At 49.6% G+C, this 116669-nt stretch overlaps 20 protein-coding genes across 35 annotated transcripts; 12 read left to right on the plus strand and 8 right to left on the minus strand.

Annotated features, from left to right (window-relative positions):
- Positions 1 to 49112: 49112 nt before the first annotated feature.
- LOC112343682 (pentatricopeptide repeat-containing protein At4g02750-like) lies at positions 49113 to 52102 on the minus strand. Of its 3 annotated transcripts, XM_024667573.1 has the most exons (7): positions 50309 to 50505; positions 50220 to 50252; positions 50052 to 50144; positions 49805 to 49952; positions 49458 to 49746; positions 49340 to 49394; positions 49113 to 49282 (listed from the first exon to the last, which is right to left on the minus strand). In XM_024667573.1, exons 1-7 carry the CDS (start codon positions 50435 to 50437, stop codon positions 49202 to 49204), a joined length of 828 nt encoding a protein of 275 aa, XP_024523341.1. In that variant the 5' UTR covers positions 50438 to 50505; the 3' UTR covers positions 49113 to 49201. The 3 variants fall into 3 exon arrangements, with proteins under 3 accessions (XP_024523341.1, XP_024523342.1, XP_024523340.1); XM_024667574.1 differs by lacking the exon at positions 50052 to 50144 and having other exon boundaries at positions 50309 to 50502; XM_024667572.1 differs by lacking the exons at positions 49113 to 49282; positions 49340 to 49394; positions 49458 to 49746; positions 49805 to 49952 and having other exon boundaries at positions 50068 to 50144; positions 50215 to 50252; positions 50309 to 52102.
- Positions 52061 to 53340, minus strand: LOC9637040 (ATP-dependent protease subunit HslV). 3 transcript variants are annotated; one of them, XM_024667575.1, is made up of 9 exons: positions 53257 to 53340; positions 53171 to 53207; positions 52952 to 53124; positions 52830 to 52892; positions 52769 to 52773; positions 52643 to 52708; positions 52497 to 52581; positions 52364 to 52444; positions 52061 to 52301 (listed from the first exon to the last, which is right to left on the minus strand). In XM_024667575.1, exons 1-9 carry the CDS (start codon positions 53300 to 53302, stop codon positions 52147 to 52149), a joined length of 711 nt encoding a protein of 236 aa, XP_024523343.1. In that variant the 5' UTR covers positions 53303 to 53340; the 3' UTR covers positions 52061 to 52146. The 3 variants fall into 3 exon arrangements, with proteins under 3 accessions (XP_024523343.1, XP_024523344.1, XP_024523345.1); XM_024667576.1 differs by having other exon boundaries at positions 53171 to 53204; positions 53257 to 53319; XM_024667577.1 differs by having other exon boundaries at positions 52179 to 52301; positions 52501 to 52581.
- Positions 53328 to 57740, plus strand: LOC9637055 (protein PLASTID TRANSCRIPTIONALLY ACTIVE 14). 3 transcript variants are annotated; one of them, XM_024667570.1, is made up of 10 exons: positions 53328 to 53703; positions 53782 to 53907; positions 53962 to 54090; positions 54147 to 54236; positions 54295 to 54445; positions 54511 to 54620; positions 54674 to 54745; positions 54802 to 54907; positions 54961 to 55146; positions 55211 to 55394. In XM_024667570.1, the coding sequence occupies exons 1-10, from the start codon at positions 53386 to 53388 to the stop codon at positions 55333 to 55335; spliced, it is 1413 nt and encodes a 470-aa protein (XP_024523338.1). In that variant the 5' UTR covers positions 53328 to 53385; the 3' UTR covers positions 55336 to 55394. The 3 variants fall into 3 exon arrangements, with proteins under 3 accessions (XP_024523338.1, XP_024523339.1, XP_024523337.1); XM_024667571.1 differs by having other exon boundaries at positions 53597 to 53707; XM_024667569.1 differs by lacking the exons at positions 53328 to 53703; positions 53782 to 53907; positions 53962 to 54090; ... (3 more) ...; positions 54674 to 54745; positions 54802 to 54907 and having other exon boundaries at positions 55031 to 55146; positions 55211 to 57740.
- Positions 57647 to 60495, minus strand: LOC9637042 (shaggy-related protein kinase epsilon). Its single transcript, XM_002993987.2, has 13 exons — positions 60091 to 60495; positions 59677 to 59895; positions 59513 to 59605; positions 59394 to 59453; positions 59060 to 59332; positions 58927 to 59001; positions 58812 to 58868; positions 58612 to 58752; positions 58501 to 58551; positions 58346 to 58441; positions 58210 to 58293; positions 58045 to 58147; positions 57647 to 57982 (listed from the first exon to the last, which is right to left on the minus strand). Exons 2-13 carry the CDS (start codon positions 59830 to 59832, stop codon positions 57900 to 57902), a joined length of 1272 nt encoding a protein of 423 aa, XP_002994033.1. The 5' UTR covers positions 59833 to 59895; positions 60091 to 60495; the 3' UTR covers positions 57647 to 57899.
- A 126-nt stretch (positions 60496 to 60621) lies between these two features.
- LOC9637056 lies at positions 60622 to 61797 on the minus strand. Its single transcript, XM_002993988.2, has 4 exons — positions 61645 to 61797; positions 61350 to 61538; positions 61019 to 61245; positions 60622 to 60943 (listed from the first exon to the last, which is right to left on the minus strand). The coding sequence occupies exons 1-4, from the start codon at positions 61753 to 61755 to the stop codon at positions 60622 to 60624; spliced, it is 849 nt and encodes a 282-aa protein (XP_002994034.2). The 5' UTR covers positions 61756 to 61797.
- Positions 61798 to 61879: 82 nt separating this feature from the next.
- LOC9637057 (deSI-like protein At4g17486) lies at positions 61880 to 62953 on the plus strand. Its single transcript, XM_002993973.2, has 4 exons — positions 61880 to 62121; positions 62171 to 62458; positions 62527 to 62616; positions 62683 to 62953. The coding sequence occupies exons 1-4, from the start codon at positions 61932 to 61934 to the stop codon at positions 62793 to 62795; spliced, it is 681 nt and encodes a 226-aa protein (XP_002994019.2). The 5' UTR covers positions 61880 to 61931; the 3' UTR covers positions 62796 to 62953.
- Positions 62954 to 63043: 90 nt separating this feature from the next.
- LOC112343683 lies at positions 63044 to 63629 on the plus strand. The gene has a single exon (XM_024667579.1). The coding sequence runs from the start codon at positions 63071 to 63073 to the stop codon at positions 63524 to 63526; it is 456 nt and encodes a 151-aa protein (XP_024523347.1). The 5' UTR covers positions 63044 to 63070; the 3' UTR covers positions 63527 to 63629.
- LOC9637043 (cytochrome b5 domain-containing protein RLF) lies at positions 63585 to 64264 on the plus strand. Its single transcript, XM_024667593.1, has 3 exons — positions 63585 to 63635; positions 63677 to 63995; positions 64092 to 64264. The coding sequence occupies exons 1-3, from the start codon at positions 63585 to 63587 to the stop codon at positions 64262 to 64264; spliced, it is 543 nt and encodes a 180-aa protein (XP_024523361.1).
- Positions 64265 to 64293: 29 nt separating this feature from the next.
- Positions 64294 to 65051, plus strand: LOC9637044 (probable NADH dehydrogenase [ubiquinone] 1 alpha subcomplex subunit 12). Its single transcript, XM_002993975.2, has 4 exons — positions 64294 to 64442; positions 64491 to 64517; positions 64572 to 64663; positions 64709 to 65051. Exons 1-4 carry the CDS (start codon positions 64354 to 64356, stop codon positions 64984 to 64986), a joined length of 486 nt encoding a protein of 161 aa, XP_002994021.2. The 5' UTR covers positions 64294 to 64353; the 3' UTR covers positions 64987 to 65051.
- A 49-nt stretch (positions 65052 to 65100) lies between these two features.
- LOC9637045 (autophagy-related protein 18a) lies at positions 65101 to 66776 on the plus strand. Its single transcript, XM_002993976.2, has 4 exons — positions 65101 to 65779; positions 65868 to 66072; positions 66147 to 66273; positions 66329 to 66776. Exons 1-4 carry the CDS (start codon positions 65129 to 65131, stop codon positions 66399 to 66401), a joined length of 1056 nt encoding a protein of 351 aa, XP_002994022.1. The 5' UTR covers positions 65101 to 65128; the 3' UTR covers positions 66402 to 66776.
- On the minus strand, positions 66659 to 68997 carry LOC9637046 (cytochrome P450 734A1). Its single transcript, XM_002993989.2, has 5 exons — positions 68289 to 68997; positions 67989 to 68215; positions 67681 to 67925; positions 67290 to 67614; positions 66659 to 67217 (listed from the first exon to the last, which is right to left on the minus strand). Exons 1-5 carry the CDS (start codon positions 68566 to 68568, stop codon positions 66774 to 66776), a joined length of 1521 nt encoding a protein of 506 aa, XP_002994035.1. The 5' UTR covers positions 68569 to 68997; the 3' UTR covers positions 66659 to 66773.
- On the minus strand, positions 68909 to 71507 carry LOC9637058 (pentatricopeptide repeat-containing protein At4g02750). Its single transcript, XM_002993990.2, has 3 exons — positions 71368 to 71507; positions 69281 to 71187; positions 68909 to 69024 (listed from the first exon to the last, which is right to left on the minus strand). The coding sequence occupies exons 1-3, from the start codon at positions 71505 to 71507 to the stop codon at positions 68909 to 68911; spliced, it is 2163 nt and encodes a 720-aa protein (XP_002994036.2).
- Positions 71508 to 71563: 56 nt separating this feature from the next.
- LOC9637059 (protein EXORDIUM-like 3) lies at positions 71564 to 72960 on the minus strand. Its single transcript, XM_002993991.2, has one exon. The coding sequence runs from the start codon at positions 72871 to 72873 to the stop codon at positions 71800 to 71802; it is 1074 nt and encodes a 357-aa protein (XP_002994037.2). The 5' UTR covers positions 72874 to 72960; the 3' UTR covers positions 71564 to 71799.
- A 472-nt stretch (positions 72961 to 73432) lies between these two features.
- Positions 73433 to 80600, plus strand: LOC9637060 (anaphase-promoting complex subunit 1). 8 transcript variants are annotated; one of them, XM_024667588.1, is made up of 37 exons: positions 73436 to 73681; positions 73743 to 73806; positions 73860 to 73944; positions 74002 to 74171; positions 74239 to 74344; positions 74394 to 74530; positions 74577 to 74743; positions 74800 to 74866; positions 74926 to 75054; positions 75112 to 75548; positions 75596 to 76043; positions 76103 to 76393; positions 76446 to 76538; positions 76589 to 76681; positions 76727 to 76786; positions 76834 to 76932; positions 76981 to 77121; positions 77171 to 77251; positions 77304 to 77375; positions 77431 to 77502; positions 77550 to 77643; positions 77691 to 77779; positions 77836 to 77919; positions 77975 to 78052; positions 78104 to 78225; positions 78274 to 78443; positions 78496 to 78572; positions 78624 to 78722; positions 78773 to 78868; positions 78924 to 79064; positions 79114 to 79287; positions 79344 to 79407; positions 79464 to 79612; positions 79668 to 79783; positions 79838 to 79916; positions 79968 to 80078; positions 80130 to 80599. In XM_024667588.1, exons 1-37 carry the CDS (start codon positions 73476 to 73478, stop codon positions 80562 to 80564), a joined length of 5196 nt encoding a protein of 1731 aa, XP_024523356.1. In that variant the 5' UTR covers positions 73436 to 73475; the 3' UTR covers positions 80565 to 80599. The 8 variants fall into 8 exon arrangements, with proteins under 8 accessions (XP_024523351.1, XP_024523348.1, XP_024523350.1 ...); XM_024667583.1 differs by having other exon boundaries at positions 73433 to 73681; positions 78773 to 78873; positions 78929 to 79064; positions 79968 to 80600; XM_024667582.1 differs by having other exon boundaries at positions 73434 to 73681; positions 79968 to 80600.
- On the plus strand, positions 80528 to 82675 carry LOC9637047. Of its 2 annotated transcripts, none has more exons than XM_024667591.1 (8): positions 80528 to 80685; positions 80738 to 80840; positions 80903 to 80987; positions 81053 to 81131; positions 81183 to 81296; positions 81371 to 81483; positions 81548 to 81652; positions 81711 to 81869. In XM_024667591.1, exons 1-8 carry the CDS (start codon positions 80628 to 80630, stop codon positions 81837 to 81839), a joined length of 786 nt encoding a protein of 261 aa, XP_024523359.1. In that variant the 5' UTR covers positions 80528 to 80627; the 3' UTR covers positions 81840 to 81869. The 2 variants fall into 2 exon arrangements, with proteins under 2 accessions (XP_024523359.1, XP_024523360.1); XM_024667592.1 differs by lacking the exon at positions 80528 to 80685 and adding an exon at positions 82112 to 82675 and having other exon boundaries at positions 81711 to 82057.
- An 88-nt stretch (positions 82676 to 82763) lies between these two features.
- LOC112343684 (transcription factor MYB77-like) lies at positions 82764 to 84447 on the plus strand. The gene has a single exon (XM_024667590.1). It carries the CDS (start codon positions 83334 to 83336, stop codon positions 84360 to 84362), a length of 1029 nt encoding a protein of 342 aa, XP_024523358.1. The 5' UTR covers positions 82764 to 83333; the 3' UTR covers positions 84363 to 84447.
- Positions 84448 to 84668: 221 nt separating this feature from the next.
- LOC112343685 (pentatricopeptide repeat-containing protein At2g36980, mitochondrial-like) lies at positions 84669 to 87329 on the minus strand. Its single transcript, XM_024667595.1, has one exon. It carries the CDS (start codon positions 87327 to 87329, stop codon positions 84669 to 84671), a length of 2661 nt encoding a protein of 886 aa, XP_024523363.1.
- Positions 87330 to 87396: 67 nt separating this feature from the next.
- On the plus strand, positions 87397 to 90721 carry LOC9637061 (pentatricopeptide repeat-containing protein At4g02750). Of its 2 annotated transcripts, XM_002993980.2 has the most exons (3): positions 87397 to 87731; positions 87789 to 88770; positions 88850 to 88962. In XM_002993980.2, the coding sequence occupies exons 1-3, from the start codon at positions 87399 to 87401 to the stop codon at positions 88858 to 88860; spliced, it is 1326 nt and encodes a 441-aa protein (XP_002994026.2). In that variant the 5' UTR covers positions 87397 to 87398; the 3' UTR covers positions 88861 to 88962. The 2 variants fall into 2 exon arrangements, with proteins under 2 accessions (XP_002994026.2, XP_024523357.1); XM_024667589.1 differs by lacking the exon at positions 87397 to 87731 and having other exon boundaries at positions 88659 to 88770; positions 88850 to 90721.
- On the plus strand, positions 90653 to 93076 carry LOC9637051 (ubiquitin carboxyl-terminal hydrolase MINDY-3). The gene is made up of 7 exons (XM_002993982.2): positions 90653 to 91105; positions 91174 to 91252; positions 91313 to 91395; positions 91445 to 91553; positions 91601 to 91774; positions 91829 to 91900; positions 92174 to 93076. The coding sequence occupies exons 1-7, from the start codon at positions 90717 to 90719 to the stop codon at positions 92984 to 92986; spliced, it is 1719 nt and encodes a 572-aa protein (XP_002994028.1). The 5' UTR covers positions 90653 to 90716; the 3' UTR covers positions 92987 to 93076.
- Positions 93077 to 99120: 6044 nt separating this feature from the next.
- LOC9637052 (golgin subfamily A member 6-like protein 7) lies at positions 99121 to 100187 on the plus strand. The gene is made up of 2 exons (XM_024667596.1): positions 99121 to 99154; positions 99214 to 100187. The coding sequence occupies exons 1-2, from the start codon at positions 99121 to 99123 to the stop codon at positions 100185 to 100187; spliced, it is 1008 nt and encodes a 335-aa protein (XP_024523364.1).
- The last annotated feature ends 16482 nt before the right edge of the window (positions 100188 to 116669 follow it).

The raw sequence follows: 116669 nt of genomic DNA on the forward strand, positions 1-116669 counted from the left end.
GGGAAAGGGGGCCGGACAGACGGCAGTGCAGCGAATCAAGATTTGGGCGGCGACCAGTTGCTAAAAGGCGTGATGAGAAGCGGAAGAAAAAACGAAAGACTACGGATGCTAGCAGCGCAGAAGGTGCGGACCCTTCGGTAAGGACTGAGGCAGAACCAAACAAGGTCGAACAGACTGAAGTGGAATCAATCCCTCAGGCAGTTCCTAAGTACAAACCAAAGCCCCCACCAGTCTTCAAGGGAGTGAATGACTATAAGGTGGTGGAGGATTGGTTTTACGATATGGAGGACTACTTCCGAGCGTTGCGGTTACCGAGCTCGGAGAAGGTCCCATGTGCAAAACCATACTTGGCAGATAATGCCAAGTCTTGGTGGAGAACAACGGAGGCCAACGAAGGACCGGTGGCCACTTGGGACATGATGAAGGCGAGGATCCGCGCAACATATGTTCCTCCGAATGCCACTCTGCATCTAAGAGATGAGTTGAGTAGGCTGAAGCAGACTGGAACCATCCAGGAGTATGTGAATGGGTTCATGGCAAAGAGGATACTTGTCACGGACATGGGGGATATGGATGCGTTCCATGCCTTCATATCAGGTTTGCAAACCTGGGCTCGCGGTGAAGTGATGCGCTGGAACCCGACCAACTACAAGGAAGCGTTGGATGCGGCTATCAAGGTGCATTTCAACGATAACCTGCGAAAAGGGAACGCGACGGGGTCGGGGTCCACGTTTCACAAAGGGGCCAAACCGAGGGGAACATATAGCAAGGGGAAATTCAAGAAGAGTTTCTCTAAGAATGAGTCCTCGGGGTTCCGGAAAGGCAAATCCGGTGGCCAGCGAGCAAGTACGTGGGGGAGTCAAGCAAAAAGAGACAAACCCACGGATAAGAAGGTCAAGTCGTTTAGCAGCGTGGGAAACAACGTATGCTACAACTGTGGTGAAGCGGGACACTTTTCGAGGGAATGTCCCTACCCGAAGAAGGCCAGAGCCAATATGGCCATTAAATCGGGTGAAGTCCAAAATGAGGTATGTGATCCAGTCCCTAGCTCAAAGCTATTTATTACACGAGCAACTTTGGTAGAGAGTCGTTCGTGACATCTACTAGCCCTCCGGAGGAAGCTCGGAGGTAGCTTTGTTAAGATCCTTATTGACACGGGTGCTTCGGATAATTTTGTGGCTGCAGACATAGTCCAGCAAGCCGGAATAACGGTGCAGCGGCTAGGCGAACCAAGGACTATAGAGTTTGTTCAAGGCAGCCAAAGCACCGATGAGGTACTTCGACAAGCAAGAGTCGAAGTAGGGACTTGGAAAGTAGACATGGAAGGTCGATTCTCGAGAAGTATTTTGCCTTTCCCAACCTATCGAACAGGTCCTCAATGCTTGGCAAAGGGTACTTGTTCTTCTTTGTATACTTGTTGAGCAACCAGTAGTCTATGCACATGCGCATAGACCCATCTTTCTTTTTCACAAATAGCACCGGCGCCCCATACGGCGATTTGCTCAACCTAACATACCCTGTCGAGAAGACAACCTGTCGAACGAGGTATGGGAGCTTTGAGTTTCTGGTCTATGCAATGCGCCAGCAACGTTTTCGGCGTTGATGAACCATGTCTTTGTACCCTATCTGGATCACTTTGTGGTCGTCTATATTGATGACATCTTGATCTCTAGCGAAACGCTAGAGGAGCATGCCAAACACCTGACGAAGGTGTTTGAGAAACTAAGGGAACACCAGCTGTATGCTAAAGAGAGCAAATGTGACTTTGCTCAACAAGAGGTAAAGTTTCTCGGGCATGTGGTGGGCATGGACGGGCTCAAGGTGGACCCTGAGAAGGTCCAAGCGATCCAGGATTGGGAGCGACCATCGAATGTACACGAGTTAAGGGCATTCTTGGGGCTATGCAACTACTATCGAAAGTTTATTAGACACTATTCGAGAGTAGCCCTGCCCTTAACGGACCAAACGGGAAAAGGGAAGATGGTATGGACAGCGGAATGCGAGGCGGCATTCATCCACCTCAAAGGGAAGTTGAGGAAGGCTCCTGTGTTGGCATTACTAGACTTTGGTAAGGACTTTGAGGTAGAAACAGATGCTTCAGACTTTGCGCTGGGCGCAGTTTTGAAGCAAGACAACCATCCGGTAGCATTCTTCTCGAAGAAGTTGGACAAGGCTCAATGGAAGTGGCCTGCCCATGAGAAGGAATTGTTTGCGGTGGTCAAGATGCTCAAGGAGTGGCAACACTACCTTGGGAGACACTTCAAAGTTTACACGGACAATGTGGCAACAAAACACTTCTTGTCACAACCCGACCTAAGGGGAAAACAAGGTCGGTGGGCCAATGCTTTGGTGGAGTTTGATTGCGAGATTCTGTACAAGCCTGGGAAGAGCAACATCGTGGCGGATGCGCTAAGTCGAAAAGCAAGCTTGAAGTTGGCGATATCTAGCGCGACAGCAACCTTTTGGGATGATGTGCGGATTGCATACGAGAACGATGGTCTAGCACAAAAAGTGTTGCTGAGGAATCTAGAGGCGCGGGAAGCTCACCAGAGAGGTGAGCTGCCAACGGAAGAGAAAACGGGCTATGCGGAACGCAACGGACTCATATATTACAAGAAAACGAGGGTGTATGTTCCAGAAGGGGAACTAAGGAAGGTAGCCTTGGAAGAGTGTCATGACGGACCTCTCGCGGGACACGGCGGAGTGCCCAAGACGATGGGCTTACTCAAAAGGAAGTATCACTGGCCAGATATGGCTAAGGATGTCTAACATGTCAGCAGGTCAAAGCCGTGACTAAGGCTAGTGGGGGCTTGTTGCAAAGCATACCCATTCCAGATCGTCCGTGGAAATTTCTCATGATGGACTTCATTACGGGACTACCCCCAAGCGAGGGGTTCGATGCGATATTCGTGGTGGTGGATCGATTTTCGAAGATGGCACATTTCATACCCACCACAATGGAAGTGGATACGGAAGGTGTAGCGAAGCTGTTCTTCGAACAAGTGGTTCAAGTGCGAGGAAGGCCAGAAGAGATTAACTCATATTGAGATAAGATCTTCACCAGTAGGTTCTGGAGAACTCTCCTAGAACAATATCCACCAAGTTGAAATTCAGCACAGCCTATCACCCACATACAGATATTGGGTATTAAGTCAAGTTTGATAGCACTAACACTTCTTGACAAACGAACAAACGGAAAGGGTGAATAGGCAGCTGGAGGATTATTTGCGATGCTATGTCTTGGGAGACCAGAGCGATTGGGTAACTCATTTGGGACTTGCAGAAATGTGTTATAACAACTCACCACATTCGAGTATTGGGGTGACTCCATGGGAAGTCATCAATGGGCGAGCTATTGAAGGTCTTGTGGAACTCGGCGTGGCCAAGTATCATGGAGAATTACCCACAGTGGAGGCATTCACGGTGGAAAGACTCAACATTTGGAATCTAGTGAGGGATTCCTTGGAATGGGCTCAACAAAGGCAAACTAAGTACGCAAACTAGAAGCGCCGGGATGTAGAGTTCCAAGCTGGGGAGGTGTGGCTGAACATCAAGAACCTCAGGCTACCAAGTGGGATTAGCCGGAAGTTGACCCAAAGGTAAAAATGCATGTATTTCTGTAAATGAATTGATCTTGAGTTCCTTAAGTAAGTTCACGGGGCCTTACGAAATTGAGGCAGGAATCGGTAAAGTGGCTTACCGTCTCCGACTTCCTCGAGAGATGAGGGAAGATGCACCCAATGTTCCATGTGAACTTACTCAAGCCATACTTTGAGGATCCGCTTTGCAAGACCTTTACCTGAGGTTATCCAAGGGGAAGAGGAATATGAAGTCGATGCCATCCTCAATGCGCACAAGAGCAAGCGACAAGGACGTGAGGTGAGAGAGTTCCATGTGAAGTGGAAAGGATTTTCACACTGCGAAGCAACATGGGAACCAGAGGAGAACCTAGCGAACGCGTGAGATTTAGTGGAGGAATTTCTGCAGGGCAGAACTCTATGTACTTATATAAAGTTTAATTAAAGTATTAATTTGTGAAGTTGAGCAATGGCAAATGTTGGGACCCGAAGGCACGCCAAAGGTAAGCTAATTAGCATGGGTTAGCTATGTCGACCAAGCGCAGAGAACTACGCCCGACTCCCCACGGGGATGTCGAATCCGTAGACGTATTCTACGGAGGTTGGGTTCGAGTCCCAACCCCCTAGTAAAGGAAGGCTGAGTTCAAGTCCCAACCCCATACTAGGGCGTGGTGGGGTGAGGGGTATAGGGACACCTATATTCCGTTGTTATGGGCTCTTGGCCGGGGAGGCTAACTTAAGCACACCGCTAAGTGGGGGATGCCCCCGGAGACATGGTCAACAAGTCGTATGATAAAAAGAGACGTTCGATGTGGGCATCGAACTTCTTCTATGGGTGGTGGAGTTGTAAGGAACCAACTCCCCAAGGTGTCGTAGGCTAAAGGATCCCCGAAAGCATGACTGAAATGACAAAGAGTTCATCGGATGGGACCGAGTCTGAGATCGAGTCCAAGACCGACTTTGAGACCGAGTTCAAGATAGAGTCCGGGAGTGAGTCTGAGGCCGACTCGGAGATCGAGTGCGAGACCGAGTTTGAGACAGAGTCCAAGATCTGAGATCAGGTCCGAGACCAAGTCCGAGGTCAAGTCCAAAGTCAAGTCCGAGATCGGGTCCGAGATCGAGTCCGGGATCGAGTCCGAGACCGAGTCCGAAGTCAGGTCTGAGACTGAGTCCGAGTACTAATACAGATCAAGGGGTGAAAGCCAAAAGCGTGCGTCTCCCAGAGGGGGGGGGGAGGGCTGCAGGGGGTTCCAAAAGTATAGTAGGGATAGTGAGGTCCAGGAACCAGTCTTGAAGGAACTCTCCAATGGTGCTTTCAAACTGACTTGAGGTTGAGACTGGGGCCAAGGGGCCTTGGGTGGGAGTGAGCATGGACTCGGGTGGTGTTGGAGGGGCCACCCAAGGAAGTGCTTAAGAGCAGCTCCCACTCCCGAAAGGGAAACCGACTGTGGTGCTCTCAGGTCATGTGGAGTGGTGCCCCATTTCAGTACCTTGTGGCTCATTGGTCCTCACCCTTCCTAGGGGCTTGGGCCTTCCCTTCAGGATAGAAGTGGGGGGGTAGAGGTACCCATACTGGGCCGTTAGGCCATGGTGTTCCACCCTAGTGTCCTGAAGCAAGTGTTGCACCCAAGGCTTGGGATTTTAGAGGGTCCCATAATCAAGTCTTGTTGTACCAAAGGATGTTAGGAACCTGGAGGCTTGGTGTGCTTAGCTGCTTGTGCCTGCAAGGAGTGTAGCCGAACCTTAAGTCTAGTCTAACCTAGGGAGGGGGATTGGGAGAGATTTAGGAATCCGTGGATGATGGCTAATGCTTCGTTGCTTGTGCAGTGAGTAGCTGAAACCAAGTAGGACCAAGTAGGAGCTGGTACAATAGGTGGGAACCTTGGCGAAGGAACTTAGCAAAAGCCAAGGCAGTGTTGGTCGGATAGACGAGGTAAGCTGGCAAATTGGAAAGGAAAAATTTGTGGCTTACATGTACTTTTTTATTGTTGAAGGAGATCTTGACTACAGTTCCTATTCTCAGGATCTCAGATCTTGATAAACTCTTCGAAGTGCATTGTGATGCATCTGGCTATGCTATTAGTGCTGTGTTATAGCAAGATTATGACAAAGTGGTTGGTGTCACGCTAAGGTGACATGGTTGTCCCATTGCATTCTATTCCAAGAATTTGGATTAAATCTAATAAAGATGGCCAATGCACGAGAAAGAGATCTTTGTTATAGTGTCAGCACTGGAACATTGGAGACACTATTTGGGTGGACATACCAAGGTTTATACAGATAGTAACACACTGAGCTACTTTACTACATAGACAAAGCCTGAATGTCCTCCAACCAGTCTGAATTGATTGCCAATAATGCCCAAAACTAAGCCTGACGACTCAACACATCCAAAACAATATTGTCTTTACTAGGTTTATAGATGATTTCAATATCAAATCTAACGAGCTTCTCTTGCCAATGAGCTTGCTTTGGTGTAAGCTTAGGATGGAAGTGATCCATTGGCGAAGGCAATCTTGCGCCGTGCGGAGTTGTTAGAGCAGAACCCTGGTAGTGAAGTAGCGAAAGTTGCTAGTCATACCAATGCAAAGCTTCACTTCTCAGTTTGAGACAAGTTTATTTTCTATAAGCAAGAAAGATTGTATCTTCCCTCTAAGGATCTACAGAAGTTTTTGTGGGAATATCATGATGTTCCAGCAGCGGGACATGGTGGAAAACACAAGACTCTTGCTTCATTGAAAAAGGGATTTTTCTGGTTTGGTATGGAGGTGATGTTGCGAACTATATCTGTTTCGATACACGTTCAGCGATCTCGCCGGATTGCGTGCGTGAACCCTAATGTTGGACGTTTTTTGGGGAGGAAGTGGAGGAAGGCGCCCAGTACCATGGCTGCCGTGATCGGAGGCGCAGCCAAAGGTAGAAGAGCGCTCAGGGGAGAGCGTGCAATCTCCCCACACTTGCTACCGTCGGTGGGGGCATCCGCCGTGAGATTCAGGGAAGTATTGTTCCCCTTTTTTTGCTTCTGCTGTGTACTCACTCCCCTGTCAGCAGCATGGAGAATAGCCGCAGGGGAACCACAGCATCCACGCCCATCAAACTGAGCTCTCAAGGTCGTGGAGGGCGAGGTAGGGGCCTCAGCATTCAACTCCCACGAGGAGGCCTGTTACAAGGTCGGGGTTCTGGCACACGTATAGCAGCAAGCCAGGACAGGAAAGGGCCCTCTGTATCAACGGCCAGAACATTGCTGTGCAAGGCAGCAAGCGAGCCACGCAAGGAAGCAACCCAGCAAGATGAGAACCACGGGATAGAAGTGGTGGATGTGTCAGGGCTGGGGGATGGCCAGGTCCTGGAACAAGCTGGAAGTAAAAGCCAAGCCAGAGACGAGGTGCCCATTGAGAGTGGTGGAGAGGACGAAGCTACCTCCCCTCACCCACTTGCTTGGTCATTGGCTGGAGTTCAGGAGCTTCGTGAGGGTCTCGGGCCAGTTACAAGTCAGGAAGGCTTGCGGGGAATTATCCCAAGCACTTTCGCCGTCGAGGGGATTCACAGGGATGGATGTCTCACAGAAGTACAAGAGCGGCACACCAGGGTCAGGGCAGGCGTCACCACCAGAGCAGCAGCACGTGCAGCAGCAGCAAAGCCAGGACGTGGGACAGGAGAACTCAAGTCTGCCCCACCCAGAACGTCCAAAAACAGAGGGGAACAGGACGATGCACTTCTGTCCTGCAGGCTCAACATGGAAGCCTCACTAGAAGGTGAGTTCACAATCCCCCATTCAGAGGCACAACCAAGCCAAGAGATCTCCAGAGAGCCAGATCGTTCAGCCGTGGTCCTAGGACTGAACAAGGAGCTGCCTCTTCGGACACTGAATTTTGCCCACAGATGCTTGTCGGACCTGACAAACAAGCCTAGAGCTTCACTCCCAGCTTCACCAGCTCGTTCCTCAAGTGTGAGGCCCTGATCCAGCCCACAGGCCCCAGTGACGAGGTGCTGCACGGACTTGAGACAGGGTGGAGATAGCACAAATTGTCTACACCTGGTCTTGCCGAAGCCTGCAAGCGGTGGTATAGTCTTTTGGAACAGTGAGCAGTTCACGGAACAGGTGTGTCGAGAGTCGGCACAGCGAATCCAGCAAGAAGTCTCGTAGCTAACTCACCAACTAGAGGATGGGGTAGACGTGGGGAACATCTCTCTGTGGGACGCCCGTCGTGCAGCTCTCGCAATTCTAGCAGAGAACCTCAGGACTCGGAAGGACTGGGAAGCTGGCACACTCCCTGCTTATGGGAATGCGTCAAGTTCATGCCCAGCTGGTGGGAACCCCTCGTCCCACCTAGAAACTCTTGCAGACGTGGCCGGGCTCATCCCTGATCCAGTACATGCAAGAGTACAGGAGGAAACACACCAGGTGGACCCTGCGCACTTGCAACAAGTGAGGAAATCAGATCCGGACTCTCCCACAACACCACATGAGGAGCAGAAGGAGTCGCTTCCCTCCCCATTCCCACGACTCGACAAGGCAGGGATGCTAGTCTGGGACCCTTGCCACTTTGAGGAAAGGATCCAAAGTTCTCCACTTCCAGTACGCAAAGAACTCCAGTCAACATTGATGTGCACAATCAGAGAGCTGGACCTGAACCCTTTGGGAGAGGACCTCGTGTTGGGACCTGCACTGCGTCAAGCTCAAGAATTAATCACAAAGGCAGTGGCCACACAGCAAGCGGATCTCTTTGATGCATGGGCGCAAGAGCAAGGTGGCAAGGTGGATACCATGCCAACACCAACAGTTGAAGAGGGACTCGAAGAGCCAGAAACGGAGCCAGAGACGGAGCGCTCACTGGAGGAACAATCAGATGGCACACTTCAGTTCCAGGACCGTGATGCCTTCAACAAGAGGAAGACCAAACGTGAGAAGAAGAAAGTGAAGCGAGCAACGCAGCGGAAGCTTAAAACTCTGAGACTTGCCAAGGAGGACCCGGCCTGGACAAACACAGTTGAAGCCTTTCTTGAGGAGGAGCACGCTCCGCCAGACAAGAGGACAGAGTCTCGGGTGCACCAGAACCAGGAGGTTGACACCCCGGAGCGAGTGGCAAAAGCCCAGTCGAGAGTGAGGAAGACTTGGGGCTGCAGAAAGGTGGTGGAAGCGCTGCACTCCTCGGACGGGAACAGTGATGTTAACAAGGAGCACACCTCACATAACGTGAACGGGGGAACACCTGGTCAGGCCGAAGTGCACAAGGTGGCAGCAGCAGGGGAAGGTCAAAGTGACTTGATCCACGACGACACAAGAGGAAAGGCGGTCCCTGTCAAGCTGGCCAAGACTCTGCAAAGAGCAGTAGCAGAGAAGGAAGAGGAACTCCGCAAGAAGGCACTGATCGCTGTTTTCAGGGGGAAGTTCCCAATAGGTCGCATGGCTAACGATTGGATCAATGCAATGCTAGGCCAGGGAATCCTCATGAAGATGATGCTGCCACATGGAAAGGGCTGCTACACAGTTGTCTTTGAGACAGAGGAGGCACGGTCTCAGGCGGAGGCCATGCATGGCCTCATTGACGAGAATTGGGTGGTGTCATTCCACCCATGGATCCCAAGGTTCACCACAGAGGACCAGGCTCGTCTCAAGGGCGGGAGCTTTCCAGTGAACATTGCATTGTGGGACGTTCCCATGGAAATGCGGATCACACTGGTGATACAGGAGCTGGTTTAGGGTTTAGTATATCAGGATCCAAACAGAGAACTCAGAACCTAGATGCAACTTTTGTCAGCGTGCTGGACACCGGGAGGAGGCCTGCTCAGTCAAGCGGAACAGGTTGGCATCCCAGAAGCCGTTTGAGTTACCTGCAGAGCAGGAGCGGATCTTGAAGGCACGCCCTCCGGACCAAGCTCCCCACATTCGCTTCCCGGTCGCCCCACCACTCTTGGGCTCATCCTCACAGCCCAAACTGTTCGAGGGACCTATTATGGATGTCGAAGGAGATGGCTTCCAGCCGGTCCTCCCTCGAACAGTAGGAATGGCGGTCAGGTGGATTCCCCCTAAGCGGGAATTAAGTCCCACAGAGGCGGGAGACTGGCTGATGTGCCGCGGGAACACAGCCTTCCCAGAGGTCGTCACTATTGGAGACTACCACACACGCATGGAGAGTGCTATCACTGAGTGGACGGGCTTTGCGAAGTACACTGTCCGAGGCTTCTCCTGGACGAAGCACAGGGGGAAGATGACTGTGGTGTGGACCATCTCCACAGAATGGAGGGCGAGACCCCGTAACTCCTCACTTTCTTGGAAGTACGTGGCTCCATGACAACTCTCACGCTCGTCACCTGGAACTGCCGGGGACTCAGCTGGACCGGTAGTCGACTCAACAAAAGGGCGCAGCTCAAGTCCCACATCCGGGAGATCAGCTTAGAAGGAGATATCGACATCCTATGCTTGCAAGAGCACAAAATGACTGTGGCCCCAGACTACACCTTTGGAATGAGGGGACGGCTCTGGTGGAACCTGGCCACGCAAGCAGTGGCCAGACCAGGAGGGGGCACAGCAGTGGTAGTCTCAACCAAATGGTCTGCTCAGGTACGAAACCACCTTGTTCTCGTCCCAGGAAAGGCTCAATTGCTTGTCCTTCACCTCCACTTTGGACGGGTGGGGATAATCAACGTCTATGCACCAACGAAGAAAGGGAGACGTGCAGAATTCTGGCTGAGTGTGTTACAGGCTGCCCAAGGGCAAGCAGATGAATGGCTGGTCCTGGGAGATTTCAACATGGTCGAGGACGTCTGTGATCGCAGGGGTATGCAAGAAACAATTCAGCCACGTGAACAGAAGCAGTGGAGTCAGCTCATGGACATACTGGGGCTCATGGACCTTCAGCATGCTGCGGGATTCGCACCTCATGCTCACCCTTTTACAAGGCGACAGACAGTATCCTCCCAGTCGAGACTGGACCGGATTTACGCCTCATCTCGCATACGGCAGGATGCGGGAAGCCTTAAAACGTGGCTGGGATTTGCCTCCTTCTCAGATCACGACCCCCTCAGATGCGTGATCCAGCTCCAAAGGGACAAAGGGACAGCGGTCCAGCGATCAATCACTAGAGCCACGCTGCGAGACCCGGTGGTGATTGGGCTTATACACGACGCTCTTGCGCAGAACAAGCTGGGGCTGATCCCTGTGCTCTTGTCTTGCTCACAGAAGCTCCGGGCGCGCCAGAAGGATCTCAAAGGGGCGGTGATGAAGGACCTTAGACTGGCCAGGAAGAAGGTCGCAGCAGCACACAGGATGTTGCTGAACACACAAGATGAGTTCAAGTGGCAAACAATACTGGATGAACGTGAAGCCGAGCTACGTGACATGGAGTACGCTGCATGGAGCAAGGGCGTCCGGGCCATGGAAGATGGATGGGCCCTAAATGAACGCCTTCTCAACAAGGCTTTCTTTAGGGGAATCAGGCCAGTGACGGACTCTCCTCCCATTCTAGGACTGAAGCACAGTGACGGGCGAGTCGTCGAGGACCAACAGGGGATGCAACAGCTCGCCCAGGAGTTTTACCAACTTCTATATACGGCCCAGCAGTGGACTCTAGAGAGGGAAAGGGCGGCGGTGGAAGTGCTTGCGTCCCTTCCCCAGCGAGTCCCCCATGAGTGGCACGACTCACTGAAGACAGACTTCACATTGGAGGAGCTTCGGGAAGCGCTCGGGAAGCTCAGCAACGACAAGCAGCCAGGTATCGATGGCCTCTTGCCCATTTTCTTCGAGGAGCACTGGGAGACCATAGGCCCGCTGCTGCTACAAGCATGGTGGGATGCTCAACGTGATGGGACCTTGCCTCGCGAGATCCTTGAGGGCCAGATTGCACTTATTCCAAAGAGGGGGGACCTGCAGGAGTTGAAGAATTGGAGGCCAATCACCATGCTCAACACGTCCTACAAGGTCTATGCCAAAGCAATGACCCTCAAGCTCCAAGCTATCATGCCGCTGATCATCCGGGAGCAGCAGACAGGGTTTGTTCCAGGGCGGCAAATCGCAGAAAACATCTGGACGTACCTGCTGGCTCAGAGATGGGCAGAGATCTCTAACCAACAAACTGCAGCATGGCTATTGGACTTCGAGAAGGCCTACGATCGGGTGGACTGGAGGTTCCTAGAGGAGTGCATGAACATGATCGGCATCCCGAGAGAGATGGTCGCTAGGATCTCGTTACTGTACCGAGGAGCCGCAAGCAGAGTCACAATCAATGGCGAGACGGGACCGAGTTTCCAGCTGGGACGTTCAGTACGCCAAGGGTGTCCACTAGCACCCTATCTTTTTCTGATTGTGGCTGAGGCCTTGGGCACGTTTCTAGCGGAAGGCGGACGCATTAAAGGACTCACATTGCCGGCTGCGAGACAGCAACTTCCGGGAACCACAAGGGTGTCTCGGGAACTCCTTGATGGTGCTTTTGCGGACGACACTGCCTTGTTCCTACTTGCGACTAAGGAGAACATGGATGCAGCTAAGAAGGCGTTGGAGACATTCAACCTCGCGGCTGGTGCAGCAATTAACTGGAACAAATCAGTGGGCATAAATTGGGGGCGACCAGGCATCGAATCTTGGGGGCAGGACATCGGCTTCCAGTGGCTCAAACCAGGAGAAGACGCTAGGTACCTGGGGATCCAAGTTGGTACTCTGTTCAGTGCAGCACTTTAGGATGACACCTTGCTCCGACGGGTACGAACGTCAACCCAGAAGTGGGCTCCCCGGAAACTCGGCTTGCCAGCGAGAGTGGTAGTCGCTAGGAGCATCATTCTGCCCGGCATCTGGTACCACCTCTCCATCTGGCCTGTTCCAGAACGCACTCTTAGAAAGGTACGCACGATGGTCCGTCAGTATTTGTGGCGGGGCGCTCTGGTCACAGGGAGGAGCATGGCCAAGGTCGCGTGGCAATCTACAGCACGTCCGCGAGTCTTGGGAGGACTTGGAGTAATCGATCCGAGTGACATGGCGAAGGCGCTACGGTACAAAATCCTCCTCATGGGCCTTCAACCAGGTAATCAACCTTGGAGACTCATGTTTAGGCAGAACTTGTTGGCAATCCGGCCCAAGCACAACACTGCAAAACCGTGGGAAGAAGATCCACGTTGGCTCTTTGCCGAGGGGCCGAAGCAAGTAGTCAAGGGCGGCACTCTAGTCCAGGGGTTTCTCCGGTTATGGAGCGCGTTTCCAGTCAGCAGGGAATTGCCAGGGCGAGCGGAGGACTGGCTGAACCAGCCCCTGTTCTTCAACGACCTCTTCAAACTGGATGATAAGACGCTGGGCAGGGAGGACCACTACACAATCTGGAGAAAGCTACATAGCGCAGGCTTCCGAACTCTCAAGCAGCTAGTGCGGGTTCTGGACAAGGACAGGAGGAAGACTACAAGGCATATGCAGGTCTTTAACCCAGGACAGTGGAGGAAAGTCCACCTTGATCTTCTTCGCATTATCAGAGCAGTGAGTGAGGCAAAGCAGGGGCAGCTCTGGCCTAGGCGTTGTCTCAAATCTGGAGACTTTGTGGCTCTGCAACGGGACGTGGAGCCAGACAGGGAACGAGTTAGCTTGGGGGCCTGGACATGGGCGTTTACGGCCCCAACACTAGCTTGGGAGGACAGGGATGTGGAGGTATGGTTCGTTGTGTCTCCAGACCAAAATGTTGGGCGTCCTTTTCGAGTCTTGAGAGGCGACATGCTGTTGCCAGCAGGGGACAAACAGGTCATGCCGATGGTGACGGATCACGAGGTCAAGGGTAGGATTCGAGTAATACGACAGGCTCCGAAACAATCGGTGATGGTTCAATCGTTGGCTGCACTAGATTTGGAAGGCATTCTTAGATGGTGGCGACAGCAGCTCATCGAGGATCTGGATTGGGACCCCGCAACATGGAAGCGAGGAGCGAGGAGCTTCTTCTCCTTCGGCGTCAAGGAAGCAAGGGATGGTCTCTTGACCAGCAGGGAGGAGGCCCGAGGGGAGATCCCCAAGCTCTGGAAGAAATGGATCGAGCAAGGAGTTGAAGCAAATCAGGTGGTGGGCAACACGCTTGCGTTCTGGAAACTACCGGTACAGGAGAAAGTCAAGGCCACCTCTTGGTTGGTGGCAAATAACGGGCTGCCGGTAGGACAGCGGTTCCAGGAAGAAGCATGCCGACGGTGCAAGGAGTGTGGTGAGCTGGAGACAGCGCGACATGTCCTATGGGAATGTGACGTGGCGAGAGAAGTTTGGCGACAGATCTTCAAGGCGACGCAGGAACTCGGAGACATTCTAGAGTTTGAGGCTCGGAGTGGGGATATCCTCCACTGGTTTGAGGGAGCTAGAGGCCCAGCCATTGGTCCAGCTTGGAGGCGTATTCGCTGCTACGGACGGCACCGATGGAACATGCGAGTCCGGTGGGACGTGACAGGGGCTGAAGTTGGGATGTCCATCTGGGAGGCGTTGGGCCAAGAGCGCTGGTCCATTTGGAGGGCAACAGGACTGCAGGCACTTTGGGAGGCGCGGAACCACTGTCGCTTTGATGGGCAACAAGCGAGAATATCGGCAGTGGTGGTATCATGGTGGAGACTTACTCTTGCAGCAGTGCGTCTTCACTACACCATCCTGAAAGAGCGGGCGAAACCGAGGCAGCTCGAGGAGTGGAGATCTAGGTGGCTCCCATGCTTCGGCAAATTGGGAGGTGGCGAGATTCACTGGCAATGGCGCCCCCCAGACTCTGTTCTAAGGTCAGCTCGTGGGGGAGACTTGGACATCGACATGATTCGCTCGAGACGACCACGTCCACTTCTACTCCAGGACTAGGTCTAGCTGTGGCATATGAGGATCACGTAGAGTAGCTCATTGAGAGGGCGGCACGCCCATTTTTTGTATTAGTCCCATTGGGACATGGGGAATGTACATACACGTTCAGCGAACTATATCTGTTCTTGCCCTACATACCAGCAATGTAAGTGCAGAACTGAGAAGCAAGCTGGAAAGTTGCAGTGCATTCCAGCACCGGCATGGCCATTTTAGAGTGTGATACTTGATTTCATCACTTGCTTGCCGAAGTCTAAGGGTTATGATACTTTGATGGTGGTTGTGGACCAGTTGTCAAAGATTGCACACTTCATTCCAACTGTGGAAATAGTGAATGTGAAGCAAGCAGCAAAGCTCTTTTTCCATAAAGTAGTGCGGGTTCGTGGTCTTCCTGAAGAGATGATATCGAATAGAGATTCAAGGTTTATGGGGAAGTTTTAGGACACACTATTCCAGTTGTTTGGTACCAAGTTGAAGTTTAGTATAACTTATCATCCTCAAACTGATGGGCAAACCGAACGCGTGAATGCTCAAGTTGAGGATTATCTACAGTACTACGTCACAGCGGACCAATGCTATTGGGTTGATCATTTGGACACAACATAAATTTGTTATAATAACACATTTCATAGTGCTATTGGCTATTCTTTATGGGAGATGTTATAAGGGAATGCTTGTGGGGTTCCTTAACAAATTGTTGTACCAAAATCAATATCTAAAATGTTGGTCCCAACCGTTGAGACTTATGCAGAGCAACCATACCAAAGTTGGTCTAGAGCTACTGAGGCGATGGGTAAAGCTCAAGATAGGTATTGACGTGATATGGATCAGCATCATTGGGATGTATCCTATCAAGTGGGCGATCAGGTGTGGCTATCTTCCCAGAACTTGAACATCAAAGGAGTTTTGTCTCGGAAGCTATTACCGAGATATGTTGGACCCTATCAGGTGTTGAAACGAATTGGTGATGTATCCTTTCGGTTGAATCTTCCTGCGGAGATGTCCAATGTTCATAATGTGTTTCATGCCAATCTATTGGCTCCTTATAGTATAGATATTGCATGACACAAAGAGATTCGTCTGCCACTAGACATTGTGGACGGTGAACCAGAATATGAAGTTGAAACTATCTTGGATTCTCAATTTTGGAGACGAGCTCATGCGAAGGAATATTTAGTTAGGTGGAAAAGTTACTTGACTTGTGAATCAACTTGGGAACCTCTTAGGAATCTTACACATGCTCATGAGCTTGTCATGGAGTATAAGAATTGTAATAAAGACTGGCTTTTCTAAATCTTGTAATAAATCTTGCAAATCAATAAAGTAATATATTTCTGTATATTGAAGTTTCATTTCTCTCATTTGTCAGTACTTGGGTCAGTTTTGGCAGGTTGACTTTGGCCCTTTGGTGCATGGGTTCAATCCATAACCATAGGGATAACTATTATAGATTGATCATAAATGCTCTATTTCGTTAAAGTGGGATTTATTCAGTAAAATGGGACTAGGTACAAATTTTCAAGTATTTGAAAATGACGTGAAATTATATGTTTTTTGTCCAGGGGCTAGACATATCTGGGGCATGGTGACTAGCGCGGTGACTTTATGTCCAGACTGAGTCCATCTGGTTGTATAATAAATCTCATTGTCAAGGTGAACAAGCCGAATCTGAAGCTAAAGAAGAGCTATGGCATGCGCGCACACACTATTTGTTTGTTCATTGAGCGTGTGGTGAGCTTTCCAAGATGAACGTCATTCCTATTAGCTAGACATATCACTTAATGGTGAGAACATTTAGATATTATTCAATGTTATCTTTTTCTAACGAATCTAATTGTGAAGGTGTAGCAAGAGGCATTGCTAGTCTGGAGAAGTCATTTAACTCATTTGACCACCCTTAGTGTATTTTCATGCAACTAAATAACATTCATATTATTAAGGAATTTCTCTAGTACCTTTTTTTTACGACATAGAGGCTTGCATTTCTTTCAAAGGTGATTTAGTAAAAGGCCTGAGGGCACATGCCATTCTATTTCTCAGACCGGTATTAAGATATACTAGTGCAAAGGGAAAAAGGTATTTGGTGATCAAGTAAATGGCGTGAGGGCACACGCCATTATAAGCCTAAGCACTAGTGGACACCTCCTTTTTGGTACTCTCAGCGGTACTATCATCCTTCTCCGGGTCAGTTGTTTTGCTTTGGATTGTTGTCTCTGACGTTACTGGGGCGTTCTCGATAGTTGTTAATGTTGCCGTTTGTTCAGAAAAATAATCACCTGGAGTATAGTACGGGGAGTTTGGAAGACTTATATATTCTACATCTTCACCTATCTCCTTCTCCGTCTCCTTTTCTGCCTCACTTACAGATTTTGTGCTTGCCATGAGAACGCTCTTCACCCTAAAATATGGAGTTCGTTGTGTTATAAAAGGAAACCAACACACATGCTGCAAGGGAATGATGGTACATAAAGCACGTAAGCCCACAATATGGGTTTATGTGCCATTAATATGGGCCACACGCCATATTATTAGATTTATGCACATGTGATTGGTAAATGCATATGTCACATCATCTTTGTTTTACCTCACACACTATATCAGGCCTCCTCTGATTCAGATTCGGATTGTTCACCTTGAAATAAAATACATTAGAAACTTAGTAAATGAATATTAATGAATCTCACCTTGAACCCGGGTTATGAATGCTCTTGCTGCATCTCTTGCATGGTCTGGCAAGGTGATGGTGGCACTCTGCTTCCGCATCCAACCATGCACAACATTATCCACCGATATGCTCATGCTGGGATCCCTTGGATTCAGCACCCATCTCTTTTCTAGGCAATCCTTCGTATATCCGGAACTTGGCTTGAACCACTCCACAGTTATATTGAAGGAGTTAGTTTCCGTGTCCTCCTCTGCATCAGTGATGCAGCGCCCCACCCATATCATTTGTTTTTTATTACTGGGTCTGACAAGCACGACCATTCCTTTGCAGACCTGTACTGGATTGAATGCTGAATCCGGCTTCTTGTTCCTCGGCCCACAATAGTGATCCTCAACATCGTTATCTGTCACTGCATTTCCAAAGGACATTGTTCCGCTACTATCTGGTGCTCTGGGTTCTGGCCAAAAGGACTCTTCCAATTCTTCATATACAACCGGCCCATTTTGGATAGCAGATATAATTTTCTCCCAGTATTCGAGCAAAGGCTTGCACCTCTGAAAATAGGATTCTCCACCAAACACCAACCCCCTCTTCCAGAAGGCAATATGCTGTCTAATCCCGGCCACTATACTTTCCTGGTCTTTGAGTCCATCCGGGTGCATCGGCCGTGGGGAACCCTGAGGAATCATAGGTTCCCCAGTTATGGGATCTCTCTTGAAGAGTTCAATGCCGTCCACTGGCAGCCACACTGTGTCCCATTCTCTCATCTTGTACCTCATCACTGGAGCACCCGTCACACATGCTGAAATGAAACTGAAGAGGCTTGGAGTGGCCAATCAGCGTTTCGGATCCGTCCCTGATATAGCCTCTTACAAACTCCTTAAAGTCTAGAACCTCTGTCAGAAGTGCAGCTTCAACAGTGCCTTTGATGCAATTTTGGAATTCATCGTAGAGTTGTGGGAGGGTGAGGACATTGGATCGCCGGAGGGACTCTGCCAGGTGACTGAACATGGCATCGACGTCTTCATGAGTGTGCCCAACCATGAGAAAGCCAAGTGTAACCGTTTCAAATATGCCTTTGGCAACAAGCATCACCAAGTACGCGAAGACGTACATGTTTTTGTTCTCACTGCCAGCATTGTCTGTTTGGAGCAGAAGATGGGGTGGAAGGCCATATCGGCCGCAAGAACTTCCTTGAGATTCTGCTTCGTTTGGATGAGGCTGTGCATTCGCCGGGTGACCAGCCTCGTCGGAATGGCATGAGGCCTCACGTGATAACCCTACAATCTGACGGCCAACATATTCACTGGGATGGCATGGGGCCCCACGCGATACTGCAAGCCTTTGCTCCTCCTCCAGCTGAACCCTGTATGGGGTTCGATCGACAAGGGCCTTATGCAAGGGTTGGCTGTTCAGCTCAGTCTGCGCACTTTGCAGAGACCTTAAGTGTTTTGCTAGGGACGCAATCATCATGTTTGCACCCCCGCCACCCCATAGAGGTACAAAGAAGTTCCCATAGTTCTGGGCACCATGCCCATGAGCGATTATGCCAAACAGAGACACAGGTAGCTGCATGGATGAAGAGATTGCCTTGGGGGCAGGATTGAGTCAAGGTAAGCATGTCTTTTTCTGGTCCATTTTGTCGTGGATGATGCAGAGGTAAGAGTCAGGTCTCTCCATGGAGAGAATCCTGTTATGATAATATGCAGTCCTGCAGCTTCTCTGCTCGATGTTGTGGTCGAGCCGCCTTCTAACCAACGTCTCTCGCTCTTGAGCGCTGCAAGAATTCTTCGACAAAGCCATTTTGATAGCAGTGCACTCGTCACACTTTGAAAAGCTGGAGTACTTTCCTATACTCACATCTCTGAACCTGTTGCTCCACAATCTACTAAATCTAGATTGGCTCAACTTCCTGTAGCCATTACTCTGGAGTTCCTGATTCACATCTTCCAATATGGCCCCCTTGGTATACATGGAAGGGAGAACTCGTTGGGTGTCTCGTGTTCCATCTTCCAAGAGGCGGGTTTTATGTGGTTGCTGCTCGCTACATGTCTCGACAAACCTCTTGAAGATTGCCTCTCCATATACAACATGACCCCTGGTTTTGTGCGTACCGTCGTTCCCATGGATTGCCTGTTGAACCCTTTGTTCCTCGAACTCAGTTTTGATTCTGTAGAATGTGGTTCGAGGGACTCCATAAATGATTCTCCATGCCTTCATGCAGACCAAACCCCTCTGGAAGACCATGCCCCCCACCTGATGTTCTGAAGCATCAACAGATGACCGTAATGCCTCATACACAAAATTGCGAGCTGCCTTCCAGGACAATGTCTTGTATCTTGCTCTCTCCTCTTCAATAGCATCCCAATCAGCATGTTGACAGCACCTCCTCTTGCAACAAGCAACTGTCAAGACCATTCAAACCTCTATCGCCATTTTCTGCCTTTTTGGTTCATTGCTCAGATCCCTTTGGCTATGCTTTAGGAAGGTGTACTTTCTTTTCCCATGAAGAAATGTTCTGTCATCAGTTGTAGTGGTGTTTGATTGTGAATCCTTCACATTCTCAAACACTAAGTGCCTCAATTTCCACCGCACAATGCTTCCAATAGTCAGATTGTTTTCTTCTGTGTCAACAACCTCTAAAATCGCAACTCCAATATCATCCCAGCCCAATTCTTGATTAGCAACCGCATCTCTTGGATTGACAACTGTGGCTAAGCCCTCAGCTACCACCTCCCCCTCGGGGTTGTTTAGAAACACCTTCGCCTGAATCCATGTAGCACGGTTCTTAAGATCCACGGAGGGAACATGCGTCGCACTTGCGCTGTCCCCAACATCTGCTTTCTTCTGAAGATTTTTCAAGGCAACAACAACATTTACCCCGACGACCATCTCTCCTCGTTCAATAGCGACCACATTCCCATCGAAGACAGTCTCTACTGATACAGCAGCATTGCCTTCCCCAAGCCTTTGACAGTGTATAACAAAGTTCCGATCCATAGACACAAGGGTCCCTTTTGCAACTCTCTTCCCACCATTCAAAATGTAAATCTTTTCCCCAACCCTGAAGGCCATTCTGAAAGTGCAGAAAAGAAGTTAAGACCATACAAAAAATGATTGGAGAATGGCCTAAATCATAACATACCAAACAACCTCAATAGCATGAGGCCACATGCCATTATTCAAACATGCTATTGACACCCACGTGAAATTTTGCATTCACAAAATTGGCATGAGGCCTCATGCCATCTTGATATACACACAACTACAGGCAAGTAAAAACATACATGACAATACGCTAGCCATGAAATTGCAAGGGCCCAAGATGGCATGTGGCCTCATGCCATTTCTAAATGTGGTCCTAAGCCATTCCATGGTGAACATACCAGGAAGCACAAGTGCCGAATATCAAGAGGAAGCGGTAGCCACACCAAAGACAGTGCCGCTCGCAACACCGCAACTACTCGTAGCGCCGCTCGCAACACCGCAACTGCTCGTAGCGCTGCTCGCACAAACTGCCACTCGCATAAACTGCCGCTTGCAATGGCGCTCGCAATGTCGCAACCGCTTGTAGACGCATAAACCACAGCCCACAACGCCGCTTACACAAGCAGCGCTCACTGCGCTCAGCGGAACCAAGAACACGGCGCACAAAAATGATAGACCTAGGAATGAGTTCAAGAATTCAAAAATAACACACGCTTGAATGTCATATCAAATCCTCTGACAAACCAAATCTTATGACTCCTCTGACAAATTTCAAACTGAGTAGCTTCTAGACTTTGCTGTTGGAGGTTGAACTTTGTCACATCATGTCCTTGCCTCGATCCAGCTGTGCCATGTCAGTGATTCGAACTTTGCCATGCCATGTCAGCGATCCGCGCCAAGATTATTCGCCGTGTAAAGGAATAATTATGCTGTGTGTGTACGTCCATTTATGGCAATATAAGGCCACACGCCATTCAAAGAATAATGCTAGTCGAGCATTTTTTAGTGCATTTTTGGGTTCAAAATTGCATGAGCCCACACGCTATAAAGTTTACCTGTACCAAAAATAGAAACAGCTTTATTTACTTGGGAATTTAAGTGGTTGAGGCATTTTTAAACTTACAAACACATGCCCTACTTACATTCCTTTGGTTGCTTAAAATTCAAAAATATTATAAACCTTTCTTTTTGCATTTTCAATGTTTTCAATTATGGTTTTTGATTTTCGCAGGACCAGCCTAGTAATCTATTTGCATCCCGTCATGTTTATAGCTAGCTTTCGTTTGTCCCCTTCGCTAGCCTGAGATACATCTGCTCGGCATCTGCCTCTTACAGCATTTGCCCAGAAAGGGCATCTTTCTTCACGCAGCATTTGCCACATGTTTAGGGTTTAGGGTTTAGGGTTTAGGGTTTAGCAATTCAGTAGCTTGATAAACATGCAAATACAGAACTTGATGCAAAATCCTTTGATATGTCACAATGCCCCTAGGACCATAAACACATTTCAATAGAGAGGGTCCTTTCATTTCATAACTCCTTACGTAGATCTTGGTGAAACCAGAGTTAGTGAAGTTAGTTTCTTGTGATCCCGCATCTGATTGTGATGTCCCTTTGCAGTGTCGATGGAAAGGTCAATGCACACCAAACTGTAAAATCTTGGAGCAAAATAACGGTCGGATCTATGGCAAATGCCCCTGAAACATTGTAAGGCTCGTGTGGTCTCATGTGGTGTCCGATCGAGATGCATCTTTGCAGGGTCATCAAGAAAGACATTGTATACCATTTTGTAAAATCTAGTTGCGATCTAACGGTTGGATCTCCAGAAAACTCAAAAAAATCTCGCGCGTGTCAGAATATCCTAAGAATATACTCCTATGTGCCCCTGAAAATGGCATGCGGCCCCACGCCATTCAAGAGATAACGCCAGATGACGCTGAGAATTTTTTAGTGCATTTTTTGGGTTCAAAATTGCATGAGCCCACACGCTATAAAGTTTATCTTTGCCAAATAGAGAAAAGTTTATTTGTGTCATGTGAGGTAGTTACAGTCCTTTGTGCTCGGCATCTGCCTCTTGCAGCATTTGCACTGAAAGGGAAGTTTTCTCCATTCAGCATTTGGCCCTGAAAATGGCATGCGCCCACACGCCATTCAAGGAATAACGCCACAGGACGCCTGGATTTTTGGGTTTAAAATGTTTAGGGTTTTTTGGGTTTTTTCAAAATATTTTGGGTCCAACGTTTTTTGGGTTTCTTTGGTTCAAAATTGCATGAGCCCACACGCTATAATATTGATTTGAGAGAAAAATAGAAACAGATAGAATTTCTTTATTTAGCTGAACATCTGGCATTTTTGGAAATACAAGATGCTTTGGAATATCCAATCATGCATGGTATAAATATAGCGAGGGTATTAAATGATATCCCAATCATGATCTTTCTTTTGGATTTCGCGTGCATGCAGTCCGAGGAATGATGACGTTGCAGATTTCTTTTGGATTTTGCGTGCTTGCATGCGCGCGGCAATCCAGAAATTAATGGTGGCGCCCAAGTCCGAGGAATGATGACGTGGCGGGATTACCAACCGTTGTGACATTTCGCGCGTGTGAGGTTAGGTTTTGCATTTTGCTTCGTACTCGCGCTTGCGCTCGCATCACACTCGCGCTCCCACTCGCATCGCGCTCCCACTCGCGATCACGCTCACTTCTCTACAGGTTTCTCGTGTGCATCGGCGTCCACTCGCGCTTGCATCACACTCGCGCTCGCATCGCGCTCGTGTGCATCGGCGTCCACTTCAAGACACACCCAGTTTGTAACTTCACCGCCAACTCCGCCGCCCACTCCGCCACCCACACGCAGCCCACTTGGCGTCCCGGGAGATTTCAGCGCCACTCTCCAACTGTAAGTGGCAGAGTAGCCTTGCTGCTACGATCCGCTGCACACACAGTGCACATTCGCCAGCGAGTCCGGCCTTGATTGTCACGGCCTCCATTCGGCTTCAAATTGTAAGTCTTTTAGGCCAAGTAGAAAATGGCATGAGGCCACATGCCATTCAGTAGCAACATTGGCATGCACCGATTGGGCTCTCGAGTGCAGTCCGGTTACAGATGGCGTGTAGCCTCACGCCATCTTAGGATGCAGCCTCAAGACATCTGATGCAGTGGTGAATGGCGTGTGGCCTCACGTTATTTCCAGCTGCTAGCTTTTCATCTGTCAGCTCTAATTGTTGTGCATTTCTGAACAGGCGAGGAATTGCGTTCTTCTTCCAGCCACTGTCAATGTGGATGCAAAGAAGGGGGAGGAGCTCACCAGTTGGACTTTCGGGATGGAAGGCGAGGATCTGAGGCTGTACAACACAGATGGTGGGAGAAAAGAATGCATGGGGATCCTCATCCAAGTGACAGACACTCCATGCAGTTCCATGCAAGAATATGGACTGGCACTTGTGGTAGAGACAGCGTCCGCCTTCAAGATCCACCTTGCACATCCTAGCGGCTTCCCGAAGGGGGGCAGCGGCTATGAGGAATTCCTAGAGGGAGCTAGGGAGAGGTTGTCCAGGAGGCCCACAATTTCAAAGATGCTGTGGGTCTATGAAGATCACATGGAATCCACGGACCTCACCTACAGCGATGTTCAAAAACTATATTCCAACATTGAGCCGTTGAGAGTGCCTCCAGTTCGCGAAGCGAAGGGGAAGGGGGTCGATCTGGAAACTACCCCGAAGCAGAAAAGGGTGGTCAAGCTCAAGCCGACGTCCGACTCTGCTGCTCCAAAAAAGAAGCTACTCGGTGATGTCATTGCCTCGGGTTCGAACACTACACCCACCAAAAAGAAGAGCCGCAAAGAGCAGAAAGAGCAAGAAGAGGCAGCAAAAATCGTCACAGATAATAGTACTTGTTACTATTCCAACAAAGTATATACAATCGACGTGAGCCGTATCGACATCCAAAGCAAATACAACCACAGGCTAGTATCTGATGAGTGGGTGGAGAAACTGAAGCAGAAGATGCTGGCAAGTCTAGTAACACCCGACATCGCAGACATGATCCCCTACTACCAAACAATGAAGGGCGAGACGAGGTTTCCAAACTTGATCAATAGGAAGGTGTTGGACGATCAGAACATCCGATTCTATGCCGTCTCCGGGCAGCATTCTAGCTTGGCGATGCAAGAGATAGTTCTGGATATTATGGTGGGCGAGGAGGTGAAGAAAGTCTTCAAGACAAGAGTTGTCCGCCTGATAAAAGGCAACTCGCCCCTCCGATCTATCATATCCATCTCCCACGCGCAGAATGTCAAGCAAGAAACGTGCTACAAATCGGGTCTGCACGAGACATTGGCACGAACACAGAAGCTCTGAGTTCAACTGAAGAAGCCAAAAAAACCAGGACAAGGACGTGCACTAGCAACTAGTGCCTGGCAGGTAAGCCTCGTTGCATGTGGCATAGCATGTGGCCTCACGCCATTTCCATTGCAGGAATTCTCGAGTCTTCTCTCGAAAACACTGGGGGTCAATGACACACTTAGCATCCATAACATTCTACTCGCGACAAAAGTTGTTTTTGACAAATGGGTAGATGTGCTGAGAAGGTACCATGACGGGGAGTTGCTAAACTCAATGGGTGTGGAGGACGGCCGGAAGCCCAATGATTTGAAGCTCAACGCCTTGCGTTTCTCGCGGTCTCTAGACGACGACGACCTTCTGACAGTGGCTAATGCTCTTCTACGTGGTGAGGTAGTCTTCAACAAGACCAAAATGACTCCCGGCCATATTGTGACATACGAGGACTTGTGCACGACTCTGAGAGCTCGTGCGCTATTGAAGGATTGGATCTTCGAGCAAGTGGCCGTGGAGAGGGTGAGCATCGACACCACGCAAGAGATGATGGAAGAGCTGGAGTTGTCAAATGAAGACATCGACGAGTATGTGAAGGGGGCCCCCAAGTTAATCGATCTGCTGCGGGATGCCACGAAAAGTAAAGCTGAGAAGTTGGATCAGTATCCAAATTTCATTAAGAGGGATGTCGACCGCCGGCTTCAGAAACAGCTCGACCCCGCAGCAGAGGCCTATCGAGAACCTTACCGGGTATACGTGAATTCGGATGAGGATCAAAGGTGGAGGAGCATCGTTTCCCGCGGAGATGAGCAGGTCAAGAACATCTTTTGTGTGATGGACTTCACAAACGAGGAGATCACTCATGCAGACGAAGTCAACTCCATCATTGACTTAATGGTGGGACTTGCGGAGGTGGAATCTTCAGTCCACTATATGATCTACGACTCCGAATCCTATCACAAGTTCTGGAAGGCCTTGAACGAGGTGAAGGCTCGGTTGAAAGGCAAGGAGATGCAGGAGATCCATGGGATAATGGCTAAGAAGAAGATACCGACGAATGTCCGCATCTTCACACTCGCCCTTGTTATTGGTCCTGCAGCAGAGTGGGACTGGAGTGACTTCCCAACTTCGTTCGACAAGGCCGATCGAATTAATCTGAGGGAGGTCAATTTACCCGTGCCTGAGGAACTGAAGACGATTATGGAGCTTTCGAATCCAGAGAAAGCTCCAGGTGTAGCATGGGAAATGCTCAACTGGGTCTTCAACGCAATAGCGGGTGACACCAAGGGCAAATGCGTTGTCGAGTACAACTGCGGCGGACTATTCTTTCGAGCCGCACTACTCAAGGGTGTCCCGTGTGTTGCGGTGACAAACTCCATTGAAGAGGTGACTTCAATGGAGCATATAATTACAGTTGCCAAAGAAAAACAGTATCTTCTCTGCGAACCTGGTGAGTACGCACTTTAAGTTTAAATGTTATCTCACAAGCTCTGTATGCAGGAGCGTGGCCACCCCCAGATGCTAAAACGGCGTTAACAGCTACTGATGTTAGGCCGAGCTCACAACCTGCACAAGGTAAGGTCACGTGAGGCCTCACACCATTTTGATTATAGATCGTTGTGAATATTCAGACACGAGGACTGAAAAGCGCACTGGTGGCGCGTCGAAGAAGGACAAACAGACAAGCAATAGGAAAAAAGGAGGTACAAATTATATTTGCAATGGCGTGTGGTCTCATGCCATTCCTTGCAGGAGACACTTCTTCAAAGGCAAAACAGGCAAGCACCAGCCAAGCTCAAACTGACAGTGGTCATAAAAAGCGAAAGCACGTTGGACAGTCGTCGGGATCAGAGGCGTTTGATTCGAAAAGGAAGAAGGGCAACGAAAAGATGATAAGTAATGCCTCGCGGTTATGGCGTGTGTGCTCATGCCATTCATTGCAGATCAAGGGCTGAGTGAAAGGAGCCAGTCACCACCTCCTGACTCAGATTCCTATGGCGGACTCCCCTTCCCCAATCTCAATGGAGAGGTACAATGGATGAGGGATGCTTTTCAAGTCAGGGCCACGTTTTTCTCATCTCGTCGTCTTCGAAGGGTGCAAGAACGTGCAGAAACCATGTTAAGACAGTCGGGTGAGGATACAGTCCTAGGTCAAGCACTGAAACAGGCTATGGATGTCTTGTATTTTGAGATGGAGACTCGGCCAGATGATTTTCCCAAGATGGTCCTGGAAAAACAAGCCATCCAGCCTGAGCAGCCTATGGAAGAAATGCAGGAGGGGGATGAGGAGCCAGAGAAAGATAATGAGCAGGAAGAGCAGAAGGACGAAGAGGAGGACAAAGAAGAGGAGGACGAAGAAGAGGAGGACGAAGAGGACTTGGATGGTCCTCACAATGGTGACGATCACAATAACGATGATGACGATGATGACGACGATGGCCAGCCTGAGGTGGCCAAAGAGCAGCGGAGGAAGGTCATACAAGACAAACCATCAGGTAAATAATAGTACATCCATTCCTAACCTTTTACCATTTCTAACATTGTCCATGTAGGTCGCAGAAGAAATGGTAAGTAGAGATTATTCAGTTGAATTAAGATACAAACTCTAGCCTTTAGTGTCGAGGAAGGATAGTGCCAAGCAAGGGTCGAAATGTATGTCCAATCCTTCAGAATCAGCAGTGCGCCCAATAGCAGTTGATGGTAAATACAGTATAGTCGATTCAATGTGCTAATGAGTTTGTTTTTAGTAGCCAGTAGGGAGGATACCATCTCAATCGAAGGGAGATATTTGGACATGCATATGGATCCGCCAGTGGACTCTACTTGCCTGCAAGAGTCATCAGAGCTGGTGGAGGCTACTATCCATATCAACGCCAAGCAAGCTGACCACGCTCCACTTGATGCTGCCCATACCACTGAGTCAATCTTGTCCACGTATCCAACTGACGGTGACCAGGCGCCATTGGACCCGTATGAGGCCGCCCCAGCTGCCGAGCCGGTCGTATCCTCATTTCCAACGGACTCAACGTGTGCCCAATCGTCTGACTACGCGCCGTTGGAACCTCCCTACACCGCCCCTGCTGCCTGTTCGGTCATGTCCACTTTGCCAACGGAGGCACCAGCTGAAATGGCGTGTGATCACACGCCATCGGAACCACCCCATGCCACTGTTGAGCTAGTTGTACCAGAGTCTACAGCTGAAATGGCATGTGCCCACACGCTATCGGATGCGATTGACCCCACATTGCAGAGGAGAGTATTTCCGCCCTTCACGTTTCCTCGACCAAAACCCTCTGAACGACCATCGGGAGCACCATTCGCTAATATTGTAGATGGTAAAATTGACTTGTACCATTTTTTATGCTGACGCATTTCATTTCAGAGTCACGGCGAAAGTACTGTATCGTTTTTGATCTGAATGGTGTCCTTTTCTCCCATGAGCGTGGCTCGTCCTCGAATGTCACTGCACCCTCCAAAGCCTGCGGTCGCAAGTTGGTCAAAAGAGACAGATTCACATTAATCACACGGGAGAAATTGCGGGATCTAATAATGACCATGCGACACTTAAAACAGAGGGCCGGGTTCAATTTGCAATTGGGAGTTTGGACATCCATGATGCGCCACAATGCATTAACGTTGCTACAGATGATGCACGATCAGACGCGAGTAATATTACCATTTGACTTTCTCCTAACGCAGGAGGATTGCTTGACTATGGTCCATGTGAGGGGTAGCAAGCCCATCTTCGTCAAGCCAGAGGCTGTAGTGATGAACCGGACTGCTAGGTCAAGTGAAATCCTCATCATCGATGACTCGCCGATTAAAACTGCAGCTAACACGCACACATATGCAGTGCACCCCATCTCTTGCAGTATGGAAACTAGGGAGAAGAAACCGTATGTTCTGGGGGACCTTGCAAAATGGCTTGAAGCGATGGTGATAGAGAACCGGCCAGTCCAGGAGGTGGCTGCAGAAATCAACCAAATGGCAGATGGAACGGTATATCAGAAGCCATTTGATCGGACAGACACCAGTCATCATTTATGGCATGTATATTGTCTAGCCAAGCACTATCCGCATCTCCATAATCTGCTCAACCGGATGGGTTCTTCGACCACTGAACATGAGCGTGGACGTATTAGAGAAGAGATGGCATTACTATTGGGTTTAAATCCTGATAGTGTGGAGAGTGATGAAATTCCAAGATTATTGTATAGGCGTTGGAGGCAAAAAATAACAGTCTGAGATGGCATGTATTTATTTAAAAATGTAACTTATTATGGCATGGTGTTCCATGCAATTGTATTAATATTAAAAGACAATTCTTTGAGAGGATTTGCATTATACTAGAAGTGTTACAGCATGTTATTGGAAGTCTACGAAGTTGTTTTATTAATAATGGGAAAGTAAAGATTGAATGGGGACTTGGGCTCCACCTAGACTCGGAGCAACTGAGCCAATATTAAAAGGATGAAAAGAAATTGGACGACGATGACAAGGAGAAGAGAGAGGTGAAGCAGTGCAGGGGGGAGGAGAAGTGATTGAGTAGACATTTCCTTGTTTAAAATAAAATGGCATGTGCCTCAATGTAGTTGAATTTTGTTATATTTATATACTATATAAAGGTTTGGAAACCTTATTTTACAAGTGGGATAATGACAATTCCCACTTTAACGAAATAGAGCTTATAAGTCCTCACCTCTCTCTTGATGACTCATTTTTGAAAAAGGGCATGGTTGTGATAAATATATCTGCCAATTTATAATAGTTCGACAAGGTTGATTTCTTGCTTAAGGGAAGTTGGGCCTCTAGCCTTCTCCCTATGTCCTTGCGAGAAGGGATGTATCATTCTTTTGTAAGTCGAGTGGTACTTGGGTGGCTAACTCTATTAGTCATTTCCTTGTTGATGACAGCTGGAACGTGTTTGGGTTTTAATGTCTTTGGAGTAGAGGAGAGGTCGTTCCATAACTCATTTAAGTCGGTGTGTTTCCTATATAGTGTGCTTTTTATTAACTTTCGGAGTTGTTTCCTTGACGGTTTGCTAGACTTGGGTATGCATCAAGAAGAACATCGATCTTCCCTAAGGGGGGGGAGAGTGTTGCGAATGTGACTTCGGATATCAAAAGATACTTGTCAGCCAATCTTTACAAACATTCTTTCCTTATTGCCATGATGGGAGGAGGTCAGTACAGTTGCATCCCTTTGGTAGCCCCTCTTGTGCTAGTGGGAGTTAATTGGGCATTTTGAGTGTACTTAGACTGAACAAGCATAAGGATAGAACTCTTACGTGCTATTAGCTAAGCATACTTAGCCCGGTAATAAGTTCCCGTCTTGTTATATCTTGCACTAGCTAATGACAAAAACCCTTGCGTATTGAGACTAGTCCCTCAATATCATTAAATGATAGCTTACCGTGTCTACCAAACACCCTCGCTATCATGCCCTTTGTGTTAGTCTCATTCTAGTTGCAAATGCTATTTATGGAAGGTGTTTAGTTTCACTCATTTGGCATATTTATGGAATGTAGAGATTGTCTTAAACATAATGGTGTTCATCTCGTATCTAAATTCACAATTTAAGGACATTCTATATTTAATAAATTTCAAGCTTGTCCCAAAGACTAACTCTTGGTATAAGGTAAGCTTGGGGTGAAAGCCCAAAGAGTGTGTTCCTCAGGGGGGGGGGGGGGGGGGGGGGGGGGGAGAGTGGTCTATAGGGGCTTCTAATATATAGTAGGGATAATGGTTGGAATGTTGGAATGCATGTCTAACTACCTGAGATATTAATTTGGCTCCCATTAGGCTTGTCATTCCTTGTTCTGCGTCCAACTTAAGTCTAAGCCAAAACTCCATGCTACTCTAGTCAATGGGGTACCCTCCTCTTCATGTTAGACCACCAGTATGCCAAAATTATGCCAAATACAATCTAACACCATTTTGTGTGTATTTGGAGCAATGGTATATGGAGTTGAAGAGAGTAGAAAGGAAAATGCTCACAAGAAAAGGGAAGCTACAGAGGATGTTGCATGAGCCAAGGCTGAGACACTACCCAAGGAAGACACTGTTTAGATGCTTGTCTAGAGCTGCTTTGACAAGATGTGGAAGGAAAGGGAGCGTGGAATTCGGAGACAACACCATGAAGATGCTGGCAAAGGCACCAGATCACAAGGCAAATGACAGCAAAGGATGGATACCTCACCCCACATACGTAAAGCAGGCTCTTCAAAGACACGCAAGGTTTCTCACCCCAATGGTAAACCTGACGTTACCCATGGACAGCAGGGAAACGAGCAGGGGAAGAATGTGGTTACTAGGACTCCTCCCACCCATTCCGATGCCCCGGATTTTTCTTCAAGGGGTCCCTTGCACCGGCAATCTCCAACCATGCTTGGTTCCCAACCAGCCATGATTGGCAGAGGTGGCCAGCACCAATCTCCAGGAAACAATTGACCCCACGGTCCCAACCGAACTGGCCAAGTGGCCGAGGGCATCAAACCACACCACGACCTCCTCCAGCAGCCCAACAATGCCAGCCAACTTAGAACCAGAAACCACCTTCACCTCCCAAAGGACAAGAGATGCAGCCCTCACAGCACCATAACAACACCCCACTCCACGAACAAACCTAACGCTATGGCTTGGGAAGAAACTTGCCTCCACAGCAACGCTGCACTCTCCAGTTATGGCAGTGCCTGTGGACAGAAAAGGCAAGGCAAAAGTTTTTGGTGACCTTTGATTGCCCCGCATGAAGCTTTACTTCATTTTGCCGGCAATCAAAAAGTTTCCCAGCTGGAAAATCGAGTGGAGATTGGTGCTGTTCACAATCTGTCTTCTTGCATGTTGAGTGCCGCTGAAAAGCACCTCCTTGCTCTTGGGCTTTCATTCATTCCCAATCCAGTGCCTTTCACGGCCAAAAAGATTACGGAATGCTTAGATGACTTTCAATGCTCAGTCCATCTTTGTCATTTGTTTAAGGACAGCAACAGTCTTATACCAGAGTTTCGGGTTCCCAACCCAAACTTTGATCCTCCCCCTGCTTCCTGGCATGTGGAGTCACAAGTTGCTTGCATTCGAGAGCACCTTCTCCAGTGTCTTTTCTATTGTAAAAGACCTCGATCTTTTCTAAGAGGATGGACACATGATTGTTAGGCACCAGGTCAGGATAAAAGAAAGGGCCCTACAATCAAGTGATCACCTCTTTAGCCAGTTGGCTTAAGGTGTAAGGGATAGGATCCTAACATTGGTATCAGAGTAGGTTGGTTGCGATGGCCGACCAAGCTAAACACTGAAATCCTATTGTCGATGGTGGTGCCAACGAAGCTACAGAGATTTGAACCATTCAAGATGTGGTTCATGAGCTGTGAGCCCTTAATTGAAATCAACAAGAAATGCAAGACGAGATGCATGGTGTGATGGATACCATGCATGGGCATGTTGAGGCACTTGAGGCTGGATGGGGTAGCGCTCCAAGTAAGCCTTCTTTGGTAGATCAACTCAAGATTCCATCTAACCTTTTCCAGTGATGGTGGTATGAGTGTCTCGCTTGGCTAGCCAATGTGAAGAAGTTTTTGGCTGCTAGGGGAATTCCAGATGCAAAGGCTTTAGTGGCTATTCCAATGCTTTTGCATAATGCGGGTCTTCGATGGTGGAATTGGCTTGAGGAGTCTCATGTTGCAGATAAGAAACCACCAATGTCTACCATGGATGAGTTTGAGGCTGCTTTTTGTTTACGTTTTGCCCCTCATTACGACGTGGAGAATGCTCGTACAGAACTTCGACATTTCTAGCAAGGGAAAATGACGCTCGAGGACTATATTGAGAAGCTTACTTGCTTGATTAGTCGTGTTCTAACGAAGGATCCAGATTAGAACAAATCCTACTTCATTGATGGCCTATATAGTGAGAACATGCGGCAACACTTGTGTCATTCTCAATTTATAAAGAGTTTGGAGGAGCTCTTTGATGCAGCTCATCGACTTGATAATGACAAGCACAAATCTTGCAAGCATTTGCGGAGTCCTTCTGTTGAGAATCGTCATAATGATTGCCATGGACACAAGGATGGGAACAAGCATCACAAGTTGAAGTCGGTGGTGACTACTTTGGATGCAAAAGGGTCCAAGAAGTAGAAGTTCTTTGTGAAGAATTATAGACAGGGTTGTTATCATTGTAGCGAACTTGGACACTACAAGGCTGATTGTCTGCAGTTGAAGAACAAGTAGTAGGACAAGAAGAATGGCTAATCTTCTACTCATGGTAAGTTAGATACTAAAAAGTTGCAAACTTTGCACCGTGAGGATGACGAGAACGACCATTCCGGTCAGAGGAAGAGACTTTCGATCGTTGCTCGTCAGCTCAACTGTGTGTGGAACAAGATGGAGCTCGAGGATACTCGTGAATTAGCTTTAATGCTGGAGGGCATGTTCCGTGGCGATCCAATATGGATTTTACTGGATAGTGGGAGCGATGACAACTTTGTTTCAGCAAAGTTTGTTGCGGAGCATGGCCTGGTCATACGCAAAGTTCCTACCTCTACTTAGCATTTCGATGCTTGTGTCGAGAGGCTGAAGTGTTGGTTGGCAAAACCACATTCGTGGAGACTTTTTATCTTGCAGATATCCATTGTATGGATCTCATTCTTGGGATGCCATGGTTGGTGAAGGTGGATCCAGAGATAAAGTGGAGTATTAAGCGTGTCTCACTGGAGTATGGTGGCATTAAAGATGTGTGGTTTGGCGAAGGCGTTCAACCACCAGTTGTTATGCTCTTTGCTACATCTTTAAAATGGGTTTGTCATAATGGAAAAGCACTTTCGAGTTACTTGCTGTTTGTTTGTGACTTGGGGGACCAAGGCACATGTGAGGGAGAAGCAGCAGTATGGGATGTACTTGACGGATGATGCATCTATCTCCAAGACAGCATTCAACACAAGCTTCGGACATTTTAAGTTTACAGTTATGCTGTTTGGTTTTACGAATGCACCTACCACATTTACTCAGTTGATGACGAAGGTATTTAGGCATTATCTTCATGAGTTTGTGGAGATTTTCTTGGACGATATTCTTGTTTTTAGCAAGAATATGGAGGAGCATAAAGTGCATTTGTGCAAGGTTTTTTTGTTACTCCGAGACAATAAACTTTATGCGAAGAAGAGCAAATGTGAGTTTGCAAAGTCGGAGATGGAATATCTAGGCCGTATTGTGACATCTAAGGGTGTCAAGACAGATCCAAGGAAGGTGGCTGTGGTGGAAAACTGGCCTACACCAACTACAGTGGCTGAGTTGCGCAATTTTCTTGGTATGGCTAGTTACTATCGACGTTTCCAGCAATTTTTATTGGAGGAATATGAAGATTGATATCCTCAAGTATTGTAAATCATGCGAGCTCTGTCATTGGGTTAAAGTGCCATGGGAGAAGCTAGGGGGACTTTTGTAACCTTTACCTATTCCTTAGAGCCGTTGGTGTAGTATCTCTATGGACTTCATCACTTATTTGCCACGAACATAGAGGAAAAAGGAGCAAGTATAGGTTATAGTGGATTGGTTGATGAAGTATGTGTGGTTGTTGGCTCTTCGGAAGACTGTCACTACCTCAGACTTGGTTGCGGTTTATTTAGAGAAGGTTTTTCCTGATTTTGGTTTGCCAGAGGACATTATTAGTGATCGAGATTCAAAGTTCACTAGTGGATTTTGGAAAAGCTTTGCAAAGGCTATGCAAGTGACTTTGAAACTCTTGAGTGGAGATCATCCTCAGATGGATGGGCAAACCAAGCATGTGAATCAGGTGGTGGAGGATATGCTATGTTGTAGCATTAGTCAAAGGCAAGGACAGTGGGATTTATATCTTCCGTTGGTGCAATTTGCTTATAACAATAGCTAACACATTGAAACCAAGCTAAGTCCTTACTTTGCCATGTTTGGAAGGCATCCTCAAACAGCGGTGGAGTTGGGATTGCATTTGAATAAGGATGTTCAAGATAAGCTTGATTCCAAGGCGACTGATCTGGCCACAAAACTTGATGAGATTCTAGTGGTGTGCAAATAGAATTTACAAGCAACTCAGAATAGAGCGGAGAAATTTGCCAATGAGTATCGCCAATTCCAAGAATATAAGGTGGGTGATCTCGTCTTTGTGCGAGTGATCTTTCCGTCAAGTGATTGGTGGAACATTTTGGTGCCTTTACGGACAGGGAAGAGTGATAAACTTTCCCATCAATATGCTGGTCCATATGAAGTGTTGGAGCGCATTGGTAAAGTGGCTTATCAGGTGCGGCTGCTAGTTGGGGTGAAAATTCATCCGATATTTTATGTCAACCAATTGAAATGTATACTATCTCGGAGTGATAGGCCTAATGCCTCCTTGATGTATACGGCTATGGAAGATGGATTAGGAGCTTGAGCAAGGTTCCCTAGAAAGGGTGATCACCAATACAACTCATCCTTGGGACAAGGACTTTGTTGGGGGGAAAGAATTGTTAGGCACCAGCTTTGACCATGTGGTCAACGTTAGTCAAAGGGAGGCTCAAGGGTATATTAAAGCATGTTACTCAACCTACCCTAGGGCTCTATAAATTTGTATATAAGCACACTTTATCCAAATCTTGCCTAACAATGATCACAAGTCTCGCATGAACTAACTTTAATGCTAAAGAAGAAATCATGGTGCAACCCACAATATCCTTCGCAACATATCCATAGCCAAACTTCATAATGCCAAAACTAATGAAGAATATATTTGCATCAATCCAAAAGTTAAGCATATTAAAGTTATGCTTAACAAGTGATCATTTAATCGATCCTCCATTAATCCATTTATAGCAAGATGTAACTCATTGCATAATAAGCATAAGAAGAATCATTAATGATCGATATATTCCCAACTCAAATCTAACAAAGATTCAAACTTTCCAATATTGATCACTAACTCTCCTTCTCATAAAGCTAGTATAGTCCATGACTAAACCATTTTTCAAGGAAAAGCTCAAAGCTCAACCCTTACTAAATAATTTCGTTTAAAACATAACTAACTCAAACTTGCCACTCAATTCATTTGAATGTCAATATAATTGCTAACTAGTAAATGCATGAATGTTAATAATACAAAGCTACAACCAAATCATCAACACTATCTTCATCGAGACTAATAAAACTTAATATCAATTCTATGAGAGATATTTTATTTCACTTGCATTTCACCATCAACAATGTCAATAATAAAGCATCACTTCAATGCAATCAACACCAAAACAAATCTAGAAAAAAGCAAGAGTGAATCATCACCCAACACTCCCTAGCAACTAAGCTAATTAAAGTCAAAAATACTTTATGAGTATCTGAGACTAATCCTTTAACAAAACTCAGTTATAGGTAACACTTCCTCAAGGAGTGAATCACCACATCCAAGATTCAATGAAATCCAACACTATAGATTAAACATAACTAAATGATATCGACAGAGGTAGAGTCGACATGCCAACATGAAAAACCCATGTAAATCTAACGACATGATCCTTCGTAACACCATTCAGTAAAGCAAACCTATCACTAATAAATTTTCATTGAGCGAGGCAAGTGTCAACAATCCTTAACGAAGTCTACAAGTAATCATTAGTCGCAAAGTAATTAACAATCACTCTTCAACTTGCCTTTCACAAGACCCAACATTAAAGTCATGCCTTTGAGTTATATACTTAGCCAATATGAACATAATACCCAAGTATGAGATAAAGGTTCATAGACAAGTATAAACTAAATGACCACTTGAATCCAACTCAACTACAATAAACTCACTAAATACATTTAGCCATTAGTTCTGAGTATACCTTGAAGAGGCTAGCTATGTATGATTAACACTCAGTTGAAACTAAAGTGAAAACCATTAGATGGACTCATATCAGTACACAACCTCCTCATAAATAAAATTATAGTATAGGTACTAACTTCTCAACTTTAAACAACTAAGTTGGACATCACCATCCTCAGTCAAGGTGCAAGGCCACCAAGGCCAAGTCAAGATTAATGAGAGCTCACTACTCTCATAAAGTTTAATGAAATGTAAGGTGCAATCTACCACTAATCATAATGCTATAAAAGAAAGGCACAAAAGTCACTTTTTTAGAAAAGTGCAATAGCCACTTTTCTACACCAATTCCAGACTTTATCCAACTCAGTTGTGTTAGTCTCAAAAGTCAACATCCCTTTTGGGCCGCATCATACAAACTACGTACTAAAGTTTAAGTTAATCGAAGTCAAATCCAACCTCTTTACTAGTTTGTATTGGCTTATGAAAATGGAATGGTTTTCGAGCAAAGTGATAATAAATCAACCATTGGAAAAGTCTAAGAAAATTTGTGGAAATTTTCTATCTTAGAAAAAAAATGACTCTCAATCCAAAAATGCAAACTTCCAAAACTCAACTAACTTCCTCCTACCAACAACTTCACATAGGTTCATCTCAACATAAATTCTCATAACCCAATAATATGCTTAAGCATCAAACATCTTTGCCCATACTTCTGACATCCAACACCAATATCCATAAAATAAAAAAATTAACATCTAAGGCTTGATCACAAAGACTATATTTTTAGATATTCACATTGCACTAACACTCTTCTTCAATCACCTTAATATAAAGCCAAAACACTAACAAAAAAAATGACATAGAAAATCAAGGTTTAAGGAGAATTCCTCATCACTCGAAATAATAATGCCACTTCCACTAACATAAGTGCTAGCGATGTCAATGCCTCAATTACACACCTTTTCTATCCAACAATCTACTCCAAGTGCTAATAGATCATTCAACAAGCTATAACAAATGAATATTACAACCCTTTTCAACACCTAATGGGCAAACTCAAGGAAACAAAGGAACCAACTTAAGATTAGCATAATAGATCACCATTGAAAACCCAATCAAAGCTACTATAATACTATTTCATGCAAGTAGACTAGCTTCATTATCAACCACTTTGGGGTTGATCATCATTTAACTAAGAAACTTTGTAAACACATTGCTTATTATCACAAGGATATAATATAAAATCACAATGATTTGATCATTAATTGAGCAACACCATGAGAAATGCCAATGTTATTACTTCAAAGGTTTATATAAATATCAAGTGCTAACTTGATTTGACAAAATGCAACATAAATGCCACACTCCACCAATAGAGATTTACAACACCCAACACCACTAACTTTTGTTTAAAACATAAATAAGCTCATGCCACTCTTTTTCTGACTAAACTCAAAACTAATCCAACACCAAGTTACTCAAGGAGCAACAGCAAGGTTCCCCAGAAAAGAATTAAGCATTGTAACCCAAGTCTTTTAATAGCAAGCCTAGACAAAATGGTATAGCATTTCATCACTATTCATCTCATGATTCACCACTTGATTTGTTCTCTTGGGGCAACCTTGCTGATAGACTAGCTTCCATCATATGTGATCCTCCCCATATCTCATGGGGCACCATACACCTCAGTCCAAATGCTTCAACCAATCCCTTAGGACCGTTTCTTGACTCCACTTGAGTCCTCCAGCATTTTAGACTTTGCTAATCCAACGACCTGCGAGGTCTTGGTCTTAGAGGTGCTAACTTGCTGGAATACAACTTCTTGTATTCAGGTCCTGCTCACAAGGACCATCTTTGCAAGTGTTCCTCCCACACTTGATTTGTTCTCTTGGGGCAACCTTTTGCCCCTTAGGACCACTTGTCCATGTGATGAGAATACCAACTCATCCTCTAAATACACCCCCAACTCTTTGGGTTGTTCCAGCATTTATTAGAGGTAGCCCCGGCTACCATTTCGAGGACTCGTGTCCTCATCCATACTTGACCTCTCACGGTCATCCATTCCGGTTTCACCTTCATGAGCACCAGCCTCAACTATGTGAGGATAAACTTGTGACTCCTTTATTGTTTTTGGAGTCTCTATCTTCCCCGTGATCCCAACTATAGTTGTTTACCCCAACTACATTAGCCCGTTTGCTGAGTCAAACGCTCATCTGGATCACCTCCTCAACTCAATGAGGAAAACCTTGCACTGTTCCCAAGATCCCAAAGTCGTTCCATTATTGGCCCCTTTTCTATCCACCACCTTGTCTACAAGTTCACACATGAACTGTAATGGAGAGCCATGTCTTCCCAACCTGCTACTCCTCAAGGATAGGCCCACTTCTCGGACCTTCCGTTGCCAACACCAGTGGTGATATACTTGAGCACCAATAAAAGTCAGACTAAGGAACAGCTCCGATACCAAATTGTAAGCGACTAAATTTTCCATTTTACTTTAGTCACTTAACCACACCTCCGACCACTTGGAGGAGTCTCATTCACAACCTCCATAAGTCCAATCCAGGACTTAGGACTCGCTAGCCCCGAGAATGGCATCCATGCCACTCAACATTTGCACTTGGTCCGTGTGCTCCACGTGTCCGATCCCATGACCGACACTCAAAGGTACCACCGACATAGCAGCCCGTTACGCTAAGGCCATGCCCAATCACCTTTGCCACACTAGTAGTCCAATACCACTTGCATCACAGTCTTGGCTCTCCACGACTAGGCAAAACATCCATGAGTGGTCATCTCAGATCCACTCCTTAGCATCCTTAGGATGCCCACCGACAAGGGGAATAGCCTTCCCCAATATCCCTCTGTCAGTCCCCACTAAGTCCCTTTCTGCCCCTGGCCGTGTTTGCCAACACGGCAACTGGATCGAGACCCACAGGCCCGACCACTAAGTCCCACGGTCCTCTGGGACTTCCTCACCACACGACTGTGTCCTTGGTCACTACCCCAGAGGACTGCTCCTCTTCCTTTCCACAGTCTGGGCCTTTGGGACAACATTTCGGAACACCGTGGCCTTACGCGAGCCACTTGGGTACTCTCCTCGCCTTCTGCCCTTGGGTGCTCTAGCCATGGGCTTAGAGCGAGGTTTCGTTGAGCCACGCTTGGTATCCAAGTAGGTAGTGCCACCCACACTTGGACTGGGAGCATCGGCCAGTCGATCTCCCGAGGGAATTAGAGCCGGCTCTTGAACACTTCACCAAGCTACCCAGCTTGTCGGTCCGTATTCACTCTAGTCTTGGACTTCCCAGTGATCAGTTCATCACCCAACACTGGGTATGGCCTTCCTGGGCCAAACTGGTCCTTCCTGGGCCAAACTGGCCCTTCCTGGCCAAACTGGCTCCACTGGGCTCCAACCCCCACACTCTCCCTACTAAACTTTTGGAACCCCCCGCAGCCCCCCCCCCCCTGGGGGACGATCGCTTTGGGCTTTCACCCAACTGCCTGTATTAGTATTCGGACTTGGACTCGGGCTCGAACTCGGACTCGGACTCGGTCTCGGTCCTGGTTTCGGACTCGGACTCGGTCTCGGTCTCGGCTTCGGCCTCGGTCTCGGTCTTGGGTCCATCTCGGACTCCATCTCGGACTTCATCTCGGATCCATCTCGGACTCCATCTCGGACTCCATCTCGGGTCCATCACGGACTCCATCTCGGGTCCATCTCAGACTCCATATCGGACTCCATCTCGGACTCCATCTCGGACTCCATCTCGGACTCCGTCTCGGTCCATCTCGGACTCGATCTCGGGTCCATCTCGGGTCCACCTCGGACTCCACTTCGGACTCCAACTCGGACTCCACTTCGGACTCCACCTCGGACTCCATCTCGGGTCCTTCTCGGACACTACCATGTGTCATGTGTTGGTCCTTTTGGGTCCCTTTTTGGAGCCTCGCTTATTGCTCGTTTTGTACTCATTCCTCGAGCCCTTCATTAGGAGTTCCACTCCCGCTCTCGACCTTTCAAGGCAGAGCTTTTGGCCCAAACGTGCTACACTCGTTTGGCTTTCGCTTCGGCCACTACCATGTGGCACCCTTCCGGCTCCACTTTGGGGCCTAGGGATTTTGTGTCTCACAGTGTTGAGGCGATGGTTCGTCCCCTCTATTATTTGAACGAAAAAAAAATTGAGGAGCTCAAGTGCCAACTAAAGGAGTTGGTGGACAAAGGGTATATTAGGTTGAGCAAATCGCCATATGGGGCACTAATGTTATTTGTAAAAAAGAAAAATGGATCTATGCGCATGTGCATAGACTACCAGTTGCTCAACAAGTATACAAAGAAGAACAAGTACCCTTTGCCAAAGATTGAGGACCTGTTCAATAGGTTGGGAAATGCAAAATACTTCTCGAGGATTGACATAAGGTCAGGATACTACCAGATTAGGGTAGCAAAGTAAGATGTCAAGAAGACAACCTGTTGAACAAGGTATGGGAGCTTTGAGTTTCTAGTGATGCCCTTTGGGCTATGCAATGCGCTGGCAATGTTTTCGGTGTTAATGAACCACATCTTTGTACCCTATCTGGATCACTTTGTGGTCGTCTATATTGACGACATCCTAATCTATAGCGAAACGCTAAAGGAGCATGCCGAACACTTGACGAAGGTGTTTGAGAAACTAAGGGAACACCAACTGTATGCTAAAGAGAGCAAATATGACTTTGCTCAACAAGAGGTAAAGTTTCTCGGGCATGTGCTGAGCAAAGAGGGGCTCAAAGTGGACCCTAAGAAGGTCCAAGCGATTCAAGATTGGGAGCGACCATCGAATGTACATGAGTTAAGAGCATTTTTAGGGCTATACAACTACTACCGAAAGTTTATCAAACACTATTCGAAAGTAGCCCTGCCCTTAACAGACCAAACTGGAAAGGGAAGATGGTATGGACAACGGAATGCGAGGCAGCATTTTTCCACCTCAAAGGGAAGTTGAGGAAAACTCCCGTGTTGGCATTACCAGACTTTGGTAAGGACTTTGAGGTAGAAATGGATGCTTCAGAATTTGCGTTGGGTGCATTTTTGAAACAAAACAACCATCCAGTAGCGTTCTTCTTAAAGAAGTTGGACAAGGCTCAAAGGAAGTGGCCTGCCTACAAGAAGGAATTGTTTACGGTGGTCAAGATGCTCAAGAAGTGGTGACACTACCTTGGGAGACACTTTAAGGTTTACATGGACAATGTGGCAACGACACACTTCTTGTCACAACCCGACCTAAGAGGGAAATAAGGTCGGTGGGCCAATGCTTTGGCTGAGTTTGATTGTGAGATTCTGTACAAGCCTGGGAAGAGCAACATCATGGCAGATACGCTAAGTTGAAAAGTGAGCTTGAAGTTGGCGATATCTAGTGCGACAACAACCTTTTGGGATGATGTGCAGACAGCATATGAAAATGATGGTCTAACACAAGAAGTGTTCCTGAGGAATCTAGAGGCACGGGAAGCTCACCAGAGAGGTGAGCTGCCAATGGAAGAGAAAACGGGCTATGTGGAACGCAATGGACTCATCTATTACAAGCAAACAAGGGTGTATGTTCCAGAAAGGGAACTAAAGAAGGTAGCCTTAGAAGAGTGTCATGACGGACCTCTTGCGGGACATGGCAGAGTGCCCAAGACGATGGGCTTACTCAAGAGGAAGTATCATTGGCCAGATATGGCTAAGGACGTCCAAGATTATGTAAAGACATGCCCAACATGTCAGCAGGTCAAAGCCATGACTAAGGCTAGTGGGGGCTTGTTACAAAGCATCCCAATTCCAGATCATCCGTGGAAATGTCTTATGATAGACTTCATCACGGGACTCCCCCCAAGTGAGGGGTTCGATGCGATATTCGCGGTAGTGGACCGATTTTTGAACATGGCACATTTCATACCCACCACAACGGAAGTGGATGCGGAAAGTGTGGCGAAGCTGTTCTTCGAACAAGTGGTTCAAGTGCGAGGAAGGCCAGAAGAGATTATCTCATATTGAGATAAGATCTTCACCAGTAGATTCTAGAGAACTCTCCTAAAATAGTATCGCACCAAGTTGAAATTCAGCACAGCTTATCACCCATAGACAGGTATTGGGTATTAAGTCAAGTTGGATGGCACTAACACTTATTGATAGACGAACAAACGGAAAGGGTGAATAGGCAGTTAGACGATTATTTGCGATGTTATGTCTCGAGAGACTAGACCGATTGAGTAAGTCATTTAGGACTTGCGGAAATGTGTTATAACAACTCACTACATTCGAGTATTGGGGTGAGTCCATAGGAAGTCATCAATGGGCGAGCTATTAAAGGTCCTGTGGAACTCAGCATGGCCGACTATCATGGAGAGTTACCCACAGTGGAGGCATTCACAGCGGAAAGACTCAACATTTGGAATCTAGTGAGGGATTCCTTGGAACGGGCTCAACAAAGGCAAACCAAGTACGCGAACTAGAAGCGCCGGGATGTAGAGTTCCAAGCTGGGGAGAAGGTGTGGTTGAACACCAAGAACCTTAGACTACCAAGTGGGATCAGCCGAAGTTGACCCAAAGGTAAAAATGCATGTATTTCTGTAAATGAATTGATCTTGAGTTCCTTAAACAGGTTCGCAAAGCCTTATGAGATTGAGGCACGAATCAGTAATGTGGCTTATCGTCTTCGACTTCCTCGAGAGATGGGAAAGATGTGCCCAATGTTCCACATGAACTTACTCAAGCAGTACTTTGAGGATTTGCTTCGCAAGGACCAAGTAAGACCTTTACCTGAGGTTATCCAAGGGGAAGAGGAATATGAAGTCGATGCCATCCTCAATGCGCGCAAGAGCAAGCGACAAAGACGCAAGGTGAGAGAGTTCCATGTGAAGTGGAAAGGATTTCCACACTGCGAAGCAACATGGGAACCGGAGGAGAACCTAGTGAACGTGCGAAATATAATGGAGGAATTTCTGTGAGGCAGAACTCTATGTATTTATGCAAAGTTCAATTAAAGTATCAATTGGTGAAGTTGAGCAATGGCATATGTTGGGACCCGAAGGCACGCCAAAGGTAAGCTAATTAGCATGGGTTAGCTAGGTCGACCAGGTGTAGGGAAACTACACCCAACTCCCCATGGGGATGTCAAATTCGTAAACGTATTCTACAAAGGTTGGGTTCAAGTCCCAACCCCCTAGTAAAGGAAGGCTGAGTTCAAGTCCCAACCCCATACTAAGGCGTGGTGGGGTGAGGGGTATAAGGACACTTATATTCCGTTGTCATGGGCTCTTGGCCGGGGAGGCTAACTTAGGCACACCGCTAAGTGGGGGGATGCCCCTGGAGACATGGTCAACAAGTCGTAGGATAAAAAAAGACGTTTGATGTGGGCATCGAACTTCTTCTATGGGTGGTGGAGTTGTAAGGAACCAACTCCCTGAGGTGTTGTAGGCTAAAGGATCCCCAAAAGCATGACTGAAATGACAAAGAGTTCATCGGATAGGACTGAGTCTGAGATTGAGTCCAAGACCGACTTTGAGACCGAGTTCAAGATAGAGTCCAGGATCGAGTCCGAGGCCCCGACTCGGAGACCAAGTTCGAGACAGAGTTTGAGACAGAGTCCAAGATCCGAGACCGAGTCCGAGGTCGAGTCCGAAGTCAAGTCCGAGATCGGGTTCGAGATCGAGTCCGAGATCGAGTCCGAGATAGAGTCCGAAGTCGGGTCCAAGATCGGTCCAAAATCGAGTCCGAGACCGAGTTCGAGTACTAATACAGGTCAAGGGGTGAAAGCCCAAAGCGTGCGTCTCCTGGGAAGGGGGGGGGGGGGCTGCAAGGGGTTCCAAAAGTATAGTAGGGATAGTGAGGTTCAGGAACTAGTCTTGAAAAAACTCTCCAGTGGTGCTTCCAAACTGACTTGAGGTTGAGACTGGGGCCGAGGGGCCTTAGGTGGGAGTGAGCATGGACTCGGGTGGTGCTGGAGGGGCCACCCAAAGAAGTGCTCAAGAGCAACTCCCACTCCCGAAAGGGAAACCGACTGCAGTGCTCTCGGCTCATGTGGAGTGGTGCCCCACTTGAGTACCTTGTGGCTCATTGGTCCTCACCCTTCCTAGGGGCTTGGGCCTTCCCTTCGGGATGGAAGTGGGGGGGTAGAGGTACCCATACCGGGCCTTAGGCCACGGTGTTTCGCCCCGGTGTCCTGAAGCAAGTGTTGCACCCAAGGCTTGGGATTTAGAGAGTCCCATGATCAAGTCTTGTGGTACCAAGGGATGTTATGAACCTGGAGGCTTGGTGTGCTTGGCTGCTTGTGCCTGCAAGGAGTGTAGCCAAACCTTAAGTCCAGTCTAACCCAGGGAGGTGTAAGCAACCAAAAGGAACGACTCGAGAAACAGTCCATAGGGGTTCAAATATAGAGGGAAAGGGCCTATGAACAAGAGTGCACCCCCTTTTCCAATCGGTTAAGGGTCTTGGGATATTTGGGGTTAAGCGTCCTTGGGTTTGAATAGTATAGGGCTGGGTGACCTCCCGGGAAGTCCAAACTCAAGAACTTACAGGAGGGGGATTGGGAGAAATTTGGGAATCCGTGGATGGATGGCTAACGCTCCGTTGCTCGTGCAGTGAGTAGCTAAAACTAAGTAGGACCAAGTAGGAGCTGGTACAATAAGCGGGAGCCTTGGCAAGGGAACTTAGCAAAAACCAAGGCAGTGTTAATCGAATAAACGAGGTAAGCTAACAAATTGGAAAGGAAAAATTTGTGGCTTACAAGCGCCCTCTATTTGGAACCAACACCATTGTGCTTAGAACAATTTCTATATTTTGTAAATATGCCAAAATTAGCAAATCTAGACATTTTCCATAAATAGCAATTGTTTTGAATAGAATTAACAAAAAGTGCATAATAGCAAGAGTGTCTTGGCGGACACGATAAGAAATTATTTAGAAAATATTGAGGAAGCTCAATATCAGGGGGGGTGGCTCCCAACACTAGCAAATGCAAGCTAACATATAAGTTCTTCAAACTGAGCCAAACATGCTCAACAAGAAATACATAGGAGTTCCTACCAAATCTAAACACTTTCCATAAATAGCAATTGGGATTGAATGGAACTAACATAAAGTGTATGATAGCAAGAGTGTTTTGGCATACACGATAAGCTATCATTTCGGAAATATTAAGGGACCAAACTCAATATTGCGGGGGTTCTCAGCACTAGCAAATGCAAGCTAACATATAAGTTTCTCATACTGGGCCAAGTATGCTCAGCAAAAAACATATAGGAGTTCTTACCTTATGTTTATCCGGCATAAGTACATATATGATGACTAGTTTCTCAACTAGTTTAAGTGAAGATTGATAAAAGATTAGCAATATTGACCTCCTGCCGTTATAGCAACAAGGAAAGAATATCTAAAAAGATTAGCCAATAGGTAATTTTTGATACTTGTAATCACATTCATAACACAATCTTCATGACCTTCATAAAATTTCTCCAAAGTTTATTTGTGAATTTTGAGTCTAATTTCCATTGGCAAACCAAATTGAGGAAAGTCACACTCAAGGTATACTACAGCCAAGTTCACACTCTTTATTGCCTTTTTTAGAGAAATCAACTTTATAAAATTGGTTAAGCAATCCATAATGACTTAAGCTTGTTCATTTTACCTTTGTGTTTTTTTGCAAATACATAATAAAATCCATGGATATGCTTATCTATCTTATAAACTCCTAAATTTGGACTTCTTGGGAGGTTATCCAACTTAATATTACTCAAACCTAAATATACTTTACCAAACTGGATCACAAGATGTCAATCTCAACATGCAATTGTACCCAAGACCGCTCTAATACCAACTTAATACTACTCAAACCTAGATAAAACTTTACCAAACTTGATCACTAAGTGTCAATATCAACATGCAAATGAACTCAAGACCGCTCTAATACCAACTTAGTACTATTCAAACATAAATATACTTTACCAAACTGGATCACTAGGTGTCAATCTTAACATGCAATTGAACTCAAGACTACTTTAATACTAAATGTAAATTCTTGAATTTGGATTTCTTGAAATGTTATTTAGCCTAATATTACTCAAACCCAAAGACACTTAACCTTATATATTCTTGAGATTTTTGCTTACACATTTATCCTCTAGGATAGCCAATAACACCAAAAACCCCATTAGTTTTTCCTTTAGTACCTTCACTTGCTAACAATTCTCCCATACTCAAGAATGTCATTTTTCATATTCTTCTAAAAGAACTTGGGTTTGATCAACTTATAAGTCTACTTCTAATATCAGTTATTAGAACCTAAGGAAGAATTACCACACTAATGCAAAGCAAATCTCCACCTAGCCATTCCCAAGCCCTCTTCACCACTACTCAGTTGCATGCTCCACCTCCAACTGTCCTTGATTAGTCATGAACTAATTTATCGTAAAATAAACTGACTAAATTTAACTTAGTCATACTTTATGCCATATGGATTAATATTAATGCCAGGAATTATGACATTTATGGGATCAACTCTTACACCAGACATAAAAATAAAATACTTAAGATATCCAATCCTTTCTAAGAAAAACTAATGATGGATGGTTTAACATGAATCCATTGCCTTAATCAATCTTTGTGAAATATTGAGCACCAAAAAAAGGATAGAGAAATTCGTCAATACAAGGGATTGAAAATATATTATTCACCATCCTATCATTCAATCCTTTCTGGTTCACATAAGGACACTTTAAACCATTTTTTTCTTAACCATCACCACTGAAGCAACCTAAGAAGACAATAAACCTGAAGAGATGTAGGCCAAGAATTTCACCACCATTTGGAATATGGCTGGGTATTGGTAAGCCTATGATATCATTATTGGAAACAAGAATTATCCCTGGTGAGTGCAAAACATTGTCTTATACCAATCTTTTACTTTTACTACTATCTAGTAATAACTAGAGGGAAAATCAATCTAATTACTCGCCAAGATCATCCAATAACTCTTCCATATGCAGAAATAGGAGTCCTTGTTCAGGCCACTATAATCCACCAACTACCATCTTTTTTTAAGACTAGCAAGGAATACATTGGTCCTTGGCATGATGAGGTCAACTCCTCCATATTGCAGTTCTCTCATCTCACCTAAAACATTTTGTATTCTCTTAAGAACTCCTAAGAATTGAATTTTAGGTATTAGAGTTTCAAAAACAACTTTCTGGGCATCTAGTTGGAGATTTCTATCAGAGTGAGCCTTAGGCCAAATTACAACACAATTCAACAATCCCACAAACTTGATTTTGTTCTTGATACTGCCATGGCAATGAGCTTAAGCACAAAAAGTGAATAAAGGAATATCAAAATTAAATGAGTAGAAAACTGTCTAAATATTAGCTTTTAAATCACAAAAGAAGATTGATTTTTTTATTAATTATAAATATAGCATATTGCAAAACACACTATAATCTAATCTTGGGCTTATTACAATAGGGTGCTTCTGATAGAATTTAAATGGGAATTCGGTGGTTGCTCTTGTTTCTACTGACTCTTAAATTTTCCCTCCCATTAATCATTATAAATGAGTCTCCCACTTTCAAAATCATTAATCCATATGAAGAGCTTACTGCTTAATAAGCCTTGGTCCATTTTGTTGTCTTGACCACCAAGAAATAAGCTGATTTAATAGAAATAAATTATAAAACATTAAGAGCCAATGGATTGGGGAAAACAATAATATCCCTTCATTTTAAAATTCATATAAATTGCAACAAATAAATGCAATTTATAAATCAGCTATAAATTAAATCAATTTAATATTTCAATTAAGTCATTAAAGAAAGTCTAAAATTGATTTTGCTATTAGGGTTTTCATATACAGAAATGACTTTTTATTTAAGCTAAAAAAATTATCATTATGACTTATAAATTTAGTTTGTAAAATTGAAAATGCCAGAAATAATTTAAGTATCAACTCTATAATAAAACTGCCTTTCTTTTGGTTTCAAGAAGTTAACAGTGGTCCACTGTTGTTAGTCTAATTTAAGAAAAGTTTATAAAACTTATAACTCAAAAAGTATATCATATTAATTGATAATTATTTTAAATCATTGTATGGCTAGCTTATACTCTAGTAACATGTGTATCACTAGTACTTTTATGACTTCTATATTTTGAACTTATTAGTAAATAATATCCCAAATGGTTTTTTCTTGGCAATTAAACCATTTAAGATAGCTATCCAATGATTTTACCATTCAGGCCAAGAAACCAGGGCGTTGTATTTTGTTCTGCTTTGGCCTGAGAAAAAAAACTTTTTGAACTGCCAACAATTAATATTTTCTTGGTTGAAACCTAAAAGAGTGTTTAAATTTGGGACTTGTTAGTTCCATATGTTTTTTTTTTTTGTGCTTTTATGTGTGCAAATGTTTATGCTTTTGTGTGTGTAGAAAATCCATTTTCTTAAGCCTTTAGAGCCTGACACCCTGGTATAAATACATTCTTCCTGATTTTTTATTTCATGACTTTAGTGGCCATCCCCATATGAAGTGCATTGCCATTTCTAATGCTCCAGAGTTATTTCTACTTCTATGTACGGTTGATTTCTTGATCTTGTGAAGCTTGCTAGGAAACAGCTTTTGTGTTGCCACAGCCTAAGGCTAGTTTCATGTGGAAGTTTTGTTCTATAATACAATGGACATGTGTGGAAGTATTTTCTCAAATGAAGCACTAACAGAAGTAAAAGTTATTGGTTATCTTTTATTTATTCTCTCAGCAGCACATCTCATGGTTGATTTGCATGGGATGCTAGGGATGCTATAATCTCTTCATTCTTAGTAGTAAGTACATAAATATTTCAAATAAATATAAAAGCATTTGAGCCTAACTTGGTAGCTTACCATTTTTCTTTATATCATGCATCCCATCATATTGGTGGAGCTTAAATAAAAGATTAACAAAGAACTTTTAATCGTGGGAAATCTTCCACACAGGTGCATTGTATTATAAAAAACTGTTTCCATCTAAATATTTAATCTCTCTTACACTCATCAATGGTGGCATTTAAGCTCTCTTCTCAGCCAGGGCGCTACACAGAGCTCTATAAGCGTTACCGCACATCTTGAACTTCTCTTCGGCGGTTTCCTACAAGAAAAGGTCAAGAAGCAAAGGTTACAAAACACGCAACTGCATTCATCAAACCTTGGTAGAGCCTTGGTGGCGGTCCGGGTGCCATTTCAATGCGGATGCACGGAAGCTGTGCGGCCACAAAAGAAACAGACATGGGTAAGAAACAAGGCACTAACGAGAACAAACTTACGCTGCTTTGAGCTGCTCCATTGTCAAGGAGCCTGCCGGAGGAAGCCCAAGAGCCAGGCGGTCCGACCTTTGTCCAACGGTGACTACAGGTTTCCCCTTGAACGTTTGTTCTACCCGAGGCCTGCTAGTCTTGTGATATTGCCTTCCAAACGTTGGATCGTCATCCCAGCCATCGTCGTCGTCGTCGTCGTCGTCGTCGTCGTCGTCGTCCGACGAGTCTGACGAGTCCCATTCGTGCCACATCTTCTTAGCCCGTTCTTTCTGAGACCGAGGCCTACGCGTCTCAAAATCTGTGCACTCTTGAGTGATGTCCACAACGGAGACAGAAGACAGGAAACAAGTGCTTACCGGATAAATTCGTAAACTTCCTACAAAACCTCTCCCAGTCGCCTTCGTACTTCAAGTACGCCTCCCAGTCGTTTGTCTTCTTGGAGGTCACCTTCTTGCGATTCCACCGAAAGTCTTGCGACTTGGGCTTCGTTGATGTGTATGATCCCTGCATTGGCAGAAAAAGAAATCAGCCCAGCAAGCACCGCAAAAAAAAACCGGGACCAGGACTAGCAGCTATAGTTTTGTGGCACTGGAAATGATCAACCTCGAGCTCACTAAATGTAACGTGGAGCCTCCAATTCAGTAAATCCTTGCGGTGTGCAGCCCTCTCTAAACGCCTCTCATATGCTACGAATTTCTGCCACACGAAAAAATCAATACCAGCGAAGAAAAAAAACGCATTTTTTCTTTGGCAAAGCTCAACTCACCTCACCTTGTGGCTATTGTCGGAATCGTAGCCCGTTCTCTGCAGCACCACAGCATCGAGGAGATCAGAAGAAATGAGGGAAGAAAATCACTCACATTTTTGTATTTGCACCGCCATTTCTCTTGCAGCGATGCTGAGCAATGGAACAAGCTTATATGCTGCTGCCGGAATGCATTGCAGCGCCTGCTCCCCTGTGCCAGCGCCATCCCCCGTCCCAAGCTCATCGCCGCCCATCCCCCTCCCTTCCCATGCTGCTCGGGTTTCCGAACCCTCCCAAAACCCTAGAGTAATTATCGTCATTACTTATTCCAAAACTCGGGTTTCGGAGCTAAGCACTGCCTTCCATGCCACTTCGCTCGGCTCGAATGGCATTGTTTGTAGCAATTGTTCCGCGTTAGACCGTTGCCCGGCACGCCCCAACGTGTCGAGCATGCAGCAGTAGTGATAGTGGGACGGGTCAGTGCTATGGTCACTTTGCATCGACAGGAACAACGAGAGCCCCCGATGCACAAGGCCGAGGTGATTGCATGCGTTGAGAAGCCCCAGGAATGCAATGTCCATCTGTGTGCCGGGGTTTCCTTCCAAGATCGCTTGATGCAAGAGCCCAAACGCCCGGTTGCTCTCTCCGTTCCTGGCAAACACTGAAATGGCTATGTCCCATGAGACTGAGTCCTTCTCCGTGATGCACTCGAACCAGGAGCTCACTGATTCCAGATGCCCGTTTTGGGCATAAACTGCGAGCAGCGAGTTTTGAGAAACACAGTCCCATGCCGGCATTCTGTCGAAGACGTGCTTGGCCATGCCAGCGTCCGTGGCAAGCCCTGACAGAGCAACGTTCCAAGAAACAATGTTGCGCTCTGGCATCTCGTCAAACAGCTGCTTCACCATTGTCTTGTCCCGTGATCGTCCATACACTGCAAGCATGCTTGTCCATGACGTGACATCCCGCTTTGGCATCGCTACAAACACCTGGCTTGCCGCTTGTGGGCTAAGATGATCCGAAGCCAGGATGGAATTCCACGCCGAAATGCTTTCCTGTGGCATCCGGAACAAGAGTGCGTAAGCGAGTTGCAGATACCCACCCTGGGCATTGGTAGCAATCAACAGGTTCCATGATACCACGTTGCGGCATGGCATGGTGGTAAAGAAAACAGTGTTCGCTTTGGTCACCTCCCCGGCTTCCGCGTAGAGTTGGATAAGAGCCGTCCACGAGACAACATCCGTGGCGGGCATGGCCAGGAAGAGCTGCTCAGCCGCGGCCAGATCACCAGCACGGGCAAGCGCTTGAAACATGAGGCCCCACAGCACGAGATTCCGCTCGCGCAACTTATCAAAGAGGATCTTTACTTCTGCAGAGGGTGCATGCTGCGCGTATGCCACGAACACTGTGCTCATGCACGCACTGTCGGGATCAGGCATGGAATCCATGGTAAACCGAGCGAGCTCGATATGACCGGTGGTGGCATATGCTAGTATTGCAGCATTCCAGGCAGCGGGGCTTCGCTGCGGGATCTTGGCAAACACATCCGCCGCTTGCGACACCATCTTGCTCTCTGCAAGCCCATACAGCATTGCATTCCACGATGCAAAGTCTCGCTGCAGCATGCCATCAAAGATATCGCGTGCCTCTCTATGTTGCCCTTTGCGGGCATATGCACCCAAAACACTTGTCCACGACACGGTGTTGTGCTGCGGCATCTTGGCGAGCGCGATAGCTGCGGCATCCGCCTGCTGGGCGTAGGCGGACAAGAGTGCGTTCCAGGATATCGCATCCTTGTCTAACATTCGATCGAAAATCAGCTTTGCAGTGTCCGAGTGCCCTTGCCGGCCATATGCGCAGATCAGCGTCGTGCAATGGACCTTCTTATTCCACATTCACCGCGACTAAGTTTGCTGATACTCAACTCGTGATGTTACATGGTCAGTCAATCAATCAGGATCCCTTGGTGGTGGTGGCTCCCGGCACCGATATAGTAGCGGCTTGATCGTCAACGTCGGGGCTCCTGGGCGTCACCTTGATCGTCTCGAGCGTGAAGTTGTGGTTCGTGTAGATGCAACAGTCGGCGGCGATTTTCATGGCCTTTCTAGCTGCGGACAAAGCAAAATCCTTTGTGAGACGGTCGATGCGGGCGCTACTATGGTTGCCTTACCGATCTTCTCGGCGTCCATGTCAGGGAGATCCATGAGAGCCCGAGCAGCAGCGGAGGCATACGAGCCTCCAGAGCCAATGCCTGGTTTGAAGCATCAAAACTGAGAGAGGAAAACAAAGAGAGGCTCTCGTACCCACAATTCCATCATACGGCTCTAGAACATCTCCAGTGCCTGTGATCGTCAAGGATATCTCGGCATCCGCTACCACCATCAATGCCTGGATGAAACAATTGAGCACAAGGACTTGCAAACGAGAACATGATTGAGTTTTCACTTACATCGAGCCTTCGAAGGAACTTGTCAGTTCTCCATGCTTTTGCAAGCTCCACCGCAGCCCGCGTTAGCTGCCATTGCTCACAAGATAAATTTTTTCAAGCTCTCGATCCACGAACAAAGTGCGGTACCTGGCCTGAGATCAAAACAAGCTTTCAGGGGACAAACGGGACTTTTTTTCGTGAGACAGACCAGGGTGTTCTTCCAGCTTCGTCTCCAGCCTTTCAAACAGAGTGAAAGCATCAGCGGTGGCGCCTGCTCGATCAATCAATCCATTGTCATGGCTATGTAAGCTCAATCAAGCAAAGCGCTACCTGCAAAGCCTCCGATCACATTCTCCCCAATCCTTCGGACCTTACGTACGTTGGGCTTGAGTATCTCGGCGCCCATGGTGACTTGCCCGTCCCCGATTATCACCACCGAGTCATTCTTGCGGATGCAAAGAACCGTGGTCCCGATCATGCCCTTGTCCGAGTGTTGCATTCGCCTGGAGTGACAAGCTTAGAAGAAAGGAGAGAGAAGGAAACAAGTACCTGGCAACAAAAGAGAATGCTTCGCCAGCTCCTCCTGCTGGAGAAGAAGAGTGTAATTTAGAGCGATGGATGTAAGCGCGACTTACGCAAGTGGAGAGATGGCAGCCGCGCACGCGCGCGCGCCATTGTCATCGCTCACACCCGAGCAGCCCTAACTAGGGCAAGCGATAGAAAAATATGGAGTCTTGAGAAGCGCGCGTTCTCTTTGCTCTTGGATGGGATATCATCTGGTAGCAGCAGCAGCAGCAGCGCCATTGGTGCCATCGCTGGACAGGTTTGCCAGCTCCAAATCCATATGTGGGAGAGGCTTAAAATGTGGGAGGAGGAGAGTAGCGGCAGCAGCAGCAATGGTGGCTGCGCCGCCCCAGCCTCAAGTGGAGGAGGCGAGGCAGGGAGTGGAGCTGATGCAGCCCGAGTACTACACAATCGGGCACCTCCGCCACGTCCGAGCATACGGTGTCCACTTCAAGGAAGGGCCGGATGGAGTTGGAGTGTATGCTGCCAAAGACATGACCGACATTGAGAGGCCAAGGGTGGGTAAGTCTGGATTGCTTTCTGGGACATGAAACTCTGACCAAAGAACTTATCCATCCTTCTCTCTTCCTCCACAGGTTATACTCGAAGTACCCATGGAGATACTTGTCACCGTGAGCAGCAATCTCCCTTGGATGTTCTTCCCGGATATTGTACCAATCGGTCACCCAGTGTTTGATGTTATCAACTCGACTGATCCCGAGGTGAGTGCCAGGGAGTTACACGGTCTCTGTGGACTGAGAGTTTTTTCATTCCAGACTGACTACGATATCAGGCTGGGGTGCCTCCTGCTGCTGGCGCTCGAGCAAGACGGCAACTTCTGGAGGCTTTACGGAGACTATCTTCCAAATCAGGCAGAGAGCACGGACTTGCTTCTTGCAACCGAGGTAAGCTGGTTGTCAGATCTTCTCAAGGAAACCATGGTTTCTCTTTTGTCCCTCAGGAAGAACTTGACGCGCTACAAGATTCCGTGCTGTCTCAGTGCATCAAGGACGAGCAGGAGAAGATTCAGAAGAAATGGGAGGAGTGTTTTGTGAGTAGACTTGTAACATTTCCAGAGATCATAGCTGAGTTTTACTTCCTCGTGGCAGCATCCGGGGGCGCCTTTGAAGCTAAAACGCTTGGCCCGAGACAGCGACAGGTTCAAATGGGCCGTTGGCATGGCAAGGTCACGCTCGCACACACTCACCATGAAGATCGGTTCTAAAGTCCAAGTTGCCAACATAATCTCCCCCTACGCTGGTAACACCACATACTTTGATGGTCATCGTAATTCTCGTTTGTTTTTCTTCTCTCGGTGTGCGTAGATATGCTAAATCACTCGTTTCAACCAACTTGTTCCTTGCGATGGCGAGCCTGCGATCGGGTGCTCGAAGTGGTGGTCAAGGCCGGGCAGACGATTAGAGAGGGAGACGAGGTTAGTGTGTTTCTTTTTTCTCACACGCAGCTAAAAGTTCCGTGTATGAGCAGATGACGCTTGACTACTTGCCAAAGAAGCCGACGCGAGACTACATGCACCGGTTTGGCTTCTCTTCACCAGTGGTATAGACAACGCTCTACACAAACAACGATGACCAAAGTGGTTCTTTCTTTTGCAGAATCCTTGGAATGTTGTCCAGTTCAGTGGCTCGGTTTCCATCCACAGGGACTCATTCCTATCTGCGTTTGGGATCAGTGGGCTGGGGCCAAATTACTACCTGAGAGGTATGCGCTGCTCTTTTCAAACCCGTGACAAGCATCTTTGCTGCTCGTCACAGGCACAGACGATCCCATGGCAGATGGAGCTGTTCTTGCAGCAGCTCGGATTCTCCCGATGTGGTCGGATGCGGATCTCCCGTTTCTGCCTAGCATGGAAAAGCGAGCCGTGAGGGAGCTACAGAAGGAATGCCGGCAGCTACTGTCAGCATATCCAAGTAGCTACGAACAAGATGTGAAGCTCATGGGTAAGGAGTCTCTTCTTTCTTGGTTTTCGGTCTTCGCGTAGCTCACTTTTGGGCTTTCCAACAGCGGCAGCTGGAGAGGACAAGTCCGTGAGATGGAAGTCGGCATTGAAGTACAGGTCTGATGAGAAGCTGTTCTTGAGAAAGGTGGTGAGGATCTTGGATGTCTACTTGTCCAGACTTTTGTATTGAGTTGGCTCCTCACGCCCCAAAGAATGCGAAACAGCATGAGAACCGTTACTACGCTCGAATGCTCCGCGACTGCTACAATAGCACGGATGATCCAGCGGACGTTATCCTGTGGAAAGGGAAGGGGATATTGGAGGAGATCAAGACGGCCGGGGTGGGATTGGATTCTTTCCTTGGGAATCACGTAGTGGACATGTACCTTCGTTGCGGTTGCTTGGAGGATGCGCGCCGGACAATGGATGAAATGCCATGCAGGGACGTCATTTTGTGGACCAACATGATTGCAGCATTTGCCCAGTCTGGGCAACACAGAAAAGCAGTTGGGATGCTTCACGAGATGCAGCTTGACGGCGTCATGCCCGACGGCTTCACATTCACCACGGTTGTCAATGCCTGCGCTGGAGGCAAGCGAGCCTTGCTGCTGCCCATAGGAAGGAGAATCCACGCTCGAATCCGAGACTGTGGCCTGGCCTCTCACGTCGTGATTGCCACAGCGTTGGTGAAGATGTACGCAGCACACGGATGTGTGGGAGAAGCAGTAGATGCGTTTGAAGCAATCGAGCTGCAAAAAAGGGACGTGGTGTCTTGGACTGGTATCATCACCGCATTTGCCGACAACGGGCATTCGCAGGAGGCGTTAAGCCTGTACCGGAGAATGCAGCTCGAGGGGATGGCGCCGGACAAGGTAACCTTTGTGGCGTTGCTCAATTCCCCCGAGTTAAGCCTCGCCCAAGGCCGCATGCTCCACTCGCACATTCTGGAGTTCGATGGAGGCAGAGACCTCGTCATGGAGACCGCTGTCGTCAACATGTACGCCAAATGCGGCAGCCTGCAAGAAGCGCGAGCGGTGTTTGAGCGCATGGAGCAACCAAACGTGGTAACCTGGACCTCCATCATCTCTGTCACCTCCCAGAGCGGCCATTCTCTCGAAGCGCTGCTGCTATACCGCCGGATGCTGCTGTCGGGTGCCAAGCCCAACGCCGTTACTCTCGCCACCGTCGCCTCGGCATGCGCTGCGGTGGCGGCGCTCGGCCAGGCACGCTTCTGCCACTCACACGTTCGCGAGGCCGGCGTTGCCGAAGACCCCGTCGTGCAAAACGCCCTGGTGAGCATGTATGGGAGATGTGGGGCTCTTGACCATGCTGCCGGCATCTTTTTCACGTCCAGCTCCGCCCCCGCTAACCTCGTCTCGTGGAACTCCATGCTCGCCGCATTTGCCCAGCAGGGCCATCCTGCCGCGCTGTGGCTCTTCTCACACATGCTCCTCGCAGGCATTTCGCCCGACGCCATCACCTTGACTAGCCTCCTCGCCACCTGCGCCCGCCACCCAGCGCTGCTGAAAACCGGCTGCTCCCTCTACGCGGCCATGCTTCATGGCACCGACTTCGCCGTGCCAGTCTCCACTCAGCACTGCGGCTGCATTGTGGACTTGCTGGCTCGCTCCGGCTATCTCGGCTATGCGGAGCGTTTCATCACGAGCATGATGCCGTGCGCGCCAGACGACATAGTGTGGATGAGCCTGGTGGGTGCTTGCAGGAATTATGGTGACTGGGAGCGCGGGCGACGAGCTGCGCAGCGAGTTATGGAACTCAATCCGGCCTACGTCGGGGCCTACATCCTCATGTCCAACATGTACGCGGCGCAAGGGAGATGGGACGATGCTGCCGGTGTTAGAGAGCTCATGGCTCGTCGGGGCTTAGCCAAGGAAGCCGGGTGGAGCTCCATCGAGGTGAGGAACAAAGTCCATGTCTTCACTGCCAAGGATTGCTCGCATCCCAAGAGTGAAGCCATCTATGCGGAGCTCCACCGCCTGGCGCTGCTTCTCAAGGGCGCCGGTTACGTTCCAAACACGAGCCTCGTTCTGCAAGACGTCGAGGAGGAGCTCAAGGAGCAGCTGCTCTTCTGCCACAGTGAAAAGCTGGCAATTGCTTTTGGGGTGGTCAGTAGTACTAAGCCCCGTAGCACGCTTCGGATCATCAAGAACCTTCGCATGTGTGGTGATTGCCACAATGCATTCAAGCTCCTGTCGAGCATCCTCGAAAGAGAGATTGTCGTCAGGGACACCAAGCGCTTCCACCACTTTTTACACGGCCGCTGCCACTGTGGAGATTACTGGTAAAATGTATAAAAAACATGGACGTTAACTTCTTGCTTTGGCAAATCACCCTCATAACCTCAGTCAACTCAAGTCGAGTCGCGCGCGAGCTGGCCGTTGAACGGCGCGCCGCCTACTTTGACCAACTACGGTAGGCCGTGCACCTCCGTAGCGTGCCGTGCTGTACACTCCAAGTACGGCGCAGAGAAGAACAATTCATTTCGGAGATTACTGCTAACACACACAAGTGATACAAGAGCAGCAAGCACATTAGATAGGTAACTCTCAAGGTACAAAAAAGGAGAAAAAAAAAGCAACCAGCCACTTTGGTGTCATACTAGCTAGCTTACCAACACCAGCATTGAGAATTAAGGATAAAAAGGAAGACCACCAGCGGCAGCTTGATGGACACCTGTTAAGAAGAAGATGATCCCACCCAGCTCTCTCTCTCTCTTCCAGTCTGGGGCACAGGTTATAGAGCGAGGAAAGGCACCTGCTTACGCGCGTGTTCGGGAACGAGGCGATTTAACAGCTCTGGCGAGGCCCCTTTCAATTCTGTGCAACGAAAAACGCGACTTCAAGCCTGAAAGGAATAGAAGCAGGAGACAGGCACTCACCCAATTGCTTGAAATTGTACAGAGGTGGTAGCGGACGACCATTTGGAAGTCGAGTGTTAGGATCCCGCAACTCATCAAAGAATGGGTGTGCAAGCGCTTCTAGCTGTGAAGTGTATACCACCAGTGTCAGTGCTCTTCAAAGTGGACGATTTGGGAGAAACTTACTGAACTACAGCGCAGATTAGGCGAGTATTGGAGTAGTCTCGAGACAAGATCCACAGCCTCCGGAGGCATTCTCTTGTGAAACACCTGCCACGTTACTACGTAAACGACCGCCCCAACAAAGAAGTTGCCTACGCACCTTGTGCCAAGGGTGGGCCTTGATTTGAGGGAACTTGAATTCCGTGTAGTTGGGATTCATACACTTGATCTCCTCGCGAGTAGGGGTTCCAAGAACCTGCCCAAGTCCAACTTTATGAGCGCCCAGCCACCATAAGGCAAAAACAACGAGCCAACCTTGATAATCTCCACCAGCTGGTCGACGCCACTTTCTCCTGGAAATAGCGGCTGTAGAACATTCACAAGTGGTAAGGATGTCTTCTAATACCTCAAACAAGCAAAGCACACCTGACCAAGTAGCAGTTCAGCCAACACACATCCCATCGACCAGATATCAATTGCTGTTGTGTATTCCGTGGCACCGAAAATCAGCTCGGGCGCTCGGTAGTATCTGGAACATATGTAAGAGATGTTCGGTTCCCCTTTCACCTAAAAAACCAAAACAAGTTTACATCAAACGTGAAAGAAAGGAATTCGACAGCACTCACCAGCACTTTGGCGCTGCCAAAATCACATAGCTTCAGCTGGTGTGTATGGGGATTAACCTGTACTTACAACAAAAGCAGTAAGTACAAATCAATCCTAAGGACAAGGACCTCCTACCAATAAATTTTGTGGCTTGATATCACGGTGGCAGACTCCAATCCCGCCGTGGATGTAAGCGAGAGATCGGCATATCTACGAAGAAGAAACGGGAATGGATAAGGAAGTGGTAAAGAAACGCTTGCAAGCTTACCTGGTATGTATACAACTTTACATACAAGAGTGGCATTCTCTGATTCATTCTGTTGTGATGCTTTGCGATGCGATACACGGTTTCCGGAACATACTCGAGGACTAAGTTGAGATAGAGCTCGTCCTTGTCAGTAGTGGAGAAGAAGCAGTGCTTGAGAGCAACGATGTTGGGATGGTCAAGAAGGCGCATTATTTGCAGCTCCCGGTTTTTGTATCTCTTGTCCTGTAACACCTTCTTGATAGCCACCGTCTCTCCTGTTTCGAGGCACTTGGCCTAAAGTGAAGCCCAACAGGAAGAAACGTTAGCCTAGAATGATTAAAGCGAGTTTGCACACCTGGAAGACGATGCCAAACGATCCGGTTCCTACAACACGTTCCGCGACATAGCTAATCGTCTGGAGAAGAGACCACTGTCACTACTCCCACTCCGAGAAGCTGAGAAGAATAAAAATACCTGCTTTGGCTGGCCATTGCGGCCTCCTATCGTCGTAGCTATAATGTGGCCAGTCTCTGTGCCATTGCCATCGACGACAGTGGCTTCCAATTCCTGGAGCAAAAGGAAAAAAAAAAGATAAAAGAAAAAGATGGTGAGATATCAATCTATCAACCAGCGAATACCTTATCGTCGGAATGGTCCGTCTTGTCGTCCCGTATCTTCATTTCGTGCATCTCTTCGGGGAGCTGATCAACGCCGCTACCACCAACCTTGGAGACCACAATTGCGCTGGTGCTTCCTCTGATGGCACCCACAGGTCCCACGCTAGCTGATGCCATACGCTGCTCTTGCCTCCTCCTCGTTGGTGGTGGTGCTGCCGCTTATCCAGTCACTAGGAGGAGCTGCCCACGCACAAGATTTGCCATGCCATGTTAGCAAAATGGACATCCAGATCCAAGTATGCCACCAAAAACCCTACACCGAGCAGCAAGCAATGGAAGATAGCGAGAGGCAAGCACGCAAACAAGGAGAGGGTTAACCGCAAATCGCAAGGAAAGAGCGAGCGAGCGAAGAGAGAGAGAGAGAGAGAGAGAGACCTGAGACGAACAAGCTCTTGGCGCCGCGCATCACATGTGTATTCTACCACACCTCCCATCCATGGCGGCCGCGCCCTCGCCCTCTGCCCTCGCCCTCCTCCGCCGCCGTCGTTACCTAGCAAGCGCCAAGATGAAGCCCCTCTCCCTCCTCACCCGCCATTCATCTCCATCCCGCCCCAGTCGCCGGAAATGGGAGGGGATCTCGCCAGATCTCGCCCGCCACGACCTATCCCCTTGCGCGCCCTGTGATTAGAGAGGAGTGTGTGTGTGTGTGTGATGCGTGGGGCTTGGAGGAGAGAGGGGACGAGCGAGAGAGAGAGAGAGAGAGACAAGGGAAGGGAGAAAATAGGGGTCAATATGGTCGCACCCCTTCTTTCTTCCCACTGCCTTGCTAGCCTATCATGTTTCTCGCCATTTATGTGAATTTCTTTTTTTCCCTGGAATAGTTTTATTTCACTTGACGCTAGCGGTATATTTTCCATGCCACCGGTATATTCTCCTTGCAACCGATATATTCTTATGACGGCTAAGCTAGCAGCAGTGCTGCCACGGGTGCTCGACGTTGACAATGACGTCCCTGACGGAGGCGAGTGGCCGCTGGTGCGGGATGGGCGAGAAGTGGAGCAGCTCCGCGGTCTTGCCGTCGCCGGGGACGATGTCGCCGGGCTCCACCGCCACGGGCTTGAATCGCTGCATCTCCAGCCCGTGGAGCGCCTTGGCCGGGTCGGGCCCGGGCGGCCTCGGCCTCGCGGGCTCCACCGGCGCGGGCAGCCGCCGCCAGTCCACAATGTTGAAGTCTGGCACGCCGCTGGAGCGGGCCTGGAGGAAGAGCTTGCGCAGAGTCTGCCGCCACCTGTGAAAGTTCTCAATCTTGAGCAGTGGCGGCATCAAAGTTTGGGAGAGCGCGAGCGAGATCGAGACGACGAACCTGGCCAAGTCATCCTCGTGCTTGAATTGTCTTCCGTAGAAGCTGTCCTCGTACTCCATGGTGAAGATGTCGTATTTGACGGCACTCCGGTTGGAGAAGGTCCTGCCGTGGGGTTTCACGCGGAAAAACTCGTCGCGCAGCTTCTCCTTGTCCCACGCCTCCTCCCTCTTGCACACGAGCTTGTACTCCTCGTACGCTCGCGCCACCTTGTTACACGCCAGAATCTCCTGTGCATGTACACACACACACATACGCAATACAATCGATCAGTATATAGATCCTATATCGGTCGCTCGTGTTTGTAATTCCCAGAAACTCGATCGATCTATACCTTGTCCCTGCCTCGCCTCTTGTCGTGAATCTCCCGGATGAAGCCATCCACGTCCTTGTTGAGCCGCTCCTCCTCCGGGGCGTAGTATGTGCACTCCCTCAACGGCTCCACCATGCACGACGTCTTGTAAACCGGATGCCTCTGGAAGCCGAAGGTGCGCGCCGCTATCCTCCGCTTGGACATGATATCCTGCAATGCAGCAACGTTAACGTTGTTGGGGGATCGATCACGATCGCGCACATTTGATCATTTTTTATCGCATTTGATCCCATGTCGAGAGAGAAAGCTATCGAACCTGGTCGCTCCCATTGTAGCTGCAGTAGTGGCAACGCTCCTTGTAGGTGCGCGGCTGCTCCGAAAAGGCCCACTTACCGCCACTCTTGCGAGGATCGCCAAAGTACGGCATTGGGGCATCTCACTGCTGCTGCGCCGGCCACCGACGACTGCGATTGCGACTGCGACGGCGACGGTGACGGCGGCACCAGAATGTCGCTTGGCCATGTGTATGGACACTCGACAAGGTATATTTCTTCTTCCCGGGCTACGTGGCAGAGTGTGGCAAAGTTAGGGTTCTTGCGGGAGATGGGGCTCACCAATTTCTACCAGCAGCTCGGATCCACCTCCTCCTCCTCCTCGCCGTCTCCATCTCCCTCGCCCTCGCCAGAGCCACACAAGGAGAGCGTGCCGGTCTTCCTCAACGTCTACGATCTCACCGCCTACAATGACTACGCCTACTGGTTTGGGCTGGGCATCTTCCACAGCGGCGTCGAAGGTGAGTGTGTGTGAGAGTCGGCATTGTTCCAACGAGTGGGGCGTGGCAGTGCACGGCGTGGAGTATGCGTTCGGGGCTCACGAGTTCCCAACCAGCGGCGTCTTCGAAGTGGAGCCGCGCAGATGCCCCGGTTTCATGTTCCGGACGAGCATCCGGCTGGGCAGCACCACCATGGGGCCGCTCCAGCTCCGGCAGTTCGTCGAGACCGTGGCTTCGCACTACAACGGTGACACTTACCACTTGCTGCTCAAGAACTGCAACCATTTCAGCGAAGACATCACCATGCGCCTCGTCAAACACCCGATCCCGTCCTGGGTGAACCGCGTCGCCAGAATCGGTGAGTGCCTCGACCACCACGTCTTTACTCTTCTTTGGTTCTAAAGTTTCATCGTCTCCATTCACCAGGCTGGCTCTGCAGATGCTTCCTCCCAGAGTGCTTGCAGCTCACCGCCGCCCAACAGATCTGCGAGATCGAGGAGGAAGACAGTGCCCAAGGTGAGCGCGAGCGCGAGCTTACTTTCCTTTTACTCCTTTGCTCACACTTCCATGGCACCCGTGCAGAGGAAAACGGCGATAGCACGGCTTGTAAACCAGCAAAAGACGACGAGCACTTGATGGTTTCAGAAGAGACCATCAAAGCCATGCTGCAACAAGAGCGTACAGCATTGATTTGATTCTTTCCTGCACAGTGCGTTGGCGATACTTTTTTTCGTTTCGCTGCCTCATGCACGGCATTTCCCCGCTCCGGGAGGGTGTGTTTAAGAAGTGGATGCCGAGATGAGAGCTTAAATCGAATCAATCCATCAGCTACTTAGCAGCGGTTAAGCCTAAAGGCAGCAGCACAAGCAGCAGGGATGCTGGTTCTCCGTGGTTTGGAAACACCATCCTTCGCTCGGAACTTTGGACCAGCCTCAGGTTTGCGTATCCATCCATCGGCTATGGCGCTTGAATGTTCTTGGCAGGCAGCCATGGAGTGCCAAGGGGAACAATTCGAGATAAGAGCCTGTCATGGCGTCGGCGGATAAGATCAACGATTTGTTCCAGCAAGGAACACCAGGAACAACATAGCGAGGATGACGAGCTTCTTCGAGGGATGCAGGAAGACTTGAGACGCATGGATGCTCCAGCTAGTTTCCAAGCCGACCAGTCTTCGTCATTCACGGACAAGGATTCTCGCATTCCATTGCGAGAGGTCGTGGACAAGGCCCTGATTGTGGACTTTTTCTTCATTGTGGTGGCACTGGGATGGCTTCTGGCTGGATTGGGCGAGAAAGCGGCATTCAACTCGTCCACACTTCTCGATTCCTGGTACCCACTGTGGCCGTTACTCTTCCAGCCAGCGCTCGGTTTTTTCATGGCCGGCGTGCTCTTGTCGGTCGTCTTTCCACGCAAGGAGAACAAGTAGAGTTCCAGTTCTAGGGAAGGAATTTGTTTTTTAAGGTCAAAAGGAAGGGAACGCGATCATGGAGGCGCCGGCTTCGTCCGACAGTGCCACCGAATTCAGCTTCTTTCAGGCATGAATGAAATCTTTTGTGTCTTGTCGTTGTTGTGATAGCAAGCGCTCCATCTCCAGGAGAAAGCTCCCGAGCCGGAACCCACAATTGACAACACCGAGTCTTCAAAGGCAATGCCGCCGCCAAAGCAGAGAAACAAGGTTCCGTTTGAGAAAGGCTTCAGCCAGATGGACTGGCTCAAGCTCACCCAGAGCCATCCAGATCTAGCAGGTTGGCCGTGCTCAAGCGCTCTCCTTCATGTCTATACCACTACTTCTTTGCGCAGGGCTCAAGGGGCGATCCAACAGGAGAATGATAGCTATGGAGGAAGTAAAGCAACACAGGAAGCAAGACGATGCATGGACAGTTCTACGCGGTCGGGTGTACAACATCACGCCTTACCTCAACTTCCACCCAGGAGGTAATCGAAGAAAGAGTGTGAGTTTGCTTTGGCTCACGAGAAGGTGTGTTTGACAGGCCTGGACATGCTGATGAAGGCAGCAGGCAAAGATTGCACTTCTCTCTTCAGTAAGTTGATTTGTTTTCTTGGCCCTGTGCTCAAAGCTTTGTTTGCTCCAGACAAATACCACGCTTGGGTGAATGCCGAGTTCCTCCTGGAGAGATGCCTCTTGGGCGCTCTAGAACAATAGCAATATAGCAAGCGCATTCTTTGAATGATTCATGATTCATTTAACTCGAACTTCCCTTTACCTCCTACCTAGGGTTTCCATTCTCAGGCATGAAGTATTTCCTAAGCGCTGTGCACAAGGCGTTCAAGGAAGGGGGATTAGCACAGGCCTGGCGAGAAGCAAAGAAGGAGGGCATCTTGTGAGTATAGCTTGAGTTCTTTTCTCTCTGACAAAATTGTGCCTGTAGGAACTGTATCGTAGATGGAAATCTCTTGTAAGTTCTCATTTCACTTGGTAGTGCTGCTAGATCTGACTAGAGCTCTTGTAGGCTCACAAAGATGTGGGGGAACAAAGACACCCGGCTGGTGGGCATTGACAAATTCGGGAACAAGTACTTCGAGAAGCCCAGTGGCACCGCAGGTATGTCTTGGCATTCACAGCCAGAATGAAAGAATGGAGCTTCAGGGCGCACGCGATGGGTGGAGTACGCGGACAAGAAATACTACAACGCCTCGAACGTTCCCCCCGAGTGGCATGGCTGGCTCCACTACGTGACCGATCACACGGCGGAGCAGCTGGAAGATCTGCGACCCAAGCGCTACGGCCTGGAGCACCAACCCAATCGAACTGGCGAGGGCGAGCAGTACATATACCACTCCAAGGGCCATGTCCTCAGCCCAAACCAGCGAGATTGGAGCCGATACGATCCTTGGAAGAAGGCCGACGCGGCCCCCATGTCTTGAGAGTTAGCGTGTTTAGAGACACTGTCGCAAAGGCAAGCAAAGAGAATAAAGCGTGTTTAGAGACACTGTCGCAAAGGCAAGCAAAGGGAATAAAGCAAAGCAAGAAAACGAAGAGCTCATAACTTAGGGTTCTTGGTTGTGGATGGCGGTGGAGGAGGACGAAGATGGAAGCGAGAAGGCGGTGGTCCAGTACGTAAACTTCAATCAGGATGCTGGGTGCTTTGCGTACTCGACGAGCGTGGGCTTTCGCATCTACAGTTGCGACCCCCTCAAGCAGACGCTGCGGCGAGATTTGGATGGAGGCGTGGGGATTGTGGAGATGGTGTTTCGCTCCAACATCTTGGGGCTCGTGGGGGCGGCTGCCAGGAACAAGGTGATCATCTGGGACGACGACCAGAGCCGCTGCATTGGCGAGCTCTTCTTCCGGAGCGAGGTGAGAGCGGTGAGGCTGAGGAGAGACGCCGTGGTGGCTGTGCTGGAGCACAAGGTCCATGTCCATAGCCTGTCGGATCTCAAGCCGCTGCATGAGGTGGAGACGTTTGACAACCCGAGGGGCGTGTGTGCGATCTCGCCGGCGTCCACTATGTTTGTCCTTGCGTGCCCAGGTACCATGAGCGGAGGTGAGGTCCGGCTTGAATTGTATAGCTTAGGCAAGACGCTGTTCGTCCAGGCACACGAATCGCCCCTCGCCTGCCTGGCTCTCAGCCAAGACGGGAGGCTACTGGCGACTGCAAGCGTCAAAGGTACCATTGTTCGCATCTTTGACACCAACGACGGAACTAAGCTGCACGAAGTACGTTGAAAGTTTTACTACTAGTGCTAGACAATGCTTCTTTTGTTTGCTCATCTTTGCTGCCATCTTTGCTGCCTCTACTGCGCAGTTCCGCCGGGGTGCCGAGCGGGCCGAGATTTTCAGCCTGGCACTCTCTGTCAATTGCCACTGGCTCGCCGTGTCCAGTGACAAATGCACCGTCCATGTGTTCAACCTGGTCAGGAGCAAGTTTGAGCACAAACCGCGACGGCGCCTTCCCAGGCTCTCGGCTTCTTCCATCTTTTCTCTTGCTGCCAATTCCTCGATGGTCCAAGGTACGTACATACATACAAATGCTCTTTTTTTTTCTTGTTTTCCATCAACCGAGTGAATACATCCTTTACGACAGGCGTGCTTCCCAGCTACTTGAAATCGGACTGGTCATTTGCGCAGTTCCGGCTGCCAGCGGACAGCAGAGCCATTGTCGCGTTTGGGGCCGCCAAGAACACCGTTATCATCATCTGCGGCGACGGAAGGTAAACCGACCGAGCTGGTAGAAATGTCGCGACTGACTTTGATGGTCACCATCAGCTACTACAGATGTGCATACGATGCCGACCGCGGCGGTGACATGGTACAGAAGGAGTTTGCAAAGTTCACCTGATGGTTGGTTTCTCTGTACATAAACAAACACGAGGAGCGTATCATCTCCTCCACCACCATTCTTTCTCTAGAGCTCTCCTCCGGCGCCATCTCCGCAGCAGCGATGCTAAGGTGATCAACCCAAGGGCAGCTCCCGCGGCAAGTGCCAGCATCATCCATCTGCTGCTCGCGGGAGGATTGTCCACCACCCCTCTCCTCCCGCTGCCGCCGCCACCCATTCGTTGTATAGGAATTGGAGACGGTTTGATATAAAGACGGTTGTCGCTTGGCTGCTCAATCTATATGACATGGCAGTATTCAATCCTTATCTCCTAAAACTGTATACCAGCCAGCCAACCATGCTTGATCGAGGTACACAACTGGTTTAAATCAATCATCGATCGTGTGTTCTCGGTGATATGACGAGTTGCATGCCGTGCTGCGGTTGGAGGGTGAGCGCGACAATGGGAGCGTGGCGATAGTTTGGCGATAGCCGCCACGACAAGCGCTGCAAGATGAGGACGAGGGCGAGCTTGGCCTCCATGAGCGCCAGGCCTTGGCCGACGCACACGCGCGGGCCGAGTAGAAAAGGGAGATAGCCACCCACGGGTTGCTTGCACGCCCTCGACACACCCTCTGCGAAGCGCTGCGGCTTGAATTCCAGGGCGTCGTCACCCCACATTTCCACGCTGCGGTGTACCTCGACGATGTTGATGGCCACCGAGACTCCGGCGGGAATGGTGATGCGGTCGCCCAGCTTCATGTCCTTGAGAGCTTCCCGCGCGGTCTGGGCTCCCGGAGGATACAGTCGCAGTGACTCGTTCACGATCATGTTCATCTGCATCAAGGATCGAGAGCACAGCTTTTAGAACGATGCGATCAAACGGGTGGGGGTGATCGAAGGACTCACGACTCTGAGCTTGCTGAGCGTGTCCGACGTGGGATCCCGGCCCTTGCACACCTCCGCCACCTCCTCAAACGCTCGCTGTTGCCACTCGGGGTGGAGGCCCAGGAGCATCATCGTCCACGTGAGCATGTGTGCCGTGGTCTCGTGCCCCGCAAACACGATGTTCTTGCACTCGTCGATGACGTGCTGGACGCTGAGGCTGCTTCTGGCTGCGCAGCCGAGCAGGGAGCTCAAGATGGTGTTGCGCTGCTGCGTGTGCGTTGCCACCACCCGGTAGAAGCACTGCTCGATCTCTTTGAGCAGCTGATTCTTCTTGGTTGGGACAAAGCTGCGCCACCATTCAAGAAGTCAAGTCCAGCCAGCGTGTTTGCCACTGTCAACCCCGACAGAGTACCTCGGGATGAGACTGTTGAAAGGAGACGACTTGGATGTGAGTCCCAGCAGGCGGTAGACCAGCTCGGGATATCTCCTGGCCTCGTCGTAGCACTCGTCACCGAAGGAGCTGCGCAGTATGATCTCCGTGGCCATGTCGAGCATGTCCTGCTTCACCTCCACCTCCGCCTCGCCGCCTTCCTCCACTCGTTGCTCCCACTTGCGCACCATGGGCTTGACGCAGCAGATCACCACCTCCACAAAGCACTGCGCAATGCAACCATGATGGATTCAAGGAGAGCCATGAGATTGCAGTACTAAGAAACCCACCTTGATCTTCTCCGCGCTGAGGGCCGAATTCACGGCGTGCCTCTGGCGGACCCAATCCTCTCCCACTGCCACCAGGAGGCCCTTTCCAAACAGAAACTCCATAGCCCGCCGCAGCTGCGAGGACTTCTGCCAGTGTCCAAACTTGAGCGACAAAACCTCCACAATCAGCTCCGGCTCCGTGATGTGGATGATCGGATCTTGCCCCCACCAATGCAGGAAGTGCTTGCCTGCAAACAAAGGCAAACGACAAAGCCAGCTTTGTGAGGACAACAAAAAGCTCTCGGATCTTCTTTTCTCTACCATAGAGCCGCGTGCATTTGTGCTGGAAGGGAAAGACTCTGGCGACGATGTCGTGCGTGAGAGCCGGCATGTCCACCGCGGCAGCCTCGGCTTGCATCCTCTTTATCTCCGAGTAATTCCCATCCAGCAGGTTGCACGGAGGCCCTCGAATCCCTTGGCCTTCCATCACCTGGCAGATCCTCCTCCGCCTCCACCACGATTTGACCACGAGCTCCACGAGCTTGAGCACCGCAATCCAGCATGCTGCAGCTACCAATCCCACCCAGACTACCCTGTCCATGTGGATCAAATTCTTACAAAGTATCGGTGTGTCCCCTTGCTCGTGCGCTTGTCTCTCCCAAACGCAGATTTTATGTGCTCTGCTGCTTGCTGCGCTCCTGCTCCTTCCTCATGGAACCACGCACGCACCACCAACATGTATTGGAGGGCGTGCGCAATAAATGCCTCCTCTAGCAGCACCAAGAGTTGGACCAAGTTTCTCTCTACTAGCAGTAACTCGGCACTGTAGCTCCTCTTCCCTGAGTTGCATCCAGCAGGTAGAATCCCCTTCTTTTCGGCCGGACGGACGAACGCAAAGATCTCTTGCTCCATGGATGGATCCAAATGGGTTTATGATATCACTATCGGCCAAGCGCAGCAGCACGTGGATGGTAGCCGATTGTAGCAAGTTTAAGTTGGGTCAGAGGGGCTCTAGGCGGGGGCATCCGATCCATGCCATTGCGCTGTGCCTGGCGCACTGCACCGCACGAACACTACTCACTCGTAGCATTCACATCGCCATCCATGGCCAAATTCTTTACGTGCATATATAGACGTCGTGCTGCGCGCTGCTGTGGCCATCCAATCATAACAGTTTTACAAATGCTCCTATCATCTGGCCACGACCGCGACGCCTCACTTGTAGAATATGTTGCTTGTCGCGCACTGATCACTTGATAAACTAGTGTAGTGGACTTGGATCAAAAGGTGATGATGGGTACTTAGTCACTCACTCCTGCTGCAGTGGTCCTTGTAGAATTTCTTGGTCCACCGGGCAACTGCGAAGGGCACAAGGCGGTCCTTGACTTGCACGTAGGCCAGCGCTTGGTTGTTCTTGACGCCCCTCATCTTCATGAGCCTCCGGATGCGCAGCAAATCCTTGGTCCTCCCCAGCGCTGCATAGATGTTGGACAGGAGAATGTACGGCGAGGGACAGCCGGGGTCCGAGACGTAGACATGCTCCGCCGCTCGCTCCGCAACGTCGGCATTGAGGTGTGTCCGGCACGAGCCCATCAAGCCCAGCCACGCCACCGGATCCGGGTGGAATGGCATGCTGCTGATGAGCTCCTCGCTCTCCACAAGCCTCCCGACGCGGCCCAGCAGGTCCGACATGCACACGTAGTGGTCCGCCACCGGCGTCACCCCGAAGTCGGGAGCCATGCACAGGAAGTAGTCGCGGGCGTCCTCGAGCTTGCCCGTGTGGCTGCACGCCGTGAAGATGCCAATGAAGGTGATGGCGTTGGGTTGCACGACGCCGTCGAGGTTGAGCGCCCGGAACGCCCCGAATGCCGACTCGTGCCACCCGTTCTCGGTGTAGGCGGCGATCAGCGCGTTCCAGGTGGCCACCACCCGCTGCGTCGCCGCCACGCCCTCGAACGCCGCCACCGCCTCCGCCATGTTGCCGCACTTGCCATACATGTTGAGCAGCGAGTTGGTCACCACCACGTCCATGGGGCCGAGCTCGGCGATGGTCCGGTGCACCCTGCGGCCCTCGGCCACATCCGACAGCCTCGCGCACGCGTCCAGCACGATGGAGAAGCTGTACTTGTCCGCCTCCACGCCCTCGAGGTCCATGAGCTTGAACAGCTCCACCGCCTCCCTGCTCAGGCCGCCCTGCGCGTACGCCGTCATGAGCGACGTCCAGGTGATAACATCCGGCTGAGGCATTGCGTCAAACAGCCTGCGGGCCTCGTCCAGGTCCCCGCACTTGGCATACGCGGTGATGGTGGTGGTCCATGACACTGTGCTGCGGAGCGGCATCTTGTCGAAGACGAAGCGCGCGTCTTGCATACGGCCGTGGCGCGACAGCACCGAGATGAGCACCCCCCACGAGAAGACGTCGCGTCCCTCCATCTCCGTGAACAGGTCCCACACCTGGTGTGCCTGGCCGCCCCGAGCGCACACGCCCAGCATCGCCGTAGCCACGATGATGCCCCGCCGCGGCATCGCATCGAAGAGCAGCTTGGCGTCCCTGCTATGCCCGTTTTGGGCATACACTGCAACCACGGCAGTCCAGGTGACTTCATCCCTCCGCTCCATGCGATCAAACAGGCGCTTGGCGTCGGCCACAGATTTGGCCTTGCCGTAGGCAGCGATCATGCTGTTGGAGGCGGTGAGGTCGTCTGTGCGCATCTTCCTGCTCTTGGGCATGCTCTGAAACACGGTGTGCGCACCCGCCGCGTCCCCGTTCTGCGAGCAAGTCGTGATCATGGCGTTGCAGAGGTCGATGCTGCGATCCTTGGAGGCAATGCTGTCGAAGACGAGCCGCGCGTCGCTGAGGCTGCCGCATCGGCCATACATCTGGATGAGCTTGCTGGCAATGCCGGGGCGCCGTGCATACCCGTTTCCGACTAGCTGCGAGTGGAGCTGCCGGAGATCGGGCAAGTGAGCGCGGCTGCTGCATTTCCGTAGCAAATCCACGTACGAGGCAGTGTGGTCGGCGTTAGCACTTGGGGGGACCTTTGCCTCGTCGAGCTCGGGAGTAGGCTCCGCAGTTTTCTTGGCCTTCTTCTTCTTCTTGCTCTTCTTCTTGGCCGCAGGCGCCGGGGAGTCCTCTTTGAGCTTGGTCGTCTTGTGGTCAGACAGGGACAGAGAAGCGGACCCAACCCTTCGCTGAGCTGTTTCGCAATGCAGCCACCTTCTGAGCATGACAACAGTTTCCAATTACCCTAGGAGGGTTTCTAAATGCCAGCCTGCGCAAATGCCGCTCTTGGGCATCTGGCTACTTACTGTTAAGCAAAGGCAAGCAAAGCCCAGCGATAAGCGGGTCTGCTCGCTCGGTGCATGCCAGGTAAGAGACACAGGGACATATTTTACTCACATGCATGGCAGGCAACCACAATCCCTTTTTCTTTTCCCTGCTCGCTTCTGACCATTTCGTTTAGCAACGTGAAGCTTGCCTCGTTGCTCTCGCTCGCTCGCAGCGTCCGTGTGCCTCAGCCCTGCGTGTTTGACGTCCATTTCCTTTCCCTCGTCAGTGCAATGGTCTGCAAGTAAGTGGACATGACTTTGATCAATTGACAATCTCAATGTGGTTGTTTCTTTTTTAGTATCAAAAACTGGACCTTGCCTCTTGCCTCAACATCACATATGCTTTCAAAAACTCCTCTCCTCTCCCTAGGCTAGAGCTCTATGTATGTACAGACAGCAACAAGAGGAAAAACAAAGAAAAAAAGAAGGAAGCGATGCTCCGAGTGCTGTGATTCGATGATGATGACGATGTCGATGGCAATCCCGAGAGCTCGCTCGCGCTCTAGTCCTGCGCATTGGGGCCGAAGCAAGCGCTGAGGACGGGACTCCACACCCACTGGACCAAATACTTTCGGCCATGGATGCCATTGAGATTGTAGCTGGCGCCCTTGTCATCCGTAAGAACAGATCCCGTGTAGCCGCCGCCGGCGCCGGTGCCATACATCCCCTCGCACAGGTCCGCGATCTCGGTGGGCGCGGTGGGATCGGTGCCCGCGTACCAGGCGTTGATGAGCGGGTTGGACGACATCTCGGCGAGCTCGTGGCCGATGACGCTGATCATGCCGTCGACGCCCCGGTTCGCATTGGGCGGTTTCATGGGCTGCGTGTGCGGCATGTACGACGGGATGGCGAAGGGATAGGCGCACACCTCGGGGCACTGCTTGCCCGAGTTGCCCACCCACGCGTAGGGGAGCGTGTAGCCGACGATGGAGGGGAAGGTGAAGTAGTGGAATCCACACACGGCCCGGCAAAACTCCTGCATCAGCACGTCCTCGGAGGAGAGGAGGAGGTAGAGGCCGCCGTGGGAGTTAACGGGGAGGGAGCCATTGTTCTCGGCCAGCGCGCTCTTGAGCACCTGCTGGACGCTCATCCGGGTCAGCGAGTGGCCGTGCGAGTAGTGGGCGTCGTGCTCCGCGCCGATGATCACCGAGTCGGTGATGTTGTGCCCGGTCTGGTCCGTGTAGAGGCGGACGGTCCGCCACCACTTGGCCACGCTGGGGGCCTCGAGCTTGTGGGTGGAGATGGAGAGCAAGAAGTCCTTGATGATGGCCTTGTCGCTCGCGTCCCAAGCGCCATACCACACAATGTAGACGTGCATCTTGGGCGAGAGGACAGGACCCATATGGTATTTCATGTGCACGTAGTCGGATGATCCCTCGAACGCCTTGGAGCTCTCCAGCGCCGCGGCGGTGGCGGAGTACTTGGCGGAGTCCTTGGGCCACGGCCGGAAGGGCGAGAACGAGCGAGCAGTAGCCGCAAGAGCAAGCCCGCGGCCATCCACGAGAATGTAGGATGGGGCGAGCAGCGAGAGCAAGGCGAAGATCATCGGGAGAGAAGAAGAAGACGGCATCGGCATCGCTGAGGTCTCTAGAGGGGAGAAGAAGAGAAATGGAAAGAGGAAGAAGAAGAAGAAGAAGAAGAGGGAAGAATGCCAGCTGCACTGCACAAGAGGCATTGTGGCCTTGTATTTTATACTCCCGCTCTGCCCTAGCCCTAGAATTTGAGGCGGCTCGCCGCCAGCTCAGCGACAGGATGCCGCCACGTCGGCTCTCCCGCGCACACGAGCATGCCAGGTGGCTCCAGGGAGGATTATTTAAAGGTGGGGCTTGAAAAGCGATTTGAAATGGTTGCCAGGTGCCAGCGGGTATGATTGGGAACGGTAAAAAAGGCAGCCTTCTCTCTTTCTCCTGGCTGGCACTGCTGAGGTAAAAGTACTCTCTCGAATGTAAATTTTGTTGCCTGGGTGTCCCCAGGCTGTAAAAAAATTTCTTTCGAGCGTGACGTGTTTCGTTCGTTTTGTCCAGCCGTGCCAAATGCCAATGCTTTTGATGCCACCGAAATATCTCGCTTCCTTCCAGCTGCATTGCATTCCCGCGATTTTTGTATGATAGAAATCCAGGTATTATAGTTATAGGTAGCGGTCTTTAGGGTTTATCTTCCCTCCAAAGCCCTAGGAAAATGGGGAGGGCATTTTGTGTCCTGAGCGAGTTTGAGCCCTTTGGCCGGCGAGCGGAGGCGGCAGTCGGCGCAGCAGCTGGATCGAATGACAGCTACTTCTTGTTCGATCCTGGCGTCGCCAGAGCGCACGGGGATGGGGTGGAACAGGCGGTCGTCTCTGGCTGCGGCAATCATTACGAGGAGGAAATCTTCATCCGCGACAATGTGTAAGCAGTCCTCCACCACATTTTGTTTCCTGCTGCTAATATGATCCATCTGGGCCTCCAGTGTTGTATGGAGTGCTGGGCATCATGTTCGAAAACGTTTTTCTGCATCTTCGACCGTCTTAAAGGTACACAACACCACATACACACCACAATCGATCGTTTTTTCTTCTTCTTCCAGGCATGCTGGTGTAGCATGGAGTCCACACCGGAACCCCTTCTTTGCATCTTGCACTCGAACTCACTGTCGACATACACCCCTTCCGGTTCGTCCATCATTTTGTTTAGCTAGGTCCTTGACTCAAGAGAGGGACCTTTTCCAGGTGAATTCAACTCGGTCCCGTTTTCCTCTGCAATGTCTTCTATGTGGCCAATGCCTTCCGGTCTACTTTTGCAGCGTGCGGCTGAAGCTGTGCCATACTCTGTTTCCCCGGCTGCCGAAACCAGTGGTTCTGTCTACTTCACCTTGCAACACAACTTGGAAGAGCCTGAGGTATGTCGTCGTTTGCTCCTCCATCAACCGACGTGAACGTAATTGTTTTGTGATTCTCAAACAATAGGCATTATGTGTTGAAGTTTCGGGGAGAATTCAGTCGCTGGTGGACTCAGATGAGCAAATAATCTGGACTAGTGGACGTTTACCATATGCTGTGTCGTATCACTCAGGTTTGCCTCTCTTTATTCGTTCTTGGGGTAACTGAGTGGCAACTCTCAGGTCGCAAACAGCACACTGTGTGGGAAGTCAAATCCACCAATTCTCGTCTTGAACAAGGTCGGACACTAGAGCGATCCAACTCTATGTACCTGCTGCAATGTTGGCGGGAGCAAGGCAGCAACCCTCAAGCAGCGCAGGTGCGTGTGTGATGCAGTGTGTTTGTGAGGCTTACGACTTATGCAGGTGTTCATCGCCACAGATGATGATAGGGAGCCTTTGGTTTGCTTTGTTATCAAGGATGCCAAAAGACTCTTTGCAATAAAACTTTCTCGGGCACCAGAACCCGCAGCGGATGTCGCATGGAGTATTTCGGCAGTCTCTGCCGTTCCAATCGTTGCCAGTCAACCAACGTAAGTGATAATTTGCTTCTCGCGCTAAGCCGGTTAAGACGTGGAATATATGACAGATTGAGAAGGGGTCTGCCGCGTTTAGATATGCTGGTTCTGGCACCAGACGGGAACGTCTTTCTGTATGTAAGAACAAGTAATATGGTGTCGCCAATCGTTTTAATTCATTTATCTTTCTATTCTAGACCGGGCGGTATCCATTGTGTACATACGTCCTACCCGCCTCAGTCCTCCAGCAAACAGGACAACATCGCGTCGAGAAGCTTCTTGATTCTGTCAACACCCGTGCCAACGTTCTGACTTCTTCTGGCAAGGTTTGTAACCGTGTCTTCTTTCTGTCCCTCAAATTAGTGACTTTGGTGCTTTTGTAGATTTATCGATGCATTGTGGAGTTAATCCCATCATCAGGAATCACGAGGTCTTGTTTGCTTGCGCTTTCAGAAGGATTAAGGCCTTCGTTTTACCGGTTCGTTTTGGGATCCTTGATGGAATTCAAGCCCGGCCAACTAAACAAAACGGATAGCTCTTTTGACAAAGACTGGTCTGCCTTTTCCGGGATCATGATGCAGTGGACGGGTGAGAGGAGATCGGATTCGTATAAGCATCGCTCTCTTTCCAGTTGGGAGTTTTTATTGCAAAGCAACAGGCACAGAAATGGATCACATCCATATCCAAGTCGAAGGTACGAGCTATGTCCAACTCACAACAGCAAGAATGAACGATCAGGCTACTCCTCGATGCTGCTAGAGGTTTTAGAGACGCTTCACTTGGTTTATGAAGATTTTAAGCTGGATGTCTTGCGATGGGGGTATGCGGTCTTATTTCTCTCAAATGATTCTTAACTTCTCTTAACAGGGAAATGTGGAAACTGGGAGTTCTTCTCAACAGTATCGCGGTGGCAGTTGAAGAGTACGACTATGCTGATCATTATGTTCGAGACTTTCCAACGGTAGTAACATCACGGGTGATGTCAAACGTATCTTCCAGATCAAGCGGTCTCATCATTAATCATTTTACCTGGATTGAGAACCTTCTGCGAAAGAAACATGCTACCAGTCGCTTGCCGGCACTCCTTACTAAAGAAGACGGTTCTCTTGACTGGTCACGGAAAGTATTGGGATTCTTCGAAGTTCTTTTAGGATCTGGGAACCGTGACAAGCTTTTATCTGGCATCTGCATAAAGTTTGCACCAGGAACTGCAACAAATGCAGAGCAGATGACGGTGTTGGCCATGGTTGGAGAACGCTTTGGATTATCTCATCTGGATCGGCTGCCTTGTGGTCTTTCGCTCCCACTACGCCATGTACGTAAAAAACTATAATTTTTCTTTCTCTGAAAGTTTTTTCGCTTTTCTCTTTTCAGGCTCTTAACAGTTGTCGGGAATCTCCACCAGCAGATTGGCCGCCTGATGCCTATATACTTCTGGGCCGTGAGGATTTAGCCTACATGTCTGCAAGTCGTAAGTCGGGTGCGAAAGACGTGACTATGGCAGCACAATACATGTTGCATCTTCGTCCAACTCTTCCCTTTACTGAACGCGAGCCAATTCCATCAGAGACACCTCCAATGGAGGGACAAGCTAGCGACGGGATGGAACATATTTTCACCCCATCGGCTACATTGAGATTTGGTTCTGACTTACGATTGAATGAGGTATATTGGGCTTTTTTTTTTCAATTTCATGATGCAATGAGAGACGTTCCAGGTTCGACGGGTTCTTTGTTCATCAAAGCCTGTTGCTGTGAGGACCGCCAATGCACCTGACGTGAGTGATCCGGATCTTGTTGCTCAACAGCAGGTTGGTACAAGAAAATTTCTCCTGGCTTTATTGAAGAAGCTGGTGTGCAGGCACAGCTGTGGCAGCTGGCTCAACGTACAACTGCCCTTCCATTCGGACGTGGTGCTTTTACACTCTCCACCTTGCGTCCTTTGCTGACCGAGGTTTGTTTTACTTCTTGTTCGAGAGCTTCAACCCTCTTGCTGCAGGCCCTTCCAATTCCTAAACTGGTTTTAGCTGGACGTCTTCCTTCACAGCACGACGCAACTGTATGTAACCACCGCCTCAACGTACAGCGACTAATGCTTTTGAGCAGGTCAATCTGGACGTAAATGCGGGGAACGTCTCCGAGTTCACTTCGTGGCCAGAGTTTCATAATGGTGTTGCTGCTGGGCTACGGCTGGCACCCGGTCAGGTAAAAGAGAGAGAAAAACTATTGTCTTGTGATTGATGTGCAACACAGGCTAAAATTACTCGTACATGGATCGTATACAACAAACCGGATGAGCCTAGCTACGAGCATGCTGGATTTCTCATGTCCCTGGGGCTTCATAAGCACTTGGCAGTCTTAGCTGCTACTGATGTGTTCAGATATTTGGCCCAGGTTTGATGGATGTATTAACATCTCTAGAGTCCAACAAGTGTTGTTTTAGGAGCATGACCCCACAACTGTTGGTATTCTTCTTGGAATGGCAGCTGCACATAGAGGGACCATGGATCCAGCCATGTCAAAGGTAAATAAATACTGGGGTACCCTCTGGCTATACGAGATTGCGTATTTTCCAGATGCTTTATCTTCACATTCCTGCGCGCCACCCACCATCGTTTCCGGAGCTGGAGTTATCTTCTTTGCTACAGGTAAGTATGTTGGTGAATCTTGTCAAGTGGCTGCTGACACTCTAATATACTTCAGTCGGCGGCACTTATGGCAGTAGGCCTGCTTTATCAAGGATCAGCCCATCGCCTCACGACAGAAATTTTACTGGTATGCGTTTTCGTGTTTTGCCTTGAGCTAAACAGTGATAAATTCAGGCGGAGATTGGCCGTAAACCTGGTAGTGACAGTTCTTTAGACCGTGAGGGCTATGCACTTGCTGCTGGTGTGGCCCTTGGTCTAGTTACTTTAGGTAAATGGCTATGTTGTGTTTGGAAACATGGTAAAACTTTCCTGCAGGCAGAGGAAAGGATGCTTGGGGTCTTGCCGACTTGCAAATTGAAGATCGATTGCGCCATTATATGTGTGGTGGTAGTGAAACGTCCGATGTAAGTCTTTGGGTTTATCTAATGTGTGACACTGAAACACTTCGGCTGAAATGCAGGAATACCGTCGAAGGTTTGATGGGGCTAGCGGCTTCTCATCCGTTTCCAAGAGCTTTGATGACCAGAATCAGACTGGTGGCCAGGTTAATGTTTCTATAACTTTCTACGTCAAACTCAAGACACTGATGACTTTCACAGGTCATGGAAGGGTCCATTGTAAATTTGGACGTGACTGCACCCGGGGCAACGCTTGCTCTTGCTCTCATGTTCATGAAGGTAGTTAAAGATTGACCGTTTTTTTTCTTTTGTCCAACTCTTTTTGTACAGACAAACGATCACGTTGTAGCTGCAAGACTTGCCATACCCGATACACATTTTGCACTCGAGTATGTCAGACCAGATTTTATCCTTCTTCGGCTGATTGCTCGTAGCTTAATTTTATGGGACAGGTTGGTGACCCTTCATACTGAAAGTTTTGTTTTAACTGGTTTACATAGTGTGCAAGCCACAGAGGAGTGGATTCAGTCTCAAGTGCCCGATATTATACGCCAGGCTGTCGTCCAGGCCAAGGGTAGCGACGCCGGTGCAGACGTCACTCCTGATTTAGACATGGAAGCACTTACCCAAGCGCACGTAAATATTCTTGCTGGGGCGTGCCTGTCTATTGGTAACCTGGCCATTTTTCTCTTGACTTGACATCTAGCTGAATCGCAATCCAGGTCTCCGCTATGCTGGTACGGCTAATGCTGAAGCACAAACGCTGCTACAGCACTATGCTTTGTATTTCATGAAAGAGGTGACTCTGACTATTCATGGCTATCTGATTTCACGTGCATGCTGCTGGCAGAAATCTCAAGCTGCTTCTGGGACCTCCCCAAACGACCGACGTGTAGACAGAGGGACGCTGGAAACATGTCTCGATGTGGCTGTTCTGTCTTTGAGTGTGGTAAGTGCTAGCTGTTCTTTCGGTGTCCACTATCCACGGTTTGCATCTAGGTTATGGCTGGTACCGGACATCTGGAGACCCTCAGGCTTTTGCGCTACCTTCGACAAAGAAACGACACAGATATTGTCTATGGGAACCATATGGCAGTAAGTTTTACAGTAATATCTCGCCAAAAAAAATTCCTTTGCTCTTTCATCGCAGGTAAGTTTGGCAATAGGATTTTTGTTTCTTGGAGGAGGCTCCCTTACATTCTCAACCAGCAATGGCGCTGTCGCTGCACTACTCATATCCTTGTATCCCAGATTTCCAACCTCGCCTAATGATCATCGCTGTCATCTTCAAGTACGTTTTTCGAGTTATTAATGATGTTGAGACTGAACTTGTTTGCAAGGCGTTTCGTCACCTGTACGTTCTTGCGACGGAAGCGCGATGTGTGCAGACAATGGATGTGGATACCGGCTTATTAGTATATGCACCCCTTGAGATGACGCTACATGAGACGAGCTTGCACTGCGAGACCACATTCAGCAGAGTCTCTCCTTGCATACTTCCCGAACGCTCTGCTGTGAGTTGACATCTTCGTTGCTTATTCGCTCCTAACGCGTCTTCATTGAATAACAGTTGAAGCGAGTTCGCGTTTGCGGACCGCGGTATTGGTCTCAAGATATGCAATTTTTGCTTTCAGGTTAGCTTTTATCTCGATTTTTTTTTTTTTTTTCAATCTACATTAACTCCTGCCAGAAACTAAGCCGTGGTGGGAACATGGAGAAACGGGGGATCCTTTCAACGGAGGCGTTTTGTATGTCAAACGAAAAGTCGGGGCGCGCTCGTATGCAGATGATCCCATTGGCTCTCGTTCTCTTCTTTCGCGAGCTTTACAGCGGGTCTTGGTAATTTTTCATTTTGCTCTTATGAGCTAAGTAACTGGTGCGTTTTATACCGCAGGTAGACGAGAATGCGGATTTTACCATCCGGGACCAGTCGAAGGTTGATGAGCTTGTGGGTGCTTTCTCTTCGGATCCAAGTTTACTAGCCTTTGCGCATCTTTTCTGCAGTAGCAGGTTAAACTGTTTTCACTCTATTTTTTTTCTTGTCCTTACCACCTTCTCTCTCAGTTTCCGCGGTGAATTTCAAGACTTCTGCCTACTGGCTTTGTTCGAGTGCGTAAGCATGGATAAGCCCGCGTTGTTGCAGGCAAGCATTTTCATTTCCTTCTTTTGTACAATTCAACGTTGCTGTTTCCAGACATACATTGGGCTGTACACGTCCGTGGAAGCTCTAATTAACCGAGTCACAGGGCGGGGGAACTGTTCCGAAAGCTTGTTCTACGCCTGTCTTGCTGTGCAAAATCTGAAGGTTGGAGCTGTCTTAGTCTCGCGATCTAAATCTCGTCCTTTGCTCTTCCAGGTGTCTTTAGCATACTGCGGGGCAGCAGGTCATGACCCTGCGTTACAAGGGCCATCACTCATACAGCGAACGTTTCTCGTGTCACTGGCGAAGCGGATGGACGATATCTTAACCCATTGGAAATGTAGGCGATTCGAGGACCGTGAGCAACTTGGACCGCCACCTGAGTTGATTTCTTACTTGAGTTCACACACCTGGCCCAGGGAGTCAGGGAGCAGCGAGGACATACAGAGGCTCATGTTCGCTTGTTACGTTAGCTGGGAGGGAGTTCCCCAGCCAGCTCTGGTGACCAAAGCGTTGCTAGAGATACAGCAATCCATACCGGATTGGTCCAAGCAAGACAGAAACTCCTTGCTTCCAATGCTGGCATCTTTGCTACCTGGTACACCTCCGAGAACATTACTTCAAATCACTTATTGTCTGCCGTTGCTGTAAACAAAGCGCTGTTTAGCAAGAAAAATATTTGTGGCTCCTAGCTTGAGGGTGTGGCTGTCTTCCATGGCCACCGCAGCTCTTAGCAACCACCCAGTTCTGGGCATCAGAAGATCGTCACTCTGTAAGTTGTGCGATTTCTTCTGCTTCTCACACTGTTTGTTTTGTGTTTGCAGATAGCTCTTCACTTGCGGAATGTGAAGCGATCAGGCAGACAAAGCTGGTACCGCGGCGGAAGCTGCGAATTGCTGCCGTTGCCTCGGAGAAGACTATCGACAGGTACTGATGGTTTGCCATGATTTTGCTTCGTTGCCGCTCCAATTTGCGGTGTGTATGAGCAGATATACTCGCCCGTCATGGTCGGCATTCGAGCTTGGCAAGTTTCCAGTCTGGTGGCAAGCAAGTGATGGCCAGCCTCCTACTGCTGTAAGTGAGCTTCTCATTTTCAAAGTCTTTGGCACAGTGAGTGTGATAAATATATTATCAAGCAGGGAGGGCAGCTCATCATTTTCTTCAATCCGGACGCGTCTTCCTTGAAGCCCAACGATGTCTACGGGGTTGCCTTCAACGGTAAGCGTCTGCGGTCTATCATTTTCCTCAAATCCTGGCGTTTGTTTGCAGGAGGATTCAACCAGCCAATTATGTGTGGAGGCGAGCCACGAATCATGACAAAGAAGGATCGCGGCAACTCTTGTGCTCCTTTGTACAGCATCAAGATCAATCTCCCAAAGCATAGTACGTGCCTGACGCGTTTGTCGGCATTAAACAACTATTCACATTCCGGCTTTGCTTGGCTGGCTGGCTGGCAGCACTGAGCTTGGAGTTTTCGTTTACAAATGGCAAGGACTGGGATGGGCCTTACAAGTTGAACGTGGCGGTGCCACCCAAGTTTCGGAACAAGCCTTCAAGTTTCTTCAGCGAGGTACTTGAAATTACACTGCTCGTGAAGTTCAAAGCAGTGATTGTCTTCCTCCTCTTCCTACCAGGGGCTGGCAGCCGAACTGTCCAAGGATGGAGCCTGTGACAATGCCATCTACCCAGAGGCAGTGCTGGTGATGGACAGATGCCCTCTACCGCCATACAATCCAGAGGCAAGTCAAGGCAAAACGAGCGTGCTGTGGCTCAGCTTGTGTGAGTGCATTTTTGCAGGGGTGGAAGTGTGACTTGGATCTCAACCCGGGCTGTACAGACAAGGAGAACCCATTCTACGACCCGCTCGCCACCGTAGACGACGGGACGTGCCCATACGTGGAAGAACAAGTTGAAAATGAGAATTAACTGTGTAACAAGGGTTTTGCTAGGGTCTAAGGCCAGATGCTCTTTGTGAGGCGATGTCCAGCGGCGACGAGGAATGGGTGTGCGAGGCTGCTGCGGCGGTGGAGCTCCTCATCGTCCGAGGGAGAGGATGACATCTTCGAGGACCGCATGAACATCAAGGTAAGCGAGGATAAATGTAGCTATGGCGTGCGAAAGATCAAGGAGTGGATCAAGGCAAGGTGCGCCTTTGCTCTCTTTCTTGGGAAGGGAATGAATGACGAGAGGTTTTGCAGGGAGCTGGACAACACGTACCGTGTGCGCCGGATCGTGGATCCGCTGGTTCACACGGGCATGTACATAGAGTTCCCCCACCTGATAAGCATGTCGGTGGAGACGCACCCGATGGTGTGCACCTCCGACTTTGCCGAGACGGCCTTGATGCCGACGCTGGAGACGGTGGAGGACCCGAGTTACACCAAGGAGCTGGAGTCGCCCCGTCTCATCCTGCTGGAGCCGCTGGGTTACAACGAGCGCGCGTTTTGCCTCAAGCACAAGGAGCCCAGCGAGCTCTTCGACCACATCCTCAAGCTGCGCAAGCTGCTGCTCAAGGCCACCGCCCAGGACGGCATCGTGGAGCTCCCCGGCGGCGAGACCATCGACATGAGAGCACCGTGGGCGATCAAGGCGGACAAGGCCGAGCGCGCCAAAAAGGAGCAAGTGCCCATCTACGTCAAGTCGGACTATGGCCCAGCGTGAGTGCGAGTGACACTATCGATGGCGGATGGATCATGGCATTGCTTGCTCCTCCCAAGCTCTTTGCTTTGCACAGGAAATGCCATATTCTTATACTTGGACGATGCGGCTTGTCTGATTCGTTCGTTTGCCCTGCTTTGACATTTGGATTCCTCCATTTCCACGATCACAGTCAGGATCACACTAACCAACAGCAACCCAACTGCCAACAACAAAAAGAGATTACCTTTAGATACTTCGATACTTTTACTTGAAAGGAAAAGCTCCTGGCTGCCAAAGCCACAGCCATGCTGTGAAACTCCAATGCGTGCCAGCTTATTAGTATGGCGTATCTTGCGATGCGCATCCATGGGCATGCTAGTGACCGTGGGTCTGTCATGTGGTCCAGCGGTCCCACAGAACGACCGCCAACGGCCAAACTACCATACGGCGCGGGGCCGTATAACCGTCCTCCTCTACGGCGAGGTGGAAATACTTTGACGGTGGCGGAGAGATCTGGACCGTCCGTCAATTATGGTGTGTCACGGGCCAGCCAGCCTGGCCATCTCCAGCTGTTTGCGAGTACGGCCGATACGTTGTTGTCTGGTTAACAGCCCTTGGTTGTTTTGTGACCATATAAAATGGGCCTCACCTACATTGCTATGAAGCTTCCCTGTTTCTAGGGCTCCTCGTTTTCTCCTTTTTGATTCTTCTTCTTTTCGTTTTTTAATTTGTTCCTTCGTCTTCCTTTAGTTTTTGAGAGACAGAGAAGAGTGAGGAGCGATGGAGGTGCTCAAGCCCAGTGCCGTCAGCACGAGCAGCGGCAGTAGCAACACCAGCAGCTGCGACAAGGATCTCGAGGAGAGGATCAAAGGTCCATGGAGCCCGGAGGAGGATGCCGCGCTCCAGCAGCTGGTGGAGCAGCATGGCGCTCGCAACTGGTCTGTTATAAGCAAGGGCATTGCGGGGCGATCGGGCAAGTCGTGCCGGCTGAGGTGGTGCAATCAGCTCAGCCCGCAAGTGGAGCATCGCCCCTTCACTGCTGCCGAGGACGCAGCCATCGTCCGTGCGCACTTGTTGCACGGGAACAAGTGGGCAACCATCGCGCGCTTGCTCCCGGGCCGCACGGACAATGCCATCAAGAATCACTGGAACTCCACGCTGCGCCGGAGGGCGGCCACCATGACGGTTGCTACTGCTGCTGCTGCTACTGGGGAGAGACACGACGACTCCCGTGCCAGCACCAAGCGCAGCTGCTGTGACATGATGAATCACAGCGACGAGCCGGAGCAGGATCTGCAAGAGGCAGTGACGAAGAAGAGCGATGCTCGCATTGGAAGTCCTCCCCCACTGTTCAAGCCGGCATCAAAGCTTCCGAGCCCGCCTCTCGGCCAGGAATCAGCAGCGGCGACGATGGCGACTGAGAGAACAGATCCTCCGACATCTCTCAGCCTCTGTTTGCCCGGCTCCATTGAAGATACGACCACAGCGGCCATCGCCAAGCGTGCCATGGAAGAAGGAAGACAGAAAACCCCGGCATCTTTCCTCTCGCTGGCTCATGCAATCCAGGAGAAGGATCTGGCATCACTGCCTAGAGGTGGCTACTTGAGAATGGAAGAGGTAGTCGACCTCATGGCTGCTGCCATCAGAGCGGCGGTGTCTCTCTCCCTGGCACCCATCCTTCGCCACGCCTCCCCGCCGATGAGCGTGGAAGGTGATGATCGCATGGGATTGATGCTGCGGGACATGGTGTCGAGAGAAGTTAGCAGCTACATGGCTGCGGCCGCTAGCTTCCCACCCAAGCAAACCTGAGAGACAGACCACCGGCGTAGCTTGTACTAGGCACTATACCCTCTCCTGGTAAGTTAATGAGAGTATGATGATCGCGACTTGGAAATCGCTCGTTTCTTGTGGTTGTTCCAGCCAGCATTGAATGTGACCCTTTGGTTTCATGGCAGCTGGACCGATTGATTGATTGATTGATGCATACATCCAGACCACAATCCCAACAAACGAATCGCGCGCCAGCCAGCAACAACCTCTCGTACCAAACTAAGTATCCCTTCCCGATATGGGCTTGGAGATTCTCTTTCCTGGGCCGTACAAAACGAGTGCTTTTTACGTTCTCACCACGGGTGAAGCTTTGTAGAGATTCGAGGTGAGGATATAGGGGGCGGAGCTCTGCGGATCCAGCTCCCAGGCCTGCTGAGCAGCAAGTGCCCCACCTTGAACATGTCCATGCATGTTACACCCCCCAACCAAGGCCAGCCACACCTGCATGTCTGGTTCGTATGACATGGTGGCAACCAGCTGCTCAGCGTCACGCAGCCTCCCAGAGCGGGCCAAAACATCCACCATGCAGCTGAAGTGGTCAGCCTCTGGCAGGATCCAAAACTCGCGCTGCATCTTCACGAAGTGAGCGATCGAGCGGAAGAGCATGCCCGCGTGGCTGTAGCTTGCAAGCAGTATCACAGAGGTCACCTCGTTGGGCATCTCACCCTCGACGATCATGTGGGTAGCAACTTCGCCCGCTTCGGCAAGATGACCACTGTGGGCATATGCAGCAACCATGGAGTTCCAGCTGACAACGCTTCGCTCACTCATTTGATTGAATGTTCGCCTTGCTCGGGCTGCATTGCAGCACTTTCCGAGCATCCTAATCAGCGCATTATCGATCAGCACGGACCGGATACCGCTGCTCACACTTCTCGCGTACACAAACTCCGCATCCTTCGTATGGGCCGGCGGCCTCAGGCACGCTTCGGGGATGGACGTCAAAGATATCTCGTTAGCGTCGATGCCCCTGGCCTCCATCAGTTTAAAGCTTGCGAGTGCCTCCGACCCGCATCCATTCTGAATAAAAGCCGTCAACATTGCATTCCACGCTGCAACATCGTGCTCGGGCATCGCCTCAAAGCAAGCTTTTGCAGCCTCCAAGTCGCCGCCGAGAGAGTATGCGCCCACCATAGCAGTCCACGAAACCAGATCCCACTCCTTCATTCTGTCAAACGTGCTCCTGGCTTCGTCACTCCGCTTGCATCGCCCATAGAAGTAGATGAGCGAGTTCCAGACCTTGGTGCTGCTGCTGATGCTTGTGCACAGCCCCTGGATTTCTCGGCCAGCAGCCAAATCTGAAAGGCTGCCGCACGCATCTAGTACAGCAATGACGGTTATCTCGTCTGTCTCTATTGCCTCCACATCCATCGAAGCAAACAGCCGCAACGCATCCCGGCTCCTGCCACCCCGGGCCATGCCCGCCACCATTATGTTCCAGGAGATGACATCCCAGTCAGGAACCTCATCAAACAGAAGCTTAGCTTGGCGCAGATGCCCGTTAGCGCAATATGCCGCAAGCATGCCGTTCCAGGACACCACGTCCCGATACGGCATGCCGTCGTACACCCCTCGTGCCTCGCCAACGCTGCCGCACTTACCATACATGTTGATGAGCGAGTTTTGGACGTTCAATTCAAGCTCGCAGCCGGCTTCTCTGACAAGCCGGTGGAGCTTTCGCCCCTCAGAAATCACGCCAAGCCCAGCGCAGGCATCCACGGCACTGACGAAGGTGATTGCGTTGGCCTTTACTTCCGCTGTCATGGAGCTCAAGAGCTGGATTGCCTGGCCAGGAAGCCCACTACGGGCCAGTGCGGAGATCATGGTATTCCACGAGACGACATCTCTGCATGGCATTCGATCGAACAGCTGCCGAGCCTCGGCAACCCTCCCGTTCTGTGCCAGTGCCGCCAATGCAGCGTTCCACGACACCACATCTCTTGTCTCTTGGCGGCAGAAGAGATTCCATGCGTCACCAGGGCTGCCACACTTGCCATACATGCTGATGAGTGCGTTCCCGACCTTGAGGCTCGGCACTCTACCCCTGCTTCTGATGATCGCGCAGTGAATTTGCTCCCCTCTCTTTAAGTCCCCCAGAACAGAGGACGCGTCTAGAGCAGCCAGGAACGTAACGTCATCAGCCTCGAACCCCTGCTCTCCCATGACATGGAAAAGCTCCAGGGCGTCGGCTGCACGGCCGGCCTGTGCACAGGCTGAGATGATCACGTTCCATGACACAACACTCCGTTTCTCTGGCGGCATCTCACCAAAGAAGATTGCCCGTGCTTCTTCCAGATGCCCATTCTGGGCATGTGCCGACATCAAAACGTTCCACGCCACCGTGTCTCGGTAATCAAGCCGATCGAACACCGCTCGAGCCCGAGCGACACACCTGCATCTCCCAAACATGTTGATTAGTGCGACTGCGAGCTTAGGATCTAGTCTAGGATGGATAGCAACAATCCTATCGTGGATAGACTTACCCGTTTCGAGGTCTCGGAGGCTGGCGCAGGCCTGGATCACTCCCAGATAAGTCACCACGTTGGGTGTCACCTCGTCGCGCTCCATGCCCTGGAACAGCGCCAGGGCTTGGTGGCCACGGCCGGCACGGGCGAAGGCAGAGATGAGCGTGTTCCAGGACACCGTGTCCTTGGCGGGGTTGCGATCGAATGTGGCCCTGGCGTCGTCAAGGCGGCCATTGGCGGCGTAGGCCGCTGCCAGGATGTTGAAGGAGGTGGAGGTGGGATGGTCCATGGCCTGGAACACTTGCACCGCGCGGTCTAGCCTGCCACACTTGGCGTACATGTGGACGAGGAGGTCCTGGATGAGCTTCACCCTGTCCAGACCCCTTGCGCCGATGGCGGCGTGGAGGCTCACACCGCGGCGCGCATCCTTGCTGCGGATGCATTGCCGGAGGAGCACCACAATCTCGTGCTGCTCCTCCATCCCACATCGTGTACCCTAGCTAGCACACATTCTAGCTAGGGTTTGGATGGCGTTGTTCCCTGGCTGACAATGGCGTCCGCCACAACAGCCTCGGACGATGGGCACGCCAATGTGTGCGCGACCTCGTCTACTGCATCGTCCTCTTGCTCTCACCAGCAGCGCGATGGAGCAGCGGCAGCGGCGGCAGCGGCAGCGGCAGCAGCAGCAGCAGCGCCCCCGGCTCCCTTCCTCACCAAGACATACGACATGATTGACGACGCCTCCTCCGACCCAGTTGTGTCGTGGAGCAGCAAGGGCACGAGCTTCGTGGTGTGGAATCCGCCCGAGTTTGCGCGGGATCTGTTACCGCAGTATTTCAAGCACAACAATTTCTCCAGCTTTGTCCGGCAGCTCAACACCTATGTGAGTTTGTTCTAGGCCTAGGTAGCAAGCCGGTCTCATGGTTTTGTTGGGGGCCAGGGATTTCGGAAGGTGGATCCGGATCGATGGGAGTTTGCAAACGAGGAATTCGTTCGAGGCGACAGGAGCCTGCTCAGAAACATCACCAGAAAGAAGCCATCGTCTCAGCAGCAGCAGCCGCCGCAGCAGGCACACCACGGCAGCGGTGGCGGCGGCGAGCCAAAGCTCGGATTGGAAGCGGAGGTTGACAGGCTCCAGCGGGATAAGAACGTGTTGATGCTGGAGCTGGTGAGGCTGAGGCAGCAGCAGCAGCAAACGGAGACGGAGCTGCTGCTCATGGGGCAGCGCGTGCAGGGATCGGAGCAACGCCAGAAACACATGATCTCTTTTCTGGCAAAGGCTATCCAGAGCCCGGGATTCTTGGCACAAGTCCTTCGGCGCAATAGCGGCCACTCGCCGAACATCGGCGGCCACAGAAAGAGGAAGGCGCTCGAAGAAGCCGGCGCCAGCAGCAACAGCCGGCTCGTCCGCTACGACCCGGTTGACAAGCTGAGCCAGTTCTTCAACAGCCCGGACTTGGCGTCCAAGAAACCGCACGAGTCGTCGCTGGAGCTGGAGCTCCTCATCCGCGAGCTACTGCGGCAGCAGGAAGGCGGCGACGCGTATGACGGGGAGGAAGAAGAGGTTGTGACTACTAGCCGGGACGGCGATGGGGATTACCAGGCATCTACCAGAGCCGCAAGCGTGGTGACAACGCCCTGCTCGGACGTGACGTCTCCAGAGGCAAGGCACTTGTCTCCACGGTCTGGTGTTACGACCGAGTTAAGCAGCCAGTCAGCCGCCGGAAAGCATCCCTTCAACCTCAACTCGGAGCCAGAGGACAACGAGAGTAGCGCCAAAGCCGCCGCAGCAGCAGCAGCCCTCCAAGGTGAGATGCGTGCCAGCGTTGACAACGGAGCCGTGGGCGTTGGCTTCAACGACGTGTTCTGGGAGAGGTTTCTGACCGACTCAGAGGCCGGGGAGCCCAGGCACTGTTCCACAGGTGAGCATTCCATTTCTTTTTGCTGCACAGACAGAGGATAAGATATGGTGACCTCACAGCATCGTTTTCTTTTGTGCAGAAAAGTCTTGAAACGTCTCCATGTCCTCGGGAAGGGCGTCACTGCTTTTGTACAGTTAGTACGTGTTGCGCTGTCTGTGTGTAGAGATGAAATACCATGACCATCGTGATCAAGGTGGCCGGCGACGGCGTGTGTAGTAGCTCGTTGCCAGGAAGTGTGAGCGACGGGAAGACGACGTACTCGCAGAACAAGCTCATCGAGCAGTATGGCAAGTGCGGAAACGTCAAGGGCGCCCGCGATTTGTTTGATGCCACGGAGCCCAAGGACCGATTCTCATGGGCGCTCATGCTCGCCGCCTACGCACGGAATGGCTACCTGCGCGACGCCAAACAAATGCTCCTCCGCGACATGCCCGTGTGGGACGCGCCCTCTTGGAATGCGCTGCTCTCCGCCTGCGCTCGCGCCGGCCGCCTCGACGATGCAGCGGACGCCTTTGCGGCAATGCCCGCCAGGAATCTCGTGTCGTGGAATGCCATGGTCGCGGCGTGCGTCCACAACGGCCACCCTGCCGCTGCCCGCCACCTCTTCGACTTGATGCCCGCGCGAGACGCCATCTCTTGGAACACCATGCTCTCTGCCTACGCGGACGCCGGCGCCATTGCGTATGCCGAGGAGGTCTTCACAGGGATGCCGCAGAGGTGTCTGGTGTCGTGGAATGCGCTGCTCCTGGCATATGCCCGGGCTGGGCACGTTGCCAAGGCCAAGCAAACCTTGGAGGAGATGCCGCAGACGAATGTGGTCACCTGGACGACGCTGCTCGCTCTGGGCGGGAAGGAGGTGTTTGATCGGATGCCCGAGAGGAACCTTGTGGCGTGGAACACGCTGCTTGCTGCCTACTCCAAGCAGGGGCTTGTGGAGGAGGCCAGCGAGCTCTTTGATGGCATGCCCGAGAGGAGCCTCGTGTCGTGGACGGCGATGCTAGTGGTACTTGCAGGGAGCGGCCGCGTGGACGACGCCACGAGGCTGTTCGATGCGATGCCGATGAGAAACTCGGTGTCGTGCACAGCCATGATCACCGCTTGCACCGCCCGTGACCCGGCCCGGGCCAAGGAGGTGTTTGACAGCATGCCGCAGGCGGATCTGGTGTCCGCGAATGCCCTCATCGCTGCGTTTGCACGGCACGGCAAGGTTGACGAGCCCAAGCAGCTGTTTGACAGCCTCCCGGAGCAGGACGTGTTCTCTTGGAATGCCCTCTTGGCTGCTTACGCCCACAGCGGGCATTTGGACGAGGCCAAGAGGCTGTTCGAGAGAATGCCTGTGCGGGACGTGGTGTCGTCCACGACACTGATATCGGGATATGCGCGAGGCGGTTTTCTCCGCCAGGCCCAGAAACTCTTTGACAGCGCGCCGGACCGAAGCGTGACGCTGTGGACTTCGGCCATGGCGGCTTGTGCCCACAGCGGGCATTTTGGACAGGCGCTTGACCTCTTCCACGCGATGAACACGGTGGAGGTCCCGGACGCCGCAACCCTTGCTATGGCCATCATTGCCATAGCGTCCAAGAGCAGCAACAAAGGCAGATCGTCCCCAAGCTGTTACTGCTGCCGGCGCTTTGCTTCCATGGCGCTGGATTTTGGGGTGGCCGCTACCAAGCACCACTACAGCTGCCTTGTGGGCATCCTGGCGCGGGCCGGAGACGTGGAGGATGCCCGGGATCTGGTGGCCAACATGCCATTTGAACCGGATGAGCACGAGTGGACGAGCCTGCTGGTGGCGTGCCGAGGGCAAACGGAGCATCAATCACTGGCAGCTCGCGCGGCGAATCGCCTCGTTTCCCTGACGGCCTCGTCCCAAGCATCTTATCCGTACCTCCTGTGGAGGAGGAGCGCCCTAACCCTAATGGGCTCCTAGGGCGGAGGAGGAACAGATGGAAGCGCTGGATGACGAGGAGCTCCAAAGGGCTTTTCGGATGAGCTTGCAGCCTGGGCCGGAGGCAAAGCGAACCAAGTCGCGGGACACTACTGCCGAGGCGCCCGACGAAGCATCGCAACGCAGGCTCCAGCGAGAGATCCGGGCCGCTGCTGCCGAGAAGCGGAGGCTGTCCGCGGCTGGAAACCCGACTCCTTCCATCACGAGGGAGCTGGAAGGCTCTGGTAATGCTGCTGCTACTCCCCCCCCTTCTTCCAGTTGCAGTTCTAGCAACACCAAAGCTGGAGAAGAGCTGCCTCTTCCTGTTGCTGAGCAGTTACACCAAATGGTTTTTGGGCCTCAGGTCACCAGGGAAGTCCTTGCGCAGTGGTGCAACCAAGGATTCAGGTAACCACCTTTCTTCTCTCCGCGCTCCCTTCACTTTCTTCTCGTTTTGCTCAAAAAAAAAAAAAAAGGTTTAGCTCCGACCTGGAGACATCACTGGGACTCGTACAGCATGAGGGTGGTCCTTGCGGCGTGCTCGCAACCATTCAGGTATCAAGTTAGTCTCTACTCTGGATGAGAGAATTGGATCGTGCGTTTTGTCCCTCCCAGGCCACCCTGCTCAAGTATCTTCTCTTCGTGCCTAACAAGCGAGATGCTTCCCAGCTTGAATTCCAGGACTCCGAACGAACCAGGTAGAGAACTTGTCGTTTGTGTTTCGTTAACTGTCTGTATCTTCCCTAGTGCGCTGATTCAAGCGATGGCTGAGACGCTATGGCGAGCAGGAGGAAACCAAAGAGCTGTGCTGGCTGTTATGGACATACCAGACGCTAGCGAGGAAGAGCAAGACAGAGTACGGTGTTGGTTTGCACATATGCTGATACTGATGGTGCTGGCCAGGTTTTGGAAAGCGTGGCTCTGGATTCGGCCACCGGACTGCGCGAAGCTGTTAGAATATGCACAGTCTTGTCACTGTCTACCCTTTATCAGCAAATCCAGGAGAGGATTGCTGGGTTCAGGAGTCGTATGGGTGCTCTCTTGTTTCTCTTCTCGGCACTGCTATCAAGGGGCCTGGTATGTCTTGTCTATTTGATTCATGCAAGCATTACTTTCTTGTTCCACATCCAGGACGCTGTCCAGTCGGACCGGGATGATCCAGTTCAACCTCTGGTCACTCCTCCATTTGGTCATGCATCTCAGGTACGGTGACGTTTTCGGAGCATATCATTTACAGCTGCGTGATTGGCGAAAAAGTGTGGGAGGAGAATAACACAGAGAGTCGAGCCCTGCGTGAGCTTGCATCTTGGTAGCAGTCTAATACCAGTTTTTGCTGGTCCAGGTTTTGTAATCTGGAGCTTCTGCGGAAGGATTACGCTACTCTGTTCTTTTCTTGTCTGCCCTTGCTCTTAAGCTGTTAGGAAACCATCTCCTTTTTTCTCGTGGGCCTGACCTCTCTTTGCTCGTGTCTTGCAGGAGATTGTGAACCTGCTGCTCTGCGGCCAGGCTGTTGCAAATGTGTTTGACGGGAACTACGACCTTGGGGGTGGCATGAGCCTCAAGGGAATCCCGTCCAACGTGGAAGTGGGATTTTTAACTCTGCTAGAGTCTCTCAACTTCTGCAAAGTTGGTCAGTACCTGAAGCGACCAAAGTGGCCAATCTGGGTGGTAGGCAGCGAGTCCCACTACACGGTCCTTTTTGCTCTTGACACGGGCGTTCAAGACGAGAACGAGGTCGAGGCTAGGGAGTTTACCATCCGCAGGGCGTTTGATGCCCAGGATCAAAGCGGGGGGGGAGGATTTATTAGCCTGGAGGCACTACAGCAGGTTCTAATCGACACCAACGTTGACATGCCACAGCAGGTTCTAGACAATCTTTGCAGCAGTGACATCGTCATCTGGAACGACTTGTGGCAAAGCTTGATGCACCTTGAAAAGAGTAGAGGCGGCCTCAAAGACGAAGAGGGGTCAATGGGGAAGAAGTACTTTGAGTTGTATCACTTCAACGGTATCGCGAAGACTGTAGCGGGCAGCAGCGGCAGCAGCAGCGCAGGCGCGGGAGACGTGATGCAGCAGAGGCCAAGACTGACCAAGCTCAAGGTTGCTGTTCCTCCGAGGTGGACACCAGAGTCCATGATGACCGTGGAAGGGCCTGCAGTAGAGGAGAACACGCAGAGTGATGACAAGAGAGAGGAACCGGCTCAGCATGCGCCGTTGACCGACTGCATCCGGACGAGATGGCAAAGGGCAACGTCGAACTGGACTGGCGATCCCCCAAGCATCGTGTGACAAATTTCATGATCCCTCGAGCTCTATTTGTTTCTTGTATGAAAGGAGTTGATATAATACGGCTGACTATTTACTCGAGCCATTTTTCTACATCGTGGCTGCTGTCAATGCGACGATTCTCCTTGTAAACACCCCATATGAGCAGAGCACTGGCACCACCCCTCATCAATCCATCAAGACCCCAAGAATCCCCTCCATGCCACGTCCTTTGGTTTTGGTCAAACAGAGGATGCAGTTCAAGCTTAACCTAGTAACATGTGACCAGGCTAGTGTCTAACAGGTTTTACCATCCGTGTTCTATGACCTAATAGTCTACTGTCAGTTATGACCTGTTCTTGCGTTGTCTCAAAACGTCCAAATGTGATGTAGGAAAAATGAGCTAGTCTGCCATCACTTGTTTCAAGAGCTGTGTGGTCTTAGATACAGGAAAATTGAGCTAAGCTGACAGTTGAATGGAGATGGATTTCTGGTGATTGCTTCAGAAGAAATATCCAGGTCTACCATTGGTGATTTACGGCCAATCCTAGGAACACAAATCAAAACAGTGATAAGCTCTTGCTTGTTTCTTTGTACTATGATAATAAAGACGTTTGTTTCGCAGGTTTGGTAGAGGCTTGTAAAGCCATTGTTGGAAGCTACAAAGATGAGAGCAAGACGTTAATTTTAGTGACATTGAAGCTAGGAGTTCACCGTCTTTATTCTAAATTGCCACAGCTGCCACTAGGTTCTTGGGAACATGATGTGCTACAGATGTGCAAAGAAGGCAGAGGCAAGTTTATTTTGTGTATCTATTGAGTCCTGAACATTTTCTCCATTTTGCAGAGCTGTGTGATATGCTTGATGATGAGGATAACGATCCACAAAAGCGACCTCATTTCTAAGTTCATTGTGCATTTTATCTTACACTGCACGGCCAGAGGATGGGGAGGTGGAAGAACCTATTACATCAATGGGATATATATATGATATGAGCATCTCCCCTGGCACTATTGAAAATCTTTTCAATGATGTAAATGGAGAAAAAGAAGCTGAAAAGGTGTCCTGAAGGTCACCTGAAAGGTGTTTTGACGAGGTCAAGGTGTTTGACAATCTAAGCTTGTGTGTACCAGAGCACTCTTGTTCAGGAAATGGTCATTCAGATCTCCATGATGGCAAAGATTGATATGGCGTTTTCTGGGTGCCCACATTGTACGTATGTGCTTCGTGCTGGAAATCCATGCTGTTGCCCTCTCTGGGCAAATGCAGTGATCATCGAGTTCAGCTCATGGAGTACACGAAGTCACTGGACTATGAGAGAGATGGAAAATGTTGCCAAGGAAATGTAGCAAAGACAATTCAAGCTTTGGGACTAAAGGTCCTGACTGACTTTCCAACTTAGTGTGCAGGTTAAAGGTTGCTTGTAGTCTATTCTGGTAGACCTACTTAATATCCACTCTGTATTGTGAATGTATTCAGCTTTCAATTAGATTCTCATGCAATAACACTAACGGCTGGTGTGGAAAGGTCTCGTCCAAGCTTTAAAATTTGCTAGAATATGCTGGCTTGAGAACAATAAATATAACAAGATTGCCATGCACACAATCTCATAGTGCGTTTTCCACGTTGGGCACTTGTTAAAGCAGGGCTCCTGTTCAGCATGAACTTGTACACTAGGAGGTCACAGTTGTGGAGCTTGAAGAAGGAGTAGAGCTTGACGATGTTCCTGGCCAATAACAATCTCATTTTTTGCCAATACTTTTTTGACTTGTCCTCCTCTTTTCAATTCTTTTATTATCTCTCTCTCTCTCTCTAGATGTGGAAGATCAAGCTGGCGTTCGTGGCAGAGAGGTCCATGGTGGGGAAGAACTTGGAGTGCATTCTTCTCCGCTACCCATGGTTCTTCAAGAGCAGCAACGTGACTATGGATGAGTGTATGCCACTGTTCAAGTGCCATGGCCTGGATGGCGAGAGGATGGCACAAAGCTTGGCTTGAGAAGGATATTTAAATGCTTGTTCCACTCTTTTGATGACCCTTCAAAACAGTATCTGTATTAATGCTTTCTCTCATCCTTCCACTGCTAATGTTTGGACTCATCTTCATGATAATTATGGTCGGAAGACTATGACAGAGACTTTTTATTTAGACGAACAGCTACTTCAACAAATACAATGGTTTTAAATTAAACACTCTTATTTAAAATTTATCATAAATTATAATCTTATCTAAAATTATTATAGGTTTCCTCTAATTATAAAAAAGAAGAAAGAATTTAATACTACTAAAGGGTGATTTTTCTAAAGTTCTGTGTAGAGAAAATTGTACTTCTAGGTTATAAAATGTTGAATAACAGCTCAAAAAAAGAAAAAGGAAAGTTATTATAGCTATTTTATAACTACTTTCTTAGCGTCATACTCTCACTTTGAAAAACATCAATAAAGTAGAATTTATTTTGATTTAGATCCTTCATTAAAACATAGCTAATCACTTTTTAATGTAGTCTTCAAGCATTATTTTCCCCTACTGAAAATGTTGAAGTTTTATGTAATATTATAGTGAAATCCACACTAGACCACTATAGAACATGCCCTCTAGCATTAAAATGGATGCACAAGTGTCTTTAACTTTCATTTTGTTCCACAGTTTACAAATATTGATTGAGAGTTGCTTCCTCTGACCAAACAGTCATCCTCATCATCCTTATGTTACAAATTCTAGAACTTCTTAATATCCAATTTACTGTAGTTAGAAGATTGATTAAGTATTTATAATTACTTTCTTCATCTTTGAATTTAGTTCCAAATTCAAGTGCACTATAAAAGAAGAATATTAATTTTTATAGAAGTAGAATAGAGTTAATAGCTGAAATTTATTATTGGGTTGAGATCCAGAATGAATACCATAGATGTCAGGATGTCTATTGATACCATGTCCCTTGAATCTTTCCCAGGGTGCTATCAGTCATTGGATTATGCATGACTGCAATAGCCTTTAATGTGTTTGACAACTAATCTTTTCACTAGGAATATCTAGTCACTCTATAGAGAATTCTTAGAGAACTGATTACAATTAAGTACAGTTTAGTTATATGATCTCTTTTAAACTTAAAGCAAACTATATTACTGCACAAAATTATTAAGTGGTTTGGAGTGTTAAGTTTTTTCTTTAGAAATATTTTTTTGTGCTAAAAAATTTTATAGCCATAAATTTATGCTACAAAATTAAAAATCATTTACAGTTAAATTTTTGTTCAAAAAAAATTCTTAATTAGCTTAGATATAGAAGTCTTATAAAATAGAATTGTATCTTAGTTTTTGTAAGCAGTCTTTTAGGTTTTATATAGCTAGATATAAAATAAATATCATTCCCAATCTACAATGAATTTGGAGAAGCTTTAGAAGAGTTCCCTAGAAGTATCATCAAGTTTTCCCCATATAGTTTTCCTTAATGCTAGAACTTTTTTCTCTCTCCTTTCTTTTCTTTGTATTATTTTTCATTCTTTTTTTTGCAATAGTTATTTATAATGCATATGATCATGGAATGAGATTTGAATATATATTATCACTGTGAATTCTTGAAACTTTAAGTGATATATAAAGATAAAATAACCACTAAGAACTCTCTCATCAAGAAATTATCCCTTTTCTAATTAACTTAAAAGGAGATAAATAAAGTGTGTATATATTGTATCAAAAATTACATTTCAATGAGTATTATCCATTGAGATTGGGCAACTAATTTTATTATATATGTAGAAATGAAAATGATGATCTGAGTAGGTACATATTTGGTCACTATGACTTTGCATGTGTCATTTGGGTATAGATTTTGGTTACTCTTTTATACCATATTATATAAATTTACACTTGGGCTCATAAGATGAATTTGCCCATTTGTATGAGTTTACACTTAAGCCCATGAGTGAGACACATTAGCAACTTGAGTTGGCAAAATTAATGCTAGCCTATTAATGGTTACCATAAGTTATTACTATGTTACCGTGGGTAAAAATAAACTTCTTTTAGGTTTGCAATGAGTGGTAAATAAATTAATTTGTAATTGTTTAATATGACACTAGTGGATCCTTTCTAAGCATGATTATGAGTGGATCAATTAAAACTGTAAGGATTAGTTTATTAGTTGTTGTCATACTCTTTTATAAACTTTTCTTAGGCTGGATTAAAGATAATGTGAATGCAGTCAAGTTAACCAAAATGAGAGTTATCAAGGACAAAGGATTAAACATGTAAATCATCTTTTCTTCTGTAAAACCTTTTTTTATCCTATTATTCGAGGGTGGTCTAAATTTGAGTTGAGGTCATAAGTTGAGCTCAACTCAGCACAAGTCAACTCAAGTCAATGTAGTTAACTAGAAGTCTTACAAAGGAAATCTAAATTGAAGAAATGAAAGTTTTAACAAACTTTAAAATATTGAAATATGTAAGTACTTGGGTTAAATATTTTCATAAAATTGAGTCCTTTCGAAAAGATAAAGTTTATAAGAATGTATCTTTTTTAAAGCTATATTATTTTACTATGAACTACTTTTACAATTATTACATTTTGGTTTTCTTGGTTTCTTACACATTTTGACAGGTAGACATTATTAATCTATGTCAGTTAAAATAATATACATTTATATATTAGTCCTTCATTTGAAAGATTTTTCTGGGGTTCTTGAAAAGATGAGGAGTAAGAAAATAAAAGATCTGTGAGTAAAAGTTGTAATGTAAATGAATGTGAGAATGTTAATTTCATTTCACTACTACAATTTTTATATTACATTTCTAGTCGTTAATGTGAAGACTACTATCACCATTGATAAAAATGCTTTAAACCCTAAACCCTAAATACTTGATTGAAATGCTTCTGTTATTTCCAAAACAAAAATCTATAGTAAGAGAAATGAAAAAATGAATAGCACGGTGGAAAGCACCAACAAATCTACTCCATAAAATTTTCTATGGCATTTGTAATTTATATATTAATTCATATAAAAACTATGTTACTTACCTATATTGCAATCCTCCCATATGAGAAAACCAAAGTATATTTTCACAGTTAAGAGTTTTCAAGAATTGTTTATAAATAATAATAATAACAATTGAAATCTTTTGAAAGACTTAAAAGTAATATTACATTAAAAATCAACTCTATTTACATTTCCAAGATTGAAAGACAATTTCACACAAGAGAATGCTAGTGTATCAATGTGCCTCACCACTATAATGTATTTTATATTTCCTTGTAGACTATTTCCCTAAAAAATTGGCATAAGTATAGAAAAGAATATATGTGTAGTGGAGTAGGTTTTCATCAGAATGATAAAGTATGTGTATACACGATAATCTAGAATTCTAGAAGCTCTTATGTTTACAAGAAAACTATGATTATGAAACCCCATTTCCAAGACTGATATTTAAAGAATTTGTAAGGTTTAGGGTAGTGTCATAATAAATAAACCTCATTCTCAAAATTAAAAATTAGTATATAAACTACTATTGTCATAGTTTTTTTAATGTCCTTTAGCTCTTTAAAAGTTTATATAAAAATGGTTCAAAGGAAAATCATTATTACTTGTATTTAACCCTCTAGTATTTCATATAAATCTCCACCTCCATCTTTATGTTCTATTAACATTTTACTTTCACCTTCATATAACAATTCTCTTTCTATTGAAGGCTTTAGTGAAGTTGAATTATATATGAAATTCCAGGTCTTGTTACTAAAGAAAGATTGCCTTTAACACTTCAAGAGTAATGCCACATGTTTTTGCAAGATTTTGCTCCTAACACGGCATGTTACTTGAAAGCATAGAATGCTATGATATTTGAACCCTAATTCTTCCAAAGTAAGGAATATTCGCCCGCATCTCCTCTCAATAAAAGAGTAAAAATTCAGGGTTTTTCTCCAGAAGCAGCAGAAGAATGAGGAGATGAAGGATCTGAACAAGGATTCAAGCGGCGGCGATGATCAGGTAATGATCTCTCTCTCAAGCTCAGTCCCACTTAGGGTTTCCCGCTAGGTCACAGTGACGATCCACTTCGCTGAGCCGGATCTGGTCTACACTATCCACTACAGCGGTGGAGTGCCGGCGCAGGCAGCCTTCGACGAGAGCGTTGAGAAGGGGATCTCTGAGTTCCTGGAAGCGACGGGGATGTCCAAGGAGGACTTTGTGAGCCATCCAGAAGGTATGTGGTCCAAGCCTTGTTTCTGGTCGACAAAAGTTGAACTCTTTGTTCTTCTGCAGCGAATCTGGATGGGAAGACGGTGGCGGAGTGGGCCAAAAACGCTGTTCCTCGGGTGATCCTCACCACCAAGCCGAAGAATGGGCTTCTTCACAAGCTGCAGTGGAAGACGAGGGAAGCCCAGATCGCCAGGCAAGTGATGGGTGCGCAGGAGGAAACGGCGAGGCAGAAGGGTGTGGCGATGGCCAGAGCTGTGATGCTGAATCCGCAGCAGGAGCAGCTGGGGCGGCTGCAGAGCGAGAAGAATCAGCTGAAGTACCAGCTGCTTGCCGCGCAGGAGGAGCTAAAGAGGAAGGTGGAGTCCGAGAAGCAGCAGGTGATGATCAGGGAGGCCGAGCAGCAGCAGATGAAGATCAGGGAGGCGGCTCAGAAGGAGGCGAGGAAGCAGGAGGAGGAGGCTGCGAAGGTGGCGAAGAAGAGGCATGACCAGCTGGTGAACCACATCGACAGCCTCCAGCGCCAGCTGCAAGAGAAGCGGGAGGAGCTGGACACGCACAAGAAGCTCCTCCGGGAGCAGCGAGATCTGCTGGGCAAGCAGAGCGAGCTTGTCCAGCAGGAGGTTGACAAGCAGGCACAAATCTTGCACAAGGAACTGGAGGAGAAGCAAGCCGAGCACGAAGCTGAAAAGCTTCTCCTCCAGGAGGTCACGGAGAAACTAGAGCTCTACAATGCGGAGAGGCAGTACCGGGACAATGACAGCAAACAAAAGAAATCCCTCCAGAAGGACCTGGAGAGAAAGAAGGTGGAGAAAGCGAGTGATGAGATGACGATCGTGGGCCTGGAGAAGCAGATATGGGAGCTCAGTAGCAGGGTGGCGAGCTTGGAGCAGGAGAATGGGAAGCTCAGGAGCAGGGTGGCGAGCCTGGAGCAGGAGAATGGGAAGCTCAGCAGCAGGGTGGCGAGCCTGGAGCAGGAGAATGGGAAGCTTAGGAGCAGGGTGGCGAGCCTGGAGCTCCAGAATTCCACGCTCGTGTAGAAGAACGAGGAGATGAGCACCCTGTTCTTCAAGGAGATGAAGGAGCTGCGGGACATGATGAGCACTCAGGAGGAGGAGCACAAGATCACTGTTGGGGCCCTGTGCAAAAGGATTGACGAGCTTAAGACTGGTCGCCCGGTCCCGGTGTAAGCTTCCTCTTCCCATCGATGGATTGAATCGATTGATGCCAGCTTTTTTCCTTTTAGTTTCTGGTTTTCTACCATCGCCCCCTTTATTTTCTGCTTAGCTACTATGTTTTCTACATGAATATATCTACAACGATCCCCCTGGGATTCTCGTCACTGGCGAACTGGCATTGGAGATGTGATCAGCTTTGATCCCCCCGGCTCGCTGGAGGAGGCAGGGGGGATCCGGTTTAGGGTTTTAGGGTTTAGGGTTTGGGGTTTTAGGGTTTAGGGTTGGGGGTTTTGGGTTTTGGGTTTTGGAATTGCGATTAGCCAAAAGCACTCCACATTGCTTGATCCAGTGGAACTCAAGAATGCTAGAGATTAGCTATGGCAATCTGAGATAAGAGGAAAAACTAGAGAAAATTTATAATGAAAAATTCACTAAAGGGAAAGGAAATACATTGGCATGACAACCCGAGACCGGTTTTGTCCTTTTTGGGACTCATCAGCCGGGTGTAGTCACCATGAAAATGGTCTAACCTAGCCCCTCTTTTCCTCTATTTATACCCAGATGCCTTAAGAATATTCAAGAAGCTTTGAAAATATCCAACTGTTTTAGAATTTCAAAGATCTTGTGGTGGAGTGTGAGCAGGCAAGCTTGGAGGAACAGCCTCACAGACTTGGTTGTCACTAGCCACTTATCTTATATATTATGATGGTGGTATTGATTGCTATTATTATGAGTTTATTTTCTACAAATTTTGGTTTGTAGAAAATAAAATATGAGTTTTAATGACATCTTTGTGCAAGGCACAAGATGTGATAGTCCCTTGAAATTTCAGAAAAATTTCAGAGAAGAGGTGGTGGTGATTTTAATTAGCTCAGTATATTTCCCTCAAATTTGGTTTGTAGAGAATAGATGTGAACTTCAATGATATCACTGTGCAAGGCACAAGATATAATAATCAATTGAAATTTCAAAAAAGTTGAAAATTTCAAAGACTGAAATAGGAAATAAACAAGTTTAGTGGTGTGAAGCTTATTCATAGCAGTATATTGTGAACGGTGATGGTGATGGATATCAGCCATGCAGCACGTCCTAATTGTTCCTTATCATGTTTAATAGCCAACCTCATAAGTTATTTCAAAGCATCAGAATATTTCAGGAATATTCCACTCCGACTTTGCAAGAGGTAGCTTATTCATAGCAGTATATTGTGAACGGTGATGGTGATGGATATCAGCCATGCAGCACGTCCTAATTGTTCGTCATCATGTTCAAAAAAATATTTCAAAGCATCAGAATATTCCAGGAATATTCCACTCCGAGTTTGCAAGAGGTAGCTTTGGGCAAGTCCAAGGTAGCTTATCCACGCCAAGTGGGAAGCAAGGTTTGGGGACCGTGTCCAGCATGTGATCACTCTGGGGAGTGAGGAACTTCAGAAATCACCTGTTTAGGGTTTAGGGTGTTCCCCACATCAAGTGCTGCACTATGGAGAGTATAAGGCAGTTTGAAAATGAGGGGGGCCTGTAGACTATTGCTACTGGATTTGCGTGATGGAGAGTAGAGCACATTATTTCGGTCCGTATAATGGATTGTCCGGAAAGCTTCAATAAGGAAGGCTCTTGGGTGTCCACGTGCACGGAGACGAGTATAGAAAAGCTTGCGAATTGCACAGAAGCTCTCAGGGTTACTCTCTCGTAGGAGGTAACACCGAAGTTCAGCACGAATAAAGGCAATCTTTTGGTGTCGAGGATGCGTTGAGTTCCATGGAAGATATTGGTATGCATTTAGTGGCTTTTGAAAGGTGGTGGAGTCTAGGCACCTGCATTTCTCAAAGCATGGGCCTTTGAAAAAATGGATGTCTAGAATATCCATAGATTCAAATGAGATCACTGAGGTGATCTTTATAGAATTGCAGAGGCTTCCATAGCTAGCCAACCAGCATTCCAAGCTCTCTTTTGATCCATCCCAAATTCCAACACCATCGCTTAAGATATATTGGCCATTTAGAAGAGGTGGCCTTAAACTCGTCCTCGAGGGAGCAAAGAAAAAGGCAAGCATACACCACAGCAAAGTTTGACCCCATAGCAGTGCCTTGGATTTGAAGGAAATAACTCCCATCGAACTCAACATAATTGTGTTCAAGGATGAGTCCTGCAGCAGCCATGATAAAGCGTGCTTGCATTGAATCTCCAAAATTGCTATATACAAATTTATGGAGGCAATAGAGCCCTTCACGTGTGGGAATGCTCGGGTAGAGCGACTCCACATCAAAAGTGAAGAGGAGGCAGTCTTTTGGGAGCTGTTGTTTATGAAGATCATGAAGGAGGGTGTGGGAGTCCATAAGAAAGGTTTCCTGTTGGAGGAGAATGCCAAAAAGTTGGCGGTGAAGCCATTTTGCAAGTGGCTCCCAAATGTAGCCAACATAGCTAGCAATTGGTCTCCCACGAATTGGCTGCTTATGTATTTTTGGAAGAAAATACAACAAACAAGCTTTACGTGGAGGTGAGGTACTTGGCTGTGTTCTTGTCCAGCCACGAGCAAGATTTACACTTCAGGAGAAGTTCGAGGAGGCGCTCATGCATGGGTTGATGTGGAATCGACTCAACTCTCTTGTAGACAAGAGGATCATTGAGTTGGCGCATAGCCTCTTGAATGTACCACGTGCAGTCCAGAACAACTACGCCGAGGTTTTTGTCGGCTGGCTTAATCACAATACTATGATCGTGTCGCAGCGCAAGGACTGCATCACGTCTCTAAACCCTAAACCGACCCTAAACCGGTCTCCATCCTCTTAGAAAAGATCGAGGTCTTTTACAACAGGAAAGACGTTGGAGAAGGTGCTCTTGAATGCGGGCAACTCGTGACTCCATGTGCCAGGAAGCAGGGGGAGGATCAAAGTTTGGGTTGGGAACCCGAAACTCTGGTATAAGACTGTTGCTGTCCTTAAACGAATGACGAAGACGGACTGAGCGTTGAAAGTCATCTAAGCATTCCATAATCTTTTTGGCCGTGAGAGGCACTGGATTAGGAATGAATGAGAGCCCAAGAGCAAGGAGGCGCTTTTCAGCGGCACTCAACATGCGAGAAGACAAATTGTGAACAGCACCAATCTCCACTCTATTTTCTAGCTGGGAAACTTTTTGATTGCCGGCAAAATGAAGTAAAGCTTCATGCGGGGCAATCAAAGGTAGCCAGAAACTTTTGCCTTGCCTTTTCTGTCCACAGGCACTGCCGTAACTGGAGAGTGCGGGCGTTGCTGTGGAGGCGAGTTTCTTCCCAAGCCATAGCGTTGGGTTCGTTCGTGGAGTGGGGTGTTGTTGTGGTGCTGTGAGGGCTGCATCGCTTGTCCTCTGGGAGGTGAAGGTGGTTTCTGGTTCTGAGTTGGCTGGCGTTGTTGGGCTGCTGGAGGAGGTCGTGGTGTAGTCTGGCGCCCTCGGCCGCTTGGCCAGTTCGGTTGGGACCGTGGGGGTCGACCGTTTCCTCGAGACTGGCGTTGGCCACCTCTGCCAGTCATGGCTGGCTGGGAACCAAGCACGGTTGGAGATTGCTGGTGCAAGGGACCCCTTGAAGAAAAACCCGGGGCATCGGAATGGGTGGGAGGAGTCCCAGTAACCACATTCCGCCCCTGCTCGTTTCCCTGCCGTCCATGGGTAACGTCACGTTCACCACTGGGGAGAGAAACCTTGCGTGTCTTTGAAGAGCCTGCTTCACGTATGTGGAGTGAGGTATCCGTCCTTTGCTGTCGTTTGCCTTGTGATCTGGTGCCTCTGCCAGCATCTTCGTGGTGTTGTCTCGGAATTCCACGCTCCCTCTCCTTCCACATCTTGTCAAAGCAGCTCTGGACAAGCATCTTAACAGTGTCTTCCTTGGGCAGTGTCTCCGCCTTGGCTCGTGCAGCATCCTCTGCAGCTTCCCTTTGCTTGCGAGCATTTTCCTTTTTGCTCTCCTCAACTCCATATGCCACTGCTCCAATTGCAGTCGCACGTTGGTATTCAGCTATCAACTGATGCTTGCGGGCATTGAGAGTATGTGTGACAGCCTCTCGTTGTGCATTGCCACAAGCCTGCAAAGCACAGTGAACAAAATCATCCATTCGATCATTGAAACGTTGAGAGAGTCCATGGTTGATGAGATCCGCAAGGGTAGCAGCCTCAGCCTCTCGTGCCTTGAGCAGAGAATCAAGAAGGCCCTTCAAGTATTGTTCGTGGATTGCTTTGATGCTGGCATCAAGAAGTTCCTGACCGTGAGAGGTCACCTCAAGCTTTGGCACACGAATGCGAAGGTCTTGAGGGAACTGCTTTTTATCACGGAGCTGAGTCAATCTCTTCACAGCCTTGTGAGCTTGATTTAGAGACTTGAGCTCGTTCATGAATTCCTTGATCGAGCATTCAAGGATGGCAGAAAGAGCCTCATCAAGCCTACCAAGTCCCTCAGTCGAGGAGCTAGTGAGGGCATTGCCAGGGGCAAGGAAAGGTGGCAACTGCTGTGGAAGAGTGTTTCCAGTAGCAGAAATGCCAGCACTATTCTGCAACACTGTGAAGAGGTCTACCAATCCAGAGAATGGAGTAGATGATGGCACAGCTGGGGATGAAAAAGGTGGTGGGATTGAAGTTGTTGATGAAAAGAGTGTTGGTAAAGTGGAGGCCATGGAGAAAGGTGGTGTGGTGGAGAAGGTTAATGGAACAGGAGGCGAGATGGAGAAAGTTGGTGGAGTATGAGGTGTTGTAGCAAAGAGTAGAGGGCTAGTTGTCGATGGAGTAGGTGTATGGATGGTTGTAGTTGTGAGCACAGAGGTACATGCAAGCGTAGACATGGGTGCATATGCTGGTGCATGTGGTGAGAGTGTTGGAACTGACGTTTGAGGTGGTTTAGGGTTTAGGGTTTAGGATTTAGGTGCGTTTAGGCGTTTAGGGTCAAAGACACCCCGTGGTGCTGCAATCCGGCGAGATCGCTGAACGTGTATGTACATTCCCCATGTCCCAATGGGACTAATACAAAAAATGGGCGTGCCGCCCTCTCAATGAGCTACTCTATGTGATCCTCATATGCCACAGCTAGACCTAGTCCTGGAGTGGAAGTGGACGTGGTCGTCTCGAGCGAATCATGTCGATGTCCAAGTCTCCCCCACGAGCTGACCTTAGAACAGAGTCTGGGGGGCGCCATTGCCAGCGAATCTCGCCACCTCCCAATTTGCCGAAGCATGGGAGCCACCTAGATCTCCACTCCTCGAGCTGCCTCGGTTTCGCCCGCTCTTTCAGGATGGTGTAGTGAAGACACACCGCTGCAAGAGTGAGTCTCCACCATGATACCACCACTGCCGATATTCTCACTTGTTGCCCATCAAAGCGACAGTGGTTCCGCGCCTCCCAAAGTGCCTGCAGTCCTGTTGCCCTCCAAATGGACCAGCGCTCTTGGCCCAATGCCTCCCAGATGGACGTCCCAACTTCAGCCCCTGTTACGTCCCACCGGACTCGCATGTTCCATCGGTGCCGTCCGAAGCAGCGAATACGCCTCCAAGCTGGACCAATGGCTGGGCCTCTAGCTCCCTCAAACCAGTGGAGGATATCCCCACTCCGAGCCTCGAACTCTGGAATGTAACCGAGTTCCTGCGTCGCCTTGAAGATCTGTCGCCAAACTTCTCTCGCCACGTCGCATTCCCATAGGACATGTCGCGCTGTCTCCAGCTCGCCATACTCCTTGCACCGTCGGCATGCTTCTTCCTGGAACCGCTGTCCTACCGGCAGCCCGTTATTTGCCACCAACCAAGAGGTGGCCTTGACTTTCTCCTGTACTGGTAGTTTCCCTAAACCCTAAACCCTAAACCCTAAACCTAAAAACTAAACCCTAAACCTAAACCCTAAACTGTCGCTTTGATGGGCAACAAGCAAGAATATCGGCAGTGGTGGTATCATGGTGGAGACTCACTCTTGCAGCAGTGCATCTTCACTACACCATCCTGAAAGAGCGGGCGAAACCGAGGCAGCTCGAGGAGTGGAGATCTAGGTGGCTCCCATGCTTCGGCAAATTGGGAGGTGGCGAGATTCGCTGGCAATGGCGCCCCCCAGACTCTGTTCTAAGGTCAGCTCGTGGGGGAGACTTGGACATCGACATGATTCGCTCGAGACGACCACGTCCACTTCCACTCCAGGACTAGGTCTAGCTGCGGCATATGAGGATCACATAGAGTAGCTCATTGAGAGGGCGGCACGCCCATTTTTTGTATTAGTCCCATTGGGACATGGGGAATGTACATACACATTCAGCGATCTCGCCGGATTGATGCGCAAAAAAACCCTAATGTTGGACTTTTTTGGGGAGGAAGTGGAGGAAGGCGCCCAGTACCATGGCTGCCGTGATCGGAGGCGCAGCCAGAGGTAGAAGAGCGCTCAGGGGAGAGTGTGCAATCTCCCCACACTTGCTACCGTCGGCGGGGGCATCCGCCGTGAGATTGAGGGAAGTAGTGTTCCCCTTTTTTTGCTTCTGCTGTGTACTCACTCCCCTGTCAGCAGCATGGAGAACAGCCGCAGGGGAATCACAGCATCCACGCCCGTCAAACTGAGCTCTCAAGGTCGTGGAGGGCGAGGTAGGGGCCTCAGCATTCGACTCCCGCGAGGAGGCCTGTTACAAGGTCAGGGTTCTGGCACACGTATAGCAGCAAGCCAGGACAGGAAAGGGCCCTCTGTATCAACGGCCAGAACATTGCTGTGCAAGGCAGCAAGCGAGCCATGCAAGGAAGCAACCCAGCAAGATGAGAACCACGGGATAGAAGTGGTGGATGTTTCAGGGCTGGGGGATGGCCAGGTCCTGGAACAAGCTGGAAGTAAAAGCCAAGCTAGAGACGAGGTGCCCATTGAGAGTGGTGGAGAGGACGAAGCTACCTCCCCTCACCCACTTGCTTGGTCATTGGCTGGAGTTCAGGAGCTTCGTGAGGGTCTCGGGCCAGTTACAAGTCAGGAAGGCTTGCGGGGAATTATCCCAAGCACTTTCGCCGTCGAGGGGATTCACAGGGATGGATGTCTCACAGAAGTACAGGAGTGGCACACCAGGGTCAGGGCAGGCGTCACCACCAGAGCAGCAGCACGTGCAGCAGCAGCAAAGCCAGGACGTGGGACAGGAGAACTCAAGTCTGCCCCACCCAGAACGTCCAAAAACAGAGGGGAACAGGACGATGCACTTCTGTCCTGCAGGCTCAACATGGAAGCCTCACTAGAAGGTGAGTTCACAATCCCCCATTCAGAGGCACAACCAAGCCAAGAGATCTCCAGAGAGCCAGATCGTTCAGCCGTGGTCCTAGGACTGAACAAGGAGCTGCCTCTTTGGACACTGAAGTTTGCCCACAGATGCTTGTCAGACCTGACAAACAAGCCCAGAGCTTCACTCCCAGCTTCACCAGCTCGTTCCTCAAGTGTGAGGCCCCGATCCAGCCCACAGGCCCCAGTGACAAGGCGCTGCACGGACTTGAGACAGGGTGGAGATAGCTCAGATTGTCTACACTTGGTCTTGCCGAAGCCTGCAAGCGGTGGTATAGTCTTTTGGAACAGTGAGCAGTTCACGGAACAGGTGTGTCAAGCGTCGGCACAGCGAATCCAGCAAGAAGTCTCGCAGCTAACTCACCAACTAGAGGATGGGGTAGACGTGGGGAACATCTCTCTGTGGGATGCCCGTCGTGCAGCTCTCGCAATTCTAACAGAGAACCTCAGGACTCGGAAGGACTGGGCAGCTGGCACACTCCCTGCTTATGGGAATGCGTCAAGTTCATGCCCAGCTGGTGGGAACCCCTCGTCCCACCCAGAAACTCTTGCAGACGTGGCTGGGCTCATCCCTGATCCAGTACATGCTAGAGTACAGGAGGAAACACACCAGGTGGACCCTGCGCACTTGCAACAAGTGAGGAAATCAGATCTGGACTCTCCCACAACACCACATGAGGAGCAGAAGGAGTCGCTTCCCTCCCCATTCCCACGACTCGACAAGGCAGGGATGCTGGTCTGGGACCCTTGCCACTTTGAGGAAAGGATCCAAAGTTCTCCGCTTCCAGTACGCAAAGAACTCCAGTCAACATTGATGTGCACAATCAGAGAGCTGGACCTGAACCCTTTGGGAGAAGACCTCGTGTTGGGACCTGCACTGCGTCAAGCTCAAGAATTAATCACGAAGGCAGTGGCCACACAGCAAGCGGATCTCTTTGATGCATGGGCGCAAGAGCAAGGTGGCAAGGTGGATACCATGCCAACACCAACAGTTGAAGAGGAACTCAAAGAGCCAGAAACGGAGCCAGAGACGGAGCGCTCACTGGAGGAACAGTCAGATGGCACACTTCAGTTCCAGGACCGTGATGCCTTCAACAAGAGGAAGACCAAACGTGAGAAGAAGAAAGTGAAGCGAGCAACGCGGCGGAAGCTTAAAACTCTGAGACTTGCCAAGGAGGACCCGGCCTGGACAAACACAGTTGAAGCCTTTCTTCAGGAGGAGCACGCTCTGCCAGACAAGAGGACAGAGTCTCGGGTGCACCAGAACCAGGAGGTTGACACCCCGGAGCGAGTGGCAAAAGCCCAGTCGAGAGTGAGGAAGACTCGGGGCTGCAGAAAGGTGGTGGACACGCTGCACTCCTCGGACGGGAACAGTGATGTTAACAAGGAGCACACCTCACATAACGTGAACGGGGGAACACCTGGTCAGGCCGAAGTGCACAAGGTGGCAGCAGCAGGGGAAGGTCGAAGTGACTTGATCCATGACGACACAAGAGGAAAGGCGGTCCCTGTCAAGCTGGCCGAGACTCTTCAAAGAGCAGTAGCAGAGAAGGAAGAGGAACTCCGCAAGAAGGCACTGATCGCTGTTTTCAGGGGGAAGTTCCCAACAGGTCGCATGGCTAACGATTGGATCAACGCAACGTTAGGCCAGGGAATCCTCATGAAGATGATGCTGCCACATGGAAAGGGCTGCTACACAGTTGTCTTTGAGACAGAGGAGGCACGGTCTCAGGCGGAGGCCATGCATGGCCTCATTGACGAGAATTGGGCGGTGTCATTCCACCCATGGATCCCAAGGTTCACCGCAGAGGACCAGGCTCGTCTCAAGGGCGGGAGCTTTCCAGTGAACATTGCATTGTGGGACGTTCCCATGGAAATGCGGATCACACTGGTGATACAGGAGCTGGTTGAAGGAAGTATCGGCCAGATAGCGGCCGGCCTCGACACTGTAGAAGCAGAGGGTGTTCTAGGTCCCATCCGCCTCAAAGTTTTCGTGTCAGCCCCGGCTGAAATCCCGACAGAGATCGCAGTGCTAGGCCAGTATATCAGGATCCAAACGGAGAACTCAGAACCTAGATGCAACTTTTGTCAGCGTGCTGGACACCGGGAGGAGGCCTGCTCAGTCAAGCGGAACAGGTTGGCATCCCAGAAGCCGTTTGAGTTACCTGCAGAGCAGGAGCGGATCTTGAAGGCACGCCCTCCGGACCAAGCTCCCCACATTCGCTTCCCAGTCGCCCCACCACTCTTGGGCTCATCCTCACAGCCCAAACTGTTCGAGGGACCTATTACGGATGTCGAAGGAGATGGCTTCCAGCCGGTCCTCCCTCGAACAGTAGGAATGGCGGTCAGGTGGATTCCCCCTAAGCGGGAATTAAGTCCCACAGAGGCGGGAGACTGGCTGATGTGCCGCGGGAACACAGCCTTCCCAGAGGTCGTCACTATTGGAGACTACCACACACGCATGGAGAGTGCTATCACTGAGTGGACGGGCTTTGCGAAGTACACTGTCCGAGGCTTCTCCTGGACGAAGCACAGGGGGAAGATGACTGCGGTGTGGACCATCTCCACAGAATGGAGGGCAAGACCCCGTAACTCCTCACTTTCTTGGAAGTACGTGGCTCCATGACAACTCTCACGCTCGTCACCTGGAACTGCGGGGGACTCAGCTGGACCGGCAGTCGACTCAACAAAAGGGCGCAGCTCAAGTCCCACATCCGGGAGATTAGCTTAGAAGGAGATATCGACATCCTATGCTTGCAAGAGCACAAAATGACTGTGGCCCCAGACTACACCTTTGGAATGAGGGGACGGCTCTGGTGGAACCCGGCCACGCAAGCAGTGGCCAGACCAGGAGGGGGCACAGCAGTGGTAGTCTCAACCAAATGGTCTGCTCAGGTACGAAACCACCTTGTTCTCGTCCCAGGAAAGGCTCAATTGCTTGTCCTTCACCTCCACTTTGGACGGGTGGGGATAATCAACGTCTATGCACCAACGAAGAAAGGGAGACGTGCAGAATTCTGGCTGAGTGTGTTACAGTCTACCCAGGGGCAAGCAGATGAATGGCTGGTCCTGGGAGATTTCAACATGGTCGAGGACGTCTGTGATCGCAGGGGTATGCAGGAAACAATTCAGCCACGTGAACAGAAGCAGTGGAGTCAGCTCATGGACATACTGGGGCTCATGGACCTTCAGCATGCTGCGGGATTCGCACCACACGCTCACCCTTTTACAAGGCGACAGACAGTATCCTCCCAGTCGAGACTGGACCGGATTTACGCCTCATCTCGCATACGGCAGGATGGGGGAAGCCTTAAAACGTGGCTGGGATTTGCCTCCTTCTCAGCTCACGACCCCCTCAGATGCGTGATCCAGCTTTAGGGTTTAGGGTTTAGGGTTTAGGCGCGTTTAGGGGTTTAGGGTTTAGGGTTTAGGGTTTAGGGTTTAGGCGCGTTTAGGCGTTTAGGGTCAAAGACACCCCGCGGTGCTGCAATCCGGCGAGATCGCAGCACCACTTTGTGCAATCCACATTCTCCGTGTGCCGTTGTCGAAGCGGCGTGATCGAGAGCAAGTAGAGGAGGCGAGGGAATGAATTTTCATTCATTCGTGAGCGAGGGAGAGGACAAGAGACAACCCGAGACCGGTTTCGTCCTTTTTGGGACTCATCAGCCGGGTGTAGTCGTCTAGTGTCTACCCTAACCCTAGCTCGGTGCCGACTCTACTTATATTTTGGCTCTGTCACGTGGCACGAGTCCGTGTGGCGGCCATGCGAAGTGGCGTGGCAGCGTTGGCTCGCAAGGGTGCGAATGTAGCACAGCTGGTGTTGGTTACTCCACAGCAGTGGTAGTCACAGAGAATGACTTCGGCTAATTGCCGAAGACAGTAAGCGTTCAGCCGGCGGGTGACATACCTTTGACGGAAGATAACTTGTAAACGCGGCATGATATGATGCATGCGTTACGTCCACAATGCTTGTGTCACTCGTACGTACCCGGCGACGAAAAACGTGGTCCACTTTGCAGGGAATATTCTGGGATTATTCCGTCGTTGACCGTTGACCCCGCGTTGACCGTGTGTGGACTGGGATGGTGGAGGGCCTGAGGTCACTCATACATACCCGAAGTCCAGCGGTGGTGCAGGGGAGAGCCATCCCGCGAGCTGTTGGCGTGCATCGCCGATGTCGAAGGAGCGGTACCGTTTTAACGGAATACACGCTTTTCAACGAATCGTGTGTGGAGTTCAGAGTTGAAACTCACATATTCACGATCGGAAGGAAGAGCGGAATCCAACGGTATATGCCTTTTTGACTCGGTCAACAGGGATACAGTCGGAATATTGGGGAATATTCCGTTCTGACCGTTGACTTCGCGTTGACCGGGCGTTGACTCGAAAGGGGGGTGGCCTGGAGTGACTTTGGACATACCTGAAGTCCATCGGCCAGACCCTGGGAGTCATCGGGTATGCGGAGAAGGATGCAAACATATGCTTCCGTGTCTTGCAAAGTGTGGTACGAGACGTGGCTAAGCTCGCGGAGGGAGCTTGGCCCTGACCAGGAACGAACCGAGGTTCGGGGAGCGTCTCCAGCACGTAATCACTCGGGGGAGTGTGTCTGCGGGAGCTTCATCCATCACCTGTTTAGGGTTTAGGGTTTAGGGTTTAGGGTTTAGGCGCGTTTAGGCGTTTAGGGTCAAAGACACCCCGCGGTGCTGCAATCCGGCGAGATCGCGGCACCACTTTGTGCAATCCACATTCTCCGTGTGCCGTTGTCGAAACGGCGTGATCGAGAGCAAGTAGAGGAGGCGAGGGAATGAATTTTCATTCATACGTGAGCGAGGGAGAGGACAAGAGACAATCCGAGACCGGTTTCGTCCTTTTTGGGACTCATCAGCCGGGTGTAGTCGTCTAGTGTCTACCCTAACCCTAGCTCGGCGCCGACTCTACTTATATTTTGGCTCTGTCACGTGGCGCAAGTCCGTGTGGCGGCCATGCGAAGTGGCGTGGCAGCGTTGGCTCGCGAGGGTGCGAACGTAGCACAGCTGGTGTTGGTTACTCCACAGCAGTGGTAGTCGCGGAGAATGACTTCGGCAGATCGCCGAAGACAGTAAGCGTTCGGCCGGCGGGTGACATACCTTTGACGCAAGATAACTTGTAAACGCGGCATGATATGATGCATGCGTTACGTTCACAATGCTTGTGTCACTCATACGTACCTGGCGACGAAAAACGTGGTCCACTTTGCAGGGAATATTCTGGGAATATTCCGTCGTTGACCGTTGACCCAGCGTTGACCGTGTGTGGACTGGGATGGTGGAGGGCCTGAGGTCACTCATACATACCCGAAGTCCAGCGGTGGTGCAGGGGAGAGCCATCCCGCGAGCTGTCGGCATGCATCGCCGATGTCGAAGGAGCGGTACCGTTTTAACGGAATACACGCTTTTCAACGAATCGTGTGTGGAGTTCAGAGTTGAAACTCACATATTCACGATCGGAAGGAAGAGCGGAATCCAACGGTATATGCCTTTTCGACTCGGTCAACAGGGATACAGTCGGAATATTGGGGAATATTCCGTTCTGACCGTTGACTTCGCGTTGACCGGGCGTTGACTCGAAAGGGGGGTGGCCTGGAGTGACTTTGGACATACCTGAAGTCCATCGGCCAGACCCTGGGAGTCATCGGGTATGCGGAGAAGGATGCAAACATATGCTTCCGTGTCTTGCAAAGTGTGGTACAAGACGTGGCTAAGCTCGCGGAGGGAGCTTGGCCCTGACCAGGAACGAACCGAGGTTCGGGGAGCGTCTCCAGCACGTAATCACTCGGGGGAGTGTGTCTGCAGGAGCTTCATCCATCACCTGTTTAGGGTTTAGGGTTTAGGCGCGTTTAGGCGTTTAGGGTCAAAGACACCCCGCGGTGCTGCAATCCGGCGAGATCGCTGAACGTGTATGTACATTCCCCATGTCCCAATGGGACTAATACAAAAAATGGGCGTGCCGCCCTCTCAATGAGCTACTCTACGTGATCCTCATCTGCCGCAGCTAGACCTAGTCCTGGAGTAGAAGTGGACGTGGTCGTCTCGAGCGAAGCATGTCGATGTCCAAGTCTCCCCCACGAGCTGACCTTAGAACAGAGTCTGGGGGGCGCCATTGCCAGCGAATCTCACCACCTCCCAATTTGCCGAAGCATGGGAGCCACCTAGATCTCCACTCCTCGAGCTGCCTCGGTTTCGCCCGCTCTTTTAGGATGGTGTAGTGAAGACGCACCGCTGCAAGAGTGAGTCTCCACCATGATACCACCACTGTGTAAGGAACCAACTCGCCGAGGTGTCGTAGGCTAAGGGAACCCCGAAAGCATGACCAAAATGACAAAGTGTTCATCGGATGGGACCAAGTCAAAGATCGAGTCCAAGACCGACTCTAGGACCGAGTTTGAGATAGAGTCCAGAATCGAGTCCAAGACCGACTCGGGGACCGAGTTCGAGTCCGAGTTTGAGACCGAGTTCGAGACGGAGTCCGAGATCCGAAATCGGGTCCGAGACCGAGTCCGAAGTCGAGTCCGAGGTCGGGCCCGAGATCGGGTCCGAGATCGAGTCCGCGATCGAGTCCGAGACCGAATCCGAAGTCGGATCCGAAATCGGATCCGAGATCGAGCCAGAGACTAAGTCCAAATACTAATACGGGTCAAGGGGTGAAAGCCCAAAGCGTGCGTCCCCCAGGGGGGGGGGGCTGCAGGGGGTTCCAAAAGTATAGTAGGGATAGTGAGGTCCAGGAACCAGTTTAGAAGGGACTCTCCAGTGGGGCTCCCAAACTGACTTGAGGTTGGGACTGGGACCGAGGGGCCTTGGGTGGGAGTGAGCATGGACTTGGTTGGTGCCGGAGGGGCCATCCAAGGAAGTGCTCAAGAGCAGCTCCCACTCCCGAAAGGGAAACCGATTGCGGTGCTCCCGGCTCATGTGGAGTGGTGCCCCACTTGAGTACCATGCGGCTCATTGGTCCTCGCCCTTCCTAGGGGCTTGGGCCTTCCTTCGGGACGGAAGTGGGGGGCGAGAGGTACCCATGCCGGGCCGTTAGGCCACGGTGTTTCGCCCCAGCGTCCCGAAGCAAGTGTTGCACTCAAGACTTGGGATTTAGAGGGTCCCATGATCAAGTCTTGTGGTACCAAGGGATGTTAGGAACCTGGAAGCTTGGTGTGTTTGGCTGCTTGTGCTTGCGGGGAGTGTAGCCGAACCTTAAGTCCAGTCTAACCCGGGGAGGGGGATTGAGAGTGATTTGGGAATCCGTGGAAGGATGGCTAACGCTCCATTGCTCGTGCAGTGAGTAGCTGAAACCAAGTAGGAGCTGGTACCATAGGCGAGAACCTTGGCAAGGGAACTTAGCAAAAGCCAAGGCAGTGTTGGACGGATAGACGAGGTAAGCTGGCAAATTGGAAAGGAAAAATTTGTGGCTTACACACTGCCGATATTCTCGCTTGTTGCCCATCAAAGCGACAGTGGTTCCGCGCCTCCCAGAGTGCCTGCAGTCCTGTTGCCCTCCAAATGGACCAGCGCTCTTGGCCCAACGCCTCCCAGATGGACATCCCAACTTCAGCCCCTGTCACGTCCCACCGGACTCGCATGTTCCATCGGTGCCGTCCATAGCAGCGAATACGCCTCCAAGCTGGACCAATGGCTGGGCCTCTAGCTCCCTCAAACCAGTGGAGGATATCCCCACTTCGAGCCTCAAATTCTGGAATGTCTCCGAGTTCCTGCGTCGCCTTGAAGATCTGTCGCCAAACTTCTCAGGGAATATTCGGGAATATTCCATTCTGACCGTTGACTCCGCGTTGACCGTGCGTTGACTCGAAAGGGAGGTGGCCTGGAGTGAGTTGGGACATACCTGGAGTCCATTGGCCAGATCCTGGGAGTCATCGGTTACGTGGAGAGGGATGCAAACATATGCTTCCATGTCTTGCAAAGTGTGGTACAAGACGTGGCTAGGCTCGCGGAGGGAGCTTAGCTCTGACCAGGAACGAACCGAGGTTCGGGGAGTGTCTCCAGCACGTGATCACTCGGGGGAGTGTGTCTGCGGGGGCTTCATCCATCACCTGTTTAGGGTTTAGGATGTCCCCCAAGCCTAGCTGCGCACTGTGGAGTGTGTAAGGGAGCTTGAAGGCGAGGGGGGCCCGTCGACAGGCGTCGCTGGAGCGGCGCGAACGTGCAAGGAGAGCTTGATGTCGCTGGTCATAGGAGATGCCGGAGAAGCAGTGATGGAGGAAGGAGGTCGGGTATCCCCGGGCACGGAGGCTTAGGGTTTAGGGTTTAGGGTTTAGGCGCGTTTAGGCGTTTAGGGTCAAAGACACCCCGCGGTGCTGCAATCCGGCGAGATCGCTGAACGTGTATGTACATTCCCCATGTCCCAATGGGACTAATACAAAAAATGGGCATGCCGCCCTCTCACTGAGCTACTCTACGTGATCCTCATATGCCGCAGCTAGACCTAGTCCTGGAGTAGAAGTGGACGTGGTCGTCTCGAGCGAATCATGTTGATGTCCAAGTCTCCCCCACGAGCTGACCTTAGAACAGAGTCTGGGGGGCGCCATTGCCAGCGAATCTCGCCACCTCCCAATTTGCCGAAGCATGGGAGCCACCTAGATCTCCACTCCTCGAGCTGCCTCGGTTTCGCTCTCTCTTTCAGGATGGTGTAGTGGAGACGCACCGCTGCAAGAGTGAGTCTCCACCATGATGCCACCACTGTCGATATTCTCGCTTGTTGCCCATCAAAGCGACAGTGGTTCCGCGCCTCCCAAAGTGCCTGCAGTCCTGTTGCCCTCCAAATGGACCAGCGCTCTTGGCCCAACGCCTCCCAGATGGACATCCCAACTTCAGCCCCTGTCGCGTCCCACCGGACTCGCATGTTCCATCGGTGCCGTCCGTAGCAGCGAATACGCCTCCAAGCTGGACCAATGGCTGGGCCTCTAGCTCCCTCAAACCAGTGGAGGATAGGGGTTTAGGGTTTAGGGTTTAGGGTTTAGGGTTTAGGGTTTAGGGTTTAGGGTTTAGGGTTTAGGGTTTAGGGTTTAGGGTTTAGGGTTTAGGGTTTAGGGTTTAGGGTTTAGGGTTTAGGGTTT

This window comes from Selaginella moellendorffii, unplaced genomic scaffold (assembly GCF_000143415.4).
Source record: "Selaginella moellendorffii unplaced genomic scaffold, v1.0 SELMOscaffold_180, whole genome shotgun sequence".
Classification (NCBI taxonomy): Eukaryota; Viridiplantae; Streptophyta; class Lycopodiopsida; order Selaginellales; family Selaginellaceae; genus Selaginella; species Selaginella moellendorffii.

Bases quoted from the DNA above. Each gene is read 5' to 3' on its own strand.
- LOC112343682 (XM_024667572.1), bottom strand. From the start codon at position 52,088: ATGTGGAATAAGAAGGTCCATTGCACGACGCTGATCTGCGCATATGGC.
- LOC9637040 (XM_024667575.1), bottom strand. From the start codon at position 53,302: ATGACAATGGCGCGCGCGCGTGCGCGGCTGCCATCTCTCCACTTGC. The intron at 53,208-53,256 runs GTAAGTCGCGCT...CTTCTTCTCCAG, and splicing joins GCTGCCATCTCTCCACTTGC to CAGGAGGAGCTGGCGAAGCA. The intron at 52,893-52,951 runs GTAGCGCTTTGC...TTGATCGAGCAG, and splicing joins TGTGATCGGAGGCTTTGCAG to GCGCCACCGCTGATGCTTTC.
- LOC9637055 (XM_024667569.1), top strand. From the start codon at position 55,307: ATGTCTACTTGTCCAGACTTTTGTATTGAGTTGGCTCCTCACGCCCCA.
- LOC9637042 (XM_002993987.2), bottom strand. From the start codon at position 59,832: ATGGCATCAGCTAGCGTGGGACCTGTGGGTGCCATCAGAGGAAGCACC. The intron at 58,869-58,926 runs GTAGGAGGTCCT...TTGTAAGTACAG, and splicing joins TCAAGCCACAAAATTTATTG to GTTAATCCCCATACACACCA. The intron at 58,552-58,611 runs GTGTGCTTTGCT...AATGTTCTACAG, and splicing joins CTGAACTGCTACTTGGTCAG to CCGCTATTTCCAGGAGAAAG.
- LOC9637056 (XM_002993988.2), bottom strand. From the start codon at position 61,755: ATGCCGTACTTTGGCGATCCTCGCAAGAGTGGCGGTAAGTGGGCCTTT. The intron at 61,539-61,644 runs GTTCGATAGCTT...GCTGCATTGCAG, and splicing joins GCTACAATGGGAGCGACCAG to GATATCATGTCCAAGCGGAG. The intron at 60,944-61,018 runs GTTCGTCGTCTC...GAACTTTCACAG, and splicing joins CACGAGGATGACTTGGCCAG to GTGGCGGCAGACTCTGCGCA.
- LOC9637057 (XM_002993973.2), top strand. From the start codon at position 61,932: ATGGGGCTCACCAATTTCTACCAGCAGCTCGGATCCACCTCCTCCTCC. The intron at 62,459-62,526 runs GTGAGTGCCTCG...TCCATTCACCAG, and splicing joins GAACCGCGTCGCCAGAATCG to GCTGGCTCTGCAGATGCTTC. The intron at 62,617-62,682 runs GTGAGCGCGAGC...GCACCCGTGCAG, and splicing joins GGAGGAAGACAGTGCCCAAG to AGGAAAACGGCGATAGCACG.
- LOC112343683 (XM_024667579.1), top strand. From the start codon at position 63,071: ATGTTCTTGGCAGGCAGCCATGGAGTGCCAAGGGGAACAATTCGAGAT.
- LOC9637043 (XM_024667593.1), top strand. From the start codon at position 63,585: ATGGAGGCGCCGGCTTCGTCCGACAGTGCCACCGAATTCAGCTTCTTT. The intron at 63,636-63,676 runs GCATGAATGAAA...TTGTTGTGATAG, and splicing joins CCGAATTCAGCTTCTTTCAG to CAAGCGCTCCATCTCCAGGA. The intron at 63,996-64,091 runs GTGTACAACATC...TGTGTTTGACAG, and splicing joins GGACAGTTCTACGCGGTCGG to GCCTGGACATGCTGATGAAG.
- LOC9637044 (XM_002993975.2), top strand. From the start codon at position 64,354: ATGAAGTATTTCCTAAGCGCTGTGCACAAGGCGTTCAAGGAAGGGGGA. The intron at 64,443-64,490 runs GTGAGTATAGCT...TTGTGCCTGTAG, and splicing joins GCAAAGAAGGAGGGCATCTT to GAACTGTATCGTAGATGGAA. The intron at 64,664-64,708 runs GTATGTCTTGGC...ATGGAGCTTCAG, and splicing joins GAAGCCCAGTGGCACCGCAG to GGCGCACGCGATGGGTGGAG.
- LOC9637045 (XM_002993976.2), top strand. From the start codon at position 65,129: ATGGCGGTGGAGGAGGACGAAGATGGAAGCGAGAAGGCGGTGGTCCAG. The intron at 65,780-65,867 runs GTACGTTGAAAG...TCTACTGCGCAG, and splicing joins ACGGAACTAAGCTGCACGAA to TTCCGCCGGGGTGCCGAGCG. The intron at 66,073-66,146 runs GTACGTACATAC...CCTTTACGACAG, and splicing joins CAATTCCTCGATGGTCCAAG to GCGTGCTTCCCAGCTACTTG.
- LOC9637046 (XM_002993989.2), bottom strand. From the start codon at position 68,568: ATGGACAGGGTAGTCTGGGTGGGATTGGTAGCTGCAGCATGCTGGATT. The intron at 68,216-68,288 runs GTAGAGAAAAGA...CTTTGTTTGCAG, and splicing joins CAAATGCACGCGGCTCTATG to GCAAGCACTTCCTGCATTGG. The intron at 67,926-67,988 runs GTGGGTTTCTTA...TGCATTGCGCAG, and splicing joins TCAGCGCGGAGAAGATCAAG to TGCTTTGTGGAGGTGGTGAT.
- LOC9637058 (XM_002993990.2), bottom strand. From the start codon at position 71,507: ATGGACGTCAAACACGCAGGGCTGAGGCACACGGACGCTGCGAGCGAG. The intron at 71,188-71,367 runs GTGAGTAAAATA...TGTCATGCTCAG, and splicing joins TGTGGTTGCCTGCCATGCAT to AAGGTGGCTGCATTGCGAAA. The intron at 69,025-69,280 runs GTGAGTGACTAA...CGTGCGGTGCAG, and splicing joins CAAGGACCACTGCAGCAGGA to TGCGCCAGGCACAGCGCAAT.
- LOC9637059 (XM_002993991.2), bottom strand. From the start codon at position 72,873: ATGCCGATGCCGTCTTCTTCTTCTCTCCCGATGATCTTCGCCTTGCTC.
- LOC9637060 (XM_024667580.1), top strand. From the start codon at position 73,476: ATGGGGAGGGCATTTTGTGTCCTGAGCGAGTTTGAGCCCTTTGGCCGG. The intron at 76,394-76,445 runs GTATATTGGGCT...GAGACGTTCCAG, and splicing joins CTGACTTACGATTGAATGAG to GTTCGACGGGTTCTTTGTTC. The intron at 79,784-79,837 runs GTTAAACTGTTT...CTTCTCTCTCAG, and splicing joins CATCTTTTCTGCAGTAGCAG to TTTCCGCGGTGAATTTCAAG.
- LOC9637047 (XM_024667591.1), top strand. From the start codon at position 80,628: ATGGCCACCGCAGCTCTTAGCAACCACCCAGTTCTGGGCATCAGAAGA. The intron at 80,988-81,052 runs GTAAGTGAGCTT...ATTATCAAGCAG, and splicing joins ATGGCCAGCCTCCTACTGCT to GGAGGGCAGCTCATCATTTT. The intron at 81,297-81,370 runs GTACGTGCCTGA...GCTGGCTGGCAG, and splicing joins GATCAATCTCCCAAAGCATA to CACTGAGCTTGGAGTTTTCG.
- LOC112343684 (XM_024667590.1), top strand. From the start codon at position 83,334: ATGGAGGTGCTCAAGCCCAGTGCCGTCAGCACGAGCAGCGGCAGTAGC.
- LOC112343685 (XM_024667595.1), bottom strand. From the start codon at position 87,329: ATGGAGGAGCAGCACGAGATTGTGGTGCTCCTCCGGCAATGCATCCGC.
- LOC9637061 (XM_024667589.1), top strand. From the start codon at position 88,946: ATGACCATCGTGATCAAGGTGGCCGGCGACGGCGTGTGTAGTAGCTCG.
- LOC9637051 (XM_002993982.2), top strand. From the start codon at position 90,717: ATGGAAGCGCTGGATGACGAGGAGCTCCAAAGGGCTTTTCGGATGAGC. The intron at 91,396-91,444 runs GTAGAGAACTTG...TATCTTCCCTAG, and splicing joins CAGGACTCCGAACGAACCAG to TGCGCTGATTCAAGCGATGG. The intron at 91,901-92,173 runs GTACGGTGACGT...CGTGTCTTGCAG, and splicing joins CATTTGGTCATGCATCTCAG to GAGATTGTGAACCTGCTGCT.
- LOC9637052 (XM_024667596.1), top strand. From the start codon at position 99,121: ATGTCCAAGGAGGACTTTGTGAGCCATCCAGAAG. The intron at 99,155-99,213 runs GTATGTGGTCCA...GTTCTTCTGCAG, and splicing joins CTTTGTGAGCCATCCAGAAG to CGAATCTGGATGGGAAGACG.